The sequence below is a fragment of the Silurus meridionalis genome, chromosome 3 (genome assembly GCF_014805685.1).
Source record: "Silurus meridionalis isolate SWU-2019-XX chromosome 3, ASM1480568v1, whole genome shotgun sequence".
Lineage (NCBI taxonomy): Eukaryota > Metazoa > Chordata > Actinopteri > Siluriformes > Siluridae > Silurus > Silurus meridionalis.
The window spans coordinates 20,558,108-20,688,107 of record NC_060886.1 but is presented as its reverse complement, the minus strand read 5'-3'; the positions used below and the strand labels follow the sequence as shown (position 1 = coordinate 20,688,107).

The 130,000-nt window shown below is 37.2% G+C and overlaps 8 protein-coding genes and 1 non-coding gene across 14 annotated transcripts in view; 5 read left to right on the top strand and 4 right to left on the bottom strand.

Annotated features, from left to right (window-relative positions):
• Positions 1 to 43, bottom strand: part of marco (macrophage receptor with collagenous structure) — a 10,494-nt gene extending 10,451 nt beyond the window's left edge. The window contains exon 1 of the mRNA XM_046839553.1: positions 1 to 43. This exon is cut by the window's left edge and continues 106 nt beyond it. Within this exon, the coding sequence (XP_046695509.1) occupies positions 1 to 12 (12 nt within the window). The 5' untranslated portion in view covers positions 13 to 43.
• A 23,289-nt stretch (positions 44 to 23,332) lies between these two features.
• c1ql2 (complement component 1, q subcomponent-like 2) lies at positions 23,333 to 27,746 on the bottom strand. Of its 2 annotated transcripts, none has more exons than XM_046841185.1 (2): positions 26,320 to 27,727; positions 23,333 to 25,760 (listed from the first exon to the last, which is right to left on the bottom strand). In XM_046841185.1, exons 1-2 carry the CDS (start codon positions 26,908 to 26,910, stop codon positions 25,581 to 25,583), a joined length of 771 nt encoding a protein of 256 aa, XP_046697141.1. In that variant the 5' UTR covers positions 26,911 to 27,727; the 3' UTR covers positions 23,333 to 25,580. The 2 variants fall into 2 exon arrangements, with proteins under 2 accessions (XP_046697141.1, XP_046697151.1); XM_046841195.1 differs by having other exon boundaries at positions 25,573 to 25,760; positions 26,325 to 27,746.
• An 18,688-nt stretch (positions 27,747 to 46,434) lies between these two features.
• Positions 46,435 to 51,108, top strand: steap3 (STEAP family member 3, metalloreductase). The gene is given in 6 exon segments (XM_046845252.1): positions 46,435 to 46,510; positions 47,101 to 47,591; positions 47,835 to 48,362; positions 49,042 to 49,057; positions 49,060 to 49,205; positions 49,417 to 51,108. Coding segments are annotated over 5 exon segments (1,452 nt in total). The 5' UTR covers positions 46,435 to 46,510; positions 47,101 to 47,111; the 3' UTR covers positions 49,699 to 51,108.
• c3h2orf76 (chromosome 3 C2orf76 homolog) lies at positions 50,822 to 55,016 on the bottom strand. Of its 2 annotated transcripts, none has more exons than XM_046845255.1 (5): positions 54,724 to 55,016; positions 54,563 to 54,613; positions 54,421 to 54,458; positions 53,565 to 53,642; positions 50,822 to 51,314 (listed from the first exon to the last, which is right to left on the bottom strand). In XM_046845255.1, exons 1-5 carry the CDS (start codon positions 54,851 to 54,853, stop codon positions 51,282 to 51,284), a joined length of 330 nt encoding a protein of 109 aa, XP_046701211.1. In that variant the 5' UTR covers positions 54,854 to 55,016; the 3' UTR covers positions 50,822 to 51,281. The 2 variants fall into 2 exon arrangements, with proteins under 2 accessions (XP_046701211.1, XP_046701210.1); XM_046845254.1 differs by having other exon boundaries at positions 53,561 to 53,642; positions 54,724 to 55,008.
• Positions 55,017 to 57,001: 1,985 nt separating this feature from the next.
• Positions 57,002 to 60,549, top strand: dbi (diazepam binding inhibitor (GABA receptor modulator, acyl-CoA binding protein)). Its single transcript, XM_046845256.1, has 4 exons — positions 57,002 to 57,144; positions 59,175 to 59,292; positions 59,588 to 59,650; positions 60,216 to 60,549. The coding sequence occupies exons 1-4, from the start codon at positions 57,136 to 57,138 to the stop codon at positions 60,287 to 60,289; spliced, it is 264 nt and encodes an 87-aa protein (XP_046701212.1). The 5' UTR covers positions 57,002 to 57,135; the 3' UTR covers positions 60,290 to 60,549.
• An 829-nt stretch (positions 60,550 to 61,378) lies between these two features.
• On the top strand, positions 61,379 to 66,354 carry tmem37 (transmembrane protein 37). 2 transcript variants are annotated; one of them, XM_046845988.1, is made up of 2 exons: positions 61,379 to 62,947; positions 65,570 to 66,354. In XM_046845988.1, the coding sequence occupies exons 1-2, from the start codon at positions 62,885 to 62,887 to the stop codon at positions 66,158 to 66,160; spliced, it is 654 nt and encodes a 217-aa protein (XP_046701944.1). In that variant the 5' UTR covers positions 61,379 to 62,884; the 3' UTR covers positions 66,161 to 66,354. The 2 variants fall into 2 exon arrangements, with proteins under 2 accessions (XP_046701944.1, XP_046701945.1); XM_046845989.1 differs by having other exon boundaries at positions 61,384 to 62,219.
• A 47-nt stretch (positions 66,355 to 66,401) lies between these two features.
• Positions 66,402 to 77,424, bottom strand: LOC124383386 (secretin receptor). Its single transcript, XM_046845987.1, has 13 exons — positions 77,031 to 77,424; positions 76,061 to 76,169; positions 74,803 to 74,898; positions 74,608 to 74,714; positions 72,602 to 72,711; positions 72,374 to 72,506; positions 71,564 to 71,717; positions 70,565 to 70,625; positions 69,171 to 69,240; positions 68,829 to 68,920; positions 68,539 to 68,677; positions 67,641 to 67,682; positions 66,402 to 67,343 (listed from the first exon to the last, which is right to left on the bottom strand). The coding sequence occupies exons 1-13, from the start codon at positions 77,088 to 77,090 to the stop codon at positions 67,194 to 67,196; spliced, it is 1,323 nt and encodes a 440-aa protein (XP_046701943.1). The 5' UTR covers positions 77,091 to 77,424; the 3' UTR covers positions 66,402 to 67,193.
• Positions 77,425 to 91,310: 13,886 nt separating this feature from the next.
• Positions 91,311 to 130,000, top strand: part of cobll1b (cordon-bleu WH2 repeat protein-like 1b) — a 39,713-nt gene continuing 1,023 nt past the window's right edge. Inside the window, exons 1-14 of one of the 3 annotated variants that reach the window (XM_046844779.1) lie at positions 91,311 to 91,595; positions 91,888 to 91,982; positions 110,183 to 110,350; positions 114,186 to 114,393; positions 114,622 to 114,847; positions 115,039 to 115,080; positions 115,430 to 115,527; positions 115,901 to 116,119; positions 116,391 to 116,529; positions 124,713 to 124,974; positions 125,090 to 125,166; positions 125,311 to 126,749; positions 128,299 to 128,436; positions 129,350 to 130,000. The exon at positions 129,350 to 130,000 is cut by the window's right edge and continues 1,023 nt beyond it. In XM_046844779.1, the coding sequence (XP_046700735.1) occupies positions 91,912 to 91,982; positions 110,183 to 110,350; positions 114,186 to 114,393; positions 114,622 to 114,847; positions 115,039 to 115,080; positions 115,430 to 115,527; positions 115,901 to 116,119; positions 116,391 to 116,529; positions 124,713 to 124,974; positions 125,090 to 125,166; positions 125,311 to 126,749; positions 128,299 to 128,436 (3,087 nt within the window). In that variant the 5' untranslated portion in view covers positions 91,311 to 91,595; positions 91,888 to 91,911 and the 3' untranslated portion in view covers positions 129,350 to 130,000. Of the gene's footprint in view, positions 91,690 to 91,887; positions 91,983 to 102,207; positions 102,436 to 110,182; positions 110,351 to 114,185; positions 114,394 to 114,621; positions 114,848 to 115,038; positions 115,081 to 115,429; positions 115,528 to 115,900; positions 116,120 to 116,390; positions 116,530 to 124,712; positions 124,975 to 125,089; positions 125,167 to 125,310; positions 126,750 to 128,298; positions 128,437 to 129,349 lie in introns of those variants that run through there. The other 2 variants (XM_046844778.1, XM_046844780.1) reach the window with 2 other exon arrangements.
• Positions 122,257 to 122,329, top strand: trnag-ccc. The gene has a single exon. It is a non-coding gene; the product is annotated as a tRNA-Gly (tRNA).

Here is a 130,000-nt window from a genome sequence, read left to right as displayed (position 1 = left end):
AGGTGTCTCCATCTTTACTACAACATGCAATGCATGAAAATAGTAACTGCAAGACAAAACTGCAGATATAAACAGTTCTCATTTGCTGATTTTGCAGATTACATGTCATTTGACCATGGACACACATAACAGAATAAAAAGAATGATCTTAGAAAGAGGAACCACAACATCCCTTTTACAATAGCACAATACTGTTCTCTATCCTTATGCCCATAATTTTATTCTATACTGAAAAGAAAATCTGGTAATAATTTTTCTTTGTTTTATCAAAGGCTATAACCTTTACTTATTACATTTTCATACACAAATATCTGTACTTTCTCCTTTTCACATTTTCAAAACAGGCCTGTTACTTTAGTTGTAATCTATTTGGTAACATGATCAATAATAATTTCTTCTCACTGTGCACCGTTTTCAGCCAATCATCCTATTGCTTGCTCTCACACACACACCAATGAACAAGGCAGAAGGCAACAAGAAGTCTGGGGCAAACGTGGATGTGACAGAGGAAGTCATGTAACCATGAGTGATGTAAACATGAGAGCAGAGACATGCAAGATCACCTGATCATCATCATCTTTTCTCTGCTTGTGTTCTATATGGTGAATGTTCAGCCTGGATACATTCACTATTTAAGAACATTTTTTATTATTTCGTATTTATATTATGTTAGATCCAGTTACCAAAGTGACACTAAAACAGATAGTAATAATGGTCTTTTAAAACATTAGTATATTTACTTCTACTTGAGTGAAGGATGTGTGTACGTTTGCCATCTCTGCATATGACACAAAGCTCTCGTATACCCCCTTTAAGGGTAGTTTTATTGAGATTTTATAAGTGCACCTTTAACATTCATGATTACTCTTCAAGCTACTGTATATTATAGACCAGAGTGAAAAAGAGTAGAAAACAACCTTCTTTTATTTTCTGAAAAGTAACAGTATTGGAGTTTAGCATGACAATGGAATATCCGGATTCAATAGTTGCAGACACTTGGAAGTTTGTTGTCCGAAAATTAGAATTTAAAACACACTTGTTTTATAATGTTCTAGTTTTAGTCTGAAAATGACAAATCTCCCACTTTAAGTTTTATTAATTATTTACCACAATGAAAGCAATTGTATGTCTTTGGATGCCGTAGCATTTTACATGACCTAAGAACTAGGTGACCCAAACCTCTTCCATGAAAGTTATAATATATACCAACCAGCCAGAACGTTTTGGCCACTGATCAGACATAACATTATTGCCTAATATTCTGTTGGTTCCCCTTTTGCTGCCTGACCCATTGAGCATTACAGTTTTTCTCAGTTGCTTTCGAGCTTTTCTCGAATCATCTTTAAGATTTGCAAATCAGTAAGTGCATTCTCAAAACAATGAGTACAAACAGCACAATACATTGGATTTCTTGCAAAAGCCTGTTTTTTGCTCAAAATCCTTAGTACTTCTCTCAAAAGTACGTATTTGTGACAATGCTTTATTTTGGTATTTCCTGATGTAAACTATGTTTTGGATTACAAATAATGAAAATGCATGAGGCTGAATTGGCAACTATGAATTTCGACAGCACAAATTTACACATTACTGTATGTGGGATATTGATTGTAAGAGACCGGACTGGATTCACACTTTTTTATTGTTCTTTACTAGTGGACTGACAAAAAAATTACAATATAATGTCATTGTGATAGAATAAAAAAGACACACATTAAAATTCCAAAAGGTATACATAGGAAACACTTTCTACACAGAACTGCACATATACAGTGCAATCTGTCTATACTCTCTGACGTCCCAGTCTGTCGGGCCACAGTTTTCATCCACATTACAACAGATAATATTCCTTGCAATACAGCGTAGAAAAGATCTTCTGAAATGTCTTATCCAGCCTCTGCATGCTTTCGCTGTGATGTCCTCATATGCTGCATCCATTGCACCCAGCAGGGTCAAGTTGTAAGGTGGTTCACTTGACTCCAATTCCATTATACTTTACAACCCAGAAGTCAACCAATTAGTTATGTATTTTCATTTCACAAGATACAGTTATATGTTCACATATTGCATGTTTTTTTCCTACAGCTGTAGCCAATGTACATAGGTCACATATCAAATCAAATCAAATCAAATGAAATTTTATTTGTCACTTACACATACAGAGTACAACATGCCGTGAAATAATTTTTATGTCTGTCCGGCATTCAAGCATAAAAAGGAATGGAATTAAGGATAAAAATAAAAACAAAAGAAGGCAGATAAATACAGTTTTTCTCAGTCGCTTTAGAGCATTTCTCAGATCAGATATAAAAATTCTCGAAACTACTTGTCCAACCTCCACATCATTTAGTCATTTGTGCTCAAAATAAGGACATTTCTCGTTGCTTTGATCGAATTGCGAATGCTTTTGTATATCATTTAATCGATTGTGTACAAGTGTCTGCTTTTTCCTACATTATCAGTTGTTTATGTCATGTTGATCAAAATGTATTATACTAGTTTCACCTAAATGGTTCTAACCCCCAAAACATTTAGGCACCAGTTCATTGCATAAGTCATTAAATGCAAAATGGTTAAACCAGTTGTCAAAATTTGTCAAGCTCTTCTTCTTCACAGTTCTATTAAAATTTTTTTTGGTAAATGTGTCTTGAATTGAACCTTTAATGGCATTAATGAAGTGGCGTGTTCATTTTCAGATCAACCATTAATCAAATAGTTCTCTAAAATAGGTCAAGGCTGAATCTCGTGAACCTTTACTGTAATTGGCGAGTGTATATAAAAAGAGCAAAACACAGATTTACAATTGTTGAAAATGGATGAACAACTAATAAACGAACATGGTCGAGAGCCAAAAATAAGGATGCATGCTGGAAGGGTAAAGAGGCAAAATAGAGGAAGAGGAAGAAGAGGCCAGAGACATAGACACATTTCAGATGAAATTAGAGCCACTATTGTGGACCATGTTGTCAATCATGGCCTCACAATGGTATTGCAAGGAATGATATCTGTTGTGATGTGGATTAAAATCTGTGGCCCAACAGACTGGGATGTCAGGGGGTAGAGACAGATTACACTGTATAGTGAAGCATGCGCAGTTCTGCCTAAGAAGTGTACCTTTTGGAATTTTAATTTGTGTCTTTTTATTTTCTCACAATCACATTATATTGTATTTTTTTAGTCAGTCCACTAGTAAAGAACAATAAAAAGTGTGAATCCTGTCCAGTCACTTACAATCAATATCCCACACACAGTAATGTGTAAATTTGTTCATTCATAGTTGCCAATTCAGCCTCGTGCATTTTCAATACTTCCACTTCAAATCCCCAATCGAAAACATAGTTTACATCAGGAAATACTAAAATAAAGCATTGTCATATTGAAAAAATGACTAAACATTTTGGCTATCTTGTTCATAAACAATGATAAAAGGACTTGTTATTTTGATGCCAATGATATGTTCATTGACACAAATACCTACTTTTGAGAAAAGTACTAAGGATTTTGAGTACTAAGGATGATTCGAGAAATTCGAGAAATGCTCCAAAGCAACTGAAAAAAAACTGTAAAAAGTATAAACTATATAAAATATATGAAAATATATATGTAAAATATAGGTAGGTATATATATATATATATATATATATATATATATATATATATATATATATATATATATATATATATATATATATATATATATATATATATATATATATATATATATATATATATATATATATATATATATATATATATATATATATATATATATATATATATATATATATATATGTGTGTGTGTGTGTGTGTGTGTGTGTGTGTGTGTGTGTGTGTGTATGGTAGATATTGACAGTCCAAATTAAAGTCATTTGATGATTGTCATTAAAGTGTCCATGTGCAGTATGGTGTGGTATAAAGTGGCACTGTGCTGTACAAGTCCCAATTTAAAGTGACAGTTCAGAGTTAAAGTGTCATAGTGCAAAAAAAAATGCTGTAGAATATATGTCACTATAAGAAATTTATGTAAATTAGTTACTGTATGCTCAATGTTTTACCTGCACATACTGGTATCATAGCTCAAGTCAACATTCCTTTCAAATGATACACGGTACAGCTGTTTCATGCTCATGTGGTGTATCTTAGTTGAGATGCTAACAGACTGGATGTTTTTAAAGACATTATTATTTTCTACAACAGTCTTTTGTATTTCCCTTAACCTAAAGGCATTGTTTGCTCAGACCATGGTGCAAATACACTCCTCTTTTTGGGGTGTGAAAAGGGGTCCTCTACCACTCCTATGAGGTAATCCTGCAGTCCTGTGTGGGAAAAAATGCACTAATGCAATACATTTATACTTGTATACTTCTGTTCCTACTTGTGTTAGAGAATGTATATACACACTATAACAGCACAGTCCACACTGGTGGACACCTGTTCTCTCTACAAAATGTTTGAATTATTGATCTTCCAATATTCAGCTGTACCCTCCGACCCGCCTTAGCCATTGTGAGGCCATGATTGACAACATGGTCCACAATAGTGGCTCTAATTTCATCTGAAATGTGTCTATGTCTCTGGCCTCTTCTTCCTCTATTTTGCCTCCTTACCCTTCCAGCATGCATCCTTTTTTTCATCAATTCAAGACAGATTTACCAAAAAATCTTAATAGAACTGTGAAGAAGAAGAGCTTGACAAATTTTGACAAATGGCTTAACCATTTTGCGTTCATTGACTTGAATGAACTGATGCCTAAATGTTTTGGTGGTTAAAACCATTTAGGTGAAACTAGTATAATACATTTTTATCAACATGACACAAACAACTGATAATGTAGGAAAAAGCAGACACTTGTACACAATTGATTAGATGATGTACAAAAGCATTCACAATTTGATCAAAGCAACGAGAAATGTTCTTATGATGAGCACAAATGACTAAATGATGTGTAATTTGAACAAGTAGTTTTGAGAATTTCATTTCTGATCTGAGAAACTCTGCAAAGCGGCTGAGAAAAGCTGTAACAGCATTAACTTCTGAAGTAGTTTGAGCTACATCAGCTCGTCTGTTGGATCGGAGCCACCTTGGTCAACCATGACACTGTCAGTGGTTTACCACTGTTCCTTCTCTGGACCACTTTTGATAGAAACTGACCACTGCAGACTGAGAACAACCCACAAGAGCTGCAGTTTTGGTGATGCTCTGACCCAGTCGTCTAACCATCACAATTTGGCTCATGTAAAACCGGCCTAAATCCTTACATTTGCCCATTTTCCCTGCCCTTTTCCCACATGAACATAATTTTTACTTGCTGCTTAATACATCCCACCCACTAACAGGTGCCATAATGAAGAGATAATGAGTTTTATTTACTTCACTGGTAATACTGTTATAATGTCATAATGTTATGCCTGTTTGATATATATATATATATATATATATATATATATATATATATATATATATATATATATAGAGAGAGAGAGAGAGAGAGAGAGAGAGAGAGAGAGAGAGAGAGAGAGAGAGAGAGAGAGAGAGAGAGAGAGAGAGAGAGAGAGAGAGAGACTGAACAGGCATAACATTATGACATTATACCATAGACATATAGATTAATAATAAACTCAAAGTAAGAGAACATTTTGAGGATGTGAGAAAAATTGCACCACAACTTTCAGTTCGTCTTAGGATGGAAACCGATACTATATTAAACATAAAGTAATCTTTTAGTTGGAACTAATACGACCACAACTGCTTTCCTACCTTGTCCCTCACATGCTAAGAGACAGATGGATGCATAATTGGCGGACGGATGGACGAACAGACAGACAGACAGACAGACAGACAGACAGACAGACAGACAGACAGACAGACAGATAGATAGATAGATAGATAGATAGATAGATAGATAGATAGATAGATAGATAGATAGATAGATAGATAGATAGATAGATAGATAAAATCCACTAATAAAATTTTGATTTTTCCTGTTTCGCAATGTGAAATGTGTTTTAGAGTTAGATAAAAGGATACAGCTTGTGTTATTGAGGAATGCATGTGGCAATACTGCTTAGCTGGTAATTCTGTATTACTGTAAATATTTATGATGATTCAGAAAGTAGAGCCAAAGGCCAATTTTCCATGTTAAAACTCATCTGATTTTCTGACAAAAATACATAAATAAATATATACAGTACAGTATTTTATCTGGTATAGTATTATACTATAGATAGTATAATACTATTATATTGTCTATAAATGTTCACCCCTGACATTTCAGCAACCATTTAAATATATTTTTTCAAAGAAAAAAACACAATGCTATAGAAATAAAACTTTATATTTGAGATATATTTTAGAGTAGTCAATGTGCAACTTGTATAGCAGTACAGATTTACTGTCCTCTGAAAGTAAAAATTTGGTGCTTTGAGTACAATTCTCTCATTCTGACCAGTGGATGTTAAACATGGCACCTAATAGCAAAGAGCTCTAAGGATTTGAAAATTAGAATTGTTGCTCTACACAAAGATGGACTAGGCTATAAGATCAGTAACACCCTGAAACTGAGTTACAGTACAGTGCCCAGGGTGGGTCATACAGAGGTTTTCCAAGACAGGTTCTTGGAACAAGGCCTCGCAAAAATCAATCAAAGAAGTTAAGAACCTCATGCTGTGTGTCAGATTCAGAAGCTGGCTTCAAAAAACAGGCGCATGATTGTTGCAGCATTGCCTTAGAGGTTGCAGAAGCGGAAAGTCCACTAGTCAGTAGGGCTGCTGCTATTGATTATTTTAGTAATCAAGTATTCTAACAATTATTCTATCAATTAATCAAATAAATAGATAAGTAGCACTTTATTAAAGAGCAATACTAAATAAGAGTGAGAAAATAAGACAGGTCTCTTAAAATGAACAAGTAATTTGCTTCCTTTTTAGAAAATGTTTAATTTTTATTGCTGAAATTGCATAAAAAAATATTGGTGGAATATTGTGGAAACTAAACCTGTTTAGTGCATTTAATTTACATATTACATCAAAAATCCAAATACAGTGCATTCAAAAAGTCCTTTCGCAGTGGCCATGTAGAGTAGATTATGGGAAAATATTTGTTAAATGAAACCCATTCAATTAAATCTTGCACAGTATCACAATGTGGTATTCATGTCTAAGCCTCTTGAACAAACTAAATCTGTAAATTTATCGCCAGCTTTAAAAACATGCTCCACTACATACATTAACCATGTCCTGTGGTCTGATGAGACTAAGAAGAACACAAGTATGGTTTAGATGGTTTCCAGCATGTGTGGTGATGCCATGGTGAGGAGTACCAAGAAAATTGTGCCTTGCCTACAGTCAAGCATGATGGTGGTAGTATAATGGTCTGGGGCTGCATGAGTGCTGCTGGTACTGAGGAGGTGCGTTTCATTGGAACATGGATTCCAACATGTACCCTGACATTCTATAGCAAAACATGATGTGCTACCTTTAGAAACTGGGCCAAACGGCAGTTTTCCAACATTCAGTAGTTTTGTGATGTCATTTTAAAGGAGTGGAAGAGGATCTGAGCAACAACGTGTGCAGCTCTGGTGAATTTTCTGCCCAGGAGGATTAAGGCAGTGCTATATAACAATGGTGCTCACACAAAACATTGACACTTTGAACACAGTTGTCACATGTTCACTTAGGGTGTACTCACTTTGTAAGATACTCCTCTCTCTCTCTCTCTCTCTCTCTCTCTCTCTCTCTCTCTCTCGTATATTATCCCCTATCAACTTCACTTAAGATAGAGGAACTTAAACAGCTCTTACACAGGCGGAACTATTCTGTTCTTCTGTATATTGTAGATGGGATAATAAATGTGAAGTAAGTCAATTACACAGATTGAACTCACAGTACACTAATTACAACACTTACAGAGTGCATACTTTCATACTTTCCCAAAAAGGGTCATTTGTATCTGATGTCTTGTCCAGATGTTTATCAGCACCATAATATATTTTACATTAATATGCAATGTTACTGTTTCTATATGTTACTATACTGTTATAAAATATCAAAGATATTAACCCACAGTAAATAATCAAAAACTGGACAATTCAATACATCCATGTAAATTAGAGAACATGATTTTCCAACCACAGTCCTCTGAAGTCTGTTGCCTGCACGGAAAGTGTGACCTTGTTTACTCTAACTGCATACCATTGATTTGTTTATTCATTTGTCTTGTGTTGTATTTGATGACAGCAGCATTCTGTTGCTGATGTGTGTGTTTTGTGCTGATGATCTTGGGTGACCCTGTCAGAGTTCATTTAAGAGCGGAGAGCAAGAGAGGCTCGAGGTGTCTCATCCAGAACATCCAGAGCACACAGTCATTCATACCAACTAATCAAATTTATGTGCAGTTCCTGAACTTAAATGTTTAATATGAAAAGATCTGTATATTTGTGTGTATATAAATGTATGTCAAATGTGCTTATGTGCCAGACTTTTGTATTAATTAGTAGTTTATAGTATTATTATTATTAGTTATTAGTATTAATTTACTCCCCGCTTTTCAGCGACAAAGACAGCAAAACTTAAACGAGTCAACATAAATAGATTCACAACAATCCCTACATAAATTTCAAATGCATGCTCTGTCAGGGTCAGTGTGTGTGTATGTGTGCATGTGTGCCTGTGTGTGTGTGTGTGTGTGTGTGTGTGTGTGTGTGTGTGTGTGTGTGTGTGTGTGTGTGTGTGTGTATGTGTGTGTGTGAGTGTGTTGCATGATCTGTCACTCTCACAATCAAGATCATCTCTGCAAGAGGTGGAACAGCACCAATTTGATATTCATCTATCATTACAATGTTGCAGCAAAGACAAAGGCCTCCCACTGACACTGTAGCAGAATCTCATACCTTTCCACTAACATTGCTGACAGACACTGATATATGCAACATGTGCAACTAGAAAACAATGAACATATTTAAAAACTGATATTCTGCAAGTCTATTCATTTTAGCATTGTGATTAGTGCAATATAATTAATATTACAATTGACAGGTTTTATTTTCATTACAATATTTATATCATGCTTGTATATATTATTTGTATTCAGCAGATTTCCATACCATGCATCATTTAAATAGAAACATATGGCATTTTCTATTATTGTCTCTGCAGCTCCAAATCCCTGAGATTTACAGGCTTAAATCGAAGCAGAAAATGTTATGGCTGTTCACACAAGCCAGTCTAAACTGACATCTGCTTTTGTTTCAATAATACAAAAAATTAAGTAAAAGAGCTTCACAAATGTTCAAAGCCCTCCAGAGGTTTGGTAAAGCAAAATATTGTATCACATAATAGGATGTTTTAGTATGAATTTGGAAATGTATCATGCTCACACATATTTTACCACAAGCACAGTGTTTTAGGAAAACAACCGCCTTAATAATGCAGATCTGCCACAAAAAAAAGTATTTTTGTATTAAGTATAAAGTCAGGTATAGAGGTGTGGTGGAGAAGGGGGTGTGGGGTGGTTATGTTGTGCAGCAGGAAGGTTGGGGGTTGTCAATGGAAAATTTAGCCTAGGGAGCCAAATAGATTAGGGCCATGAATGCCTGTAGTGATCTGGATTGATGGTGTAAACCGTACCCTACGCCACACAAGAGAGTGCCTGCATGGATGAAGGTCAAGAAGGCATTATTTTCTTTCTATTTTTTTAAGGCAAACTCATTTTTGCCCAAACCCAACAAGAGAAAACATTTTGCTATGAAATGTATAGACACTGTTAAAAATTCCTATAAGGTTTCCAATTATTTTTTTAAATGTACTTACAAAGTGTTTCATGGTATTCAAGGGTAACAGACAAATACATTTTTTTATAATTTAATGCCTAGTTGATTTTTACATTTTTTGTTAACTCGGAAGAACAATTCATTCTAGTTCCCTGTTTTTGTTCTGTTTCATATCAGTTACATGAATTAATATATTTAATGAACTTTAATTGATTAAAAAATTATGAATATTTTCATTTATTGAAAATAAAAAAAATATATTTATACTAGTTTATCTTTATCTAGCATAAAATTGAAAGAAGATATGAATCATATTTTAACAAAAATTGCACTAAATTAAATGTATGTAACGGTACTTAAATACAACACTAACAAACATATTAAATAGAAATCAAGGCCCACTACGGACACACTACTGTTTTATTTTTTATTAGATGAGTGATATGATAGGAGCTCATTTAATGGTTCACACATATTAATCTACTTGTTTGCTTGGGCAGCACGCTGTGTAAATGTGTGAGAGGTATTATTATAATTCTGATTATGATGTAAAAATCTCTTTACACCATTAATGCTTTAACCAAAAATAAACAGCTTTTTTCTTCTGAGAAAAGAAGCACCTGCATGTGTTCTACAGGGTGGATTATACTAATGATTGTATTTAAGCTTAAAGGAATCTAGAGATGTTTGCCAAAGCGCTGCTTCAATTAATTTTTAATTACATATGCACCTGACAATAGACAATTGTGATTTCTGTTTACTGCAATCTAGACCTCAACGTATTTTTAGCTCAGATTTAAAAATGTGCATCATTTTGTGGAAAGCATAAGATTCTTATTAATTCTTCAACTTCAGCAGAAGGTTTATCTTGATTTATAGTTGCTCTATCTTGGGAATTTTATTGGATTAAATTTAAACTGTAATGGTCCCTGCTGGTGTCTGCTAATAATTTGTTGCATGTTATGTCTAGTGGATATCATTAAGAACATCTATGAAAATGTTTGAAACTAGATTAAAATAATAATATTTACTGGACATCAATGCGGACCATTAGGACACAATTAAGCATCCAGAATAAGTAAAGCTTCTACAAGGGTTTCTTTGGTTTAATAATAGTGAGGTAATAATGTACACCAACTCACCATCTAATGGAAATAATTTGGAAATTGTTCTAATAGTTAACAGGTGATAGTTCTTATGATATTTTAAGTGAAAATACAATTAATATCTATAATGGCTTGTTTTTTCTTGTATAAGACACCAGTGCAACACAGGGCACACGGCCACACACTCGTTATCACATAGTGGGAAATCCACCCACAGTCTCATTTTTGGGAAAATATGTGAACATATTGTTTCCTGACTCAACATTAAGCTTGAAACAAGAAGGTGGGAGAAAATTACAGAACCAGAAGCGAACATGGCAGTGGATATGATGAAAATATGCATGACTCTATGAAGAAAGTAATCCAAGCTCAATGATAAATTGTGAACCCCAGAACTCTCCACTACACAGCAGTGCTTTTTGATATTTCATTGACATCTCAAATAAAAATAATTTTTTAACACTTTCAGTTTCAGACTATTAAAAACTATCGCATTTTTAATCTAACAATTATATTTAAATTGTTCAGCTTTTTTTCACAAGCTGTTGTTTAAGAACCAGATTTGTCATACTCTTAATAATGTTGAGTCAGGAAACAATATGTTCACATAACTTCCTGAAATATACAGGAAATATAACTGGTCCTCAGGGTTACATTTGCTGTTTCATTAAATCTCTCCATAAACTAACAAACAGTAGGAACTGAGAGTGTTCAGTGTACTCTTTTTTAATGACTATCCATTTTTAATAGTAAGAGGTCATTAAAAAGGTAAAAAAGTGCAAGTTATTTCACAAGTCAGTGTTTAGCTAGAAACTTGGCTTTCAACTCTTCTTTTAGTCTTCTTTGAAGAAAGATCTATTTTTTTTAATGTAATAAGGACTTGAATAAGGAACTTTCAAATTAATTATTTCAGTAAATGAAAGAAAGGAATAAGAAAATAAAATTCTGATAATTTACTTCTATAACTGTTAAATAAACTTAAAACAGAAAGCTCATATCAATAATTATTTGGTCTGTTTAACTTTCATTTGTTTCTTTTTGTCATTTTACAGCACATTTTCAGTCTGTTTATTACTAGTTAATGACTTATCACTATATAAACAATAACTAATTAGAAAAATTACATTAATATTAAGCTGCCATTTGCCTTTCAGTTGACAATATGGACAGAGCTGCTGTTAAGGAACATTAATTAGCACTTATTGAGTATTCACAAGCACTATCCAACTGTTTCCTGGGTGTGCTGCTGTAAAAACGATTATGGGTATAACTTCCTCTGGAAATTACCGACTTGTGCTAACGCCATTATGTTTTGTTTATTTGGGGTTTGTTTTTCAGGTGGGAATATGTTAAAATGACATTAAAACGTTCAGGAACAACATGTGCTGGTAATGGTTGTACTTACAGTAGAACTGGACAAAGCTTAATTTGTGGCTTAAATAACAGTGCTGTATACACAAACTTAAAATTTGAGCGTACTGCTCTTGCTCGGTTATGAGAAGCCTCTAAAGAAGAGACACCAACTCCTCAGGAGGGATGAGTCCTCATATTTTTTTACTTAATTTACTGACCTTCAACAGTATTGCAGTTGTGTGACTACAGTACATGAGTGCCCTGGACCTGTCATACATGAGCACCCTGCCATCTGTATGACACCTGACTTTGACATAAAGAAAATTTTGGTGTGACACATTCAGGCTTTGACTTGGCTATAAATCAGCTTTTAAGTACACAAAATCATTTCTCACATCCTTGAATAGCCCACGACTGACTTTATTACTGTGAAGCTAATGGTAAGCCTCTGAGCTTTTCAAATTGTTTATTGCCTTACTGTCACAAGCAATTGAATCAACAAAGAAGCTAAAACTGCTTTACTTTTTAAATCATTCTTCCATTCCTCTATTAAAGAAGGGACGGGTATGCTGATGTTGTCAGTGCGTGTTTCCACATCTTGCTACAAATAAATTAAGAAATGACTGAATGAGTTGCGACACTGCAGCAAATGATTGTTTACGTTGTAATTAAAGTTCCACCCACAGTTTGCGAAAAGCTTCATGGGGCATGGACAGTTGGGTGGTAGACATACATTATTGCTGAATCCAGGCCAATGGATTTAAGAGGCCATGTAGAATCTTGATGTTGTATTATATAAAGTAAATTGTTTGGAAATTTTGGACACAATTATTTTTTCCTCATACAGGATACACAGGTTAAGATGGTTACATTTTCTAATGTATGTCAACTAGGTTATAATTAACCAATAATTTTATTTGATCACAATGTTTAAAAACATTGTACAAACAGTAATAAAAGTTGGTAATTCTTTCTACTCAGGTGCTGTTGTTCAACACAATATCTTCTTCATTACTAAGCAGTCAGTTTAACATCATTTTGGGGCAGGAATAAAGTAATGAAGGCTTTTGAGAAATGTTTGTTTTTGGTGTCCAGGAGCACTTTTACTGACCTATCTTTCACCATTTTGTAATCCAGAAAAAAACATCTGATCCAGTTCAGCATAATGTAAATGGAAAAATTCAAATATGACTCAACAAAACAAATTTTTATTCCCTGTGCTGCGACTCTGCCAAGTCTTTTTAGTCGTGTACGGAAGTATGTGCAGTTTATTAGTATTATGTAAAGTGTCATTACATACAAGGACTTTCAAAGGTACAGTATAAGCTAAAGCCGTGATTTGCATTTTGACTCCCTTCTGGCCATGTGTCCAGCTGGGAGGTTCACCCTCTCACTCCCTCTCTCTCTTATCTCTTCTGTATTTCATAATTTAATATGACATTTGTGTGCATGCCTCTGTGTGTCTGCACTGCAGGGCCTGTCTGGTGAGAGAGAAAGAGAGTCAGAGGGGGTGTGTGTGTGTGTGTGTGTGTGTGTGTGTGTGTGTGTGTGTAAGAGAGGCAGAGAGAGAGAGAGCCTTGTTTGTCAGGCCTAATTGGACTGACCTCTTTCTTGTGTGGAAAACAAATCAGGGATTATCAAGGAAACATATGGGCAAACCTTAGCACAATGGGAAAAAGTAGACAAAAAGAGAGAGAGAGAAAGAAAGACAGAGATACAGAAAGAGAAGGACAAATAAAGGGATAAATGTCTCTCTATATAGTTGAGAATCCTGTCACTAAATGACTAATAGAGCTTTTATTTCTTCTTCTCATTCTTTATTTCCAGAGGTGAGAGTGTGTGAGTTGGTAAAAGGAGAAGAGCACTTTGATCTGTCTCTTCAGATTAGAGGGTTCAGCCATCAGTGCAGGACACTGGATGGGGCAAAAGTAGTGATGTGGATTGAATGCTGTTGTTTTATCCATTGTGACAGCAGTTGAATGTGGTGTCTGTCACCGTCAGTGCCCAAATGTCAAAGAGATCTATAAAACACACCTGTGTCCTATCACACACACATCACTATCTGCCCCTTCAACCAAGAATTGAAAAATTAGCACAAACCATTCTTTTGCTTCCTTGTTTGGCATCACTTCTTAGCGACAGTTCCCATTTTATTCTACTCCACAAGTAGAAATAGTTGTCATTTAGTGAGTAGCGCACAAAAACAGAGATGGAAAAAAGCTGTTGCAAACATATGGGTGTGATGCTCAAATATCCACAAACCTTTGCCATATAGTGTATGAACATGAGTACAAAGCAAATCAGTTTCCAAAACGTTTGTCATTCTGGCTGGAATTTCTAAGCAAATTTAGCTTTATGGACACAATTACGTATTTCTTTTTGAATTGATAGATGTGGCCCAATAGCTTTAAAAGCCCACTAACTGTGGTGAAAATCCTGAGAGAAATTGTTCATGTTTATATTTGGCTCTATAATGTATCTCAAAGGTCTCTTTAACTGAGAGCATGTCTTTCTCCTCTTTAGCATGACCTGTATCTACTTTGAAAATAGCGTTTTGATGTAGGTTTCTCAACAGATCAGATTGGACACTCTATGTATAGTTTCACTTTATACTGTCTCTACATTTGATCTGTACTATACTGTACTATTAAGTCTAATTTATCTATATTTTGCACAGCTCTGGTCGTGGATGGGGTAGCCTATAATCCTGGAAGAGATCAGCCCTATTGGGTGAAAAGTTTTATCATAATATAAAGGTGATCAGTCAGAATAACTTTTGTACTGATTTGTAATGACCCTTTGTTTTAATTGGCTGAAAGGGACACACAGCATTTGAGCAAAACACCTTCCACAGCATTTCATTTATCGTCCTCTGTTTATTAAAACAAAAAAAATGTGTACAGGTTTCGGCATTTTCTTTTCTGGAAGTGTAATATTACACAATAACAATAACAAAAAGTCAGATTTTTCTCCCATGGGAAATAAATTTGACACTTGTTTACACTTTAGCCAGGGTTACATTTGGTCAAGGCGTTACACAAGTAATCTAGAGTGCTGGTGTGGAAATTGAATTCACTGAACAGTCAACACAGGTTGATCTAATCTACATGATGGAGTGAGTTCATATTCATATGTGTTCTCTACATAGCTACTGTACCAACAGTATCATTTTTGGTCAGGAGCTTGTGGGAATGTCATAAGTCAAACAAAAAAAATTACATGGGTTATTTAAGGGGTGTTAAACAAATACAATTGATGCATTTTATGTGTTTGTATATAATATATTTTATTAATGAAAATATTTTGTGCTTGTAATTTGCACAAACCCTCCCTGCCCAAGTACCATTACAATTTGCAGCATAGCTTGTCTAATTCATGAGTATATTAGACTGTACTCACAGTTGAAGCAGGCTAGATCTAAATTAAAGCATAGGAAAAACATGGGGCATTAGGATTTCAATACGGATGGGCTATGTAATGTCAGGGGTGGGTTTATAATGAAGCTCTGGGGAGTGCAGGAGCAGAAAATCACCTCATGAAAGCATAACAAACTTTAAATGATAAAATGAGATCAGCTATTAGGGACAAAAAAGATGGAGGACTGGGTCTTTTCCTTTGCATCATTTATGTGTGTGAGTGTAGAGTTTGAATGTTTTTTAATTGGTGTTTAGGCAGCTTTGCTACATATGCCAGTACAATTGATACATATTTGACCCAAGCTTTCTAATGATGCACAAGTGATTTCAATTAAACCTTTTAGACAGGCTTTTTTTCTAGTCACTCCTGGAAGATACATCACGACACACCAAGCTCTACTGTGACTAATTACCATAATGAAACTCTAAAAGAAGTTAACAGAGGTCAGCAGCACTGGCCTTTAGCTAATGAGAGCCGGAGTACCTGGGGATGAAGTGCAGGTGGAGATCAGTGACAGACACACAAACATACCACACGCACACCCAGGGTTCTGCCAAGTTCAGCCCTAAGCACATGTATAATTCATATTGCTCTGTCTTTAACTGTGATTGACAGGTCCCAATACCACTAACCAGGCCAATACTCCCACACCTCATACCCCTCATTATTTTTTTTGTTAAAAATTGTTGTTAATAATCTATAGAGTAGAAAAGGTCTGATAGTTCTCTTATGTCATAATTCTTATAGCTACACAATACTGTTTGCAAAAGCAATTTTAAATTAAAACAGTTTCAGTACATTTGTCTTTGCACAATCATTCAATTGCAAGCAGGGTGCTGTGACCTCTCTCCATTGTGGTTCCAGCTGCATGTCCCTCAGAGTGTGCGCACACACACACACACACACACACACACACACACACACACACACACACACACAGATAAATTTGGATGATACATTCAAAGTTCTAAACAACAAGACACGCCTGCTACAATGTGTGTGTGTGTGTGTGTGTGTGTGTGTGTGTGTGTGTGTGTGTGTGTGTGTGTGTGTGTGTGTGTGTGTGTGTGTGTGTGTGTGTGTGCGTACGCTGAAGGACATGCAGCTGGGACCACAGAGGCAAGAACAACAAACAACAAACAAACTATACTTGTTTAGTATTTTTCTAATTGTACTGGTATGAACTTTAACATTTAACATGTTAATTGAGGCCTAAGATGTCCGAGCTGTATCTCTTGGGTGTTTTGCCTTTAGGAGAATTGCATGGTCTGATCTTGAGGTAAATGTGCTAGGATATCGACTCCCAAGGAAGATTAGCAAATGACTTGAATGACTTGTTGAATGACTTTAATTGTCTTGTTTTCAATCAAATCAAATCAAATCAAATCAAATTTTATTTGACACATACACATACATACAGGGTACGACATGCAGTGAAATGCTTTTAACGACGGTCCGGCATGAGGGAATAAAAAAAAAAAGGGTAAAAAAGGGGGATAAAAATATAAATATAATAACAAAATTTAAAGAAAAATATAGTAAGAGTTTTCCACTTGTGAATAAAATTTCTGATAGAGGTGGTCATACTTGCTGATGATCAGTTAATTCAAGTGATTTCATTATCAGAACCTGTTACTACAGTGGAACCCCCTTATCTCGACCTCGGTTATCTCGACAACCCTATTAAGTCGACGTTTTTTAAGTGGAACCGCCAAATTCTCGCTTTGTCTTAGCATTTTTTATCGGTTATGTCGATTCTTTTATGTCGCCGAACCCTGATATCTCGAGCACAAGGGGGGAAAAATTTGCCATTTAACGTCAGTTATCTCGGTGCAGCCGCAGAAGAACTCATGAAGTGGCGGAAAAATCAAGGCTTACAGCTGCTACAGGTGTTGTATTGTATACTGGTGAATCTCTGCTGTTAGTTAGTGCACATATGCCTTTTGTTGTTAAATGTTATGCGATGAACGGGAGGCGAAAGCCGCGCTTGGCGGCGCGGAACATGGGATGAGCAGCAAAAGCATAGAATGAACACCGGCAGGATCTGGGGGAATCCGCGGTGCGCTTTGGGAAGAAAAGAGCAGCCGCTGAGAGAGTGCCAGTGGGAAGACACGTACCGGGATACGCATGCGCGATAACAACGACCGCCGTGAACCAACATATACCAACAATAACGGACAGTGAGAGTGTGGAAGTTTAAATAGGAGCTGGTGATGATGCTAAACGAGCACCACATGTGCGCGATTGAAGCCGGGAGCTTCAGAGAAAGCGGAAGAGAAAGCACCTGACACGCTAAAGGGGGCCGAAGGGGGCGTGGCAGGTGGATTCCTGACATGTATGTATTTTTATAGCATGCCTTCATCAAACAAATCGCGGCAACGCTGTTGTGTAAAAAAAACCTTCAAAAACACGTGCATGCACATTCTCATTTATTAACGCACATCATGTACATAAAGAAATTTCAAGCACGTTAATATATTGCCGCCATTTTGATTTTCGTTTATCTCGATCATCGGTTATCTCGATGCTTTTTGGCGACCCCCTAGGACATCGACATAACCGGGTTCCACTGTATTTAGCTTATGGAATTAGTAAAGGTGCACTTTTTTCATTTTGGCTTTCTTTTTGTAAAAATTATTAATGACATGTAATATGTAATGTTACATAATGTCATATGTTGTTAATCTGAGGTTGCATTTTTCTAATTTCAAAACATGCTAGCGATCAGATTATGTCTTGATACATAAAGCCATTGTGTGAATTCAAAGAGGTGGTGCATTCTTTTTCACATGACTGTGACTGAACAAACAAGTGTATATTATATATGAATTAGGTAGCAGGAAAGAGTACATATCATAACTAACCCTTATAAACTCTCTAAATTAATGAGGATTGTTAGTCCATGTTGGTTTAATAAAATAGTTGTAACAGTTTGATAAATTGAATTCAATTGAGTTGAATTCTTCTTTTTTTTTTTTTTTTTAGCAATTTATCTAATAGCAGGTGTTGCAACAAAGCAGCATCACACAAATCCTGATCTATACATAAGTATGTCAGAAGTGACAGTGGTGGAAAGAAAACCCTGTCCTAAAAGGGTATATAAATATAAAAATGTATATAAAAATATTTGCTAAAACCTGCAAGCTCAGCCTAATGCCATATAAGAAGAAAAAAAAAAACATAAAAAAGCACACATGATATTTTAGCCTGTTGTGTGCTTTTCCTTATTTTTCTATATACTAAAACATGAACATGAAGCTCTTTAGATTTTGGAGGATTGCTGCCCCTGTGGTGATAGTTACCGTTTTACAGAATCTCACTTCTCAGCCAAATCATTACACTTTTGAAGCACTTAAGGAAAGAAAAATGTACCTCACTGACTGCAGTATATGATTTACAACAGCGTGAAAGGTGGTGAATTGTGGACCTCACTAATGATGTGTCAGGGTGATAAGAAACTTAACACACATGGATCATAGTATGAAAACACCCACACACACATACACAAGCACAGATCCAAGTGTGAAATTCAGGCCTTGGGGCTTGGCAGCTCTTGGTGGATATTTCATAACTCCATAATGGCCTATTATGTAAAAGACTCATGAATAGAGATGTGACGGACAGTGAGGAAGCTTGATGGAGGGATGAAGAGAGAAAAAACTGAATGAGCCATGAAGAGTAGGTAAGGGGATGGCCCATGATCTCAGTACTGCTTCAGCCTCTCTGATTTACTCTCTCATTATCAGCCATAATTTAGTCACCATGACGACTAACCGCAGGCTTGGCTGCTTTATTGTCAGCAACGCAATTCAAAAGTCACACAAATCACATAGTATGTTAGAGATACAGTCCTACTGACCACAGAGCATTTCATATAGAGATGACATCATGGCCATGGCTGCTTCTCTGAATACCCATCTCTGAGTTAAAGAAAGATTTGACCTTTCATATTTTTTGTAAAAAATGCGTGTTTTATTTTCATAAAATTAATTCAGCAGTGAATTAACTGGTATTCAGTATGCATATGCATCTTACATTTTACTGCATTTATAGGATTGCAGTATAGGATTGGATGTTCTTCCGAACCGGATGATTCCCTGGTAGTCAGTTTGCATTCGAAAATTTGGGCATTCTGCATGAAAGGGTGAATCTGAATAAAAGTGAAATGCAAGTTGCAAGGTTACAAAATGACTAATAACTGGATTTTTTTGTCCTACAAAGAAAGCTGACTTTGTGATTACTCAGCGAGTGAACTATAACACAAAGTGTGCAAAGTGCCGGAAATGGAAAAGTTGTGAAATGTTTGGCTTTATGCTGGTTACTCTGGCAGACAGTAATACACGCTCAAAAAACTTGTACATTTCGAGATACAGATTTATTAGTGGGGTGGTACATTAAAATATTGTTGTATACTAAATTGTATAATTGTAATTGTATATATATATATATATATATATATATATATATATATATATATATATATATATATATATATATATATATATATATAATTTATTCATATATATATATATATATATATATATATATATATATATATATATATATATATATATATATATGAATAAATTATATATATAATTATGAACATAATTAAAATCTGAGTTCCCTCAATTTGTTTAGTCTCTGCCTCACACTTTGAATTTTATGATTATTAAACTTGAAAACATACACAATAGTTCGAGGGGTATAAAATAATAACTAGAGTTAGGTTATGTTTTGTATTTCTTCCCCCTAACATTGCCTCTAATTGTTTGTACCTTTACACACCTAATTCAATTAAATGTAACATATACTTATCTCTCTATTCGGTGCTCTCCTTAGTATACTCTATATACATTATTTTGTTCCATGTAAGGATGGTCAGATCTTTTCATGAGGCCAGACCCTGAGAACTGCCATGCAACAAAACAATAAACCTTCTAAACTGAGGAGAGGATCTCTTTAACGTAAGAAGAAAAAGCCATCTGTTCAGCTGCCCTCTCACCCATCCATGAGCCCCCTCTTTCCCTCCTGGGGATATGGCCGGGTCTTTATAAGGTGACTTAGAAGTTCCCGGAATCCAAGCTACTATACTTGCATACTGTAATATTACAATTTAGGAATGTATGAATTTTACCTTTGCATGTTTGGTATAATTTTTAAGGTCTCAGCATGATTAGAAATATGATATCAGTCCCATATCAGTAGAACAGACCAAAAATAAAGATCTCATGTTTGTGGAAATTCTGTCCTACTGATGTGAGGGTTGTCCCTTAGAAGATCTTTATCAGGTGTTGGTTTTTACTCTAGGTGGTATTTGGTTTTTAGATCACCTCATGTCCCAAGAGAGGGTTTGCAAAGCTTTTATTACTTTAAATCTATGAGTGTTTATGATGGTTTGGGTATTTAAGGAGATTTGGCAAAACACTCAGGGAAGCATTCTGTAGTCAGAACTTTCCACACAGTCTCTGTGTGTCTTTATTGCCAGGTGCAGTGACTCTTTAACAATTCTTTTGTAAACTGCATTGCTAAATTATTCGGTTTTATGCTGTTCATGTTGTGTATTTGTTTGGCAAATAAATGTAAAATTCTTGATTATCTCAGATATTTCCTGAAATCATTTATATCTAGCTGATTATGTAGCCTGGTGTTGCCGCACATCTATGACCCAGATAGTACATACAGAAGGCTCATGAACGGGTGGAGCATAAAGCACAATGTCTGGGACCTTCTGATTTCTGAATATTACAGTCTTAGCAAGTTATGATATATTCTTTATGCATAAGCAAGCACTGAGCCGCCTACTTAAGGACTATTAGTTTACCATTATATCCTCTGACTAAGATTCGGACTGGCCAATTTGCCTCCGTGAACAGGTATATTTAGCCAAGCACAAGGCTCTAAGCAACTCCGGGTCCATAATGAATGATTAATTAAAAAACAGAATGCTCAGAACAATCTATTAATATTAGAGATGAAATGCAACCAGTAAGGTGGTCAGCTTAAATTAGATATATTCAAGATAAATCTTTATTAAAAATTAGAGGCAGATTAGAGGTTAAAATTGGATTTGTGTAGCAAATTGGTATCCATTTTAGTAATCTTTTTACAGCAGCGCGAGAAAGACTAACACGCAGCATACCTTCACCCACGTTAGTGGATTCCGTCATTGGGCCATTGGGTGGGGCCCCTGCAGCCACAAAACAGGATCTATGTCTGGGCCGAAGGTTTTCCTTTCTCATGACAATGACTCTAAGCACACAGCCAAGACAACAGAGGAGGGGTTTAGATACAACTCTGTGAATGTCCTATAGTGGCCCAGCCAGAGCCCTGAGTTGAACCCTATTGAACATCCCTATTGACATGAAAATGTCTCTCCATCAACGATCCACAACCAACCTGCCCAGCTTGAGAAGATTTGTCATAAAGAATGGCAGAAAATCACCTTATCCAGGTTTGCAAAGCTTGTTGTCACCATACCCAAAAGGACTCAAGGTTTTGGCTTCAACTAAACACTAAGTATAGGGTCTAAAAACGTATGTAAATGTGATTGATATTTCTAGAATTCTGTTTATATTATGGGGTACTGAGTATAGATTAATGAGAAAAAAATATTTGAACAATTGTAGTATCAGGCTGCAACATAAAATAAAAAAGTGAAGTGATTTGAATAGGTCTTTAAATTTAGTTTGGTCTACGTAATATCTTGACTTTGTCAGTAATTTAGCTGCACCCCAATTTGAAAAACCTTTAAAAAAAAAAAAAAAAAAAAAAGGAAAAAAGCAATATTCATTAGAGGTCAATAATTCTACACGCAAATGGCTGTATTGCTTATAGTCTGAATAGTTGTATTAGATTAATTATAATTAAAAATGAATTATATGCCGGGAGATAGAGAAAAGGAGTGTTAGGATGCAAAAGACTATTTCACATATCTTCAGCAATAAATTAAAATCTTAACTGCCATAAACAAGTAACAACTAAATATGGCTGATGTTATGAACGGAGCTTGGTTTGGGTGGCGAGTTATGTTAATATCGAGCATGCTTTTCGGATAAGTGTATGTTGCCTTTGACATTTTGGTGTCCAGCGGTGAGCTAATGATGAAATAAAGTAACAGTGACACTTATGACTTATACAATGGAAGTTTTAACAGATGATGCTCATGGGGAGTGATAAATGTGTTATCCAAGGGGTAGAAATGCACAAGCATGGTTTTACACCATCTGTCCAATTTCACTCTAATCTATAGACCAGATCTCACTAATATACCCCAATTAGCTGTAATACTAAATCCACCAACCTAATATTGTCACTAAATCAATTCTGATCTGTCTAGACTTGGATTTCTCATGTCCTATAACAGATCTTTTAACTTATGTAAGTTTTGATTTCTTGTTGAGTTGAGTCTTCATGGATCATGGGTTTTCCAGGCAGCTTGAATAAATCTGGCCTACTAACTTGAGTCAGAATGACAGGGGGAAATTCTCTCTCTCTCTCTCTCTCTCTCTCTCTCTCTCTCTTACACACAAAATCACTCACAAGCACTCTCTCACACACATACAATTTTTACTCTGTTTTATATATATCAAATTCATGAAATAAGGCAATAGGTATTACAATAATAATAATAATAATAAATAATAAAAAATAATAATAATAATAATAATAAAACAAGGCTAACTAACTAAAATGATTTTTATTGTTTGAACATATAAACTTGTGTACTGTTTGATTTTCATAGTGTTATTTAAACATATGTTATCTTACACTTTTTTTTTGTATTGACCAATATTTGGATTATGTATTCAGAGTGAAATAATCACTATCTACACATACACAAAATTATACTCCTTACATTTATTTAATAATTAAAGTATGGGATAGAAGCCAGACTTAGAGGCTAACATTATGGTTATGTCTGTCAGTTTTTTAAGTCAGTTCAGAGGTCAGACTTTCTTCTACAGAAGGAGAATGATCGATGATTGGCAGCCAAGTTGGTGCTGAGCCAAGTTTTGCAGAGCTGGAAGCCTGACATCTGGACCAGCCAACACCTAGCAGCACAGACACACACTCTTTCTCTTTCACGTTCTTACAAAGACATCCATACAGGCTGAAATGTTATTTTTCCAATCATTCTTTACTCTTTTACTGAGATTTACATCAAATCAACATTATTTGGTTAGGTCAATGTCACACCACACAAACTCCTCTGGTTCAGATCTTGATGTGCACACCATGTTAAATGGCTCAGATGCATCTGTGCACAACATTTAATTCATACAAAGGAACCAGTACTATAAAACATTATTTATTGAAATACATAAATAAATGTGAACAATGCAGTGTATAAATTGTGCTACTGGACAAATACATCATATAATACTAGCAATCCATCAACATCCCAAACAAACCGATATTAACATTTTAGACAATGTCCTCATAAATTTGATTTGACGTAGTTTTAATACATTTTATACACACAACACATAATCAAACAGGCTACACAGCAAAAAAGCCCAGTGCTGAATTAAAACCTCCTTTACAAATAACTGCCTGATTGTAATGCACAGAAAGTGTGTCTTTGAGCTTAAAATAAATAGGGTAATGAGTCCACAACAGCTCAGAGTAGGTTTTGCGTTAATGGCAGTGAAACACTCGCTATGTATTTTAGTTCATATACTAGGTTATATTTCTAAAACTAAAACAAAAAGAATTAATCAGTTATTTATGCAGAAGAGAAAGTAATTGTACACGATGCAACCTTTAATGTTATTTTTGGTTTTTACAAGACATTTATGGATGTGTTAAAAAAAGTTCTTCTTCTAATGTCATGCTCACATTCTATAATTGTGGTGAATACACTAGCTATTTAGTTACATTTAAAATTGACCGGTTGGTATATTTTTTAAATCTAATCATAGAAGTGCATGTAATTGTTGGATGCCTTATAGAAAAACATCTGTTAGACATGCACATTTACACCTACAGTTTGTATATTTTCAAAAATATATATGATACATATAAATATATATGTATAAATATGTTTTACAGTTTAATACTGTAGCCCAAAATTATTTATAAGTACTGGAATGTTGCAATGAATCTAAGAATAAAGTATCACTAACACAACTAACCATTTTACAGAAGCAGCAAATAACCTTATCTGGCAAGTACTTTTCCTTCCGTTATATTTTTATCTTTATTTGTCATTTTTTCAAAAGAAAATATTAAGAGAGTTTAGGGAAGCAGGAGGAACTGGAGATAAAACTGTATGCAACCCTATATAGGTAATCTAAGCATAGATAGATACATATTGCTAACATGATTTGTTATAGTCAATGACAGTGTGTCACTTTTGATGTCTTAGATTTGTTCTCATGAAATCACATGATTACTTAAAAAACATTTAATCATAATACTTGACTAGAAGTTTAGCTTTTTTAAAATCATTTAAGATGCATATATGACAATAAAGGAGTTAAAAAAAAAACTAAATCTGTCAAATGCATAATTCTAGCAATGATTTTATAGTAGTAAACTGCTATCGATATGTAATTAAAATGCATGTCGATTTATTAAAAAATACAATACAATGTGCAATTACTGTAAACAATCTTTGTTATTAAAATGCTGTATATAATTACTGTTTACTCAAAGACACACTCACCAGCATCCTATCATGAGATAGACCCTTTTTACTCTTTTAGTGTTTAAGTGTTAATTCTACTCTGGGGATTTTGCTGTGTGTAAAATAAAACTCAACTTTAAACATTAACATCTAACTGGTTTTGTTTACTTTATGGTCCTGGCAGTAAGTAAAATAGCATATTCCTACAGATATACAGACATGAAGCACTAGATCTGATGCGGCTTCAGCCTGTATTAATGTCAATTTGGCAAATGATCATACACCTCAGCATCTGTTCTTGTGCTCCAGCTCAATCCGGATACAGTATGAAGCCTGAAAAGGTGCTGTATTTGTTGTTGTTTCCACCATGTGCTTTCCCGCCATCCAATTTTACATATATCTCATCCCCTGAGTCCAGATGCAGAACAACACTGTTGCTTGCGTAGTCATAGTTCTGGTCGGCATCCTGGGCAATAGCACTTGCTCGAACCTGTTTACCAACAAAATGCCAAATGAGAGATGGGACATGTGGGCATATAATATATGAGTGTAAATATGGTCTATGAGTTAATACATGAAAAACACATATTACAGTACTAAGATGAATAGTTATTGAAGTGTTAAAAAAAAAACACATTTAGAGTCGAAATATCTCAATTTTGCATAAGTTTTTTTGTTATTTTTGAGTTTGGATTAAAATGTTATTGTGATAATTACTCTAAAGGTGTCAACAGAATGGATGAAAAAAACAGGGATTTTTATTTCAAAAAGATTTTTTAAACTATATTTTAGAGATGTTTTAAATGTAAAAAAAAAAAAAAAAAAAGGTGATGTTCCGTATGTACCTATAACTGCAACTGCTGTACATTGTGTAAAGTTTCTTACATCTAAAGCATTTCCTGATAAATTCTGATACATTCAGATTAACACGTGTCAGTGGTATTTGTGTCTATATATAGAGTTTGAGAATAGTACTTCCCTCAAATTACATGACCTGAACAAAACTGTATATGCTGTTAAAAACGAGGTTTTAACAGAAAGATATTTACCTGACCGTTTTTGCAGAGGTCTGCCCACATGCTGGTCCCGTCTCCCCCGCGCATCAGTACATGGTAAGTGAAAAAGTAAATTCCAGATACCTGGCATGTGAACTTGCCGGTTGAAGGGTCGTAGTGGTTGCCCAGGTTAGTTACCACATCATCGAAACGGAGCACCTCGTAACCCTCGTGTGGGTTTTTAAGACCGACGTAGAAGGCGATCTTGACACTTCCAAACACCGAGGCAACATCTCCAGTTTCAGTTCGAGCTGTTCCCTGTGGAACTCCGGTAAATCCGATTTTTCCGGAATCCCCACGATCTCCTGGCGGCCCCCTCGGTCCGGGGGGACCTGGCTCACCTGGAGGACCTCTCGGCCCAGGCTTCCCCGGGCGCCCCGGTTCACCTTTGTTCCCACGGGAGAAAGATGGAGGAGGCGGCGGCGGGATGGCGCCGAGGTCCTGCATGACTTCCAGCGCTGTGGCGCTCGCTTTCGGGCTGTACGGGTCACAGATCATGCGACAGGTGCCCATCATCTCGTAGTGCCCAGAGACGGCGGAGCTCTGGACGAGCAGGGGAATCGCGACAAGCAGCACGACGACCATGATGACGAAACCCAGTGCCGCACCGACCAGCCGCTTCCTTTGCAGCGCCCGACAAGCTCGCGTTAAAACGTTTGGGTGGGTTTTAGGGGCAATGGTGGACAGGTGCAGCTGCGCAGACCAAGTGCGACAGGACAAAAATAATTTTTTTTTTTTTTTTTTTTAGAAAGTAAGAGGTAGAGGTGAATATCGGTCTTGCTGGAATTATAAAAAGTGCATGGATGTGTCGTAACCTTTAGCTAAATTGGCCGGAGGCGAATTCGCGTGGTGCCACTCTCGCTTATACTTCACGCAGCTGACAGAGAAACTCTTCGCACTGGAACGGGTGGGATGCGCGCTGCGAGCTCCAGACCGAGCAGAGAAGAGACCAAAGACTCGCTGACGTAACCAGCGCAGGGCAAATCGCCCGCTGCAGATAGGATTAGTGGCTCGGTGATCATATTTACCATCCAAACACATAAATAACAATCGTCACTTGTACCGGAGATTACAGAGATCAACGAGAATTAGGGACGCGCACGGGTGCTTGTTTGGACGCAGGCAGTAATCCTAAATCTGCCCCTTCATCTCGACTTTGTCTAATTCTTTGGCACCCCGAGGCTAAGTTTAACGCTTCTAAGCCTCGACAGCTCAGTGTTGCTTGATACCCCCAGGATCTGCGTTCAAATATGCAGATTCATGTTCAAGCTGAGCGCAAGCTGGAGCTGTTCTTTCAGAACCCCCACATCCGACTATTACACCAAGCATAAGTACCCACACAGGACACAGCGTGCCATAGAACAGCTTCAAGATTACACTGCTTAAATATTATTTGGGGATCTTTCCTTCATCAGGGTGGTGGGAGTCATAGTTTGTCTTGTGGTTTGTGAATAGGTGTGGCTGTTGGCTAGACAGACAGACAGACAACAGATGGATAGATAGATAGATAGATAGATAGATAGATAGATAGATAGATAGATAGATAGATAGATAGATAGATAGATAGATAGATAGATAGATAGATAGATAGATAGAGGCACAGTCAAAATAAGTCCATGAATAAGTCCTGGAAAATTTTAAGTATTGGTTTCTTTATAGTAATATCTCAAACTCTGGCCTTTTTTAAAATGTTTTTACTAATATTAGACACTATTTCTGTATGTTTATCTTAACTACATTATTTCTAGCTTTTATTCCTATTAATATTCCTTAGACTTTTCAGTCTTTTTTTAAATACTCAAAGATAATGGTTTTTATATATGAAATATAAATAAATGTAACTTGATTGAACTTTCACTTATGCCCTCCTTTTTTTGGTCACTGACATTTGGCAGGCAGACTCCTCTAGGTAGAGTCATGGGTGCACCATAATCTTTAATTTATAGTAATACATTTAATGGTTCTCTCTGGGAAAGTTGAAAAATTAGAATATTTTTTATAGATAATCTTTACTAACACTGACAGTGATGAAGTTATTGAGGACAATCTGACACTGAAGACACATCGTGGATGGAAAAAAAGATGAGCTCTTATCGTAATCTGTAGATGTGTATGTGCATGTGCATGGATTGGGGTGCCCTTTATTATCAACTACTACTAAAATGGAAACAGAACTCTGCTTGACAGCAATATTTAGATTTTGTCATAAACAATGTTCTGCATGTTTGGCATGGAAAGATAGAGTTTTAGTCCTTGATACAAAATTACTAAGAATCTTGCAAAATCTATTAGTCATGCCAGTTTTCTATTCTCTGTTGTTTGTCTCTCAAATACATTCATATTTGCAGCTTTTGTAGCTGCCTTTTTCACTGTTAGGGAAGGACATCAGACAGACAAGGGCATGCATGGGCTTTCTTTTCCTCTGTCACCCTTTTTCACATGCATGCATACACACATACACATACACATACACATACACACACACACACACACACACACACACACACACACACACACACACACACACACACACACACACACACATGTAGATAAGCTGTGTCTCTCCTACTTTGAATAATATTGTCACAGTATGATGCAGTGTGTGTGTGTGTGTGTGTGTGTGTCTGTACAGTTGTGTATGCACAAGTGTGTGTGTGTGTGTGTGTGTGTGTGTGTGTGTGTGTGTGTGTGTGTGTGTGAAAGAGAGAGAGAGAGAGAGAGAGAGAGAGAGAGAGAGAGAGAGTAAATGTCATATTGCTGTTGGCAGAACACGGTCCACCTCCACTTCTGAATACGTTAACGATCCTTGAGGTCAAGCAAGTTAGTGAGTTATCATACAAAGAATGAATGAAAGATGTTTATTGCAAATAAGAATACAACAACCTAATTGTTAAAATACAGAATATTTAAAAACAATAAGAAATACAGTAAATACTTATATGATTATGGCCTGCTTTATGTCCCAAAAGGGTGTAGTTCCCTATTTGCTATGGTGAAAAATTATTTAAGAAATAAAGCCATTAAGTGTTTAAGGCTGAGTCAATTTAGCATTGCTGCCTATTGCTCTACCCCTCTACAGTTTATTTGTAGTATATGTCCTAATGAATCTCTCTCTCTCTCTCTCTCTCTCTCTCTCTCTCTCTCTTTCTCACTCTCTCTCTCTATTTCTCTCTCTCTTTCTCTCTCTCTCTCTTCAGACCCTCTTCACTTTCAATATTGGTCTGTAGCCTGATACTACAATTCAAATTGATTTTTTTTCTTATAAATCTACACGCAGAACGCCATAATGACAAAGTGAAAACAAAATTCTATAAATATTTGTAATTTTTTTTAAATAAACCAATAAACTGAAATATCACGTGTATATAATTATTCAGACCCTTTGAAACAACACTTGAAAAGTACCTCAGGTGTTTCCCAATTCTCTTGATCATTTTTTCCAGATTGAATAGAGCCCACCTAGTAAAGTTTCTTGATTGGTTATGAAATGGAAAGGCATGTCATGAGAAACTGCCTGCAGAGCTCAGAAACAGTTGTTGCAAGGCACAAAAAAAATATTTCTGCCGCACTAAAGATTCTCAAGTGCACAGTGGCTTCCATTTTTCTCAAATGAAAAAAGAATTGCACAAAAAGGAAACTTCCACGAGATGATCAAACTATGCATTTGTGAGTGAAGGGTCTTAGTAAGAGAGGTGACCTGGCCAGGAGTTGTTTAGGACTCTTTGAATGTCCTAGAGTGGGTTGACTTGAACCATATTGAATAGATTTGCAAATTAAAAATGCCATTCTCCAATCCAGGTGTGCAAATCTTGTTGCGTCAACACCTTGATTGTGTTCTTTTTTTGGCTGTTGTAGATTTGCTTGTGTCTTTGAGATCATTGTCCTGTTGCAGTCCAATTTTAGGCAAGCTTTTGCTTTTTAACAGCCGGCCTCACATGTTACTCTAAAATACTTTGTATTCAAAGGAGTTGATTGTCAAATGTGGCACTGTGTTTTATAGCTAAATGTCCATTTTTGGTCCTGTCTGATCAAAAGGTATTGTTCCAGACGTCTTGTGGATTGCTTAGACTCAACTTTGCAAACCTAAGCCATGCTGCATGTTCATATTTTTAGATAGAATAGGCTTTTTAATTTGGAAGGTTGAAAGTACATAGTAGTTACCTGTATTTTCTGTATTTAGAAAATATTTGTTGGCAGCTGAAGTAGATGTGCCATAAATCTTTTTAGTATATGAAGGTATATTTTCTTTCAAATCTGTTGTTCTTCGCCAAAGCCAATCATCCATCTCCATAATCCCCTGTCCTCTACATCTGCCTCTTTCAAACCAACTACCTACATGTCTTTCCTCACAACATCCATAAACCTGCTCCTTGGCCTTACTCTTTCTCATCTTCCTGGTGGCTCTATCATCAGCATTCTCCTACCGATATACCCAATGTCTCTCTACTGCATATGTCCAAACCATTTCAATCTAGCATCCCTCCAAAAATCTAGCATTGTCTCCAAAATGTCCTACATGCGCTGTCCCTCTAATAAACTCATTTCTAATCTTGTCCATCCTCGTCACTCCCAATGAAAACCTCAACATCTTCAACTTTGCTACCTTCAGCTCCACCTCCTGTCTTTCAGTCAATGCCACTGTCTCTAAACCATAGCAGGTCTCCACACAATCCTATAAACTTTCCCTTTCACTCTTGCAGATACCCTTCTATCACAAATCACTTCTGCCACTATTCACCACCCACTCCACCCTGCCTGCACTCTTTTCTTCACTTCTCCTACACACGCTCCATGACTTTTCACTGTTGACCCCAGGTACCTAAACTCCTCCACCTTCTCCAGGCTCTTCAACCTGTTCCCTACTCTTAGCTCCCTCCTTATCAGCTTCTCAAAATACTCCCTCCACCTTTTTAACACACTCTCCTCACTAGTCAACACATTTCCATCTCCATCCTTTATTGCTCTAACTTTCAGCACATCCTTCCCAGCTCAGTCCATCCCTGTCTGACCTCTTTCCTGAACCTTACATTACAGTCTTCCTCCTTCAGTTTCCACCATCTTATTTTTCTTTCAGTCTTTAATCAATTCAATTCAATTTAATACATTTTCATTTGTATAGCACTTTAAACAATTAACATTGTCTTAAAGCAGCTTTACACAGATAATGTGGTGATAAAAATGAATATGTTCTTTATAAGTAAGTTTGTCCCTGATGAAGCCGGTGGCGATTGTGGCAAGGAAAAACTCCCAAGATGGCATAAGGAAGAAACCTTGAGAGGAACCAGACTCAAGAGGGAACCCATCCTCATCTGGGTTGCACCGAATGTCCATTTATTGCAGATATACCATGTTGCAGGGTACAGTGATGGTGATCAGAAGCGAAACTCTCCTCCTTGTCTTCTTGTTCACCTCAAAAACCATCCTACAGACCACCATCCAATGCTGTCTAGCTACACTGTCCCCTGCCACCTTACAGTCTCCAATTTCCTTCAGGTTGCATATCCTACATATAATTTAGTCCACTGGTGTGCACCTGTCTACCACCATCTGTCCTTCTACATTCCTCTCTTTAAGGCCATACCTACCCATCACCTCCTCATCACCTCTGTTCCCTTCACCAACATAGCCACTGGGAGTCTGCCCAAATCAGAATCTTTTATTCCTAGGTACATTTTCTACCACTTCATCTATCTCACTCCAGAATTTTTCCTTCTCTTTCGATCTCACAACCCACTTGTGGAGCAAAGGCACTGATAACATTATCATGACCCCTTTAACTTAAATCTTCACATTCATCCCTCTATCAGAAACTCTCTTCACCTCCACTACACTCTCAAGTCAAGTTTATTTCGATAGCGCTTTTCACAACAGACATTGTCTCAAAGCAGCTTTACAGAAATCAACAGTTAAGGTGAATGGTGTGCATTTATTCCTGATAAGCAAGCCGTGGCGACTGCGACACTCTTACTGTACTCTTCCTTCAGAATCACCCCTACACCGTTTCTCTTTCCATCCACAGTACGATAGAACATTTTAACCCCCCTTTAATGTTCCTGGCCTTCATCCCATTTCACTTGGTCTTCTGAACACACAACATATCTACCTTACTCCGCTCCATCATATCAGCTACCACTTGCCCTTCACCAGTCACAGTACCAGCATTTAAAGTACCAACTCGAACCTTCACTTCCCTACACTTCTTCTTTCCCTGCCGTCTCTGTAGACTTTTCCTTCTCTCTTTCTCCTCCTTCGGCCAACAGTAGCCCAATTTCCACCAGTACCCTGTTAGCAAACGATACCTGTGGCAGTCGTTGGTAACCTGGGCCTTGACTAATCCGGTATGAAATCGATTTATGATCAGTCCGTTCAAGCACAGCTAACTGTCAGTTATTTTGGTAATAGTGTTGGCCTGTCCAGTAATGACACCACAACTTGAGTGTGTTTATGTATGTCTGTGCTAACAGGAGTAAGCTTGAGGCAGCATGATGCTTTTCTGCTTCAGAATGACTTTGCCTTTAGAATTGTGTGCAGGAATGTGGTAATGTAAAAATGCTAAGCATATAAGCAATAATCAGACTTAACACATGCATATAACACTTAAACAAATACAGGATTGTTTTTGATGTACATTCTTTTTTACCTTGTTCATGGCATTCACTTCCTAATTTGGATGCTGATTTTACTGCTTTTTTTACATAATGCATTTGGTTATAAGGCTATTTGTTTTTATTTGCCTTAACTGCAGTCTACTCATTATTGATGAGTTAACTTCAGTTGCCTATAGTTGACTCCACCTAATCTTTGATCTTTAAAAAAAAATTACATTTACACTGACCAATCATTGGTCTAGTAAATTCTATTTGTGATTGGTCATTGTTTTGAAATCCTTCGTGATTGGCTCAGTTTGGCTCTATCCTTTGTCATTGGCTAAATCACTGGTTAACAGCGTACTTAAATAAGTAGTCTTTTTAAAAAATAATCACAATTCAGCTTAAGAACTTTTTCAAAGTGAAAATGATGATGAAGACTCTGCTTGCTACGTTCCTTATCATCGGTCTCTATGGACTAACTTACAGTCTTGTTAGGGAGCACTACTTTGTGAATTATTTACTGTCTTGGCCAGAAGCTCAGCTGTTCTGCAGATTAATATATGATGATCTGTCCACTATACCGACTCGGGAGGAGCTAATGTCTCTATCATTTCTGGTGCCTAATTCTTGTCCTAACAACACAAACTACTATAAAATGTGTCTGATTGGGACATGGATTGGATTATATGCAGACAGTGAAAACTTGACAAAGTGGTCAGGAATGGATCCTTTACAAATTCCATATTCAGGACAATATACTACTGGAACATGTGGACTAGTATTGAATGCATTCCATATTGTCATTCCTGCCCCATGCTCATGGAATCTCACCTTTTACTGCATGGTGAGGTATGAGGTAATTCTAGTGGAGCAGAACATGACATGGGAAAATGCTCTTGACTACTGCAGAAATTATTACCTCGACCTGGTCAGTCTGACATCAATTTTTTGGATGAATGAAGCTATAAAAATCAGCTTGCCAGCACAAACGGAACATGTGTGGACTGGTCTCCGCTTTCTCGATGGAAACTGGTTTTGGACTGTACCCACTCTACGGACATACATGGCTTGGTCTACTGAAGGTGAACCCCAGTGCCCAGCCAGAAACCTGCGCTGTGGTGCTTTAGCACAAAAAGAAGGGAATTGGCAAATGAGAGACTGTGATGAGAAACTGAACTTTCTCTGTATGCGTAGAACAGGCTAGCCTAATCACTATATAATCATCAATGAGATTGATATCAAATTGAACTCCCTAATTATCATGCCTTTGCTTTTCTTTCCCTTCTTAATATTTCTCCTCATATTATCTTCATCACTATCATTCCAAACGCATAATGTCAGACAGATGATATATATCACTTGACATTATTCATTTTGTAGTGAATACAAATTTTGCAAACTTTGGAACTATAAATACTAAGCTAATGTCACCTAAACAAACGAAGTTGATAATGTAGTTTTTAAATTGTTAAGTATATTTTTAGATTTTCTTGTTTACCCCTTATATGTATGTATGTATGTATGTATGTATGTATGTATGTATGTATCTATCTATCTATCTATCTATCTATCTATCTATCTATCTATCTATCTATCTATCTATCTATCTATCTATCTATCACTTTCACTAAAATATTGGAGAAGTTTATGTATAATATTTTAATATTTAACATTTATCTAAACATGAATAAAATTTGTAACTGAGCTTCACTCTTAATAAAATAATATAGTGTTTAGTTATTTTTGTTTTCATCAAGCAATTATACATCCTTGCCATCTGCTGCACTGGCACACATTAGCATTTTCAGCACTTCCTTATCTGGGTTACACTGAATGCCCATTTATTATAGTTTTATCAAAACTCTTTATTCACTCAATTATAGCTACTGTAGGAAACTTTATACTAATTACAGTCCAAATCTATACTCATTGTTATTGAGTTTAATCCACCACTGTAACCTCATGTATCTTTAGTTTATAAATGTGGAGCCAACCTCAGTTGCTGCAAGTGGTTAAGTGAGTACAATTGAAGAGAACTCAGTAGAGCATCAGGATGAATCAGGCATATCCGGAAAAAAAAGGGGACAGTATCACTGGTACCTTTAGTTTTAGTTTAATTTATGTTCAATTAAATTAAAATAATAGTGATCTGTGAGCATTTGTCTATGGACAAGCTGCTTGAGTCCAGTGTTAATGTTTAGAGTTTTCAGAATTTTATTTTCCCATCTCCATTTAAAAAGTTATGTTGAGGGACCTTTACCTAATCTGCTATCAATAACTAGCTACCTTTAACCTATTTCCTTTGCTAATGCATGGTCAGTCTAGCACCAGTTGCAGTAGCTAACATTAACCTGAACACTTGCACTTTTGAGTTTTATTGAGTAAGAGTTTTATTTAAGCATTTTAACTTCTCAGCACCTGTGCACTTAGGTATAGGTGAATATACAGTGCCTGCTCAATACTTGTTTTCTGTCCAGACTTTGGATTTTAAGCAAATTGTGTACATCTCTTCATGCCCCATTTACTGGGCACTGCCTATTTACCTAACAACATGTGCATGACACAGGGAAAAACCTGTCATTCCAAGCAAGAGTTTTACAATCTTGTCCATATAGTATTTAAAAATGCTGACATGCTGATAATACATATCTATATTAGATATACCAATCTATTTTATTTTAAATTTCAAAGTGATGTGATATGACCAGCAGTGCATAACACACTGAAGTGACCCAGTGCATTGTTTCCAATTCTTCATACTGTTTACATACTATTTATTTGAAAAGCAGTCTATATTTCCTAAAAAAAACTATTTATGGCATCTGAATGATGTTCACAATATGAAAACTAGCCGATTTGGTTTTCTCCACTCAAGCATTTTTAACTTACAAAATACATTCAAAATCAGTCCAAATGGACTTTCAGTCTATCACTGTATATGGTATTGCTAACCCAGCCATTAGGGAGGCACAAGCCAGTGCACTCTTAGTGCCGGTCCCAAGCCCGGATAAATGGGGAGGGTTGCGTTAGAAAGGGCATCCAGCGTAAAACATGTGCCAAATCGAATATGCCGATAACAAATAAGAATTTCATACCGGATCGGTCGAGGCCCGGGTAAACAACGACTGCCACAGGTATCGTTAGCCGACAGGGTTCCGTGGGAATTGGGCTACTGTTGGCCGAAGGAGGAGAAGGAGAGGAGGAAGACGTCTACAGAGAAGGCAGGAAAGGGAGAAGTGTAGAAGAGTGGAGGTTCTGGTTGGTACTTTAAATGTTGGTACTATGACTTGTAAAGGGAGAGAGATAGCTGATATGATGGAGAGGAGAAAGGTAGATATGTTGTGTGTTCAGGAGACCAAGTGGAAAGGGAGTAAGGCCAGGAACATTGAAGGTGGATTTAAACTGTTCTATCATGGTGTGGATGGAAAGAGAAATGGTGTAGGGGTGATTCTGAAGGAAGAGTACAGTAAAAGTGTAGTGAAGGTGAAGAGAGTTTCTGATAGGGTGATGAACGTGAAGCTGGAGGTTGAAGCGATGATGATAAATGTCATCAGTGCATATGCTCCACAAGTCGGCTGTGAGATGGAGGAGAAGGAAAGATTCTGGAGTGAATTAGATGAAGTGGTAGATGGTGTACCTAGGAATGAACGATTGGTGATTGGGGCAGACTTTAATGGGCATGTAGGTAAAGGGAAACAGAGGTGCTGAGGTGGTTATGGGTAGGTATGGCCTTAAGGAGAGGAATGTGGAAAGGCAGATGTTGGTGGATTTTGCTAAAAGCATGGAAATGGCAGTGGTGAATACGTATTTTAAGAATAAGGAGGATCATAGGGTGACCTATAAGAGTGGAGGAAGGTGCACACAGGTGGACTATGTTCTATGCAGGAGATGCAACCTGAAGGAGATTGGAGACTGTAAGGTGTTGGCGGGGACAGTGTAGCTAGACAGCATCGGATGGTGGTCTGTAGGATGGTTTTGGAGGCGAAGAAGAAGAGGAGGCGAGTGAGGACTGAAAGAATAATAAGATGGGGGAAGCTGAAGGAGGAAGAGTGTAGTGTGAGGTTCAGGGAAGAGGTCAGACAGGGGCTCAGTGGTGCTGAAGAGGTGTTGGATGAATGGTAACTACTGCAGGAGTGATGAGGGTGGCAGCTAGAAAAGTACTTGGTGTGACATCTGGAAATAGAAAGGTAGACAAGGAGACGTGGTGGTGGAATGAGGAAGTGCAGGAGAGCATAAGGAAAAGAGGTTGGCAAAACAGAAGTGGGATCGACAGAGTGATGAGAAAAGTAGGCAGGAGTACAAGGAGATGCGGCAGCAGGTAAAGAGGATGTGGAGAAAGCCAAGGAAAAGGCATATGAGGAGCTGTATAAGAGGTTGGACACTAAGGAAGGAGAAAAGGATTTGTACCGATTGGCCAGACAGAGGGACCAAGCTGGGAAGGATGTACTGCAAGTTAGAGCAATAAAGGATGGAGAGGAAATGTGTTGACTAGTGAGGAGAGTGTGTTGAGAAGGTGGAGGGAGTATTTTGAGCAGCTGATGAATGAGGAAAATCAGAGAGAGAAGGTTGGATGATGTGGAGTTGGTGAAGCAGGATGTAGATAGGATTAGTAAGGAGGAAGTGAGAGCAGCGATTAAGAGGATGAAGAGTGGAAAGTCGGTTGGACCAGATGACATACCGGTAGAAGCGTGGAGATGTTTAGGAGAGATGGCAGTGGAGTTTTTAACCAGATTGTTTAACAAGATTCTGGAAGGTGAGAGGATGCCTGAGGAATGGAGAAGGAGTGTGCTGGTACCGATCTTTAAGCATAAGGGAGATGTGCAGACCTGCAGTAACTACAGGGGAATTAAGTTGATCAGTCACACCATGAAGTTATGGGAAAGAGTAGTGGAAGCCAGGCTGAGAGAAGAGGTGACCATCTGTGAGCAACAGTATGGTTTCATGCCGAGGAAGAGCACCACAGATGCCTTATTTGCTTTGAGAATGTTGATGGAGAAGTATAGAGAAGGACAGAAGGAATTGCATTGTGTATTTGTGGATTTAGAGAAAGCGTACGACAGAGTGCCGAGAGAGGATTTGTGGTATTGTATGAGGAAGTCAGGTGTGTCAGCGAAGTATGTGAGGGTGGTGCTGGACATGAATGAGGACAGAGTAAATTGTGCAGTAGGAAAGACAGACTGGTTTAGGGTGAAGGTTGGACTGCATCAAGGATCGGCCCTGAGTCTTTTCCTGTTTGCAGTGGTGATGGACAGGTTGACGGACGAGGTCAGACAGGAGTCTCTGTGATTGTGATTTACGGTGAGAATAGTGAGCAGGTTGAGAAAAGCCTGGAGAGGTGGAGATATGCACTGGAGATAAGGGGAATGAAAGTCAGTAGGAGTAAGACAGAGTACATGTGCGTAAATGAGAGGGAGGGCAGTGGAGTGGTGCGGTTACAGGGAGAAGAGGTGGAGAAGGTGGTGGAGTTCAGGTACCTGGGGTCAACAGTGCAAAGTAATGGAGAGTGTGTTAAAGAGATGAAAAAATGAGTGTAGGCAGGGTGGAGTGGGTGGAGAAGAGTGACAGGAGTGATTTGTGATAGTAGGGTATCTGCAAGAATGAAAGGGAAAGTTTGTAGGACTGTGGTGAGACCTGCGATGTTGTATGGATTAGAGACAGTGGCATTGAGTAAAAGACAGGAGGCGGAGCTGGAGGTAGCAGAACTGAAGTTGTTAAGCCTTTCGTTGGGAGTGACGAGGATGGACAGGATTAGAAATGAGTTTATTAGAGGGACAGCCCATGTAGGATGTTTTGGTGACAAGGTGAGGGAGGCAAGATTGAGATGGTTTGGACATGTGCAGAGGAGGGACATGAGTTATATTGGTAGAAGAATGCTGAGGATAGCGCCACCAGGTAGGAGGAAAAGAGGAAGGCCAAGGAGAAGGTTTATGGGTGTGGTGAAGACATGCAGGTAGTTGGTGTGAAAGAGGCAGATGTAGAGGACAGGGTGGTATGGAGACGGATTATCTGCTGTGGCGACCCCTAATGGGAGCAGCCGAAAGAAGAAGAAGAAGAAGAAGACTGTATATGGTATGCTCTTTAATCAATAAACCAAAGACTACAGATGATCTGCAACGCCCTCTTGTGGTTCGCAGGTCTACAGAGCAAATAAGTTGTCCAAACTGGACCTCATGTTACACAAATTTCAATGAAAACCATACTTTTATAGAGAAAATATATATGTTGAATATTGGAACATAAATTGTGCAAATACTAACAAAGAAGTGCAAATAAACAAATATCAGTAAAAAAATTTAAATCACTGTTTAAAGAACAAGTCGCAAATCGTGCACTAGAATGGAAGATAATTCAATAAATCAATGAATAGCAGACTTCGTAGACGATGATAAATAAAACATTTGCAAACAGCGCAATAAAACCATTCCCTGCTTCACATGCCACTAGCATTATTTTATAATAAAGCTTTCAGTGCAGTGGCAATCAAACAAGAGTAATGTGGTGAAACATTCTGATTCCTATCAGAAGTTGATAATGTAGATTTTAAATTGTTAAATATATTTTAGATTGTCTTGTTTACCCCTTATATATGTATGTATGTGTCTGTCTGTCTGTCTGTCTGTCTGTCTGTCTATCTATCTATCTATCTATCTATCTATCTATCTATCTATCTATCTATCTATCTATCTATCTATCTATCTATAATATTGGAGAAGTTTTATGTATAATATTTTAATATTTAACATTTATCTATACGTAAATTGAATTTGTAACTGAGCTTTACTCTTAATAGAATATTATAGTGTGAAGTTATTTTTGTTTTCATCAAGCAATTATACATCCTTGCCATCTGCTGCACTGGCACACATTAGCATTTTCAGCACTTCCTTATCTGGGTTACACTGAATGCCCATTTATTATAGTTTTATCAAAACTCTTTATTCACTCAATTATAGCTACTGTAGGAAACTTTATACTAATTACAGTCCAAATCTATACTCATTGTTATTGAGTTTAATCCACCACTGTAACCTCATGTATCTTTAATTTATAAATGTGGAGCCAACCTCAGTTGCCGCAAGTGGTTAAGTGAGTACAATTGAAGAGAACTCAGTAGAGCATCAGGATGAATCAGGCATATCCGGAAACAAGAAGGGGACCGTATCACTGGTACCTTTAGTTTTAGTTTAATTTATGTTCAATTAAATTAAAATAATAGTGATCTGTGAGCATTTGTCTATGGACAAGCTGCTTGAGTCCAGTGTTAATGTTTAGAGTTTTCAGAATTTTATTTTCCCATCTCCATTTAAAAAGTTATGTTGAGGGACCTTTACCTAATCTGCTATCAATAACTAGCTACCTTTAACCTATTTCCTTTGCTAATGCATGGTCAGTCTAGCACCAGTTGCAGTAGCTAACATTAACCTGAACACTTGCACTTTTGAGTTTTATTGAGTAAGAGTTTTATTTAAGCATTTTTAACTTCTCAGCACCTGTGCACTTAGGTATAGGTGAATATACAGTGCCTGCTCAATACTTGTTTTCTATCCAGACTTTGGATTTTAAGCAAATTGTGTACATCTCTTCATGCTTCATTTACTGGGCACTGCCTATTTACCTAACAACATGTGCATGACACAGGGAAAAACCTGTCATTCCAAGCAAGAGTTTTACAATCTTGTCCATATAGGATTTAACACTATATTTAAAAATGCTGACATGCTGATAATACATATCTATATGAGATATACCAATCTATATTATTTTACATTTCAAAGTGATGTGATGTGACCAGCAGTGCATAACACACTGTAATGAACCAGTGCAGTGTTGCCAATTCTTCATACTGTTTAAACTTAGCTTTTTGGTGAACTCAAGACTATTAGTAGTATTAGTCCTAGTAATAATAAGTAGTAGTCCTACTTATTTTTTAATTTATTTTAAAAGCAGTCTATATTTTCTAAAAAAAAAAAAAATGGCCTCTGAATGATGTTCACAATATGAAAACTAGCCGATTTGGTTTTCTCCACTCAAGCATTTTTAACTTACAAAATACATTCAAAATCAGTCCAATTGGACTCTCAGTCTATCACTGTATATGGTATTGCTCTTCAATCAATAAACCAAAGACTACAGATAAGCTGCTAACGCCCTCTAGTGGTTCGCAGGTCTACATAGCAAATAAGTTGTCCAAACTGGACCTCATGTTACACAAATTTCAATGAAAACCATAATTTTATAGAGAAAATATATATGTTGAATATTGGAATATAACTACATTGGGACATAAATTGTGCAAATATTAACAAAGAAGTGCAAATAATCAAATATCAGTAAAAATGTTAAATTCAGTGTTTAAAGAACAAGTCGCAAATCGTGCACTAGAACGGAAAATAAATCGATAAATCAATGGATAGCAGACTTCGTAGATGATGATAAATAAAACATTCGCAAACAGCGCAATAAAACCATTCCCTGCTTCACATGCCACTAGCATTATTTTATAATAAAGCTTTCAGTGCAGTGGCAATCAAACAAGAGTAATGTGGTGAAACATTCTGATTCCTAGCACAGCAATATGGGATTATATCTCTTACTACTTTAAAGGTATCATATCATTATAAAGATCATATTGACACTGGTTAAAAAAAAAACACAAAGTTTCCAAAATCATATCCAAACTTGTTAAACTTGTGATTGTATAAGTTTTTGTCATTCTGTCTTTTAAATCTTTAAAATAAATAAGAGTCTGAGCTGATTTAAAACACATGTTCTAAATTAAACTGGTCGGCCAAATGAATAGTTTTATTGAGCAGGTCCTGTCCAGTTTGTTGTAGGTTTGATCAATGACTGCAGACAAATCTCACTTGATATCAGGTGATAAAATCCAGGACCTCAGACAGTGTAACTTGGAAGGTTGCACTTCTTAAAGCCATCACAGTGCTGGTTGAAGTTTCCTTTAGACTGATAACTACTGCTATTTCTACCACAACACAAGCTGCGGCAATTTCAAGCAATGCTTTATTTAAAATGCTAAATACATACAGTACATTATATGTAATAATACTATTTCTTAAAAATGATACTAATATAACGAATAACAATCATGTCAGCTTTAGTTGAAAGTGTGCTGGTGATGGCGCATCACTAGTGGTCTCAAAAGCTCTGTACTCTGTACATTTGCACTGCTGAGTGGGCTGAGAACAGATGCTTTGACAACTCCCATGAGAACAATTTAAATATTCAGACCATGCACACTGGATTAAGGATGAGCCTATGGTGCATTCCTTTCTGAACCTGGCATGAGCCTTATGAAGTTTTGGAGACCTGCTGGCAGCTACCTGAGTCTCAGATAAATTGTTTATTTGGTATAGAGGTAAGACCTCAGGGGGATCCCTTGTCTAAGCCGTAGCTAGCCATCTGCGTGATGACTGGCATCACCATATCAGTAGGCTACTTCCGTTAAGAGGACATACCACTTCTCCGTATGAGATTTTTTAGAGGTTCCACAACTCCAGGAATTCTGAGTTAATCATGGTGTTCTTCTCTGAGAACTTTTCAGTGCTGCCCTAAAAATAGATTTTTTTTCTTGATATAGTTGGTAACTTTGGTTATATGAACCAGCAGGTCATTTTAAACCAGCAAGAGAATGAGTGTAAATACTGCTTTGTATCTTGTTGGTGGATGCACCAATCCCGCCATTTGTCCAGCATCCAATGGCAACACTTACATTATTAACTAACACTAATCGGAGAACACGACTGGTCTAACATGAGAGTGGAGTGAAAATTAGTCCAGTTCCAGTCTAGTGGACAAATACTTTGTGCATATGCGGTCATTGGTGGACTCAGTGAAGCTCGGTGAAGAGGACAGACCACTGCCTTTAAAGAAAAGAGAAAAAAAAGAAGATAAAAAACAAGATTTTTTTTTTTTTTTTACTTGCTGCAGTACTTTTGTGTGTATGCATTTGTGTGCCATTATTACATCTCAATAATATACCTTTTTTTTACCAGACAGTGCAGTACAGTACAGTGCAGTAATTAAACCAAAGACACAATGATTTATATCCTGGTCAAGTACCTGTAGCCACTTTCTATTTGATTTCAAGTCTGTTTCTCTGGGGTTTTCCTCCATCCTCTCAAAATATGCTGGTTGGTAGACTGGCTACAATAAACAATTTCCATCTGGTATAAATTAATGTTTGTGTGTCTGGTGGACTGCAATCAACTGCCGTTACCTCCAGTGCCTGCATGTATTGTTTCCAGGCTAGACTATGGATTTTCTGCACACCTGACCAGTATAAATCATTTGCTGAAAATCAATGAATGTTGGCTGAACCAAATACAGACAGAGGAATCCAGGCTTTTGTGTGGAATATTGTGTCCTGTTGAATGTTCCACAACAATGCAGCATGTGACTGCAAACATAACCTACTCATCCTTAATGGAAGATTTTTTTATGTATCCAGGGGTGTAAATATTGATTTAAAAAAAAAAAGACTAATGTTGCAATATTTGTTTGTTAATGTTTTGTAATAAGGGTATAGTAAAAATACAGAGTATAGTAACGAGTATAGTAGTAATATGAGTATAGTAACAATTTGTGTGAGGGCACTGAATGTATCAATTATCTCCATATGATATTTCTAAAATATAAACACAACAAAATTTTGCAGGAGTACAATAAGATTAATTGTAATCCTGGCAACAAAAACAACAATTTTCATGGGATATGATGTAGAATTTGATATCTCACCACACTGTAACACACTCTCTGGTGAAAAAAAAATTTGGTGCTTTCTAGCCTTTTGTGCATCTATGTACTGTATCTATGTACTGTATCTATTTACTGTATGTATTCTTAAATACAAACCAACATTGCTGATTTTTCAATTTGGAGAAGTGGATAATTATGAATATTACAATTAATATCAGAAAATATTAAACATTTGAAGGACAATAGTATGACTCACCACGGGCATACACTTTTAAGAAACAGTCATTTTAGTTTACTACTTTGTCTCAACTGTGATTTGGAGAGCTTGATTTAACACTGAGATTATGTTTACAGGATGAAATGACAAATAGAGTAGTCAAAGACATTGAGCTGTATCTTACCTTTCATAAGACTGTACATGTTTAAGTAGTTGCTTCCTGAATCTAAAATGGTGTACCAGCTACGAGATGTAGAGTGACCCTGCAAGGCATTACAAAAAAAAAAAAAGGCAAGGAAAGATGCAAATTGTAATCTGTGATTTAAGTCTTATTATAATTGTAGAGTTGTAAAATAGGTCTTTGATGTTGCTAAGAGAGAGATATTACTTTGTTAACTTTAAAATACTACAGACATACGTCCATTGCATGTACACACCTGAATCTCACAGCTGTCTGTGTTTGTGCTGCTGAAATTAAACGTGATGTCATCAAAGAACCTCAAGATGGGAGAAGTGCGAGTAGCAGTGATATCATCACCAATTACAGACACCAGCTACAAAAGAATTTTGGAAGAGTTTTATAAGCCAAGTGCTTGCTTTAAATACAAACTAACATATTTGACTGGTTACAGTTTAACAAAGCTCCACTCACACATACCCCCCTTCTTTCTCTTTGTGTGTGTGTGTGTGTGTGTGTGTGTGTGTGTGTACATACAGAATACAGGCATTTGTGGCCCTGTGGGGCACAGTTTTCTGTTGTCCACTCCTTTATCTGGTTGACCAGAAGGGAGGAGGCATCAAAGCATGGAATGTCTACACTCCTGCGACATTAAAGAAAATATAAAATTGATAACTGAAGGGTTTAAATGGATTCATTTAACGCACTTCACGTGTTTCACGTGCAAACATGCTCGAATTTATTTTACATTATCACTATACCTATAATCTGTGTATAGTCGATGATGATAATGATGATGATGATGATGATGATGATGAAGATGATAAGGAGGAGGAGGAGAAAGAGGATGATCATTATTATTATCATCATTGTTATTATTATTGTTATTATTATTATTATTATTATTATTATCTAGATCATACTACACAATATAGTGATTTGATGGATTATGGTTTCAGTAGCTTGTGTTTAATAGCTGTGACTATGTGCAGCAGGTTATGAGATTATACTTACCAGGTGACTGAGCATTGAGCGTGCAGTGGTCCTGCCGCCAGAACGGAGAGCAGCCCACCGACACCAAACACTAACACTCCTATAACGGACACACACCCCGCCCTGTGCTCAGACCCTAACGCTTGACCAGAGGTGTCCCCATACGCCTCATCGCTTAACAAGTCTTCAGATTCACTCCTCATGCCCGCCAGCCTTACACGTCGTGCAGACGTTGTCCAGTCTTCTCCTTTTTTCCCTCTTGCTCAGCCACCACCTTTTTTATGTGGAACGCCATGCGGGTCATATTTCCACAAAAAAAAAAGCCAGTTCATGTGTAAATATGTTGTAAATAAAAATTCTTTACAACTCAAGAATGTAAATGTAATTCCCTGAAACACAAGATTTTTATCAGTCTGTCCAATTTACATTTACATCATTTGGCACTTCATACCGAGCATTTCAGGATTAAGGGCCACTCAAGGGCCCAGCAGTGGCAGCTTGGTACTGCTGGGATCTGAACTTGTGACCCTCCGATCCAGAGTCCAATGCATTTGCCAATGTAAACATTCATCCATTCCATTCATCCAGCCATCCAGCCATTTTAGTAACTGCATTATGCTGGTCAGAATTACTGTATATTAAGAACTTACACAGAAAACCAGTCCACCGCTGAACACTATTCACACACTTTCTAACCCATTTATTTACACCCATAGGCCCCGTCCGTACTCAGGCCCCATACTTAGTTCATCTAAACTATTATTATATACTTTAAAATAAATAAATAGAAAACATGCCTCGAGTCATGTTTAAGAATTAAGCACCGTGTATCTCATTAAAGGTCAATAGAGGCATTGAACTCTATTGTGTAATAAATTGGACTGTACTGTATGTTTCAAGAACTTTGAAAAGAAACCTCTTTAGTTAAGCAGATTACATAGTTGTTTGTTTATTTATTTATTTTTGCATTTCACTGCCTTTTTTTCCTCTTTCAGATATTTGTTTTGCAAACCAAATCAAAGATCACCATCACCATTGGCCAATTTTGGGCATCTCTGTATTAGACACAAAGACATTTAAAGCCTATTATGTTTAAACCATGTCTTATTTATTTACCAGTCTACTATCTTTCATTACAAAGCCAATGTGGGATTGCAAATGCTCCATAAAAAATCATTATATTATTAATAAAATTTTAAAAATAAAGCTGTCTCAAATGTTACAACTGACTCAACTCTCCCCCAAACCACGGTCAGAGATACACCAGAACTGAGAATAGTATATAGGTGTTTTTGCGACCATAATCTACAATATTTCTCTTTGCTGACTCTGCAGTAATCTGATAACGGCTGTTTGGCGTGACTAATATCATGAACTCACAGGCGGGACATGGGGCGGGACTTGAGTTATAAGCGCACACCCATAACACGCATATTCACACACACACACGCACACACACACGGTACAGAGGACAGAGAGCTGCTTGAGTGTGGAGTGAGTGTATGAATACATAACTTTGTTTAAATAACTGTATCTTTGTAGTCAGGTGAATTTTTTCCTAGGATATAGTCCTGCTTTCTGTGTTAAATCTATGGCACGTGATTCAGTGGACTGCATTCTATTCTCCAGTTAGAGGAGAAATGAAACTGAACTGTGATTCTGGCTTTCATCGAATGGTTCTTATTATAATCATTACAAATTGAATGAGGTTTAGGAATTCTGATCCTTCGCATTGGCATAGGCTCCTGAGGACACAGGATAAAACATTTATATATAATTGGCTTTAAGGTCTAACAATGTACATTTAAGACGTTATTCTAAAGGTACATTTAGTATTTCTTTCAGTATCTAGTTTACATTTATTAATTGCATAGTTGTATTTCAGAAAACAATATCCACATGCAGTCTTCATCATTTTAGAGACTGCTGCATAGTCAGCTATATGCCTTGGTGTGGAGTCTTAAGTTAGTTCTTTAGTTTAAAACTTAAAACATAAAACAAATCCAAAAGAACAATCCAGGCCTGACCTGATTGTTGTGGCAGAATATACTGGATTCATTTTTAAAGCACTTTCCCGTACACAGGAACAGCAGCTATGTCGAATGAGATGAGCACTCCACTTCTTCTGGATGAAGAGGACACAGTTGAGGCTGTAACTCCCAGCTCTTCCACTGTAGCCATACTGGGTTCTGGAGACTTCTCACGCTCACTGGCTATGCGTCTGGTGGCATGTGGATTTGGTGTGGCAGTGGGAAGTCGCTGTGTGAGGCGCATCTCCCCTGGTCTATTTCTGGATGCCGTGGAGCTGAATAGTCAGGAGGCTGCAGTAGCAAAAGCGAAGAGTCTGGTATTCATGGCCCTGTTTCCTGAACACTATCCATCCTTGCTGGGCCTCAGGTCAGCACTGGCTGGAAAGATTCTCGTGGACGTGAGTAATGCCTTGGAGATGAGCAGCAAGACACCATCTAATGCAGAACAGCTTGCTGATATGTTCCCTGACAGTGCGGTTGTTAAAGGTTTTAACACAATTTCTGCCTGGAGTCTGCAGACTGGTGCACAGGATGGCAGCCGTCAGGTAAATGATGCTCTACACATGTGATTCTTAAAATAGTTACATCTATAGCTAACATTTAATTCATTATTGTAAAAAACAGTTTGTAGTCATAAAACAATGGATTATTGGTTAATCACATCATACTTTAGCATATTGGAATACATGGTATCATTGCTAAAAATGGTTTGCTAGCTTGGCTTGCAGCTATAGTAAAACTATTTTTATGCCTTGACTTCTCTGACCTTTAACCTGACTGTCCTTTAGGTGCTGCTGTGCAGTGACAGTGCAGAAGCAAAGCATGAGGTGGCCCAGCTTGCCCGGCGCATGGGCTTTTACCCAGTAGATGTTGGCAGCCTGCGCAGCGCGAAGGATCTCGAAAGAAAGCCCTTACGTTTCTTCCCGTCGTGGCGTGGGCCTGTCCTCATCACCTTCCTGCTTTTCCTTTTCTTCTACTGCTATGGATTTATACGTGGGATTCTTCTGCCATACTTGTCCTGTGGACAAAACTCCTTTTACCGTATGGTCCTGGATCTAGTGAACGAAAGCCTTCCGTGCGTGGCGCTGGTCAGCCTTGCACTGGTGTATCTACCAGGGCTGTTTGCAGCATGGCTGCAGCTTTGGAGAGGCACTAAGTACCAGCGTTTTCCCAACTGGCTGGATGCCTGGCTTCTGCAGAGGAAGCAGCTTGGCCTAATGAGCTTCCTGTGTGCTGCTCTGCATGGAGTGTACAGCCTCTGCAATCCACTGCGTACCATCACACAACACAGGCTCATCAATGATGCTTACTCACAGGCACTGATTTTTATATTTGAATACTTAACCATAATGTTCACGTGTTTACCTCTTACAAAGGGTTAACAAAAGAAGACCTTTAAAGACCTAAAGAGGAGTATACTTTTTACATTACTTACCTTTCATTAAGAGAAGATAGATTAACAATGCCTGGATGCAAATATGGGATGAGTTTAAGTAACACATGGGTTTAGGTGCTAGATGCTGACATGGAGAATATGAAAAAATATGTATAAAATAAATATACATTTTAAGGAACTTTTGGAAAATAGTAAAAAGCATATATATCAAAACAGGTTTTCATTCAAAAGGTTTTGTTTTACTTTTTTTTTTAATCAACATATATGGAAGGAATATTGGGTGCCAGTGGTTTTAAACCTTTTTTTTTTTCAGTTCAAGAGTCTTCAGGACAGCAGACTTTGTACTTTTCATTTTTTCTGAAACATAATAAGCAGCATAATTTATTTTTTATTTTTTAATTAGAGAGGAAAAAAGAGAGGTTTATGATCGTTTATAACTGTAATAATGTGATAACAGGAACTAACCTCTCATAAATTCAGCTAGAAAGGCATGACGTATCCCTCATTGAAAACTTTTGTAATTTAACTGTAATTTCTGCAAATTACTGTTGTATGAAATGAATAAACCATATGTTTTATTATTTTTTTGCATATCCCAGGTGAAGTCAGGTGTGGAGATGCGTGGGATGAACAGGGTGTATGGCGTACTGACCTCTATGTGTCCAGTGGAGTGTTAGGCCTGGGGATTCTCTCCCTGCTGGCTATCACGTCTTTCCCTTCAGTGGGCAACATTCTCACATGGAGGGAGTTCACCTTTGTTCAGGTAGGCAATACAAACCCATGAACAAATTAACGACAGAGCAGCAAATACTTCAAAGCCCTCAAGATATAATTGCAATTATGCTGTTAGAGGACAAAGCTATTTGAATACAGCACAGCTTACAGTTAAACTAATTAAGAAAGTTAAGGAAGGAAATGTAAATATAAGTGGATAAATACTAGAAAACTTACATATTCTCATTTTCTTCCACAAGTCTGGACTGGGCTACACTGCTTTGACTCTCTGTGTCATGCACACGTTGGTGTTTGGCTGGAATTTTGCCTTCTCTTCCAAGGCCTACGCTTTCTATATGCCACCCAGCTACATGCTAGCTGTGTTTTTGCCATGCGCTGTCCTGGTGTGCCGATGTTTCCTGCTGTTGCCGTGTATTTCCACCAGGTTGGCACGCATACGTCGGGGCTGGGAAAGCACACGCAAATGCCCCGTGTCACAGCACCACCCAGTGCGGGTGAACAGGACAGTTTTACAGGTCTAGTTGGGGTACAGGTCATGTGTCACTTATGATGCATTTATTGGTTTACAAAATGTAATAGTTTTAATATATATATTCTTCTATAAGGATTACACATTTTAGATACTGTTGCCTTATGGCAATATTTTTTTAAGAAAAGGGTTTTGGACAAAAGTTAAGGGTTGGGAAGAATAATGGTCTTTCACTAACCTTCAGAGACAGGGCACACTAGCATAGCAATTTATTTATTAACTTCGAAATGGCAGTTCTGCAATATGCCAGTATAATTACAAACATTTTATATCACATATAATATTATCAATTTGCTGTGACAGTATAAATTTAAAACTCTAGCCTCTATTAAGAGTGTGCTAGTGGAAATTTTTTAAAGACTTTTTTCCTTGTCAATTGCAAGCCAGAGAAAACAGTATTTCTGTATTGGTTAGATTGTGCATTTATCTTACCAAGCATAAAAAATGAGTTGTTTCCTCAACAAATCTGCAATTGCACCACTGAAGTAGTGTTTTATGAAATAACATCCACTTGGAAATTGGCACATTGTAAATAAATTCAGGTTACTGTTCTTTTTACATCTTTATACCTATAATAGCAGCCACTGTCAGTCATTCCACTGGGCCATTATCCTGTTGGCCTGCAGTAAACATTTTATCAGTGAGCATAATGACTTCCAAAAATCTGCATGATAAGCTAGTTGTTATACTTTGTCAAACCTTTATACAGCAATGAAAAGTCTCATTATCTAGTGAAGGTTCACCATAACAGTTTTATGAAAGGAAATGTATTCTATAGCCCCTGAAATAAAACGAACACAGGCACAGCTAATTAAGAAAACGTGAAATGCCAAAAGGACTTTGCTTTCGCATTAAACACGTGTGAGCGTGTTATCTGGCATTTTCAGTAAGAATGGGGGCACTATAGAAAGCCTTCAACCAACTACCATTATACCAAAGTCTGGCATATTTCACATTATCATTGTTTTGATAAGCAAAAACTGGACCCAGACATTACATGAGATTGATTTTATATGCGCTAAACAATATGATTTGATAAAGGACCTTTTAACACTTTTAAATGATTGTAATATAATTTTTTTTTTATGTACCAAAAAACAAAAAACAGGCAAAAATATTTTAAATGGGGTTTATTTAATAAGCAATTTGTCACATGCACAACTGATTGATAAGTAATTAAAAGAAAACAAATGGTATTAAAAATGTTATGCATGTAATCACATCCGTTTTTTTATGCTGATTAAATTTTTTAAACATTAAAGTTCATGTATTTCTCAGTGCATACATTCCTGTGAAAATTGTGCAAGCGACATGAAGAAAAAAAAAAACTCTATAAAATGAAACTTATGTAACTTTAAATCATGTCTGTCTAAAATAAAGTCTGCTGACAAAGTGACTGAAATTAAACTAAAGTTAAATTAAAATACCATTTTTTGTTGTCTTGAGTCTGGGCAATGAAAACTCAGGTATGTTGCACTGCTTTCAAATAAAAACACATCAGGATTCCCTCACACAAGTCACTTTCTTTGTGTTACCATACAGTCTGGGGGTTGGCCTTGAATTTTTCATAGTCACTCATCTTAAAGAAGGCCAACTCTGTTTCATTGGCTGAAAGAAAGACAGACAGCTTTGTAAGACTAAATGCGATAAACACAACAAATTCTACATGATAGTAAAAGCTTGCCAAATTAAGAAATAATAATATACAGTGAGGTCACATGATAACTACACATGATAACAGAAAATCCAATGAGAGGATGATACATTTGTTTTTTTTTTTATTTATAAAGTTTCAGTCCAGCAATAAACCAGATTTTTCAAGTTGTCAGCTGAAGGATGAGAGACAATTAGCAACAGTGTCAGATTTCACACTACATTATTCATCTTTGTTAATAGAGTATGGGGCAGAGCTACACAGTATCTGAGATTATACTACTAGACATCACGGTTTGTCTTCTAATATATTAAATCAAACTTGATTTTTTTCTCAGTTAAAACATGAACTACAGTGAGGAAAATAAGTATTTAAACACCCTGCTATTTTGCAAGTTCTCCCACTTAGAAATCATGGAGGGGTCTGAAATTGTCACCGTAGGTGCATGTCCACTGTGAGAGACATAATCTAAAAAAAAATACAGAAATCACAATATATGATTTTTAAACTATTTATTTGTATGATACAGCTGCAAATAAGTATTTGAACACCTGTCTATCAGCTAGAATTCTGACCCTCAAAGACCTGTTAGTCTGCCTTTAAAATGTCCACCTCCACTACATTTATTATCCTAAATTAGATGCACCTGTTTGAGGTCGTTAGCTGCATAAAGACACCTGTCCACCCCATACAATCAGTAAGAATCCAACTACTAACATGGCCAAGACCAAAGAGCTGTCCAAAGACACTAGAGACAAAATTGTACACCTCCTCAAGGCTGGAAAGGGCTACAGGGAAATTGCCAAGCAGCTTGGTGAAAAAAGGTCCACTGTTGGAGCAATCATTAGAAAATGGAAGAAGCTAAACATGACTGTCAATCTCCCTCGGACTGGGGCTTCATGCAAGATCTCACCTCGTGGGGTCTCAATGATCCTAAAGAAGGTGAGAAATCAGCCCAGAACTATACGGGAGGAGCTGGTCAATGACCTGAAAAGAGCTGGGACCACCGTTTCCAAGGTTACTGTTGGTAATACACTAAGACGTCATGGTTTGAAATCATGCATGGCACGGAAGGTTCCCCTGTTTAAACCATCACATGTCCAGGCACGTCTTAAGTTTGCCAATGACCATTTGGATGATCCAGAAGAGTCATGGGAGAAAGTCATGTGGTCAGATGAGACCAAAATAGAACTTTTGGGTCATAATCTCACTAAACATGTTTGGAGGAAGAAGAATGATGAGTACCATCCCAAGAACACCATCCCTACTGTGAAGCATGGGGGTGGTAGCATCATGCTTTGGCGGTGTTTTTCTGCACATGGGACAGGGCGACTGCACTGTATTAAGGAGAGGATGACCGGGGCCATTTATTGCGAGATTTTGGGGAACAACCTCCTTCCCTCAGTTAAAGCATTGAAGATGGGTCGAGGCTGGGTCTTCCAACATGACAATGACCTGAAGCACACAGCCAGGATAACCAAGGAGTGGCTCTGTAAGAAGCATATCAAGGTTCTGGCATGGCCTAGCCAGTCTCCAGACCTAAACCCAATAGAGAATCTTTGAAGGGAGCTCAAACTCGGTGTTTCTCAGCGACAGGCCAGAAACCTGACTGATCTAGAGAAGATCTGTGTGGAGGAGTGGGCCAAAATCCCTCCTGCAGTGTGTGCAAACCTGGTGAAAAACTACAGGAAACGTTTGACCTCTGTAATTGCAAACAAAGGCTACTGTACCAAATATTAACATTGACTTTCTCAGGTGTTCAAATACTTATTTGCAGCTGTATCATACAAATAAATAGTTAAAAAATCATACATTGTGATTTCTGGATTTTTTTTTTAGATTATGTCTCTCACAGTGGACATGCACCTACAATGACAATTTCAGACCCCTCCATGATTTCTAAGTGGGAGAACTTGCAAAATAGCAGGGTGTTCAAATACTTATTTTCCTCACTGTATATTACATTTTAAATCATTGTTCTGCACCATGATTTATTCTACTTACCTGGAACCTCTGAAAGTATTCAATACAACTAAATATACATTTGTTAGAGTAAATTATTTGCATAATGCAAGCTTTTACAATCAGTATTGCAGAGACCAAACTGTAATAAAGGCGAACAACCGATATAGTGCTATATTTTATATTTAATTAAAATAAGAGGTAAAGGAGTGTGCCAACAGGATAAGAGGACATTTACCTACACCACATGCTCGTAAATCGAGGCCATTGTGTAGAATTAACTTCTCATCATCCTCTAAACTCATCACCAGCTCGTTAGTCTGCAACCAAAAGTGTCATGTTACATTATACTTCAGCACATTTAAACACAAAGGAGGTAATGATTTAAAGTTTATGTAATTACTAATTCTTCAGGAGTCTGAGCAGCCAGGAGGCGGTATTTAATTGGAAAATCCCATATTAAATGGCTTGCATTGCTTGATCATCAATGGACATTTTTAGTTTCAGCATCTTTCATTGACCAAGATGACCTATTTATGTCGGTGTAAGGTTTCCTACATTGCCCACAATGCAGTTCAATTAATTGCTGATAAGAGGCTTTTGTAATTTTTCACTCTTGTTTCCCCCTCTAACTTATGAAAGTGATGCAGCAGCACTTTAATACTTTGGTCTGTCCAGCTCTCTTACCTCCTCATCTGTAAACCCTGATCAAAGAGATTTGTCATCCAAAGCTTTGACTTCCATGCTAATATAACACTGTGCTCATTATTACATAGGATGTCAACTAGACATCAGAGTCTCTACTGTAACGTACCATAACTGATATATTAAGTCCTGTGATTGCACTCTTCAGTACTTTTGTACTGAATTTAAATGATGATTAGAAAAGAAAACCCCTTCAACTGCCACCTCCAAACACCCCTGCTAAACAATGACTCCTTGTGACACCCCAATTTCTCCAAGGAATAACAAAAAAAAAGAAAGAAGAACCCACCTACCAAGAAAATAGCACCAGAATCTCATCACACATATTTCAGTATAAACATGTAATCCTATTTCATCGTGGAGCCTTAATTGTGATCAGAGTTCTGCCCTTACCTTTGCTCCATGTGCTTGATGGATGATCTTCATGGTGTCTGTAAACATGGGTTGGGGGATGATTGGTTGTTGGGGTCAGTATTGTGAACATGCTGTATAGCAGGTTTCATTTCTTACATAGATCTTTGCAGAGTTAACTTACCATAGTCAAATCTCTTAAAAGGTGGGGGCAAACCTTCTCTGGTGGAAGCGTCTACATACGAAAGACGGAACTGGATTATACATTCAGGATCAGAAAAGACTTGATGCCACAATGACAATAGCAATTTGTTGTATTTTTGAAACATACACAAAACAGCTTACCTTTCTTTACAAAACCAATAAACTGCTCGACCTTCTGGTCCAAATTGACACCTCGGAACACAACCGATTTGAAATTGCGATGCTCAAATGAGCGAACCAGGCGCACAGTGAGAACAGTTTCTGATGACATGACTGTCAAAATTAGTTCTCAATCAAAAAAAAAAAAACCCTGTTGAGCTAACTAAACTATTAAGCTTAGTTATTGCTATACTGTATCCATTGCCGATTTCAGACTAAACTAGCTGCAACACGCCCTGATGCAAGTCCAGAGCAATCGCATGTTCGCACAATCGATCCACCCAAGTCGCTTTCAAGTCAAGTCAATTCAATTTTATTTCTATAGCGCTTTTCACAACAGACATTGTCTCAAAGCAGCTTTACAGAATTTAACAGTTAAAGTGAATGGTGTGTATTTATCCCTGATGAGCAGCTATGGCGACTGTGGCAAGGAAAAACTCCCTTAGATGTTATGATGAAGAAACCTTGAGAGGAACCAGACTCAAAAGGGGAACCCATCCTCTTTTGGGTGAAATAAAGAGTGGGATTATAGTCTTTAAACAATGCAGAACACTGGAGAGTGAGAACTAACATGAGCACCAGAATGTAAGATTATGAGTAATGTCCTTTCTACAGTCTCTTACAGTCATTTGAGGTTTTAAACTAGAAGCTACTTGGCAACTCATGGTTCAACTTTAGAGATTATCACAGATCCAACACCATCTTCTCCATGCCAGAGCCTTTAAACATTTAAAGAGGTCCAATGTACAAACTCTACATGAAGTGGAATCCAAATGGCGCTGGTACGTCTCTAGATGGTTTGGAATGTTTGCAGGGTCGGCATCTACTTCTTTAAAGGTCCATAATCTTCATGAGGAGGAACGTGACTGGAGCTGGCGCAACCTCAGGATGCCACGGGATGGGTAAAGAGAGAGGAGCAATGAAGAGGAATTAGCTTAGCTGCTGTTCAAAATATTAACAAGCACAAGTTGATAATGTGCATGGGATCAGATGTCCTGGAGCACAAGGTTAAAAAATATGTGATATGTGTTATGTGTAGGCCTCGCTAAAAATATACGTCTTTAATCTGCACTTAAACTGGGAGAGTGTGTTTGAGCTCTGAACACTGTCAGGAAGACTATTCCAAAGTTTGGGAGCTAAATGTGAGAATGCTCTACCACCTTCAGTGGACTTTGCTATTCTAGGAACTACTAGAAGTCCAGAGTTTTTAGATCTCAAGGAGCGTGATGATTGTAGCATGTTAAGCATGATTGTAGCATGTTAAAAGCCTGGATAGATACATGGGAGCTAAACCATTTAGTGTTTTGTAAGTATGTAGTAATAGTTTATATTATTTAGTAGTTTAGGCAAATGCGATTGCCACTGAGCTACCACTCCTTACCACTCAAAGGCTAAGAAAAAAAAAGTAAAGAAACCTTCACAATGAAAGTCTTACAATCACTGGTGAAGATTACTGCAAAGAGACACTTAATAAACATGTTAAGAATATTTAACATTGGATGCCAGCACTTTGTAGCAATTAATAAGTTCTCCACCACAGGATAGTCTTCGGGATAATTCTTGGCAACATTACACGCTTTGTTTTTATTATATTCAAGGAGAAAAAAGAGGTTGGTGAGAAAAGGTTTATAGCTGCTACAGTGTATGGTATAAGATGTTTCACACCCTTAACATTAATAAAAGTATAATGTTATTCAACTGGAATAATTCGCCAAACTTTGCCCCCAAATCAGACCACACCACTCCACCCAGTCAGTGATTGATTTTTCTCCTGTAACTCTAACAGTAAACAGTAATATTGTGCCATGTTGATGTGTTCATCACTACAGTCACTTGGTGGTCACATAAAATATAACTAGTGGTACCGCCCGCGATAAACGAAAAACGGCGATAAGACAAAAAATGCTTTTGTTTATTGTTTAAGCCGTAAATCGTACTCCCACACACAGAAAACATTTGCAAGAAAACGTAATTATATATTTCCATTAATAAATTGCATTATTTCGAAATAAAACTCAATAAAAACTATTTTAAACAAGTTTATTTTGTATATCGTGCTATTAATTAGTATTAATTATCGTGCAAATTAGTTAGTTAGCGGTAAATCGGTGGATTACTGTATCAGGTTATTAGTGACCACGTTTCATTTAGTGTTACACCAACCCAGGCTAACTGAGACCTATACCCTAGTTGGCAGACTTCCGATGTGTGCCTTCACCTCGTTGTCCACGATTGGTTCATTTCAGTCATACATGATGGAACAGCCAATCGCGTGAAAGGGGCGGAACATATTGTACTCTGAAGCCTGTGAGTTCTATTGTTCAAGGAAGGACTGAGGAGTTCATTGAGGCCGGTGCTGTTCTTGTGCCTGGGGACAGATAATCTACAGAAACCATGACTGAGGTTAGTGCTGTGAATGGGTTGGTATGATTGCTTATTTTTCATTCTTTTCTTCCGTCCTTCGTTTTGAAACGAAGTCTTTTTTTGCACTATAGGAGATCTACAGTCAGCTGACACGATAGGAGCGCTATAGGGCAGAAACCGCTACATTTTACCTCTTACTACAAATAATCTGTTACAAGAAACACACCTATTATTCGCCATACAGATGTCTATAGTTCGATCGAACAACAGATCATAAATAGGAAACGTACTAATCACATTATATTGGTAGTAAAAAATAATGTATGCGCCAGCGGGGGTCAGGGCATTGTTCCTACTTTCAGCAATATTGATGTTAGATGATAGATAAGGTGAAAATAATGATGAGATCATATACATAAAAATCATATAGCGACCTGGGGCGTGTTGTTTTGCTTTCATGAAGTAGATCATGTTCTTCAAGTTGGAAAATTAATTAAACATGATATTTGAAATGATAGAGATGATGTAGTCTGGTATTGTGGACAGTGCGTGGATCGCGGTGTCACGTGATGTGGACAGGTAGGCCCGAGAGCATGGTTCAGTTTATTGTCACTATGAGTCACAACGATCGGGTGATTTGACTGCGGAGTCCAATGTTCAGATGTTGTGCAGATTGAGAAAGAGGCAGCTTGGTCAACCTTTGAATGGATAACGGCCAGCCCTTGACTACTCAGGGTTATAGACTGACAACAAAAGATCTTACATTAACGCCTGCTGTACAGCCATCTCAAGTGCACACCGTTATTTTTACTTTGCATACTATTAATATGATCAGTTATTCTATTTAAAGCACAACTAGTGCTATCCAACAAGTTAAGACATCAGAAGACTGCATTATGAAACAACTTCCAGCTTTGTTCATTACTGACATAAGCATAAAACTGTGCAAATTATGCTTTTGTAAGAAAGCTTGCATATTGTATTGCGCAATTAAAACACGGTCTTTTGCACAGATCCTCATTCCTGTTAATACATTGGATTTCAGCACTGTTTGGAATTTTTTTTTTGAAGGCATGACTTACAAGACTAGTCATGCTTGTACTCACTTCTACAGTCTAACTTGGGCAGCGTGTTCTTTTTTTTCCCCAGACAGCTGCAGATGGCACACTTATATCCGTTACATGCTCTACAAAGTGCTGGGGGGAAAAAATTTGTTTATATGCATAATGAAATATTTCACCTGGTAAATCTGAAATGATAAGTAACGGTTTGAATAGTTACATTAAATAGTTTGAGCATTGAAATATTTTTAGATGTAATACTGTTTCCATTCATAGAGATCTGTTGCTACTCATTCGATCAGGGGTCTTAACACTCAAGCAGTGTGCAGTGTTAAACCACATTTTTTAGTTTGATCACAACAGGCGTAGTGGAGATGCAAAGGCACGAGCAGGAAGATAAATAATTCATTGTAGTATTTATAATTCAATTGACTTTATTTAATGTTTAATTATTTTTCCATTAAAAAAATGATTGCATTTTTTTTTTTTATTTCTATAGTAAACCACTGTATATAAGTTGTTTAGAGTGCTGTTTTAATCACAGCTGGGCAGCTTGTGCATTTGCTCTTATTATTTAAAAAGCTGAATAAAGTGTCTTTGTTCAGCAAAATTATTCTAACAAATGACACGAATATTGAAATTAAAAGCGTTCAGCAATTTACAAAGGAACTTACAATGTACAGTAAAACCTACTTAATTATGACTGGATATGTTAGTTGGTGGCACATTGATTTTTTTTTTCATCCATTGATATCTGCTTGTTTTATCGTAGTCAGGGTCACAGTGGATAAAAAAGCATATTCTGTGAGAACACCCTGGTTATCATGATCCTGTATTTGGGGAAAATATATTTCAGCCATATCACCCCTGGTTTTATTTTAAATTGTTGTCAGCTATGAGATTATGAAAATATTACCTTTGATAAATCTAAAATGTATGAATAGTATGAAAAATATTAGCCAATATGCACTTTATCTTAAAAGGTTTTTTCAAATTTATTGTACACAGGAGGCATTTCAGAAGGCAGCAGAGGAGGTGAAGCATCTAAAGGCAAAACCAGTTGATGCCGAGATGCTGGAGATCTACAGTCTGTTCAAACAGGCCACAGTAGGAGACGTCAACACCGGTATGCCTTTACACTAATTATTCCATGGTTTTCTAATACAGTGTAAAATCTACAGACAGTAAACTGGTTAAACAATATTTGCAGCTATTTCCATGAAACATTGCAGAAGCATGTAATGTATCTGTATTAAGATTTTAGAAGTCAGATCTTTTTACCAAACTTTTTTTTTTTTTTTTTTTTGGAACCTATTGTTTGTTATATTAAATAATATGAACAGTAATCTACATGTACATTTTTAAAGTTCATTATGGCTCTATAGAATCTCAGTAATGTCAATTAAATGTTATTTTTTCAGCCCGGCCCGGCATGTTGGACTTTGCAGGGAAAGCCAAGTGGGATGCCTGGGATTCAAAAAAAGGTTAGTACCCTTTACCAGACAATTAGATATAAAGCTTTTGGTACAGAAGAGAGATAATGTATTTTTTTAATTTTGACTTAAATACTTTGCGCTTATTTTAATTTGTCTGAACATATATCATTCATTTCAGATTGTCAATTTCACCCCAGTGACTCTCTGCTCTACTACAATATTTATTTATCGTTGTTAGTTATGCATGTGTGAAGCCTTGGGTTTTTTTTCTTTTCCGTTTGTTAACAATGCACATGTATGTTCTGTCACATTATTATAAACACTGGTTAGCTCCTAAACACTCAGGTAGTTTGATTATTCATACTTTTCTGAAGTTTGACAGGTGCTAGAATACTGATAAGGAGCTACAGGATGAACTATTGAGCAGACATTCAATACAACTGGCATTCATTAAAGATATTGTTTCAGATCATTATTTCTCTGTATTAGATTTCTCAAACACAATCATGTGTGCCATCGTTAGAAATGAGGCTTGATTGCATTACTGAGTACTAAATGGGTATTGTTCTGCATTGCATTGAATTTGACCCCTTTCACTATGATTTTTTTCTAGGTATGAGTAAGGAGGACGCAATGAAGGCTTATATCAGCAAAGTGGAAGAGCTGAAAGGAAAATATGGAATTTAAAGTGTAACTGTTATTTCGCCACCGTTACCTACTGGCAAGTCTGTCAAAACTGATGGCCCTGTGTAACAGCCTTAATCATTTTGGTGCGTCTTTTGTTTGTGCACCGTGCATTTCCTACACATGAAGACCTTTTGTTAGAACAAAAGAATATAGCACAAAGCCCTGTCTGGATTACACATGCATTTTAATGGCAGCTGTGTGAAAAAGTTCACTCCAGACTTTTTAACCTGTTTCTATGCCATAAAGTATGTTAATTTTCAGAACATTTGTCTGTAGTTTTTATTTATGTGTATGTTGAGCACTTTTTTCACTTTACCTGCCAGCATCAGTCAGTCAACACAGATCTACGTAAGGAAACAAAACATGCTGTTCTTTTGACCACTTAAAGAAAAAAAAGAAGGGAAAAGAGAGATATAGCAAAAATAATAGAGGTAAACAGAGAGAAAGTTATTAGATATGTAATATTTTACAAGGGTGTACTGATCCAATTGCTGTCTGTATTACATCTAGGCAGAGGGACCAAACTGGGAAGGATGTGCTGCAAGTTAGAGCAATAATAGATGCAGATGGAAATGAGTTGAATAGTGAGGAGAGTGTGTTGAGAAGATGGAGGGAGTATTTTGAGCAGCTGATGAATGAGGAAAATGAAAGAGAGAAGGTTGGATGGTGTGGAGATAATGAAAAGAAAGTGGATAGGATGAGTAAGCAGGAAGTGAGAGCAGCGATTAGAAGATAAAGAGTTGAAAGCCAGTTGAACCAGATGACATACCAGTAGAAGCATGATGTTTAGGAGAGATGGAGTTTTTTTTACAAGATTCTTCAACAAAAGTTTAGAAGGTGAGCGGATGCCTGGAAAATGGAGTAGGAGTGTGCCAGTTTTTAAGAATAAGGGAGATGTGCAGTAACTACAGGGAAATAAAGTTGTTCGGTCACAGCATGAAGTTATGGGAAACAGTAGTGGAAGACAGGCTGAGGGAAGACCATCTGTTAGCAACATGGAAGAGCACTACGGACACAATATTTGTGCAGTGGAGTGGTGCGGATGCAGAGAGAAGAGATTTAAGACATTTAATACTTCACTTCAGCTAAACTCATACTGGCCAGCCTGTGAATGGTATGTAATATATACATGTCCTGTCCTATCCTGTCCTGTCCTATCCTGTCCCTGGGCACAAGTTGTAGCTTGATGACCAGGCTCTGCTGGAAAAATTTGAAACCATTACAGACATTTTAATGGATTCTGCAGGAATATCACACATTAAAACTTCAATCCAGCTAATTTCACCTGAACACAGGATCTGGTAGAATACTGACCATTATGTGAATGGTTTGTAAATCATTTCCTGTCCTCTCCACATGCAAGTTGTAGCTGGCAAATGCTAAAATAGATTTTACTGCAAATATTATGAGAAACCATCAGCTTTTAACAAATAACACCATTACCAACTAATTACATTGTTAAAACCAAAGAAACTACTGTTGAATCCTTTTGGAATCTGGATGCTTTATGATGTCCTGCTGTTACCCTATCCCTATTCCATTAGATACCTAGATGTGAGCTAGTATTTCAAATGTTTTTAATAGTCTTTAATGGTATCCACTAAATCAAACATGCCATGAGTAGAAGGCAACAAATGACCAGGGGAGGCCCACACAGAGATCATTACAGGTACTAGTTTGAAGTCAGTTGGATTCAGCCTGCATCATTTGGCAAGGTTTATTGTTTTTTTTCTTTCCCTGCTGCTGAGAAGAGACGTGAGCAGAAGTGTAAAGTCAGTGCCACACAGCTGACTGTGTTGTTCTTCACATCGGTTAATGTTAGACAGAATTTACAGGGAGATTGTTGTACTTTCGACTGGGAGCCCAGGTGGTGTGTGACACCTTCAGTACTGTGCAAAGTTTGATCACAATGACGGCTATAAAAATTACGGTAAGATTTCATTTCACCTTTTCTCGGTTTTGTTAGTTTGGGCTAAAAAGCGGATTTATGAAGACTGAATATCATGAGCCTGCTGTAAGTCTTGACAGGATGAGTGACCCCGATTGATAATGCCTTGTTTACTGTTCATAATCAACTAATATGAAAGTTTCGGATGAATGAATCAGATGGACAGAAGAAGTCATACAGTAAAATGAGTCAAATGATGAGGTGTAATTTGAATGATTCGACTCAGGACTCTACACTTTCACCACCAGTGAGCTACAAGATCTTCTGCTTCTCAATAATCCGAGACTGAATACAAATCGGTACCGCGGTCCTCTTTTGTTTCCAGTGAGGTTTTTGGAACTAGGACTTTTTGGAATGAGTTGCTTCCGTGAATTTAACCTGCAAACGTGGCTAATTTTCAAGATGTGTGTGGGGGAAAACAAGTAAATCAAACTATATAGTAAAAAGTGCATCATGAATAATGAACGAATGAAGAGAAGCTTAAATGCAATGTAAGTAACCAGGCAACAAAGTTCTCTTCCGCTACATGACATAAGCGACCCAGTATCTGTTCAGTTCGCAAAATACACTCGGGTCAGTTCGGGTTATATTCGGACCCGCTGGAGACTTTCCCATCGACACGCTTCCGTTTGCTGGATTCGGGTCGGATGTCTGAGTACTTTCTGGCCGAATACAGCAGCCGAGAATCCCCACACTTCCGGAATCGACCCGTGAGTACCTGCACAGATGTTCATATCAAATGTCCACCTCTGTTAATATTTCTTTAATAATCTTTACAACCATATAATATAATATAATATAATATAATATAATATAATATAATATAATATAATTAAATTATATAATATAATATAATATAATATACAGTATATTTGACAGCCAATATTCTGTAGGCTACTAAGTCATCAGTCAGATTATTCATGCCTTATCTCCTTTTATATATATATATATATATATATACATTTTCACATTATTCAAAATATAATAGATATTTAATAAAATGCAAAAATTGCATAACCAACATTTAAAAAAATATTAATTCACATAATTGATGCTTCACGATATTTATTTATAGCTATTAAAAAACATCGTAAACACCTATTTTTTTTAATAAACCTGAATATTTAAAAAAGTAAGAATATTTATAATATTGCACAACTAAGCTATAAACATTTATTTAAGCTATAAACAAGCAACAAAGTTTTTACATAAATTTGAATATGAAAAGATATTTATAAAACTGTATCAAGAAACATTAAAACGTATTTTTATGTAAAATATTTAAAATATGTAAAATATTATATTATGTATTTATTTTTCCACCTCTTTATTAGAGGTGCTCTTGGTATTGGCATTTGTACTATTGCTACACACAAATTGTGTACATTTTCTTCACAAAATAGTGCATAGGATAAGTAGGTGAAATGGGACATAGCTCATCTTTTCTTAAAAAATACAATAAAAAGTTATTGTATATAACTAATAAATAAATAAATAAATATATATATATATATATATATATATATATATATATATATATATATATATATATATATATATATATATATATATATATATATATATATATAAATAAAAGACAGGTAAACAATTTTTTTTTTTGGTTGGAAACCCCAAAAGAATCTCCATTATTATCAGCACACCTCATTCTGCACTTCATCTTTTAACCACCAGATGCCACCAGCTCCCCCTGCGTTGACATTACAATATTTCTTTTCCTCTTTTTCTTCTTTTTCTTCTTTTTCTTTTTTCGGCTTCTCCCACTAGCGGTCGCCACAGCGGATCATCCTACTCCATACCTCCCTGTCCTCTACATATGCCTCCTTTAAACCAACTACCTGCATGTCTGCCCTCACCACATCCATAAACCTCCTCCTTGGCCTTCCTCTTTTTCTACTTCCTGGTTGCTCCATCCTCAGCATTCTCCTACAGATAAACCCCATGTCCCTCCTCTTCACTTGTCCAAACCATCTCAATCGCGCCCCCCTAACCTGTCTTCAAAACGTCCTACATGTGCTCTCCCTTTAATAAACTAATTTCTTATCCTGTCCAACCTCAACATCTTCAGCTCTGCTACCTCCAGCATCACCTCCTTGCAGATACACTTCTATCACAAATCACTCCTGTCACTCTTCTCCACCCACTCCACCCTGCCTGCACTCTTTTCTTCACTTCTCTAACACACTCTCCATCTTTACAATATCACACAATATCTTGAACTCCTCCACCTTCACAATATCATCCACAAACATCATAGTCCACGGAGACTCCTGTCTGACCTCGTCCGTCACTTATGACTTATGACTTCGTGACTCATGTTTAAATATATTTATTTCATGAACATGTACTAAAATTATTCCCAATAGTCTATTTTCTTTCTTTCATAGCCTTTCTTTTGGTTGTGTTTCTATATTTCAGCCATCACGTGTTTCAAGGGTCAAATAAATCTGCCTTGAGGCCTTCAGATTTAGCAGTGTGGGCACCTGGAGCTTAAAATACATCACAATGAAACTGTTGCTTTAACTAATTAGATTTTGAGTTTGCGATACCAGGGCTATCTAGCAGGCAGTCAGTCTTTGATTGGATGTTCAGAGAGTGCACTAGTCAAAGCTGGCAAAAAGCACAAGCTAAAATATTTATCTGTGTAGTTGTAGCTGTTTTTTTCATTCCACAATGACTGACAGAGGAGAAGACATTGATTTGATCGCAAAAAAGCTGGACATTTTGAGGAAAAGGTTAGCCAAAACAGTTCAAAACAGTCTCTAACCAAAACCATTTCTATTTTTGCAATTCTTTCCTGCAAATTTTACACAAAAACACACAAATGGACTTAATATCAAATCCCACAGGGAAACCGCATTTCTTGCTTTAGTAATGGCATACATTCTCGCTGCATAAGACACCTGTCTGTGATGCAGGGCTCTGTTATACTTAGTTTCTGTATAATATTGGTGGTTTACATATCTGTGGTGTCATACTGATGGCACTAAGCTGTGGGTTGATTCATATAGGATGCCACTGAAGGCCTAGGTGTGTTAGGAACACAAGTGACTGCATTTTTTAAACACATGTAAATGTCCTTTTACCAATTTATTAGTTACACGTAACAATTACCCGCAGTTTTTGCCTGCAGCCACCAGTGGACGTATATTTTTTGAGTAGTACAATGAAATTGACATGGTATTGGCATCTAGTCACCCCTGAGGATGGCATCTTAGAAATTTTTAAGCAATTTCATACTATTTTGTAAAACCATTAAACCTCTATCTGTCTATCTCTATCTCTATGTTTTTCCCTAATTATATCACCCACAGGCTATGGCTCCTGCTGCCCAGAAGAAGTCTCATCCTTTTTTCCTGGAAGTGTTATGCCGCACTCTCATCATCCTGTGTACGACGCTCTCCATTGTTCTGTCCTCCATCGCAGTGTGTGATGGACACTGGCTGCTGAGTGAGCGGCACACATTTGGCCTCTGGTTCTTTTGTGATGTTGACACAGAGAACTCTGGTGCACCCCCAAACTGCAGCAGGCATGTTGGAGAGGAAGCAGGACAGCTCTTAGAGCATGGGCTTGGGTTGTGTCGCTGTGTTGTCTGTCTAGCTGTGGTGAGTGCTATCTTTGGCCTGGAGCTGCTGGTATTGTCACAGGTGAGCGAGGGACGGGCATCTACGCAGCGTTGGCGTCTAGGCGCATGGCTTGTGCTGCTGGCTGCAGGATTAGCTGCTGCAGGGGCCGTGACCTTCGTGTTTCTTGTTTGGGACTTTGCTACACCTTTGGGGCTCACGCTCACTTTCTGGTGCCAGTTCACTGCAACATTCCTCTTCTTCCTCAATGGCATGGCAGCACGGCACATCCAGAGCATGGAGTATTTTCCACACTCCACTAATGATGTATGGAAACCATAGACATTTGCTAATTTTTGCTTACCACTGCTGAGTTATGTACAACATTCACATAAAAAGTTTTAATCTGTTTATTATAAAAGCTGCATTTGTTGATCGTAATAGTTTATCTGTGTAATTAGGCAGAATCTAAAAGTTAACTAAATACATCTGATTCTTTTTTGAAAACGTCTTAATAAAAAAGTTCCACAATTTCACTCTATCGTGTATATTTGACGTACCATATCATATATGTTTCACACAATTCACAATGTTTAGACTTTAATAATGTTCAAAATCAATTGTACTAAGCAGCAGCAACAAAAATACAGAACTACAATAGCAACAGAAGCAGCATCATTAATATCTCCTTCAGTGCTTTATAATCAGTTTTACTTCTTTTTCAAATGTCAGTACATCATACCATTTATATAGACACAACGAGCTCTGTAAATGGTATTGAAACTAGAGAATGAGGGCTTTTTAGTGCTTTAAAAGGGATCTTTTTTGTAAACAAGCCTTTGGCTAGGAATATATAACTAAAAACTATGATAAACAATGACAGTGGAACATGATGCAAGATTGTCCAATATAATTTAAACAATATACAGTTTGGAGAGTTCAGGTTAGTTAAGACAGTTTTTAAAAACTTTTAGCAAAATCAGTTTGCAAAAACACAGATAATTTAAAACCACATAATATAAGCTTTATATATGAAAAATGAATAATCTACCATTTATTTAGAGTATGCTGTTTTAGCTTTAAAGCCACTTCATGGTGTCATATAAATACAGCATAAAACATTTTCCTTATATTGCAGTGTTTTCAGCAGAAATGCTTGGATTCCTCACTCAACTATTATTCTATTAACAGATTATATTAACTGATTAATGGGACAGAAACCTGGCAAGTAAAACTGCACTCAAACTACACTGAGACTGTTCATTCTTATAGTTTGATTTATTTGGTCATGTTTGTAATTAGCAAGAGTTAATGTTTTTTTGGCTTTACAGTAAATCGTGTGTATAATATTTTAACAGCTGTGTTATGGTCTGCTTTAGGATATGTTATTAACTCTGGCTAACAGTGAGATCTGAGTGAGGGGTAGGCCACTTTGGCTAAGGGAACCGTGGTGTGGTCTGATGTCACCATGGACGCGCTGCTTTAGACGCCACCGTCTCCGGCGCCGCGTAATCTCGTGCTGAACCTACCAAAGGTCAAAAGTTAGGAAGTATTGAATAAGTGTATTATAATAAAAATGAAATAAGAAATCAAAGATGAAAAGGAGCTAAATGTGTAACATTTATAAGTACTATAGTTAGTGCTGTTTGTTGAATAATGAATTGTGCTGACTACAGAAAAAAATATATATTTGAAGATGAATATCTTCAGGTTCTCTGATTTATCCACTTAATTCTTATTAATCACCTGCTCTATTGGTCTTATTTCAACCTCCAGATAGAAATATTTAATGACTGAGTAAACATAGGTCAGAGACACTTACCTCTCCATTAAGAAAGCAGTATAGAAGTGCTACTATAAAGCCCTGCACAATAGAAGAGATACACAAACAGTCAATTCTCTCAGTGCATGAGCCAAAGTTTTTTAAACTAGTTTATGGTTAATGCCTGGTGTAAAAACATCTGCACATTGGTACAAAAAAAAAAAAAAATCTGTAGAGCTGTTATGAATAAAATACAATAGGACATGCTTATATAGTTAAATAAACAATGATAGGGTATGATAGGTGTTACCTAATCATATTGGAGTATTCAAAAGCAAATTGCATGAATGTATACTAGGTGGATGTGTTAGCAAGACAATGTTGATTTCTCATATTTAATTTTCCAGCACAAGAAGGCCCTTGCAAACAGTGTCAACTTCAAGGCAAATCACAGGTTGATATGAATATGGTCATTCTAATACGCTATTGTTTCTATTGCTATACATGGTAGATGACCCACATGATCTAAGAGTATTAAATAGATTAAAATGAAAGAAAATATTTGTAATTTTTTAAAGAAAAATGAGTCTTGTAGTCTTTGATATGGTGACGTTAACACTTGCAGTTTAAAGGAAGAAACTGCTTTAAAAAAACTATTTCAGACACTTGACCTTGCCATGACCTTGTGCCTTTTTGGAATGATTTCCATCTGCTGTTTATAGTGACATTTCCAAAGACAGTAAATCTAATAAACATTCAAACACTCATTGTTATAGTCCTAAAAATGAATCTTCCAGAGACACAACCTAAAACCAAATATGCTGTGGTATTGGACACTTTGGTACCATGATGTAATTGAAAAATAACGTGTAGGCTGTGGTATAACTTAATGCCATGCCTTATTACAGCCTACCCAGTCATGTTTTATATTTTAGTTAGCAACTGTATAAGCCGTCACCTGTGTGGAGGCCAGGGCAAGCTCGATGGCGTTCCAGATCTGGAAGGTAAGGATGTCAACTCCATCAGGGAAAAAAGTGAAGAGGGCGTACTGCACACCAAACAGTGACACTAGCAGCAGTGTGGACTTGGCCAGCTTCCTTCATGCAATACAGCAGATGAACAGCATCACAAAAGTATGTAAAACTAAAATACAGAATTGTTCCATCTGTTCTGTGTCTTTTTCCTCTTTCCTGTTTGCCTGGAACATTGCATTTTTATATTGCTCTCTGTGCTGGCTGTTTAACTTACTTGTGCTGTTTAAACTCATTTCCAATCATGTCCGGAGCTCTCATCTTGCTTACAATTGTCTGTATGATTCTCAGGAAAAACAGGAGGTTCACCTGAGTGATGTCGAATGAAAACAAACACAGCGAACAAACTTTAGCCAATTCAGGAAATAAATAAACATGCTATTTATATGGTAATGTAACAATTACAACAACAATAAGCTATCAATATTTATGTCATTTAGATCTTGTATATATTTTTGATGAGAGTAGATGAAATGTGACAGGTGAAAGATTTCCAATTATAAAGATGACAGATACAAGTTCTTCCGACTGTGTGAAAGCATGTCTATATTTTGCTTACAGTAATGGACAGGATTACAGGAACTCTCAGAATCCACCAGATCCAGCCTCTGCTTCTTGTCTCCCAACACCTGAAAATGCACACACACACACACACACACACACACACACACACACACACACACACACACACACACACACACACACACACACACACAGAAAAATATCACCAAGATTACTCCATTTAATGAGGTGCAAGTGAAGGGGGTTTCATTTTCCAGCACATGCATCAGTTGCCAGTAATATCAATCAGTTCTGCAATACAAAACATTTTACTGTCACATCTTGCAACATGCAGGTTATGTATTAAGGGGTGTAATTTTCCTATATTTTCACAATTGTCTTATGACTTCATATGTAGGCAGTCAGTCAAAAAATGGAGCCCAGTCTCACAGCATTTCATGATATAGTCACAAAATTTAATCTATTGATTCATGTTCATGGACACAAATTTCCTTTTTTTCATGTCACTTAGCATGACTTTCCACGCAATGTATTTCAATAAGAAGTATTTTTGGTGTTCGGCCATTTTTTTTTCACATGTTCTTTTCTCATTTGTTATTGATTTTTTAATCTTCAAGCACTATAACTCAACATCTAATCAGGAGATTGTATCCTTATTTTTATTGCATTATATTCTGTAAGATACTCGCTGTTATAAACCATCGTCTGTGGTTTGTTCCAGTCAAAATAAGTCAATATATTCTCCATGTTAATTAAGGAGACTGCGTTAATTAGAGAAATACACATTTATTACAGTATAACTCTAATCCTAACCCTAATCCTATATTTTCTGCCTTATTCTCTGATAAAAAAAGATTACATTTGGCATTTTTGTCAGCTTTACATATGATCCTTAGCCTCCACTGCTATGGTGCCGGAGCCAAATGGAGCCAGTCATGCTAAATGACATGAAAAAAAGGGAAATTCGTATCCATTAACACAAATCAATAGATTATAACTTGTAACTATATAACAAAATGGTGTGTGACTGTGTTGAAATATGTCTGGTGTCTTGGGTTTACTTAAAGGCTGTGATATGAATAAAACACTGTAACATGCTGTTATTGGTAATAACTGACTTCAATCCAAACAGTGACCTTGATTCGCTTAATGGTAGGCAGATAAATATATTTTTTTGCAGAAATCTAATAATAATAAATCTGGCAATATGCGAAATTTCAGAACGATACAAATCAGTATATGTCGTAATAAATGACGTGTAATGTAGTGAACATGAAACTATATGTGTATATGTACATGTATTGTGTTTGCCAGTTCAAATTATCAGACAAATGAGGACATTGCAACTATTTGGAAACTTAAGCTTGAACTTCTGTCAATGCTTTACATGATTGTGGCACTATGTTGTATTGATGGTTTGTCTGAACACACCCTTCATCCTCCTCCAGATATTTGGCGACACTCCACATAATGACGATGAACATAGGCGTGCCTGAGTGAAAATGAACACAGCCAAAGTTTATCTCAGCAGTACAAGATTGCACATTTATCATTCACATTTACATTATATTTATGGCATTACAACACTATCCAGAGCGTCTTGCAATTATGATAAGTTATAAATATATTATATATATATATATATATATATATATATATATATATATATATATATATATAGTCAGAAGTTTAAGATTAATGTCCTTGCTGCCCAACAGTAGCAGCTTGGTGATGCTGGGATTAAAAAATAAATAAAAACATAATTCCGATCAGAAATCCAACACCTTAACCACTGATCTATCACATGCCAGTCTAATTAATTATTATAACATTAAATAATAGTGAATTGTTGCTAAAAGAACAAAACACCATGTACATATTTGTATGTGTGCTTAAGAGATTTTAATGTTTGCTAGCGTATTTGAGAGAAATGTGCAAAAAGAGATTCTGGAATCCACAGGGCAAATATTGGCAGCCTTCTTGAAAAGGAGCAACATTTTTTTTTTTTTTAAATAAAAAATCGTTTTTCTTTAAATTGAACCTAAAATATTTTTATACGGTGATGTTTTTTTAAATTACGTGATTCAATGTTATCGCCTTCCTAAAATTAATATTTTTAAATACATTTAATTAATTACAGAAGAAAGTATTGTATACCAATCATCTGTCTCTTGTTTAGTTTACTGCATGTTTATCAATGCCAGTAAGATTTTACTTGCTTAATAACTTCATTTCTGGTCAACAAGATTTTCTGTAGTCAGAAAGCAATTGGTGGTGCAGTGAGTAGCATTAATCTGACTGCTCCAGGGCCTCTGGTTTGTTTCTTAGGTTATTGTCTGGGTGGAGTTTTGCATGTTCATATCCATGTTGAATCAAAAACCTCTGGGTCATTAGTTGGATGAGCTACAGAAGTAATTTATTGTGACATACCCCAGCCAAAGCTGATGTACCACTGCCGGCGTTTTCTTGGGGAATGTAAAGACAGGTGAATGAGGCTATGCAGGTAATGGCCCTCTACCAGCAACCAGCTATAGTTGGCCAGTATGCCAAAATTTGAAAAAATCAGTGCAACCTTACAGCCAACCTGAAAGAAATTACAAATTCATAATTTACAGTCAGTAAATAACACATTTATCTATGTTAACTGATAATGTAAATTATATATTGCTATAACTATAATGTGTATTCCAGTGGCGGGCCGTGCATTTGGTACCTGGGCCTTCAGTGTGGAGAGAGAGAGAGAGAGAGAGAGAGAGAGAGAGAGAGAGAGAGCGTGAAAACCATTTTACTAAAGCAAGAAACCCAGTTAAGACTCCAAACCTCTACACTACAACTGTGAGGCAAATTTGAAATCTGATTGGTTAAAGAAACAGACCCATTGATAATATTCTCTATGGTAAAAGAGCCAGCAGTACTGACTTTAAAGGTACTGGGCAGATTAGATTGACATGGCAGCATATAGAGGCTAAAATCTGATTGGACAAAAACATCTAACATCCACATACACGTACTGGAAGCATTGCAGCCAAAAGAAACACTACAAAATGAAGAGAATTACCTGTTGGAAATAAATTAATACAATTTTATGGAACAAATATTAGAATTTAAGTTGTAAATGTAGGTCAGTGCTTCTGATAGTGTTTAGGCCAGCAGAGAAGGCTTTGCTGGCGCTGACCGCCCACCACTGGTGTATTCCTAATTTATGTGGGCATATTTTATGCAAAAGAGTGCTGTGTGTACCGGGTGAGATTCACAGTGGTAATAATCCTGTGATTTGTGTAGCGCCGCATCTCTGATGAAAATGAAAACAGCTCGCAAAATGAAGGACAGAAAGAGCTGCATGTGGATGAAATTCCGTGTGCAGTGGAGTTTTCTGAGAAAAGGAAACATTCCGTAATGTATTTTTGTTAATGACAGATTTATTAGGCTTATATTAAAGGTACTATACACACACTTACAAGGCTGTACCTGAACACACACAGCAGCATGATAGCAATGGTGAGGGAGATCACAGAGATGCTGTACCCCAATGAGTACATGATCTTTACCCATATGAAGTACTCATGTGACACCAGCATCTACACACACACACACACACACACACACGCACACACACACACATATACACATACACTAGACTAAACAAGTCATAAATATCACAGGTTTTTATGCTGATTTTATGGATTAGGGCAGAATAGTATTTTATATATATATATATATATATATATATATATATATATATATATATATATATATATATATATTTCATTATTTTTTTCAAGCTGATATCAGTCTACTACATCTGCAGCAAAGAATGAAAACTATGCATGATTTTTTTTCTCTATTTATTTAGGAATTCTAGCTCCTTATGTTATTAAGCAAACAGCAATTCAGAAATACAGTAATCCCCCACTTTACCTCGGTTCGAATCTCATGCCCTGGTTTATCGCGGAATTGCATTTCTCTTGCGGATAGCACGATAGACCAAAAAACTTATAGGGAATTGTTTTTATGGAGTTTTATGTTGAAATAATTAAATGTTTTAATAAAAATATAATTATTGATTATAAAATGTTTATACAGTACAGTACAAATAGCATTTTTGGGTCAGTTTATTGCGGTTTTTCGTTTATCGCGGGAAGGTTTTGGAACATAACCACCACGATAAACAGGGGATTACTGTATATTTAACACCTTCACCATGCAATGTCTAGTACATTATCACTAGCATGTTACAATTTATCAAGGAAATTCATTGTTAGCCAATGAAGGCGGGCCAGAACTATTGTAGAATTTTAACAACATTAAAACATTTATGACGTATGAATATTCCTGGCTGAAATTCTTAAAAGAAGGTGTTTTCCAGAATTTCAACCTCAGCACAGACAGTTAGTTGATTAAAATTGGGAAACATCTGCTACAAGATTTTATGTATCTTTTTTTGAAAGCCTTTTGGAACCATGACACCAGCTAGTGTTTTGGAATAATAAATCACTCAAACTACCCAGACGTGTCTGCAAAAAAAACCACAGACACCACAATTGAAGTAAAGTGCTCCTTACGTTTACTCATTCCTGACAGGCTCCAGACAAGCCAGGCCTCCATGACTAATGCAAGCAAACAAGGAATGCCATAGTCTAAACATGATGACAAATTCATGGATAATTCCCTATACATGAAGCAAGGTCAAGTATTTTTAGCAATATATTTACAGCAATGAACTGAAAATTCATTCATTTGGACTGATTTAGATTTTCCAAAGCCCTCTCTCTCTCTCTCTCTCTCTCTCTCTCTTTCTCACACTCTCTCTTTCTCCCATTGTTGAGCATAACCTGCTACTAAAGTACTATACTGTCCCATTCTGCTCTTCAGAACTGCTGGATCCACCCTGATGCCCTATTTCATTGCTGCTGAGGATGGCTCTACACAGATTTCCCACGATGGTACAACTTACCATGAGGATGGCTTTGGACTTTTGACAGTTTTGCTACTGTGACCATCAGTGAACAGCTGATAACTTCAGAAATGATTAAACTATAATGAATGAATGTCCACACAGATGAGGATGAATTTCTTATTGTGTAAGTTTCCCTCAGGTTTCCTCACACATCTAATTGAGTTCCTTGCCGTTATTGCTTCTAGCTTGTTGATTAGGGATACATTTATGAAATTTAAATGTGTATTCATAAATCTGTTTATTCCTGTTAAGCTGCTTTGTGCATTGTTAAAAGTATTAAAAAGGACAGAATATTGTGTCTGCTGAAGATAACTGGAAAAATATTGATGAAAATGAACAGATTTTAACCCTATACGCGAGTTTCAACTAACAAGAATGAGTGTTTTCAGAACAAATCAATTTGTTGAAATTCTTGTCTCTAGTAATCAAAGCTAGTACACCACACATCAAGATTAGGTTGAAAATGCTGCCAAATTACTTTAAACCAGTATTATGTCTGAGGTTGTGGTAATCATACCATTTCTGAGGGAGGGTGCACTATGCCATTCTCAGATCCGCAGGCCAGCATATACGGTGGGAACGGATCAGACCAGCCATTCTCTGTACAATTTCTCCTTATACTTCCTGTTCATTTGGATAAATGCATACATCATCTATAATAACATATCTGTGCTGAATTATTTTAATTACGAAAAAGCACCAAGAAACTAACCTTTGACCCTTAGAAAGGTTGGGCATTTTTGAGAAATCACATCTCCAATCTTTGCATGAGGCCAGCAGTTCACATCATCCCATAATGCACTGCAGCCTGCAGGGGTTATATAAGGAGAGATGATTGCATTAGCATTAATTGTCTTTGAACATTATGAGCACAGAATGTTTACCATTTGGCAGACATGCTTTGCTTTTTAAAGTTCATAGGTTAATAATGAAAAAAAAAACATTATGTTTTTGTTCAGAATGATGAGAAATAAACAAAATGTTTTTTGCCGATAATGCTTACAGGAAATAAATATCTCTACATCAGCCAAAAATATCTTACAAGTGAATCTCCAAAACTCCTCTGAAACTTTTTTATTCACTTTAATATTTAGCCCTAAACATGTGCATCATATACAATAATGTGATAACCGATAATGCAATCTAAATAGTCTCCTCATGTGTAGTAGCTGTAATTGGGTAAGCCAGCCAGAAGATACAATCAGTCAGAAGGAATCAGGAACTACACACATACACAACAACACACAGTATCAATCAACCCAGAGGAGTCATTCACATGCTGATGAATGTTTTCCTTTTAAGACAGCAGACATTAAGGATTCAACCATTCTCTCTACTGCTGTAACATCTTGGTTCTCTGATGTATAGCAGGAATACACAGGCAGCTTGTTATTGTAAGTGTGTTTCACACAGGTTGAAATAAATGTGGATCTCTCTGTCTTGGATGATATATGTGATGATTGAGAGAGAGAGAGAGAGAGAGAGAGAGAGAGAGAGAGAGAGAGAGAGAGAGAGACCTGTTTTGCATTTTAGTGTTATTTTAATGTCAATGCACTGACAGATCAGTATTTATAGTGTGTGTACAAGCCTGGTTGCTGACAGCCCTAGTAACAATTATGCAGGTCTAAATATGAAATTTATGCAGAATTTACAGGATATTTAATTTTTTATTATTGCATTTCAACAACAATAAATGCAGCAACAGAAATTAAATATCCTGTAAATGTCTAAGGAAATACTGACTCAGTGACAATGTTCAGGTTGGGCATGGGAACCGGTTGGGGTGAATGAGGGTACATGTTTAATATCATAACAATGCATTATGGTGTTTATTTAGCATATTTGCTAACCATATATGTGTACTGTACATATTTAAAATATAACTCAAAATGTATTGTTTATCCACCTTACTAATGCATTCAAGTATTTAGTATTTAATACACACATATGTAAAAGTGTGTATGAAATACCTGTGGAGTTAGTGTGTGTAATGTTTTCTTGGTGGATGATGTTGTTGCACTTCTCCTCCTCCTGAAGCCACATGTACTCTGGATCACACTCTAAAGGGATGGATTTTACCTGCATACACAAAAACAATCATTTATATTAGACTGCTAGGTAGTCATTCAATATGAATTTTTAAAATAATCTAATTTCTGACCCTAAGGATCCAGTCTTAAATGTTTGTGTGCGTTTTTTTAGCTTAATACATGTTAGATATTTTAGATGCTACCACATTACATATAAAGCTGGGCAAATATTGGTTTTGCAAAATCAAGCGCAAACTTTGTATATCAATAACCATGAGGGGAAAATATCATATTCAAACTATTAGACAAAAAAAAAAACATAAAAAGTAAAAAAAATAAAGAAATATTAAATATTCATTAGATTATTATAGTAGAAATTGTTCAACAAAAGTGCATATTTCATAATAGCAAAATTAATACAAGATGTTTGAGGCGAGCTAGATTTATATAAATGTTTCTTCATGTGTAAGTTACGATGTGGTGACGCAATTATAATTTGATTTTATTTTCCTGGTTATATTATATGCAATAAATGTGGGCTTGCACATACAATGTAACTGTTCGTTTCAGAGGTTTTGGGTAGTGTTTTTGGATTATGTATTCGTTGTTGAAGGTAATTTTTAATTGAATTATATTAAACATATACAATAACCTCTGGCCAAGCTGCAAATAAGAAGCCACAAAGAAAACGTGTTGTTTTAAGGTATTCGACACTAAAAGCAATGTCCTAATAAATGCTGCTCAAAACAGTTGCTTAAAAAGGTGTCAAAAAATTACTAAGTTGTATAATACAGACAATTTATAAACCATCTGATTACTTGTGGACTTCATTGCAATATTTGCCATTAAATACGCATTATTACTCAATAAACTGCAGAAAAATAATTTCATAATATGATAAATAACTCACAGGTGTACAGAAGGTGAGGAGAGCCGCTATTGCAGCTCTGTGAAACTTTGAAAGCTTCATTATGCTGGAGTTAAAGCGCCGCTCTCAGCTGTTCCTGCTGCACAGATGTTAACCTTCCCTTCTCGAAATAGCACGCATGTCTTCTCAAAAACCCATGTGGACATTTCTAGGCTTGTCTCTCGCATGGATGTGTGATGAACATCTGTCCAGGTCGAACAAATCACAGCTTTACACTTAAAGAAGTTAAAATGGCAATCCCTTCAAACCGTCCACCATGAAACGTGATCGCATCCTGTACTCGAAGATTCGATTACATCCCGTACTCGATCACTGACCACAAGATCCTGGATTATTTGACCGACTGGAAGCTCGTGTTACATACAGGCAGCGTCATGTGAATATCATACAGTCCGAGTCGCTTCCCATTTCTTGGTACCTTGAACCCTTGATCCCTCCCTCGGCCCCATCCCCTAAATAGGGAAGAAGAAAAAACTGGTAGGTCACAGTGATTTCCGACTTCCTCAAACATCCTTCATTATTTATGTCACCTTGTAAGACCAGACAAGCAATCATCCTAAATAAATCTATTACTGCTAACCTTGTGTGCGCTTCTGCAAGGGAGCACTAATGTAATGAGTTTCACTATGATCTAAATCATACTCTCTGGGTCTCAGGTGGTTACTCACTGCTGTTCTCTTATTTTGGAGAAAATTGGGAATTCTCATGGAATAGTGTTTGCGTTTAACCTTTAGACATACTAAGAACAACCGAAGAAGAGCATTGAGTGTGTTACATTTATCAAATCACTATTCATTAATTCATTTTGCACCTATAGGAAATGTATTTACCGGGCAGTTTGTTTACCTACTTGTTTTGGACAATGGGAGAAAACATAGAACACAGAGGAACGGCAACACATTAGAAGCCTGACTTTGTTGTCTCTGATTTAACACTATACATGCTGTGCCACTGTGCATACACAGCTATTACAGAAGTCAGGAAAAGTATACGTGGAAAGTGGTAGCTCATTGAAAGTTTGGGGGTTGGTGTGTAAATATTATTATTATTATTATTATTATTATTATTATTATTATATACACTCACTGGCCACGCTATTAGGTACACCTGTCCAACTGCTCGTTAACGCAAATTTCGAATCGGCCAATCACATGGCAGCAACTCAATGCATTTAGGCATGTAGACCTGGTCAAGACGATCTGCTGCAGTTCAAACCGAGCGTCAGAATGGGGAAGAAAGGTGATTTAAGTGACTTTGAACATGGTCTGCTTATTTCAGAAACTGCTGATCCACTGGGATTTTCACGTACAACCATCTCTAGCGTTTACAGAGAATAGTCCGAAAAAGAAAAAATATCCAGGGAGCGGCAGTTCTGTGGGCGCAAATGCCTTGTTGATGCCAGAGGTCAGAGGAGAATGGCCAGACTGGTTCGAGCTGATAGAAAGGCAACAGTAACTTAAAAAAACACTCGTTACAACTGAGGTATGCAGAAAAGCATCTCTGAACGCACAACACAACGAACCTTGAGGCGGATGGGCTACAGCAGCAGAAGACCACACCGGGTGCCACTCCTGACAGCTAAGAACAGGAAACTGAGGCTACAGTTCGCACAGGCTCACCAAAATTGGACAATAGAAGATTGGAAAAACGTTGCCTGGTCTGATGAGTCTAGATTTCTGCTGCAACATTCGGATGGTAGGGTCAGAATTTGGCGTCAACAACATGAAAGCATGGATCCATCCTGCCTTGTGTCAACGTTTCAGGCTGGTGGTGGTGGTGTAATGGTGTGGGGGATATTTTCTTGGCCCATTAGTACCAATTAAGCATCGTGTCAATGCCACAGCCTACCTGAGTATTGTTGCTGACCATGTCCATCCCTTTGTGACCACAGTTTACCCTACTTCCAACAGGATAACGCGCCATGTCATAAAGCGTGAATCATCTCAGACTGGTTTCTTGAACATGACAATGAGTTCACTGTACTCAAATGGCCTCCACAGTCACCAGATCTCAATCCAATAGAGCACCTTTGGGATGTGGTGGAACAGGAGATTCGCATCATGGATGATTAAGTCAGTTCTGAAGGCAAAATGGGATCCAACCCGGTACTAGAAAGGAGTACCTAATAAAGTGCCCGGTGAGTGTATATATTTATAATAAAGGTGATATAAATATCATATTCCACCTGTTGCCTCACAGTAAACTCTGAGAAACTATTATTTGTAATATTCTCCTACATTCTTTCTGACACCTGTGTTCTAACCTTACTGGTGTGTTTGGTTTTGTGATGTCTTCATAGGTTTTCACTGGGTTATCTGGTTTCTTTCATACCTTCCCCCCAAAAAAAGTACTGGTATGAACTGTTTTTCTCTAACCCCTATATGTGAATGTACTCTATGTGCATAATTCCTTGTGACTGATTGTCGTTCCATCCAGGTTGTATCCCAACCTAGCGCCTAGTGATCCAGGATAGACTCTGAATACACTGCAAACCCAAAACAGCGACATTTACTTAACAATCAATAAAACGTTTGTAATAGTGACTGAATTCTGTTTACTGTGCTGATATATTTTCTAGGCACATGTATCTAGGTATAGTTGACAACGTGCAGGACATTGAATTGGAGCCACTGAAAGACATGAGAGAGTAAAGGTCATTTCAATTTACACTTACTTATAAAATAACTGAAGGTGAAAATCTGTAAAGTGCAGCTATAAATCTAATGTTGGGTGCCATAAACTTGGCACTAACTGTTGTTCTGTATCTGGATACTGTCCTCACCAGTCCTGACCCACTAGCTAGTTTTTCCTTATAACACAACAACTACCATATTGCTGGTTCAGATGTTCTGTAGTAGTGTATTGGTGTAATCAACTTTACTCATGGTATCTACTCTAATGCAAAGGAAGTTCTCCTTCTGTCATTGTTCTCTGTCCCTCTGTAAACAGTAGAGAGATTAGCAGATAGAGATTATTGCTGTTCTGGCCCCTCCCCAGTAACCAACACAAACACAAGAAGCTGATTGCACACACTTATGTATTACGTATTAGGGGTATGTGAAAGAGGGAAAGATGTGGCTGCTCTATCAGACAAATGTGTTTATACATAATCCATTTGACGTAATTCCGGTTCTCTCGTGAAGCTCTTTATAGCTACTGCCACTTTTGCTTGGAATAAGGACAGGACAGTGATCTAGGATGTTTGTGTATCTCAATCTTATAGTAATCTTTACTAGTGTAGTGGAGCAACCGTGTAGGTTTTTTCTCCAACATGCATCTCTGTGATTGATAAATGACTGTTTTATGGAGTTGATAACAGTCATTTTTCAACAGAGAAACATGGGTGTGTGAGAGAGAGAGAGAGAGAGTGTGAGATAAAGCTTTGGAAAGGATCTGTTCAGGATTTGATCTCAGTAATCATCAGGGGGAAAAGAAATGCTCTTCCAACAAGCAATTTTAAACAAGTATCTCTCTTACACACACACAAACACACACGCTCTGTGATGGAGCTCAGACTGTGTACACTAAAAACTGCACTATTTACCATAACACACCTTGTATGTGCCCAAACCGGCTTTGCCAACATCTCATAGTGCCATCAGAGTTTTAGAAAAGTAATCAGAATAGAATTCATCCAGTAATACCCAGTATTAGCCACACTGTGCATGATGGTACAGCTTACTTACTAACAACACCTTGTTTGCAGGGTACAAAAAGTCAAACGATATGACGTAAGTAGCTGGGTAAATGCTTGTATCATTAGGCAGCTCTCACTAAGTGGCTTTTGTCATATCAGTAAAACAGCTCTCATATCAGCAAAAAGGCAGCAACACTGAATCTGGTCTGTGTTACAGTGTTCTTTGACAAAGCCCTGCATTAATGAATGCAGATTCTGTAGTGGTACCTAAAGCATAGCCCCAGGAGAGAGTTAGCAAGGAGGCAACCGCCATTAAGCTAATGAGGAAATAAATAAACTATAATAGTTTTCCCATGTTTATAACAACACAAAATTGTGTGATGATATTTAAGCCAAGTACAACTAAACAGCTGTTAAGTTCAGATAAAGCCATAGATGTATACAATTTGATTGTGTAAAGTCTAAAGACAGTATAAAAATATGACAAGAGTCAGCTAAAGATTCATTTTTGAAGTTTGTGTATGTAAGCCAAGTTCAACAGAAACAACTGAATGAATGAGGAAAATTCTCAAAGAAATATACAGTGGAACCCGGTTATCTCGACCTCGGTTATCTCGACAACCCTATTAAGTCGACGTTTTTGAAGTGGAACCGGCAAATTCTCGCTTTGTCTTAGCATTTTTTATCGGTTATGTCGATTCTTTTATGTCGCCGAACCCTGATATCTCGAGCACAAGGGGGGAAAAATTTGCCATTTAACATCGGTTATCTCGGTGCAGCCGCAGAAGAACTCGCGGGTGTTGTATTGTATACTGGTGAATCTCTGCTGTTAGTTAGTGCACATATGCCTTTTGTTGTTAAATTTTATGCGATGAACGGAGGCGAAGCCGCTTGGCGGCGCGGAACGTGGGATGAGCAGCAAAAGCATAGAATGAACAACGGCAGGATCGGGGGGGAATCCGCGGTGCGCTTTGGGAAGAAAAGAGCAGCCGTTAAGAGAGTGCCGGTGGAAATGGCACGTACCGGGATACACATGAGCGATAACAACGACCGCCGTGAACCAACATATACCAACAATAACGGACAGTGAGAGTGTGGAAGTTTAAATAGGAGCTGGTGATGATGCTAAACGAGCACCATATGTGCGCGATTGAAGCTGGGAGCTTCAGAGAAAGCGGCCGAGAAAGCACCTGACACGCTGAAGGGGGCCGAAGGGGGCGTGGCAGGTGGATTCCTGACAGATAAACATGTACTGTATGTATTTTTATAGCATGCCTTCATCAAACAAATCGCGGCAACGCTGATGTGTAAAAAAAAAACTTCAAAAACACGTGCATGCACATTCTCATTTATTAACGCACATCATGTACATAAAGAAATTTCAAGCACGTTATATATTGCCGCCATTTTGATTTTCGTTTATCTCGATCATTGGTTATCTCGATGCTTTTTTGGCGACCCCCTAGGACATCGACATAACCAGGTTCCACTGTATATTTATAGAGGTAGACTTTACAAATTTAAATGCTTGTTTTATCTCTCTGTATCACACAGATTGAACACGCAAGTCAAGTCAAGTCAAGTCAAGTCAAGAAGCTTTTATTGTCATTGTAACCATTTATAGCTGACGCAGTACAGAACAAAATGAGACAACGTTCCTCCAGAACCCTGGTGCTACATAAAACAACATAAAGCTACATAACAGAAAAACAGCGCTAAGGACTAGTAAGCGTCCTTGCCACATAAAGTGCATCGTGTGCAAGCTGGTGCAAACATTGCAAGATAGACAGTGCAAAGATAACACAAGACAGTGTAGGACAAATACACAAAACACAAAATAGCACTGCCAGTAAACCTACTGTATATTATACAGACCTACTGTATATTATACAGTTGTATATATGTATATGTATGTATTATACTCCAGCTAGAACACAGAGAAAACAATCAGTATGTTTACTTCAGAATGTGTTTTATTTCTTAGCTTTATTTCTGTATATTATTGAACAGTTTTCAAATATTAGGCAATTCACACCAAAAAACGTGTATGTGGGTGTCATTATAGAAAATGCATCAAAAACACGGTGGTGTGATGCCTTTACTACTCCTAATCAAAATGTAAACAATAATTACATTTTGTATTTACTAATAATTTAATAAACTAATACAAAATTTATTGATACTTATTTTTTTTAAAAAGGAGGATTATAGGGTGACGTATAAGAGTGGAGGAAGGTGCACACAGGTGGACTATGTTCTATGTAGGAGATGCAACCTGAAGGAGATTGGAGACTGTAAGGTTTTGCCAGGGGACAGTGTAGCTAGACAACATCGGATGGTGGTCTGTAGAATGGCTTTGGAGGTGACGAATAAGAGGAGGAGAGTAAGGACTGAAAAAAGAATAAGATAGTGTAAACTAAAGGAGAAAGACTGTAGAGAGAGATTCAGGGAAGAGGTCAGACAGGGGCTCGGTGGTGGTGAAGAGGTGCTGGAGACTACTGTTACTTCTGCTACTGCAGAAGTGATAAAGGAGACAGCTAGAAAGGTACTTGGTGTGACTTCTGGAAATAGAAAGAAAGACAAAGAGACATGGTGGTGTTATAAGGAAGTGTAGGAAAGCATAAGGAAAAAGAGATTGGCAAAACAGAATTGGGTTCGGCAGAGAGATGAGAAAAGTAGGCAGGAGTACAAGGAGATGCGGCAGCAGGTGAAGAGGGATGTGGAAAAAGCCAAGGAAAAGGCATATGAGGAGCTGTATGTGAAGTTGGACACTAAGGAAGGAGAAAAGGATTTATACCGATTGGCCAGGCAGAGGGACCGAGCTGGGAGGGATGTGCTGCAAGTTAGAGCAATAAAAGATGGAGGTGAAAATGTGTTGACTAATGATGAAAGTGCGTTGAGAGGATGAAGGGAGTATTTTGAGCGGCTGATGAACAAGGAAATTGAGAGAGAGAGAAGGTTGGATGATGTGGAGATGGTGAAGAAGGAATTTGATAGGATTATTAAGGAGGGAGTGAGAGCAGTGCTTAAGAGGATGAAAAGTCGATGCCTGAGGAATGGAGAAGGAGTTTGCTGGTACTGGTTTTTAGGAATAAGGGAGATGTGCAGACCTGCAGTAACTACAGGGAAATTAAGTTGATTAGTCACACTATGAAGTTATGGGAAAAAGTAGTGGAAGCCAGGCTGAGAGAAGAAGGGACCATCTGTGAGCAGCAGTATGGTTTCATGCTTAGGAAGAGCACCACAGACCCATTATTTGCTTTGAAAATGTTGATTGAGAAGTATAGAGAAGGTCAGAAGGAGTTGTATCATGTGTTTCTGGATTCAGAGAAAGTGTATGACAGGGTGCAGAGAGAGGAGTTGTGGTAACGTATGATGAAGTCAGGTGTGTCAGAGAAGTATGTGAGGGTGGTGCAGGACATGTATGAGGACAGTGTGACAGCAGTGAAGTGTGCAGAAGAAACGACAGACTGGTTCAAGGTGAAGGTTGGACTGCATCAAGGATCAGCTCTGAGCCCTTTCCTGTTTGCAATGGTGATGGGCAGGTTGATGGACGAGGTCAGACAGGAGTCTCCGTGGACTATGTTGTTTGCGGATGATATTGTGATTTGTTGTGAGAGTAGGTAGCAGGTGGAGAGCTGGAGAAACATGCTGGAGAGAAGGGGAATGAAAGTCAGTAGGAGTAAGATAGAGTACATGTGTGGAGGAGTTGAGGTACCTGGGGTCAACAGTGCAAAGTAATGGAGAGTGTGTTGGAGAAGTGAAGAAAAGAGTGCAGGCAGGGTAGAGTGGGTTGGAGAAGTTTGGCAGAAGTGCTTTGTGATAGAATGGTATCTGTAAGAGTGAAAGGGAAAGTTTATAGGACAGTGGTGAGACCTGCGATGTTGTATGGTTTAGAGACAGTGACATTGAGTAAAAGACAGGAGGTGGAGCTGGAGGTAGCAGAGCTGAAGATGGTGAGGTTTTCGTTAAGAGTGACGATGATTAACAGGATTAGAAATTAGTTTATCAGAGGGACAGCGCATGTAGGATGTTTTGGAGACAAGGTGAGGGAGGCACGATTGAGATGCTTTAGACGTGCAGAGGAGGAACATGGGGTATATTGGTAGGAGAATGCTGAGGGTGGAGCCACCAGGAAGGAGGAAAAATGAAAGGCCAAGGAGAAGCTTTATAGATATAGTGAGGGAAGACATGCAGGTAGTTGGGTTGAAAGAGGCAGATGTAGAGGACAGGGGGATATGGAGACGGATGATCCGCTGAGCGACCCCTAATGGGAGAAGCCGAAAGAAGAAGAAGAAGAATTTAATGAACACTTTTGTACAATTTTCTTTTACATTCAATTCTGTGGAATATACTAGATATAAAATATTAAGTATAAAGTATATCAGCCGCTGGGTAATCTGCACATTCACACAAAAGTAAAAAAAAAACTTCAGTGGTCTTTAATCAAAGTGCCTACCAGATCTGTAGCATATGTTGATAAACACACAGAATAGAAGTTTCTGAATGGTTTTTGAATTACTTTAATAAATATTCTACAAACTTGTGGATAGTTTTCCAATTCAACATTTTTTTTTTTGCATAACTTATTAAAATCTGGATAATATTATATTAGAATATGAACACTCAAAGGAATGTGCATTACATTTACATCTACATGCGCATTTACATTACATTTGCATCTGCATTACATTTAATCTCCCATTAAGGAGATTAAATGTAATGCAGATGCAAATGTAATGTAAATTGCACTTCTTGCAATTCCCATGTTGTACATCCATGGGTACTTGCAATACCCAAGTTTCATTACTGACTCTTAAAGTACAACCCTAATTTCAAAAGAGATGGGACACTGTGTAAACATAAATAAAAACAGAATGCAATGATTTGCAAAGCTCATAAATCACTATTCTATTCACAATGAAACAAAATAAACCATATTAAATGTTTAAACTAAACATTTTAAGGAAAAGGTTCTTTTGAATATGATGGCTGCAACAGGTCAAAAAAATGTTGGGACAGGGCCATATTTATTACTTTGTAGTATCATGTCTTCTGTATACATCTAAGAACTGAGGAGACCAGTTGCTAAAGTTTTGGCTTATGTTGTTTTATATGTGTCTGACACAGGATTGTAGCTGATTGTAGCAAAAGTTCTGGGTGTTCTGATAACAAGTCAGATGTTCCATCTCCTCTTTAGTCCAGATGACATGGTGTCCATGACTCGCAAAAAGAAATACAAATTTCAAATCGTCTGACCACAGAACTGTTTTCCCAGGTTTCTTAAGATTTCTCCTGATTCTTTGCAGCTTTTGATGATATTATGTATTGTATGAATGATGAGGTATTCAACTGTTTGGCAAATTCATGTTTAGGAACATTATTCTGAAATTGCTCCACAATTTTAGACACAGTCTTTAACAGATTGGTGAAGCTCTGCCCATCTTTACTTTTGATAGACTCTGTCTCTATAAGATACATTATTTATAACCAATCATCTTACTGACCTGTTGTCAATTAACATAATTAGTTGAAAAGTTCTCCTACAAATATTTCATTTAAATAACACATACTTTTTACAGACTTTGCTGCACCATCCTAGATTTTTTGGGACATGTTGCAGCCATCAAATTCAAAATAATTTTTTTCTTAAAAAGGTAATTTTTTTGAATTTTTGATTCATGTCTCTTAGTTATAAACACATAAATTATTGTTTTTTCTTTGTTCCATATTAATTTGGTACTGTTTTGAAATGAAACCAAGTAAGCCTATCACTTAAACATTATGACTGATAAAAAAAAATCCTAATTATTCATTTGGCAAGCTTTGGATAGTAGTTCATTACTTTCTCAAATTGACCTTCTAAATAAACAACTAACTAATTAAGTCTGATTGATTAAATAAAAACGAGAGCCGTGTACCTTGATGCAAACCAAAGTACTGTGATTGACATAGAACAGTGTGGGAAGATATGTGTTTAGATTTGATTAGGTATTGTATAACACATTGGGATCTGCACCTCACCTGTGTATTAATCTACCACAAAAGCATTAATCAAGTACTTATCAGGTACATGACAGGCGAAACCCAGAACCTGCTTATACACACACTGATGGGAAAGAGTAGATTTAACATGTTTCTTATTTCCTCGTTCCACAGAACTGAATGGTTTATACTCTTTTTTCAGCTCCAACACAAATTAGTTATTTATCTAAAGTTTGCATTTAAGTATTATTTATTCTGCACATATTCTCACAGATATGCCTCATATATGAACACAGAATGTTCATATATGAGGCAAAGGCTGTTATTAACATGTCTACTAGCATGCAATCTTTGTTTAATGGTTTTATATTAGTTTGTTTCTACAGCTAAGTGAAATGTAATTCATACATCTTCAGTAACTGCCTTATTTTGGTAATGGTTGCTGAGGCCTTGTGGACAGAATCACTAAGCACAAGGAGGTAATACACCCTACGTAGATGGGATACCAGTCCATCACATTGATGCCATGAGGAAATGCAGGTGAGAGAGAGCAAGAGTGAGAAACTTGTTGGTAAGGCAATGACTTTTCTCTGCTGATAAGTGATCACTTGCACACTTACACAGCATGAATATGTGAAAAGTTGGATGCAAATCAAGAAAACCAGAAACTGACAAGAGAAAATAATTCCAAAAAGACACCACATGTGTAACTGGAGCTCAGGATTAAACCAGGGATAATAAATTTGGTGAGGGAGCCGATTCTTTATGTGTATATACATATATTTTCCTCTACTTTATACTTTATACTTTTTTTATTTTTTTTTTATCTCTATATTCTATTTCTTTTTTTATGTTTAAATGTTGGACAGCCGTAAAAAACATTTCACTGCATGTCGTACTTTGTATGAATGTGCATGTGACAAATTAATTTTGAATTTGAATTTAATTTGAATTTGAACACTACATAATGCCATTCACCATGTCATCCTACAAAACAAAGTGCTTGAATTACATGTAGCTCATGAAGGTGTGATAATTACATTTGTAAAATCTAATCATTGCTTTTATTTGTGCCATGTAATGAATAGGAAGAGGGTGCAAGTGCAAAAATATTGAATAAAGTGCCCACATACAAAATAAACACAATAAATGAACACAATAAATGAACATAGAACATGAAAGGAACAATAATTCCACTTATTTCTGTCTATTTCTAATTATCGCAGCATCCCAAACAACACTGACATATCACCTGCACTTATTTCTTAACAGCTATGCTTAATTTTAATTTGATTATACCTCATTTGTCTGATTCACTGATAGTATCCTATGAGAATCTCAGTTATTTATTACTCATCAATAATCTTCATTATGCTAGTCAGAGTCTATTGCAGTAGCCCATGCACACACACATTAAACACCAAGTATCACCAAACAGTAATATTTGTAGCATAGATGACCCACAAACTAAAGGTTTATAACTATACTATTCATAATAGGCAGAGTGTTTGACTAAATAAGGTTCTTCTTGATTTCTAGGTTTACACTATTGTGTTTTTCTTGGGTTTATATCAGACGCTAGTCTTAATCAAAGAAATCCATTCTTCTTTATGAATTTCCATGTCCTCTCGCAGGTTATAGAATTTAGATTTATTCCTTGGAACTGTTAACATTACATTTTTATTCAATTCATTATATTTGTTTATTGCTTATAACAATGGACATTGTCTCAAAGCAACTTTACACAGATAATGTAGTAATAAAGAATGAATAAGTTTGTCCCTAATGAGCAAGTCGGTGGCGACTGTGGCAAGGAAAAACTCCCTGAGATGGCACAAGAAAGAAACCTTGACAGAAACCAGAACCAAGAGGGAACCCATTCTCATCTGGGTGGCACCAAATGTCCATTTATTACAGCTAAATGATGTTGAGGTGTGCACTGATAGTGATCAAATGCAAACTGTAGTCCTGAGACAGTGTAGCAGACTGCTAACTTTAAGTACAGTTCAAATCTATTCTCAAAGCTCCTGTGTTACTCTGTAATTGCATTTATCCTCAGACCGTATATATGAAACATCCTCTAATCCTCTAATCAAAGAGAACACCATCCAAAAAAGCGGGCAGATCCGAGGAGAGGCAGGAACCTCTGGTGCATGTTTAACTAGCCCAAAAAGAGAGAGAGAGAGAGAGAGAGAGAGAGAGAGAGAGAGAGAGAGATGACAGGTGGAGAGAAATATGGATTATTAAGTATCCTTGTATAAAAGTTAAGGACATTGTGCAGTTGGGGACTCACTTGTTGGCAAGACTTGCTGTGGCAGCATAACTAAAAAGGAGAGCCAGAAGGTAACACAGACGTTAGGGATCTCTGGGATAAGAGAAACCTGTGTGAGAGTGAGGGGATGACAGCGTACAATAATCCCAGTTCAATAAATATCTCTCACTCTATATTCATGATCCCTCTAGATCTGCTCCTTTACTTAAGAAAAGCCTACCGATAAAAGGCTTTACTAAATAAATATGTTTTTAGCCTCGACTTGAACACTGATACTGTGTCTGAGTCCTGAACACTAAATGAAAGCCTGTTCCATAACTGTGGGGCTTTATAAGAGAAAGATCTGCCTCCTGCAGGAGTCTTTTTTTGAGGTATCAACAAATGTGCATTTTGATCATTAAAAACTAAGTAGGTCTGGGGGGTCATAATGGTACAGAAGTAAACTAAGATACTGTAGCCCAAGACTGTTAAGTGCTTTATACGTCAGTAGTAGTATATTATAATAAATGCGAGATTTAATTGGGAGCCAGTGTAGACTGATTAAAACAGCAGTGATGTGCTCATATTTTCTAGATCTAGTGAGGACTCTTGCTGCTGCATTTTGAACTAACTGAAGCTTATTTATGCACTTACTCGAACACCCAGACACTAAAGCGTTACAGTATTCTAATCTAGATGTAACAAAAGCATGAACTAGTTTTTCTGCACCCTTTAACAACATAAATGTCCTAATTGTAGCAATATTTCTTCTAAGCTGAAGGAACGCTATCCTGGTAACGTTTTTCACATCCTCCAAGACTAGGATCAATAATCACACCAAACTCTTTGACTGCTGTACACACTGAGATAAGACCATCCAGAGATGCTACGTGATCCAAAAGTGTATTGCTAGTTGCATGTAATTCTAGTATACAGTAAGTATTTCCGTCTTATCCAAGTTGAGCAGAAGTTAGTTATCAAGCATTAATTGTCTAATGTCTTTTACACAATCCTCAACATTTTTAAAGTGATCTCTGGCAACCGGTTTTAACTGAAACATACAACTGTGTATCATCAGCATAACAACGGAAGCTAATAGCATGTTAATGTATAATTTCACCCGGAGGCAGCATATATAAAGAGAAAAGCAGTGGGCCTAAAACAGATCCTTGTGGAACACCAAACTTTACCTCAGAGAGTGAAGAGAACTCACATTTACATCAACAAACTGATAACAATCAGTCAAATAAGACCTAAGCTAGGGAAAAGCTGTTCCCTTTATTTCAATTTTTTTGTCAAACAAGGAGGATCTTAATTAATAATTAATTAATATGAATTATTGTGCTCTGTGCTATGATGAGTCCTAAATCCTGACTGATACATTTCAAAAATGTTATTCTTTTCACTCAGTCCTCATAACTGCTGTGCTACAATCTTTTCACTGGACACTTATGTTTGAATAACATTGATGCAGAGAAGAGAAGTTTCACATCTAATCAGTGATAGAGGGACAACATGGCCTACAGGTCACCTCGTAATATATTATTTCATATATCATCATATCATATCATGTCAAGTCACAATTTAATAAAGCAGTAAAACACGATATACAATATTGACTACAAAGTAAATAAAGATGGGAGATTGCAAGGTTTATTTTTCCTTTTTATTTACTTCCATGTTTTGTTCTGTAGGCTATTACAGCTGGCACTCTGCTCATCTTATTGATTATACTTATAAACTCGTAACAAAGAGAAATGTGTGGTTGTTTGAGTGCATTTTCGAGAACAAATCACACTATTATACAACAGTTTCTCAGGTTTTTAAGGTCTTGTTACTCAACTGTTCAGCAAAGTTTTCAGTCCTGCGAAACTAATAAAAAAAATCTCACATAAATACCATGAAAAAACATGAAAATGTAGAGTGCAGTGAGGCTCCATGCCAATAACTTTACTCTAGACCAAAGTCGTGCTACAACCTTTTGATCACAAGATGTCGCTGTTGTGCCAGAAATTCACCTAAATCTTTATATGGGACAAACGTGACGAGCAACCCTTTCCGTTTTCACGAAACTTTTCCTGTATTTGCATATGGGCTTTATTCGAGTCAGGTTTGCGAGAACTTTTATTGAAACGTATTTTCCTATATTACACCGTGTTAGATGCACAAACATCGGAAAGTTGTTTTTTTGAAGAGTGCATGAAAAGTGTGACATTTCGAGATGTCCATAAGCAGTGAATTTATATGGAGATGAAGGCGCGCATAAGCAGTGACACTGCTGGCATGCATTGGCTGCTCCTCTGTGTGTCCTGCATATTGTTCGTGCTTGTGTGTGGGCTTTAAACTCTGGGGCATTATGCACTGGTCATCTCTGCTGGGGCGGAGAATACGACCCCCTTTCCCAGTACATGTGCCGCGTGGACGCGTTGAGAAAAGCGCCTGTGTCAGAGAAGAGCGCAGGGGGGCGCGTACACACACACACACACACACACACGGTCCATCGTGTCATTACTGGAATATGTACTCTGCTGTCTTCCTTCCAGTGCAGAGCTAAAGACCAAGTGTGTGCAGGCGGGGATCCGAAACAGAGGAGCGACTGTTGAGTGGGCCGGGACTGCAAGAGGGTTTCAAAGGGAATGAGTGAATGATGTGGAAAGAAGTTGGTCAGAGAAGTGTAAGTGTTTTATGGTTCATGTAAGTGGCATTTTAATGAACGGGGAGAGACTGATGCGCGTTGAGAAGCGTACTGAGGATCTAGGAGGAGCCGGGTAAGTTTTCTAACGTGTCCCATATTTTCTTTGCTAATTCAAGTTATGCTCATTAGAATATTTCCCCCATCACTAACACTGTAGCTCAGCTCACTATTCCTGCCGGGTTGCATTTTCTTTTTAAAAACAAGTTGCGCAGTCAAGAAAGTGTGTGTGTGTGCGTGCTGTTCTTCTTTCAGACTTATTTTTGTTTTGCAGTCTGGCTGAGTTTCTGTAAAAGGCATGCAGCCGAGCAGAAGAATGGATGGAGATGCTTGTCAGGACGCCCAACACAGCCGGTCAATGCACAGACGGTAGACAACTTTTTTTTGTACTCATTTAATGTCCTGTCATCTGGACACATTGTGGTGTAATGCACAGCCTCTCATTTCGGTTCTTAGAAACGCCCATGCTTGATATTTTGTTGCAGCTCCTAACACACCTGAGCAAAGTAATCAGCTGTCTACAGCAGGGTGGAGGCACACTGGCATGACCAGGATTTACCCAGGGATTTTATTAGAGTGGTAGTAAAAAAAGGTGGGGCAAATAAAATACTAATCCAGCTTTAGTCTCTACTCTATGGCAGAGTAGGCAGACCAGTAAACAACAGGATGTTTCAAAATAACAACAAAGTAATATCTAACACAACAGTAGACTAATGAAACAATGGGTTATGAATTCACTATTATTCACGAATTGTACCTAATTTTGCAACAACAAAAAAATGCTTCCGAATAAAGTGTTTGTTGTTAAATAGTGTTTGCTTACCTTGTTTCTACCTTTCCTGGACTTTGCTGGACACCCATTGTTTGTGAATTTCATCCTGGCCAGGTGGAACAGAAATAAAATGACCCCCGAGCCCCTGGACTAGTTGCTTACTGCCACCTGTGGTTCTGCACTATATATTGTTATTAATGATCACATCTCTTGGTCCAGATATTTCAGCATGTTTAGCATGTATGACTGGTGTTTTGATGATTAGGTTATAATCTTTTACCCCTAAAACTTCCATGACCCTTCTATGGATTTATCATAATTGAAAGTAGTTACTAAATGATATATGAAATAACTATATTACAAACCGGGATTTAGGGGGTTAATATACTGTTGGTCTTGCAAAGCAACATATCCATTGCAAAGCATAGTATAATTTCAGTCACAATATGTATCCATAATAATTGCAATATGGTGTTTTATCCAGCATACTTTTGCAGTGCAATTCTAGCTTTCTACATTGGAAATTGCAATTGATGTTTCAGTGTTCTGTATGTATTAACAAAACCTATTACATATCTGTCTTTGCTTCAACACTTAATTTGACAAAACGATCTATTTCCAACAAGGTAGCAGACCTTTCAATGTGAGGTCTACTGTAAGGAAAAGACACTGCAATGACATAATTCACATATTCAAATAACATGCTCAATATTTTGTTTATGGATTAAGACCTAAAGGTGTAAAGCCTCAAAATGGAAAGAAATGGCTTCAGCATATAATCAAATACACTGTTATCATCAGTCAATTTGTTTTCTTTGTCTTTAAGTCTGTTACACATTTCTGACTCTCACACATGCATAAACAAAACTTGTCAGTGAGGTCAAGAGTGTTCAAAGATAACTCTATAAAGTGGTGTGAATGTTTGTTGTGCAACATTATCTGGTCATGTTGCTGTTTCTAGCTTTAATTAACATCCCAGTTTCTGCAGGCTTTTACACAACCTTTGACTTTTCCCTGTTTCCTGCCCCAATGCAGAGCAAAGGGAGATCATGGGAAACAGACCATATGGAAGAGAGGCAGGAATAATGGCATTACATCCAGTGTAGTTCTTTTAGCTTGTCCATATTCAGGAAAATAACCTTTAATTAAGCTTCTAAGATATGTCTTATTTAATGGAAAATAATTTCTACAAAGATGGTCAGAAATCACACAACTTCTTGTTTATACAGGAAGTGCACACGGCAGATAATATTGTTAGCATTCCAATAGACCAAAGAAGCTGAATGAAGCATTATCTACATGAAGAAGATATGATTTCAAACGCTTGGAGGTGAAGTTGGCTGAATAATTCAACATTTATGGTCATAAATACAAGTCAGTATGTTTGTAATTAATGCTCAGGTTCAGCTTGCTGAGAATGAAGTAAGCTGTTAGCAGTTCAGTAGCTGGAAGCATGTTTTCTGGGAGTGGCTTTCAAACGGCTGTCACTCTATGAAGTTTATCCAGAAAGACTAGAAATGCTATTTTAGTTTTGCTATTTGTCATGTGAATTGTTGATTATATTTGTTGTCAGAAATGGGTCATACATTTTTAGAGAAACCACTCCTTTTATGCTTTGTCTATTCTTTCCTATATGTCCACCTCTATCATTGTCAGTCCACTGTAAAGAGGAGGTTTTAGATGTTTTCATAAGAATCTACTTTTGTTTGTAGAAATGTCTGATGTTCATTGTCAGGGGACTTCTAGTGGGAGAAAGAGATTTTGTAACACATGCCCTAATTGGCAAGGAGATGAATGTGTAATATGGGTACAGAGCTTTGGTGCCTTTGGAACTACTACCCAATGCTGACTATGGTGAAACTATGTGGAAATCCAAACAGGCCTTAGTCATCCAGCTTAGTCTGTGCTGCACTACCGCACACACACTCCTGTCGGTGCTGCTTCCAGGTCAGCGTCTTTTGATGACTGGGTTTTCTAAAATCAAGACAGATTAACTACTGTGCCATCACTTATGTAAGCCCCATGTGTGAAACTTCAGGTGTTGGAAAGGAGTCTGGGTAATGAAATGTATTTCGCACTGCTGGAGCTGGCAGGCTCTCCTGCTCGACAGCTGGTCGTGGAATTTGCCGATGAGAAAGCCAAAAGTGTGGGCTATTGTTCACGTATGATGTCATTTATTCTTTTTCTCAGTACCAAAAGATTACCATGGATACATTTATTTGTGAACTACAGCACAAGGCATTGGGTTACTTGATGATGTTTTCATTTTTAGAATTGTTTGCACATTTTCCGCGTAGTTGTTCACACACATGCTCTAATTCAATAATGTTGACTGCTGTGAACGTGAAGTGGTAAATGTGAGGTAAGAGTAAGAATGTGGAAAATAATCTATTTCTATTTGCACTAAAATTCTAAAAGTGGCAACATCTACAGTTCACGCCTGGCAATAAGGATTATTGACAGTGATGGGGAGACATAAAAACCTACTTTCCTGCCTTTACAGATAAAACAGCAGGCAGACTATCTAAATCATTATGCTCAGTCCAGAAATAAAGGATGATCATTAAAGACAATTACTGTCATCATGACTTGGTACACCGCCACTACTGTAGTGACGTGACAGTAGTTCATTATTGCATATTATTGGTCTATGTTTGAATGGTTGATGAAGCAATTTGTAGCAATGGCCACACAGTTTTAATGAAAAATTCTGACACTGTTGCCTATCTTTGGTTATAGTGGCTCTATTTATTATACATACTATTATGTATTGACCACAGATGAACTTATGGTAGCTCTATTTATTATACATACTAATAACTTATGACCAAATAGTTTTACAATGCACATAATTCCATTGTAACACAATTGTATTAAAGATTTATTGGTTACTTGGTTATTGGTTGCTTTGCGTTAGTGGATGGGATCAGTCTCCTTAGTTTGTACTTTTGCCTCTCCATGGTCTTTATTTTGCTTTGTACCAAGAAAAAAACACATATCGTTGTATTGTCTATTTACATGGACAAGTTTTTGTGGTAAAATAAATGTTTTCTCTCTGACTGCTAGGACTTTCTTGTTAGCATCGATGGCAATTCTGTAGTTAACTATTGATATATTTTGCACTGATTAACAACATTTCTGATAAAATAACAAATGCTAATATAGAAAAATATAATAAAAAAAGATTTTAAAATATGTGATGATTCATAGAAATAATAAAGTTTTATACTCTAGCATCATTCACATTGGTTTTCTGCATGTAAAATCCTACAACACAAGGTTAGGTTGTAGAACACTAAACTATAGTTTCTAAACTTTATATATATAACTATATAAAAAACTATATATTAAAAAACTAGTGAAACTATTGGTTTTTTTTTAGACATTTAGAAAATCTAAAAAAAGATTTTTGCCTGAAGTGTCTGCAGGTCTTTAGTGTCTCTTAAACTTATTTTAAGCACATGGAAAAATTATTTCCAGATCATGAAATATAGGTTTAATATACTAACATAAGTTACAGAGGTGCACGCAAATAAACCTCTTTGGGAATTCTGCAATAATGCTCACTCGGTCTGCACGTGCCATACATCTACAGTACATTCCATATGTCATGACTCCTCCACATACCATAAAGTCATGCACATAGACTTTTCTCCTCCCATCCTCTCTCTCAATAGCCCCATTTAACACCACCAGGTCTGGTACTGTTTTCCTGAGGTATGAAGGAAAACATTTTCATAGACCCCAATGGACCCTAAAATAGAGTGTAAATGTATGTGTGTTCTTCTGTTCTGCTCAAGGTGTTGATGCTCATTCTGTTTTACTCGGATGTCTGAGCAGAATTACAAGGTTCTATGCTGAATTCTCTTGCCTTTGGAAGCAAAGAAATCTAGTAGACGTTTATTATAATAAATATGATTTTTTTGGGGGGGGAATAACTTAGTGTTAATTAGAGGGGAAGAAGGTTTTATTTTGGGAGAAAATGAGGTGACATTAGTCCAGACTGGGCTGTTTGTGTTGCGCTGTTGGATGCAGAATAATGAATGTAAAGCTAGGTAGCATTACACATGGTCTGGATGGAAATTATAGGGTTTCAGAAAAAGACACAGCTAATAACTACATTCTTAAAGATGCCATGTGTGATTTTAACGTGTGCTTAAATTCCTTGTGTGTGACGTGTGTTTTTTGGCAGCACTACAAGAGCCTGTGATTTATCTCATGTATCTGTACAACCCGCTTAGCAGTAAATACACATACACACACATGCCTAGCCTAAACCTTACTTATAATTATTAGAGTTGCAAGTGAATCCTACATTGATACAAAGAGAACATAGGAAACAATATAGTAGCCCTGGAGATGTCAGGTGACAGTGTGTCCCCATAAATAATTTGTGTTGAATGTGTGGTTGGCAAGCATGATTTTCAGTTGTTCATGTATATTGTCATGCAGGCAAGCATTTTCTGTTCAAAATGTGAATTTATTTACTGTATATTACAAACGTTTGAAGTAAATCGTGTATATAGTGGAACAAGTGGTATCCTTGTGGAGCTGAGTATTAGGAAAAGTAATAATTATCTGTATGTCTATATTTTGTCCCATTCCTATGACCAAAAATACACATTACTGTTTGATCCAATTACACTAATTTGGTATTTTAGTATAAAAACCGTCCTAGTGAACTGTGGAATTTTGTCTGTTCTGTGTTTTCATTTGAAGCCACTAAGCATGTGATCTGCTACTAGCTGCAGTTTCTTGGGCACACACAATGCACCTTTGTCTTTAAAGAAAGGATGCTGTGTAATGGTTGTAATTATGACTCTAGACGCAATAGTGTTTTTTTTTCCCGCATCAATGTAAATGTTGGCTTTTTACTAACATACTTTTATTTGGACATGTTTCCTCCCCTATTGACTGACAAATAGTTATTTTAAGGCATGTGTTTGTTGGGAGTCTTTAGTGTAGCACAAAGAACATCTGATTGTAGTTGGCTTATCTTGTAAACACATGATATTTGAGTTAATTTCTGATTGGAACATGTTTCCTGCTGCTTCTTTATCTAAAGCCTTGGCAGATACTCTAACCAGTATCCAGAGAGATTTTGTGTGTGTGTGTGTGTGTGTGTGTGTGTGTGTGTGTGTGTGTGTGTGTGTGAGAGAGAGAGAGAGAGAGAGAGAGAGAGACCAAGATTTCAGCTGGCCTTGGCTTGTTGTGTCTGTGTATGTGCTGGGAACTTAGTGTGCAGGATGTATTAGGCCCAGGAGAAGACACGGGTGAATGACAGGGTGGCCGTCCATCAGGGAGAGACCCATTTTTGACCTTAACCGGATGCTACATTACAAGACAATTCATTGAAACCTCTCCTTAAAAATGAGCATGAACAGATCTCTCTGGAGAAACAATGTTAATGCTGGATATTGTATTCATACCCAGCAAATGGAAGATATGATTTAATACTTACAGTGCGAGAGATACAAAATACATGATATTATCCATTTCGGAATCAGAGTATAATGACCTCTGCCTGCACTTGTGTAATGTGAATCCTAGTGGTGATCGCCTACTACAAATTCTCTACTTAACCTAATTCATTCTTTCTGTGAACTCTATTTGCACCTTCAGATTTAGCATTTAAATCCAATGTATTGCTTTCAAAATAGAAAGAACCTTAGATCTCTGCCCTCAATGCCCCAATTTGTATCGCATTATTTACTGAGTGGAATGGACTGATTGATATCACAGAGCTGTTGTAGAGGCGGATATAAGTATGTGTGTATTTTGTAATCTCGCTGAGATTATCTCTCCTCCGTGAGAGTGAGAAAGTGCTAGTAGGGTTTTGGGGGGAGCAGAGGGGTGCAGTGTGGGAAAAAAAGGATTTTGTTTTGGTAAAATAAGGGGGGATGCACAGAGGACATGGTGGTTTCACATACAGAATGTCTATCTCTCATCCTCTTCCTTTCTCTCTCTCTCTCTCTCTCTCTCTCTCTCTCTCTCTCTCTCTCTCTCTCTTGCTTTTCTCTCTTTTACCCCCCCTCATGCACACAGTGTTATTGGAGTAATGGTCTTCCCAGACTTTCCCTAAGAAGCCTCTGTTTACTGTTAGTGACCTTTCTTACAATATTACCAGCTGTGGCCCTGGCTCTGGGCTTTGTCTTTCCATTGGGAATATCTCTATCTTTATTACACACACTCCTCTGCTGCCTTACCTCCTGTCAAATATCCGGCTTTATAACTATACATATAAAGGTTTCAAAACACAACAGTATTACACACATCACTGAAACCTGCCATAGCAGCCAAAGCTTTTCTGAAAGACTAGATTTTGCTTAAAAGCAATGGAAATGAAATAGTATTTGTTCAAAAAATGCTGCTCTGTTTAGCAATCCCAAAAACGTGTGGTCATTGCACCTTGCACGCAGCTTTGTCGACAGACCTCTTCAGCACAGCATGTTTTTAACATTGCCCCCTTTTTTTTCTAAAGGAGACAGGAAAACTAGCAAGATCAACATTGTCCTGCAGACTGGGGCGAGGGGAATGGAAACTACTGAAGAACAAAAAGACCCCACTAACCATGTAGTTGTGCTTTACTCGCACTCTGGATAAGAGAGCAACCGCTGTGATCTCAAGGTCACCCCTTCCTGCCTTTATGCTTTGCCGCTCTCTATTCAGCTTGCTGAACAAAACTTTCCACACTGCAAACAATGATTCAGAAGTCCAAACAGCCTGCTCCATGAAATACGTTAAATATTATTTTTTGTGTAAACTCCAGTGAGATTATGGGTCATGTTTGAACATGAGGGTGTAATCTCTTCTTAAAGGATTAGCGTGTTAAGAGGATACAAATACTTTTTTTTACCTCCCCCTCCTTTTTTTGGTTAATTGATTATTTCGGTGATATTCATTCTTTTCTTGTATTCTTCTTATTTCAGCACTGACAGTCTGAATTACATCTACATCTACAAAAGTTATGTATAACCAAGTATAACAATCTAAATAAAGTAAGCAAAATAAACATGGAAGATATGTCTCTATTACACTATGAAAATGTGTACAGTGTAAAATATGCTGTGACTATAGCTGTATATAAAGCAAATCCCAATGTTGACTGTGTATTTGATGATAGGTACAGTATACTGATATGGCGGTAAATTTCCATTGCTGATTTCCTTGTTTGCACTTTGTGGAATAAAGCAGAGTGGGTGTTGCTGACTAGCTCAGACATTAGCTCATTCAGCCAAACTCTGAAGGCTTTTGGTTATATATCAGTGCAACAAGTTCAATATAAAATATAATGAATAGTAACAGCAGCTGAGTGAGACTGAAGATGATGCGGCTGGCTGCATATACTCTCCCACAGTTTCTCTCTGCCTGGTTGCCTTCGTGATCAATGTGTCAGCAGCCCATCTGTCTACAGGTTTAAAGAGCTACAGCTGGCTTGGCCCAGCTTAGTTCATCCAACGCTTTTTCCTGAGCTGTCCAAGCATCATCTTGTTATTCTGCACACATCACAAATACCGGCCTTCACAGACCATGCTTAAAACATATATGCTGTACAGTGGATGTCAAACCAATCGAACCAAATAGTAATTCAGCACCTTATTATATAAATAACAATAAAGATGCGTACTGGATCCTGGATCAGGGTGGTACGCTGGCACATCAGTTTGTTAACCCGGTCCTGGGTTCCTCTAGCTACTCTGGTTTCCACCTCCCAGATCCATGCTGGCTACTCTAAATTCCTCTGGGTGTGTATATTTGTGTATGACCTGTAATGGTCTAGCATCCTTGTTCTTCTTCATCTATTGTTCCTGGGCTAGACCACTGACCAGCCTGACCACAAAGTGTCTACTGTAGATTTATAACGAATGTATTAGAGCTTGGTACATTCACAGCATTAGATTAAATACACCTTAGGTACTACAAAGCAATTCACAAATCAGTACAATATATTTTAAAGAGTTGACATTGTATGCACATTTTATTAGACCTATAGACTTGAATTACACAGTGTTATGGATGAAACTGTTATTGTGGTACTGTAATTAGTACTATTTCTTAAGTCAGAACTGTTGTTTTGTGAGACTGCAAATAAAATAAATCTTCTTTGAGAAGCTATGAGTCCTGGCCGGTTATAACTTTATTTAATTTATGTTTTGGTTAAGTACTGGTTATTTAGTTTTATGATACATTTTTCAAACTATGATTCATTTAATTCCACTTGATTTATAAAGAATTTTTGAACACTAGACATAAAAATAATTTTAAAGAAATCCAGGCATATATTTACATTCTTAGTGAGCAGAGGCAACAATGTCAAATAAATCCATGAGGAATACATTTTGAGAAGAACCAGATGCAAGTAGAAACCCATTGTTTCTGAGTGACAAAAAAACAACAACCATATTTATTGTGTTAAAATAACCTTTTGGTATCATATATGAACAATTGTCCTAGGAGAACTACAGGAAAGTCTTTTTATGATTATAGTATCAGCGCTTAGACAGCACAACTCTGCCATATGCCAATGTGATAATACAAGAAAGAAAGGGTGATGCATAAACTGTCTGACCAGCCACAGCAGCTGTATCTGTATTCAGAGAACAATGACTGATTACAATGACTATTTGGCTCATATGATTTTAAACTTGTCTTGTCTAATTGGTGATCATTAAATCAGCCATCGAAACAGAGGGTAATTAATCCACTCAGATGGTGTTGTTTGTTGATGGGCTATTCAGATATCAAGCCTGTCAACTTTGCACTTCAAAAGCACAGGCTGGGTAAATTCATCTTTTTGTCACATGATTTAATTACACCACTGGGGCCCAACATGCCTGCACAGGAATGTGAGTACATACATCATGCTGTTGCAGTGAAGTGAAGAGTACGGCTTTTCAGTTTCAGTTCTCAGAGACGAAATTTATCTTCACACTTCAGCTTTATCACGTTATATTGTGTGTGATAGTCAGATTGTATATATTTATGTAATGGTTCAATTGAAGGATGGGTATGGGTTTGATGGTAGCCTAAGTGACAATATATTTATCGAGTGTACACCAGTTGGATCTTGCATATCAGCATATAAGAACAGTCAAACAATACAAAATGCACATTCAATAATACTTGTAAAAATTATCAGTAATAAGGGGTTTTCTAATGTCTAGCCATTTGAGCTTTACTCAAAATAATAATTTTAATAATATTAAAGATTATTTGCTTCTTTGCTTGTACTTGCCAACAGAAAGGTTTTTCAGTTCATCTTTTTACTTAGGCTTTAGCCCACCCTAAAAAGGCATCCTAGTAATGCCTCTTGTAATGACCAGTTTTGCCTGAGTGCTCATGGAGTCCTAGATGGAATGCATATCTCCGCCTATATTATTTGAAATTGAGAAAAACGTGACATGGTTAGACTAAAATGAAGCAATACAGTTTGATTTTATTTTGTATTATTACTTGTTAACAACAGCAGCCTTGTAGGTTTAGTGCAAACTAAAAAAGCAGACTTCAGTCATCAAACATGTCTTGGCTGATCAACTACATTCGAGGTAAGGCAGGGGGTGGGGTGTGTGGGGGGGTGCTGGTATTGTGTAAAATTCAGCTGCAAGAATGCACATGCCCATGCTTAGGTGAAACCGCTATAGATAAAGCCTGATTGAATTAGTGCAAGTCCAGCCTCCCTGGTGTCAAACACAATATAATAGATAAGTGTGTTAATGCTGAGAGGGTCACAGCATTGTCATTTATCCACCTTTCACACAGTCAAAGCTGATTACTAGTCTGCTTAGAATTGCTTGAGCTCAGTTACTCTTACACACACTCTCAGACACATGCGCACACATCTTTTCAGCAGTGGAGGAGTTCTCCATGACAGCTGGCTGGAGTGAGAGAGGTATGCGGAGACAAGCTTTCTGATGTCACGAGCAGAGGCGTGGCATTAAGGTAGTACGGTGTGTACAGGCAGTTTGAAGCTGACTGTTTGTGACCTTCCATCTGGATTTGTGGACTATGACAGCTTTGTAAACAGGGGAACATAATCCAGTGGATCAGGAGGTAAGAGAAAATGAATGGGGGGAAAAAACGCTAAAAGATCCTTTGGTGTTTTTATAAGGTTTTGTTTGATTGGCTTCTAGATTGTTTAACTCAAGTATTTATTTTACTCACTGAAAACTGTTAAAGCTACATTGCACTGATTAAGTGGAATACTAGTATGTGTATTACTTTCTTTACATGTCTAAAGACATGCAGAATTGAATACAGAGTATGATAATGTTGAACAAGTTTAACAAAATACTTTATTCTATTTTATTTATATGAAAGAGAATATGATAATTCCCAATGGACTGTTTTGCAATTTTTAACTGTTCCAAAAATACTCTGGGTGTAGTCCGGGAGATTCAGGACAGTTTTGGTGCATTGTTCAAACTCAGAATATAAACCCACCTTTCCTTAGTGGAGCAGTGGTTTACACACTTTACAGAAGCAGTGCAACCGTCAGTTGTTTCACAGCCTTTAGTCCAGAGTATGCTCTAGTATTTGGTCACGACCTTGTCTACACACACACACACACACATATATATATATATATATATATATATATATATATATATATATATATATATATATATATATATATATATATACACTCGAAAAGTAAAATATTTTTTATTTAAATTTAGCTTTTTGCTTTTTCAAAGTTTTCTACAATGGCATGATGTAACGGTATTGATTTCTAACAGTATTTCTAACGTACCAGCTGTAATAATGTGAGCTGGAATGTATGGAATCCACACAAGATCTATTGTTGCCTGCTTTCAATATTTGACCTTAGATACCTTATGCTGGTCTGGATTTCATGAATTTTAATTAATGTATATTTACACAAGATGTGAAAAGTCAAGTCATCTTTGCTGAGTAAGTAATAAAAACATTAATCAGGATCACGGTAGTCACTCCTTAGCCTCCCTCAGTCCTCTCCTACTTTATTAATGTTGTTGAAAATGGGCGGGTTGCCCTGTTCCTCACGGCTAGTGGCTAAAATCAGATCCGTCTTACTGGATGCATGCTTCAGTTGATGAATAGAGGAAGTAATTTAACCTAATAAATGGAATGTAAGGGCTTTTTCCATTCCTGATGAATGAAACCATTATCAGTGATTTTAAGGGCTAGTGGAGACATGAAAATCATGCATTATTCCACCATTCATGGGTGATTAACAGTGGTGACTAGTTCCAAATGCAGAAACAGTAGCACAAGTGGAATAACTAAAGGTATATGCTATGGTGAGGCCTGGATCATATTAATCTCTGAGAGTACATTTCTGCCTCATCACATGATATTTGCTATGCAAATAGCACATAACCCTATGTAGCATAACTTAATGGTTTTTGACCTGAGAGTGAACCTGTCTCTCCTTTCTTAAAGGAATATAGAGCATTTTACAGCTCACTTGTAGAATTTATGTGAAATTTTTTTGATCCTGCAAAATGATTGTTTTGTTGGTAAACTCCTATTCAGTTCCAGAAGCAATAAAGCAATAAACGTCTGATTTGTGTGTTCACCAGTATTCTGGCTTATACTGTTGTGTCGCTTCTTTTCTTTTTAATTCATTAGGGCTGAGCTTATTTCAGGAATAGACTCAGGAATATACCGGTGTATATATATATATATATATATATATATATATATATATATATATATATATATATATATATATATATATATATATAGGGTAAATCATTAGTACTTGTTTGTTGCGTTTATAGGTGTTTGAACGCTGCATGCTCTTAGCAGCTTTCTGCATGCGGTCTTGGCTCCTGAGCCCTTCTTTTAAGGGCATGCAAACTATCTACAGCTGTGCTGCATACTTCTTCCAGCACCAGGTGTTTCTGAAACAAAGCAGGCCCAATGCCCACCAAACATCTGTTACCATATGTTACTGTGGCACTGTGTGCGACGAGCTTAGTTGGCATTGGTACATTCTGTGTAACGGCAAGAAGTACTCAAGCACTTGTGGGCAAAGGGAAACATCCTTTTTATACTGACTGTACAACTTATTGTACTCAGTGAGTATCAGTCATACAATAGTTCTTCACAAGTTCTTGAAATGTCAATAAATCTAATGAGGAAAAAGTGTGAGAAAACTATTTGTCTCATGGCATTGTTTTTTTTTCCCATCAGAGTGTTAATGCCAATTTTCGGTTAGGATTGCTCTGAAATTAGGTGTGTCGGTGATGAATGAGTGTGCAGTGATCAAATCTTGGTGTTAGCCAGTTGGAGCAGGAGCAGGCCTCCGGCACATCAGGCTGGAACATGTCAGGTGTTGAAAAAGCACAATGCCACTGTGTGCAAATAGGGCTTTGTGTGAGGTGCCCCATCACATGTGTATTGCACTTAAATGCCTGTCTGAATATTAGAGCCAGAGGGGTAAACAGAGCTCTTTCACTGAGCAAACTGAACTCATTTACCAAGCACTACCGGGAAGCTTCTATGTCTTTCAGAGGTATTTTTCAAAGTAAACATTTATCATCCAAAGTCTCGATCACTTTTCATCAGTCCACAGAGTCTCTTTGACTCACATGAGTGCAATCATCTCTGCTCTATGATTGTTATTTGACGTTTATTAATGGCAGCAGTTGCGTGCGGGCGTTTGAGGGGAGGGTATTATTTTAGCTAAATTAATAGTGTACGTCATTTCAGTTTAATGCCAGTTTTGCAGTAAAGAGGGTGAGGATTTGTCAAAACTGTGGCTCTTTGGAACTTTACAGAATGAACCTGTGTTTGAGCACGTGTTCAGCCAATAAGACCGCAGAAATTGCGCCATCGTAACCTCTTTTTAGAATCATTATTGCTGACAAATTTAGACAGTGTTTAATTAATATGTTTAATATTTTGTAGATGTACTTATTTATTTGCCGATTTTTTTTTGTTGTTGATCCTTTAGTATAATTAGAATCGTTTTATTATTAAAAAACTATACAACTATAAAATAATCATTTTATTTGTCACATGCCCAGTATGCCAGTAGCATTTAAGAGACGAGAAGAGATCATTTCAGTGAATACAAATAGAGTATAGAATACAATATTACAGTGTGAATGTATGCAGTATTTTCTTAGAGAGCAACTGATGATGAGTCCATACAGTCAAAAGAGCAGTAGAGTTTAACAGTAAGTATTTAGAATACAGTGATACAGTGAGAAATTAGATAACATTTAACATTCTTAAAGTAGCACACAGTTATTTAGTTGTTTGATGGCCTGAAAATAAAAATTGTTGCTCAACTTGTTTGTCTTTGATTGCACCGCCTAGTTTGAAGGCTCCTACTAGATGGAAACGTCCCTGACTGTATTTCATTTAGCTGTAATACCACATTTTGCAGGGCTTGGTCATTTGTGGCAGTTCAGCTGCCAAAACAGACAGTAATGCAGCCACTCTGGACGCTCTCAGTAGGGCAGTGTTGAACTGTGTGAGGGTGTAAAAAAGGGAGAAGATTTATGATCCTCCTTAGGTGTACCACAGTTACAATCAGAATTAAGCATCTGCTGAATTTGTAGCATTTTTAGTGTAGCAAAGTATATTAGGCAACATAAAAAGCTAATTTTAAATTATTTTACTAAAACAGATGTCCTATGCCCACTCTTATACTTACAGCTTTCTTAATTAGCATGGCAGTAAAGAGCATACAAGCCACAGGCTTACCTAATTTCGCTGTTTTATGAGTACCATTTCACTAGAAATCTGGACAAAATGCCATACACACCATGCAATGATTCACACTGTGGAAACTTTGCTTTGTCATTTTTACTTGTTAGCACTGTTCCCAACTTGTTTACATTGCCAGGGAGACGCCGCTGCTAATCAGTATGTGAACTGACACGCCCACGCGGTTATGATCTGAGGAGTTATATATGTATATATATATATATATATATATATATATATATATATATATATATATATATATATATATATGCATAGTACATTTTTAGAACTGAAGACAATTAAAATGGTTTATGTATTCTTTTTATTGTTAATGCTTCTAAGATCCAAATGCCTAGATTGGACTTTATTCCAAAAGTAATTTGTTTCTAGTTATTCGTCTCCTGAAAGCTAAAAAACACACACAAAAGAAAAAGTAATTAAATTTGAACATCCAGGTTTAGAGTTTCATCATCGAACAAATCTGATAGAGGATAGACATGACTGAATTTGTTCAAAAGAACAAGGAAGATTTATTACACAGAAAACCCAGCTCGTAATTTCAGTAGAATATTGGCACAGCCTAATATACAACCAAAGCAACTTTTAGTTGATGTCCTGGTTTAGAAGTCAAACCAGTTTGTCTTCCTGCAGTTAAAACATTGTTATTGTACTGTGACTAGCTGCTGAAGACATTCATCATGCCTAATTTATGTTTGTATTTAAGTTTCCTAAAATAGATGCGTGGAAATAAAGCAGATGTGCAGCACTGCGAGTCTTTGTATCTTGAACACAGCAAATCTACTTGTTCCATAAGTTTCCTGTCTAAAGGTTGAAATGAAATCTAATGTTCTGCTCTTATACTCCTACAAAAATCACGTGTTTGCTTTGGCTTACTTTTTTTCTCACTTTTAGTCAAATTAAAGATAACTTGAAGCCCAAACATATACATGTTCTGGAGCTTTCTGTCCCCAGCAGGAGGATATTTACTTCTCAGTGAAGGACTCTACAGGGATTCCACTAAATCAGATCACAGTCATGTCATTAAAATAATATATAGCACGCTGGAGTTAGCAGATCAGCAGATGTTTCTTTGGAATTTGAGTTATATCTATATGCTACATGTCCAGTTGCTCTTTTGTCATGTTTAGATTATTCAGGCATATCAACCAACTCCTCTGGTCCCCACTGACAGATAAAGTCTGCATTGTTCAACCTTTAAACTAAATATTTCAACAGTAACACAGAGTATTCTATAATCCAGTGTTGTGTTAAATAGCTGGGTTTATCATAAGTATGGTCTTAAAGAAGTTAGCATGGATCTTATTTGTTGTGCTTTCATCAACTGCCCCATTTTTTTTCTTCTTCATCCTCCTAAATAAATCACTTCATTCAAATGTCTTGTAACTTGTTTGTAAGGTGGAGCCAGGCTTTTTCATTTAATAGTGCTTTGGGCTTTGGGTCTTAAATAAAAGATCACTTACAGCCCATTTCACCCAGAGTTTATTCAGATCAGACTGTTTTCTGTAATAAGCCAAAAAGCTCTACAGAGAAAGGAGTCTAGATTTGCGATTAGTCATGTAGATGACATTTGAATTGATTGTGTATATCAAGTTGTAGCAATGTGTAAATAATATCTTTTGTTTCCTGGAATTACCGGCTTGCTCTCAGTCACATGGCCTGTTGACACATACAAAATACATTTCAGTGTTGCACCAAACAGAAAGACTGACCAATACAAAAGCTGAGCATAACTAATACAAGAACTTGCTACTTATTTTAGCAGCAGTTTAAGTTAACCCAGTTACTGAAGCGTGAATGTGCTGCAGATTGTTTACATTTTTTCAAAAAATACAAACTCTGCAACAGTGTTTTGCTAGTTTCAATTACTTAGTTGATTACTTACACCAAAAAGTAATGCGTTACTGTTAAAAGTAACTTTTTAGTTTTTAAAGAATGTTCTTTAACGTTCCCATTAATGCCCTTTTATGCGTTATGGTCTATACAAACACAAAACTGACTTAAACAAAAAGTAATTTTAATACACTATTTTATTAAAGTCAGACCAGCACAAACTGAATATATCACAAGGATTTTTGAAATGAATATCAAAACAAGCTGAATAATATATTCACAATCAAAAATGGCTTCTGCATCATAAATGCTGTTGTGTTAAGCTCTTAAAAATGTTCCTTTCACAGCTTAAGTATGAAAACTATCAACAATGTAGAACACAACACCGGGTTAGCTTCTAGCTTCTAGCTTCGTCGAGGCATGGAGTTTCTCAAGGTGCTGCTATCGCAGTAGATTCGACCTTCAAACCAGAAAGACACAGCTTACATTTGACTAAAAAGTTGTTGTTTTTATGCTCAACTAAACTGAAATAATGAACATATTTTCACTTTGAGAAACTCGTCTTGCTCTCGCCTTGACTCGCCGTTACTGCCGCACAGACCTGAATAAACAGAGACATGCCCACAGTGAGTCTTCTGTGTGTTAACAGTGGTTCATCCACCAATCGTACAATGCGTCGCTGCTGTAAACAGGTTAGACTGTAGGCTACACTTCAGCCAAAATTCATTTATAAAAGTAACGGTCAACGAACCATACGGTAACGGAGTTACTTTATTTTAAAAGTAATGCATTACAGTATTAGTAACTGTCAAAAGTAACTGCGTTACAGTAACGCGTTATTGCCCAACACTGCTCTGCAGTCTATAAATCAAATCTAAGCTATACCATATGCTGTTCATTGTTCATTGAAATGGTGTTCTATGTGACACTTTCCCATGAGTTTGATCTTGAAGCATGACTTAAACATACATACTATCAATATTGTATACATGTAATGTTGGTATGTGTATATTTTGAGGGGCCTCTCTGCATGAGTTTGAATTATATTTGTACTGTATTTGGACCTCACAAAGTATTTCAGTATTAAGGTTATATAAAATATGAGTACTACCCTTAATTGATGGAGATCCCAATTTAAAGCAAAATGATCTAAAGATGAAAACATTGTGTGTGATATATTCTCTTACTGTCCACAAATGCTTAGCTCAGTGGTGGAGTCCAGTCAAGTACTTGATCATTCATCATCAGAGGCCAGACCGCTGCATAAGTTCAGTTCCATACGATATAATAGATTAAACACACTTAATAATTGCTTTTAGCCAAGACACAAGAGATGTGTATTGAAATAATCAGAGCAGTGTCTATACTCTTGTGTATCTCAGGCCAAAATCACATTATTAGCAATCACATTATAATCGATTAATTGGATATAAAAAAAGTATGTTTTGCTTATTATAGATATATAAAATCTGCAGTTCAGCATATTTATTTATGAAAGTGCACTTAAAAATGCAAAGGCCACATTTTGAGTTTAAATATCTTTCATTTGTAAATTTTTTAAAGCTTATAGTGGCTGCTTGTTGAGGTGTGCATTGGGGATTTCTCCTTTGAACAAATTCGCTCATGCTGGGTTGTTTCTTTCTGTAAAAAAAACAAAACCAAAAAAAACATAACAGCATTTGAGTATGTAAAGTGAATCAATTTGTGTAAATCAACATTTGTATTATTTTTAATAATAATTGCAGATGGCAAGTTGACCACCATGCTTAAAAATATTTATATAAAATATAATATAACATTGTGTTGACATTTTTTGTTTAAAAAATAGATATAAGCATTTAGAATATATAATAATATGATTTTGTATAATAATTAAATAATCTATGCATAAATGAAATATACAAACATTGAAAACATTTATTAGGACATAGTAAAGCCGCAGTGAATCACGAACCATTTTTACACGATAAGGATATACAGTTTTTACACGATAAGGATATACAGTTTTTGCTGATGTTTCACCTTCATCTGTGACTTGGGACGTACACTTTTCCTGCTGCCGGTTGACCCTGTTCTCTTCGCTATTTCGCAAGCGGCTGTGTTATCTTGCCATCACACTAACCTGTAACTTGAGCAGCCCAACTAATCGATAACGCAATTCATTGACAAGGAATTTTGTTATTGATTATTTTAGGTTTTATCGATTAGTTGTTGCAGCCCTAAACATTAGCTCTGTCTTTTGTAGGAGGTCATCTAAAAACAAGGCCCCTCTTCCTCCAGCAGTGGTGTCTTCTCGTGCCCCTGCAGTAACACACACTACCATGGAACAGGAGGAAAACATGCTGGAGAAAGAACTGTTACTGACAGTTGTGCTGCCTGAGGGAGTGGAGAAGACCACAATGGTCCATGCCAGGTGAGTCAATCCAGCACTCCTGTATTTTAATTTCCCCTGAAGCCCAATGCAACCTCAAAGACAGTACAGCATTTGCATGGGACTTGTGTGAGAAATTTACAGAAGTGAGACAGTACAGGATTTGAGTTCAGACCTTTTGTTAGTAAAGTTCTCAAGGCTTGAATTTAACTCAGACCAGAGAATGGTCATAAGCGGGGTACTGGGACTGCCACTTGAAAATATGTCAGAAGATTCAGTAGTGCTGTGGAGCTGATCAGTTTCTCCTCAAGATCAGGTTCTCATTACTTCTGACCTTATATCTTTAAATGGTTTGTCACTGATAAAGTGTTTTCTCTGATAATAAGTGGATGATTTATGCGGATGATTAGTCAGGTGCTGCTTGATGTGCTTTATGAAGTGCTTCTATAAAAATTTGTAGTCTTAAGAATGTATTTATCAACTAGACTTAAGTGATGCTGATTTCCTCTTCACATTGTTCACATTTCTTTTATAAAAATATGCTAAAAAATGATTGTCACCAATATTAAACCAATCAATTTATATTTGTATTTTCAATTTATAAATTTTCAATTTATATTTGTATTCTAACCCTAACCCTCTCAATCCATGGCCTTCCAGACAACTTAATATATATATAGTATAAGGAATTCATAGCCCAATGGTATATTATACAGTAAAAATAAACACAAATAGTGATACCCTAGCTATAGAAGGTATTCTGTTCATTTTTTGATGAACAGAGAAGGATTTGGATGACATATGGAGTAAAATTGAATATTTATAGCCAAATAATCCTCTGACAGGAAAGACTGCCATTTTTGCATTTAAAGAGACCACATAAAAGGGTAAGAATATAACATGCTGCAATTAGTAGTCACTCTGATGCAATGCTACATATGCATGTATGTGCACACAAGTTTTGCAATAAGAAGTGTCCTTCCTAATGGACTTTACTCTCAGTCAATCACATGTTCTACAAGCAAGCATAAACTTCAATGACAGTCCTGTACAGATTGTCGATGGGCTGTCTTTTGTATTCCAAAAGTTAGGTTTAAAACACATAGGATACATTGGGGAACTAAAGCAATTACGGTAGTTATTAATAACAGATACTTAATCATTTTCTCGGTGGCAGCTTGTAATGAAGGAGTCATTCTTTTGTAACACAGATCTATGAGCTAATTGCAATAGTTATGAAACTCAACTGCTGCCAGAGAAGTGCTTTCATTAGCAGCTCGTTCTACATGAGTAGAATTCACAGCTAGAAGGTGCTCAATTTTACTACTTTTGAGTGATCAATAAGGTAAATTTTATTTAAGTCTTATATTTGGCTTTTTAAGACGTTGAGCGAACAGATCATCCTGTTCATTGCCCCACATACTGTAAAATTATTAGTAAACCTAGTGGTTGAAAATAAGAACTGCACAAGCACAAATAGAAGCTCATTTCAAAAGGAATCTCCAAGGTAATGCAAATGAGCAAATCTTAAGATAATGCATTCACATAAATTAAAAGTATAGGTAAATACAATTAAAAGTATAGGTACATAGGTACAGAACCACAGGTCTGGTGCTGCAGGAAATTGCAGACATGCGAGTATCTATATCACAGCATGGTTGTATGTGTAATATAACTTCAGTTCAGTATAAATAAGAAATTAATATTAAGTAACAGACATTTTCCACACAATACAGCTAAAACATTTTTTAAGAGGCCACAGTGATTTGTACATTCCAGGTAAAGGTGCATATTGTGAAACTGGCTTCACTTCTTTTCTTTTAGGTTTCATATTTTAAGCCAAATCTGATGTTATATTGATGAAAAATTTATAGTTTTTCCACAATACAGTATACAGTATAATGTAAGAACAACTCTATAGCTATATATCTTGATATCCATATTTTTGAATTTTTTATGAACTTGGCAACCATGAATAATGATATGAGCTTTGTGTTTGTCTTGCACATTGTAACAATACACACATACTTTATGACACACTGTCAATAAGGAGCTGCTTAAGAAGGAGCTGCGAGACTGTATCCTGTGTGACCGAATGTTGTTAACTCTTAGCTACCTTTTCCTTAAAATGTGCTATATAGTCTTCTATATCATACATATAACTTTGATTACTTTTTTGAACTGCAGTAAACTGAACCATGTTCTAAGTTCATTACCAAAGTCAACTAGAGAGAAGTTAATACTTTTTGCCAGTTTGTAATATTTAATGCAATATTTATTGGGTCTTTAATCTCAAATTCTGATCAATTTTGGAGTCAGTATGGAGAATAATTTCATTAATTGTCTTGCTTAAGCTAAACACTGACCCACCTATACTGTATATAATCCCTATATTTATATTCCCAAGCATTCTTCATTGAAGTTTAGTTGTAAAGACATAAGTGAGATCATTAAGGTCACCAGTGCATTACATCAGTGTTAAAACAGCTGAAATTGCTCCCTTTTCTGAGTCACATGGGTGGTGCTACACCAAGGAAAGGCTGGAAAATGAAAGCGGGTTTCAAACAGATTCAGGTCTAGAGGTCAATGGGTTCCTTTTACACTACAGCAATTTAGCCATCAAAATTCAGTATCTTCTTTTGTTTTGTTTTAATCTTCTTCTCCGAAGTGATCAACGTTCATTAGCTACGTGCTGCTTTCTCTTTTGCCAACTGATGGTGCTGTTGTCTTGGTTTAGTTCTCTGCATTGCAAAAAAATCGAATTAAGCAAAGAGCAAAACATGTTTTTAATTAAACCAAATGAACTAAAATGTTGTTGCTCTTGTTAGGCTCAAACTGAAAAAACGTTCAGTTTAGGTGGATTAAGCATCAAATTCTTTCCCATCTTTTCTGCCGGGATGCTAGCAGTGTCCCCAACCTTTTCTTCCTCAGGATTTAACTGTAGCTGCTGTATATTTCCAAAAGCTTCTCAGATTCTGGCATTCCAGCAGCAGTTGGAAAGCATCATGTTGCTCATTCTGTGTCACTAAAGGATTTTCCACACTCAGTATGCTCCTGTATGGCAGAAACATTCCTCCACTTCATAGGAGTGTATGCAGCATCCATACATACATACTACAGCTTATTTGCAGCATAAATTGCTGACTTTGCTTACATGCTAGCTGCTTAAACTCAGCTAATGATTCAAAGCATTTATTTCAAAGTATAATCTGCAACTAATATGTATATAAGATGGGCATCTGTAAGAGTGAGGAATGTATTGTAAGTGTAAGGGCTTCAACAATGTTTAAAGTTTAGAAGATTGAACCTGAGAGAAACAGGACTGTTTTTTGGTTAAAACCCAGAGGCTTCATAAAATTTGATTATTTCAACTAGTATGACATTTTGCATGCAAATGAATACACCGTGTGTGCTAAACATCTTTTTGCTGACGCGCACAGTGTTTGGAGTATCAAATGCACAATGCCTTTATTTACTTGTTGTTAATTCAAGCAGCCATGTTGACCACATGACCTTTAAAACGACATTATGTTTACATTTTACTTGAAGTTTTGTCTCAGACCTGTGTGAGAACACTGTCATTGTTAGGAAAAAAGATTTCAGAATTTTGGCTATATGCATAACTCCTTAGTTTTGAATGTCTCTTAGTTTTATTATGTTGGTCAATTATTGTGTTTTGCATGGAATAATAAAAAGAATCCACTATTGATGTTTAAATTAAAAAAAAAGATAATAATGTAAGAAAGTGAAGAGGTGCAGCTTCATTTTAACACTAGACCATTGCCTCCACAAGAGCTCCATCCAGTGGAGATAATGTAAAACTATAAAGATAAGAAGTGTATGTGTGTATAAAAGTCTAATCTGTGGTTTTTTACAGTAAGCCTATGATTGACTTGCTCGTTATGCTGTGTGCAAAGTACCACCTCAACCCATCAGGCCACACTATTGAGCTGGTCTCTGCCAACAAGAACCACATTAAATTCAAGCCCAATGCTCTTATTGGAACTCTGGAGGCTGAGAAAGTTCTGCTCAAGCCCAAAGGCATGGAAGACAAGAATAAGAAAACTGGACCACAAATGCCAGAGGTAAAGTTCAGATCTTTTTAAGGGATCCTCAAAATGTATTATTCTGCAAACATTATTATTTTTTTGCATTTGAAAATAAATTATAGAAACTTGTCATGGTTTAATTAAATTTATAATGCCTTTATAAGATATTGATTTCTGATCGTATTTAATGAAAACATCCACAAGTTTTGTTTCTCCTTTTCTTTTCATCTCTTTTATTCATTGAATCACACATGTCTCCCTCAGGCTACTGTACGTCTAGTAATAAACTATAAAAGGACCCAGAAGACAATTTTGCGAGTGAACCCTAAGCTCGCTCTGCAGGAGCTGCTCCCCGCGATCTGTGAGAAATGTGAATTTGATGTGCAGAGCACCGTGCTGCTGCAGAATGTCCACTCACAGGAGCCTTTGGACCTGAAGAACTCCCTCAATGACCTCTGCCTCAGGGAGCTCTACGCCAGAGACACACGGGGTAATGACAATAACAAAGGCTTATTAGAAATATAAAAGGCTTATATAAAAGGCTTATTAGAAATTTTAAAGGCGTATTAGAAATCCAGCTGAACACAGAAGTATATTGACTTCTTCAGAGTTATGTTCTCTAGGATTAGCTGGCTGTCACTGATATTTTATTAACTCACCTTTCTGTACATCTTTGAACAGTTATCAGTCCAACAGACTTCCCTCCATCGCCAACTCATTCAGGTAACAGTCATTATGAGCTGTAATGTAATATACTTATAACAATGTCTGCTTAATATATACATATTAGGCTGCACATACAGGATGATAAAACATATCACTGGGCTGGATGTGGCCTGGATGTACTGCTTCTGCTTAAAATTATTTGCATTTGACTGCATTAGGTGAATGGCACAATTGATCAAAACACACCAACACTCATCTAGAGGGTCTGAGATTAGATTACAACATACAATAGTGCAATAAAATAGTGCAATAACAATTAACAAATGATGCATTTTGCAGTTTCTGTCCCCCAATATAAACATAAATATTTCATAATAAATTATATAAACGTGAATTTTTCAACCAGATGTTATGCAACCTGGCAAGGACAAACTCCAGAAAGAAAAAGAAAATAAAGGACTGTTTGGCATGTTCAGAAGAGGAAGCAAGAAGAAACCTGATCAGGTGGGTGCTGATATAAAACAGTTTAATATCATAAGATGGTAGATTGTTTAGTAGTTAAATTGTTTAAAACAGTATTTATAGAGTCTACAGAGAGAGAAAGCTGCATTTCCAAAGCTTTTTTTTTGCTAATTTGTTTGCCACTGCATAAGCAGTTCAGGACGTGTTTATTTTGGGTGCTCTTTAAGCTTTGCATGGACAAACCCTGAGCTTTTTCATTGGTCTGTGTTCATCCTCGCCCTTTTACCCAAATTCAGCCTTTTGCAGTCTAAAAACTGGCCCCAAGACTTCATTTCATTCCGCGTTCGAGTGTTAGAGATTGGTTATTTGCACGACTGTAAATGTCAGGAAATTGCTATTTCTTTTCATTTAAAAGGCATCAACTGTGAGTGCACCAGCATCCCCAACCAACAGGAAATCAAGACCCATGAGCATGAGTTCATTCAGCATCCATTCTTCAACGTACGACTCGAACACTATGCCGTCCGACACACCGAAGAAGAGACGGGCCCCTCTGCCTCCACAGATGCAGCCCTCTGACCTCAGCCATAACAACGGCAACTCTCAAACTATCAGTCATGCTGATGGCAACCAGGTATGCAATGCTTATATTACACTTTTCTTTAGATTTACATTTCATATTAGTGCACACCCTGTACAATTAGATAATAATAATAACAACAGCATTAGTGTGTGCTACAATCTTTGGGGTGTGAATTTATTTCTATACTACACACAATATTTATACTACACTTGCATACTACACTCAAAACTGTTCATGTCATTTTTAAATAAATATAATCCAGATCATTCTGGCTAATTCTATGTTGAGTGAATGTAGTCAGTTATTTCTCTGGATTGTCAAGGTTGTGCCATCCCTGGGTCGAAGTTTATCTACCGAATCATCTCTGAAAAGGAGTAAGAGAAAGGCTCCACCACCCCCAACCTCTCCCAGCAGCCTCTCGGTGACCCAGGATGAAAAAACACAGGATACAACTGTAACAGGTGAGTCTGCAGTCCCCTGGCAGCTAGTAAACATTTAGGCATTTATTAAGGATGTAAAAGCTTAGAACAGTCTATCACCAGTCATGTTTTCCAAGCTGTTGCCGTACACTGTGTTGAAAACATCCTTTCAGCCACAGTGCAATAGTGGATAATCTGCAAAAGCCTGTATTTATTTTGTTGTTATGTATTTCATTTAAAAAATGCATTTGTCATCTGCTTTTTGGTGGTATCTAACTACTCTGCAAACAGTTTTGAGAGTCCCACATGAAAAGAGATAAACAGCTGTACTTTGTCCTGCGTGTAAACAGAGAGACATAGCAGTGAGTGAGCATGTTGAGAGTGCAGACTGGTTAAGACTTCAATTTGTATACATTCTGCCTCCTAGTGGTTCTTTTGAGAAAGCACAACTCCTAGAGAGTCCTATGTTTCTTTTTTTTCCCCCAGTTAGAGTGTTTTTCTGTTTTTCGATAACATGTTCTATTGATTTAATTTCATTACTGTTTTTATTAAAGCTGTGGGCTGATAAACGGTTGTAGAAGAATAGCTTTCGCTAGATTTGAATGTGTGCTTCTACATTGCTTGACAAGTTCACACACAAACACGCACACACAGAAATTCAAAACAGGTATAGCAAATGCATCATGCTGAAGATTTATGGCATGAACAGCTTGAGCAGCTACAGGGAGCTGGTTGTTCCAGTCAGGAATTTGTGTAGTGGATGTAGTAGGCTTTGGTGATGTTTAAAAACTAAACAACAGACAGACATTTTCTTTCTATTTTCCACTAGAACAAACATTTTCCACTGTTCTTTTCATACAGTATCCTAAGGGCTTTTCTTTTATTAGTTATAAAATTGGGACAAAAACAAAACATTATATTTGATAGTTTGCCATTCGGGTCAAGATAGTATCATTAGATATACAGTTTTGATAACTTTTAGATTGTGTGTAGTGTGTGAATCCCTTTACTTGAGGCAAATATTTGAGTTGATTGAAATTATTTAATCTAAGAAAGGAGTTAAAACACTCAAAATTTGTCTGTGATTTTTTTTTAAAAAGCAGCACCTTCAAAACGTGTTTATTCCCTTTGCTAATATATGAATTTGTCAACATTACTTTTTAAAGAATGACCTTTTCTTCTTCTTCTTCTTCATCTTCTTTCGGCTTCTCCCATTAGAGGTCTCCACAGCGAATCATCCGTCTCCATACCCCCCTGTCCTCTTTCTGCCTCTTTCAAACACATTACTGCATGTCTTCCTCACCACATCCATAAACCTCCTCCTTGGTCTTCCTCTTTTTCTCCTTCCTGGTGGCTCCATCCTCAGCATTCTTCTACCGATATTCCCCATGTCCCTCCTCTGCACATGTCCAAACCATCTCAATCTCGCCTCCCTCACCTTGTTTCTAAAACTAACTACATGCGCTGTCAATCTAATAAACTCATTTTAAATACTGACCATCGTCGTCATTCCCAACAAAAACCTCAACATCTTCAGCTCTGCAACCTCCAGCTCCACCTCCTGTATTTTACTCAATGCAGGTCTCACCACAGTCCTATAAACTTTCCCTTTCACTCTTCTATCACAAATCACTCCTGCTATCACTCTTCTCCAACCTGCCTGCAACCTTTCCTTCACTTCTCTAACACAATCTCCATTGCTTTGCACTGTTGACCCCAGGTACCTGAACTCCTCCACCTTCTCCACTTCTTCTCCCTGCAACCGCACCACTCCACTGCCCTCCCTCTCATTCACACACATGTACTCTGTCTTACTCCTACTGACTTTCATTTCCCTTCTCTCCAGCGCGTACCTCCACCTCTCCAGGCTCTTCTCCACCTGCTCCCTACTCTCACCACAAATAACAATATCATCTGCAAACATCATAGTCCATGAAGACTCCTGTCTGACCTCGTCCGTCAACCTGTCCATCACCACTGCAGTAAAGGGCTCAAAGCCGATCCATGATGCAGTCCAACCTCCAGTCTGTCGTTCCTACTGCACACTTCACTGCTGTCACACTGTCCTCATACATGTCCTGCACCATTCTCACATACTTCTCTGACACACCTGACTTCCTCATACAATACCACAACTCCTCTCTCGCCACTCTGTCGTTCGCGTTCTCTATATCCACAAACATACAATGCAACTCCTTCTGACCTTCTCTATACTTCTCCATCAACATTCTCAAAGCAAATATTGTATCTGTAGGGCTCTTTTTTGGGATGAAACCATACTTTGCTGACAGATGGTCACCTCTTCTCTCAGCCTGGCTTCCACTACTCTTTCTCATAACTTAATGGTGTGACTGATCAACTTTATTCCCCTGTAGTTACTGCAGGTCTGCACATCTTCCTTAATCTTAAAGACCGGTACCAGCACACTCCTCCTCCATTCCTCAGGCATCCTCCCACCTTCCAGAATTCTTGTTAAATCTTGTTAAAAACTCCACTGCAAATCTCTCCTGAACATCTCCATGCTTCTACTGGTATGTCATCTGGTCCTACCGACTTTTAACTCCTCATCCTCTTAATAGCTGCTCTCACTTCCTCCTTACTAATCCTATCCACTTTCTGCTTCACTTCATCCACGTTGTCCAACCTTTTTTCTCTTTCATTTTCTTTATTCATTAGCTTCTCCAAATACTCCCTCCACCTTCTCAACACACTCTCCTCACTAGTCAACACAATTCCATCTCCATCCTTTATTGCTCTAACTTGCAGCACATCCTTCCCAGCTCGGTCCCTCTGCCAGGCCAATAGGTACAAATCCTTTTCTACTTTCTTAGTGTCCAACCTCTCATACAGCGCCTCATATACTTTTTCCTTGGCCACATTCCTCTTCACCTGATGCTGCATTTCCTTGAACTCCTGCCTACTTTTCTCATCTCTCTGTCGATCCCAATTCTGTTTCGCCAACCTCTTTCTCCTAATGCTCTTCTGCACTTCCTTATTCCACCACCACGTCTCTTTGTCTTCCTTTCTCTTTCTAGAAGTTTCACCAGTGGAACATAGGCACTAAAGGCACCCCTTCAACTTCCAGCTTCACGTTTATCTCCCTTTTAGAAACTCTCTGTACCTCCTCATCACACAGGATCACCCCTACAGCATTTCTCTTTCCATCCACACCATGATAGAACAGTTTAAACCCAACTCCAATGTTCCTGGCCTTACTCCCTTTTCACTTGTTCTCCTGAACACACAACATATCTACCTTTCTCCTCTCCATCATATCAGCTATCACCTTTACCAGCCATAGTACCAACATTTAAAGTAAAAACCCAAACCTCCACTCTTCTACACTTCTCCTTTCCCTACTGTCTCTGTTGAAGTATTCCTCCTCTCCTTATCCTCCTTTGGCAAACAGTAGCCCAATTTTTATTAGTACCCTGTTGACTAGAAAAACCTGCGGCGGTCATTGGTAACCCGTGCCTCGATTGTTCCGGTATGGAATTAAGATAAGGTTTGTGATCCGCATATTTGACTTGCCATGTTTTATGCTGGATGCCCTTCCTAACACTCCCCAATTATCTGGGATTGAATAAGATTGCACTGAGTGCACTGGATTGTGCAACCCTAATGGCTGGGTTACATTTTGTGCTGTCTACTAAAACAAATTCACTGTTTCAACAATTTCACACTCATAATTCATATATCGATCACTTATATTACATATAATAGAAACACCCTCCAACCAATCAGAAATAGTAGAGTCTCTGTCAATAAATTCCATAGAATTTACATAAATATATTGCTGTCAAAAGTTTGGAAACACCCAGTCTTTGATTGTTTTTGCATGTTCCTTTTGTTTATATGCAATAAACTAGATGATTTAACTGTATGAAGATTTACCTTAACCAAACAAATAAATACATGTACAGATGGTAAACTTTATTTTTATTGAAACTTTTATTTAATTTTTTTCTTCAAACATTCAGCTAAAATACTCATGTTGCGATCCAGTTCATCCCAGAGCAGTTCAATAGGTGACTGGGCAGGCCATTCCATGAAGGATAACACTCCAGCCCACTGTTTGCTTTCTGAATAACGCTTACAGAGCATGGATGTATGCTTCAGTTCATTGTCTTGTTGTATGGTGAAGTTAGTTCCAATTAGCAGCAGTCCAGACAGAACTGCATTGCATTAAATTATGGAATGGAAGCCATGTTGGTTTAGTGTTTCTTTCACCCAGAATAAGTCTCCAACTTTCCCTGCTCCAAAACAACACCAGACCATTAAACTTCCACCTCATGTTTGACTGTGGGTGTGAGGTGGTCTGCTAACATCTTCTCTTTTGTCTTACATTTTTCTGTTAGAGAAAAACATTTCAAATTTTAGACTATTTCTTCCTGTCATTCAGTGACAAATTATTGTTGTATATAAACAAAATAAATATGCATGTGTCTCAAAAATGTTAAAAGACTAGGTGTTTCCAAACCTTCGACAGACACTTTACCTTGTGTCAAGTGCAGCATCCCAGCAAATATATAGGATTTGTTAAAATGTATTAAACACCTAGATAATCAAATTGCTTCACCAGCAAATTTGAATTATTGTCTTGGCCACAGGCTGTAATCTATGAACTATAAATTCTGTGTTTGTATGTTGTAATTAAATGCTTTTTGTGGATTAACAGAAATATTTTGTGGTATTAAGTGGTAGCTTGGGCTCCCCTGCGGTTTTAGGTAGTTGTTATTAATGTTATTTCGTCCTCTAAAAGACAGTCTGTGTCTGTTTTTACAACTAATCGTTTAATATTAAATTTATTTTCTACATAATGAGAGGAAGATGATGGAGAAAAAGATAAGAAGTTCTTCTTTTTTCATTTCTTTTCTCTAGGAAATTAAAGCACTTGACTTTACATATTGTCCAGAAGGGGGCATATAGCAAAAAGGGGTTTCTTTCATCTTGGCTTGTTGTTGCTTCTCAACCTCAATGTGGTAGCATTTTCTCTCTCTGTCATTTCTTTAGATTGTAATTATATGTTCATGCCAGTGTTTGTATGTTTTCCAAACAGTATCTTTTTCTCATGATTTTTTTTTTATGTGTAGATAATTTTCTTTTATTTCTTATATAGTTTATAAATTATACATTTGGGATGGGGGGGTGTCGTAGTTAAAAAAATTTTAGGAACAACAAATACTTTAGCTAGCATGTCATGTTGTCATGTTTATAATTCCTTCACCTTTATTTACATTGTTGACTTATATTTAAATGAACTGAATATTGATATTATTATTAGTGACTGGTGGTCTAGTGGTTAGGACGCGGCGCTCTCAACGCTGCGGCCCGGGTTCAATCCCCGGTCAGGGAACCAACCCCAGCCATTAGGGTTGCACAAGCCTTAGTGCCGGTCCCAAGCCCGGATAAATGGGGAGGGTTGCGTTAGGAAGGGCATCCAGCACAAAAACATGTGCCAAATCAAACATGCGGATGATCCGTTGTGGCGACCCCTAATGGGAGAAGCTGAAAGAAAAAAAAAATTGTGATACTTTTTCTATTTACAATTGTATCTACAATTCCTGGACATACAACTTATTCAGCTTGCTTCACTCAAAGATTAAATTAAGCATTCACATTTAGTTTGGAAATGTTTAGAAAGATTTTGAACTAATTTAAACAAACTGCAGAACAGAATCCACATTTCAATGGGTATGAAATGAAATCACACTGTTCTCCAAACCTGATATGGTCCATTTGGAATTGTTACTATAGCTGCATAGTCGGTCCCCTGGTGGTCTAGTGGTTAAGACGCAGCGCTCCCACCGCTGTGACCTGGGTTCGATTCCCGGTCAGGGAACCATCCCCAGCCACTCTCAGTGCCGGTCCCAAGCCCGGATAAATTGGGGAGGGTTGCGTTAAGAAGGGCATCCAGCGTAAAAACATGCCAAATCAAACGTGCGGAGGATCCGCTGTGGCGACCCCTAACGGGAGAAGCTGAAAGAAAGTTATACTATAGCTGCATAGTCATTTCAGTGTAGGTGTCAATACTAAAAGCTGGAAGACAGTTCAAATTGTGATAACAAATATATAAACTTAACAACCCAGGATGTTGTCTGTTTGTTTGTGATGGCTGGCCAGACTCATGTGTTTGTGGCTTCTACAGAAGACTGCACTATGAGCTTTGCAAGCTGAGTACTAATGCAGTAACAATTAATAATGCAGTTAAAATGTCTTTTTAAAGAGATGAACTATACTTGAGTGTGCATTGATATACCTCCAAACGCTGCACTAATATGACAAATGTGAGAGAATGTGAGGAGAAAGAGACCTAACAAGGGCTCTCATTGTAACCATGAATGTTTTACGTTTCAAAATGTATTAAATACTCAGGGATCCTATGCCAAAAAGCTCTTGTAAAAATGCATTGTTTTGCTTAGATGCGATAGCATGCACTTTCAATAAAAAGTAACTACAGGGGTGAAGGTGGCGTTGCTTTTAGGGAGTAATTGCACTCTAATCAGGGATGTGAATCTGCAGACAGACACAGCTCGTCGTTCATAACCACAAACAAGCAGCTTCTCGAGACTGGAGAGAACCTTTAAAGAGTATGCCTTCTTCTGCATATATCTTTAAAAAAAGGTTTTGCAACTTTCCTTCTGCACGACAATATTTTCCCTCTCAATTTGCACTTTTTTGTGTTTGTGGGCTGCATTTTAATATCCTTTTTTTCAGGATATTAGAGTTTGATACGTCTTACATTATTTCAACAGTAGATTCTGAAGGCTCAGAAATAAAGTGTTGGCAAAGTTTGGAATCGTCTCTGAGCACTTGTGTCTCCAGGGCTGTTTCGTTCCCCTGCTGACAGCAATAATCAACTTCACATAGGAGGAGAGGGGGGCATGGAGTACAATCATGAAAAAATGCAGGGGGGTAGGGTGACAGCAAGAAAAAAAGACAAAAAAAGGAGATTAAGATATAGAGCATGAAGAAAAAGTAAAAATGCAAAAAGAAAAAGTTAAAATAAAAGAAAAATAAATTGTGTAGGAGAGGAGCGCAAAGCCCAGACTTTTATCGCCACTATCTATTTCTATGGCACTTCACTATTCCAGGAAGAGAAAGAGAAGAGAGAGAACGATCACAGAGCACTCTGCAGAGAGAAGCGCTCTCTTTGAATACTGCTTCTGCACTCCAGTCCCCAGCGACAGCCCTTGAAGTGCTGAATGCAGCGGCTGGCTCAGGGAAGTGTGATGTCTTAATTAAGAGCGATCCACTCAGTCTGAAAAACCATGTGGCACAGCAGCACTTTGGCCTGTCTGCTCCACTCTCACACTAACACTGCTCCCATCAGCCCATTATGTAAGCCGCTCCTGGTCACCGCCGAGGAGTAGAATACGGATCTCTTTATTAACCCGTGCTGTAAATGGCCACTGAGCCAACTCTGAAAACTGAAGCAGACACAGAATAATCAAGGCATCGATTTGAGTCGAAGATTCAAAAGTTAATGAACACATTAAAACCAATATGTAACCTGGAGTCAAATCAGCCTTTTTAACAGTTTCAAGTGAAAGTAGCTTTTTACACAATTTTAATAAACGGATCAAGTGAATGGGAACTAAAGAAAGAATGCCTTTGCCCTCTTTTGCTAGACAGCCTATTAATTTTTGACACTAGAGGAGTACTAATTCACAAGAAGCAGTACTTTCGCAGTAGGAGACATTTGACTGACATTGCGGACACCCACCCATGTTTACTCGGCATGTTTAATCAAACAAAACGCTAATAACTTTTAAAGATGGGAGGCCGTATGTACACCTTGCTCAAAAGAGCTCATTGTGTCAGTGTTCAAATGTTTGTTTTCCCATCACAGCCTGGTGTACAGAAGTGCAAATACATAAGAGTAGGAAGAGCAAATCAGACTGATGCTATGCACATTGCAAGGTTCTAAAGCTTGAGGCCAGCTTCAGAAAAGATTATGAATACAAAAGATTAAGATGTTTTGCAAGCAGTGTGTTTGCAAATGTGTACATATCTTATTATGTTGGATAGTGCAGATTATAAAACAAACTTAAGCATGTGGCAAGTTATGGGTTCTTGGCAGAGCTGGTGATATAGTATACTAAATTAAAATGGTCTTAAGTGTTTTGTTTCAGAAAGGTTTTATGTATATATAGTTCAGCAATTATCGTAACTGTTTTCCTTCAGAACAGTATGTAATTATCATATTTAAAAAATTGTTGCAGGGTTGACAAAAAAAGAGGTCCAAGACAATCAGGAGTCTCCTATGGTTCCGGACGTTCCTGTACACTCCAGTCCTGATGAGAGCTTATGTCCTTTGCCAGAACTTCTGGAGGATGACAGCAGCGTCAACATTTCTGTTGACGTGTCTCTGGACTCTGGCAGAGCAGAAACTGCCTCCCCGACTCAGGATTCAGAGATGGAAAGTGTAGCTCCACCTAGGGGGAGCTCACAAGAAGTTTCATCTGATCTGACCACAGATGGCAAGTACGACAGTTTTGAGTTGAAGAAAATAAGGCTGTTTACTCTTTAGTTCGTTTTAAAAACATAGTAGAATTGGTGGTTGGTTTTCTAAACCTTCACATGATTTTTGTCCTAACAGGCTGGCGACAGACACTGAGGTCAACAGAAATCTTACTGAGACTGATTCCAATACCCTGTTAAAGTCAACAAACAATGGTGTGTTGTGTTTCCATATCATTTAATTTTTTTTAAACCCTAAAATAAAAATGTTTAAAATCAACTTTATTACAGTTAAGTACCTATAAATTGAAATGTTTATGGTCTGATTTCTCAACTTTCTTATTTTCCTCTCTTATACAGCCAATTTTGATGGGAAGACTGAAACGGCATGTTTAACTGCTGAATGTTCTACAGTGATGAAGGAAAAGAGCACTGCACCACTGGATGCAGCTCAGAATTCTATACAGCAAGTCACACACACTCAGCAAGCAGAGCCACAGGTTCCAACTAAGCCTAGTTATGCAGTAGCTGCAGTACAAACAACGCCTAACGCTTTTTTCACTGCAACTAGTGATAGCCAGACACACACTGAAATTCAAACAGAGATATGCAGCTCTACTGAATTTATACATGTCCCGGAGTCAGTTGTCTCTACATCTGCAACTTTATGGAGCCCAAAACGAGACATGGGCACATCTACAGAAGAGTTCCAAACACAAGAAATTCGGCCAACCTCTACGCAAAATTTTAATATACAGGCATGCACATCCACTCAACTCCCTGAAATCCCAAAAGCCATTCAGACTCCCAATCTTAAAAATCAAAAGTCCACACAGATTTACTCAGCAACTAAACCTGGAAGTCTACAGTACTATGTTGCCTCTGAGCCAAAGCCCTCAAACGAACTCACCCGTGATTACATCCCTAAAGTAGGCATGACCACCTACACGGTTGTGCCTCCGAAGTCCTTGGACAAGCTGCGCTTTTTTGAGGTGGAGCTGACGCTCGAAGCTCCCAGTGTGCCTGGAGTTCAGGAAGTGAATGTGGAGACTTTAAGTCAAAAAGCTACAGCAACAGTGCCAGCAGCAGAGGCATCTCCCACCAGATTTGAGCGCAGGCTTGATAGTGCCAGTGATCTCTCTCCGTCAATTTCCCCAACTGCTAAATCTCCTTCAGACTCCTCACATACTCCTCAGACCAAGGAGAAGAAAGTTCCACCTGCAACCAGGCCCAAACCAGCTTCCTTCCGCTTACCGCCAAACAAAAAAACACCTGGAAGTTACGTCAACTCGGCAGTGGTGCGCAGTAGGAGTTTAAGTGAGGAGAAAGAACCACTAGCTAGCCCGCAAAGAGAAAGTTTCCATGGGCCTCTGCAGGAGACCTTTCCCCCTCCTCCACCACCCATCCAGTGGGAGAAGGAGACGAAGACTACTGAGGAGCAGCACATTTCTCCACCAACATCTCCACTAAAGCAGAAGGACATGGAAAGCTCTAGTCCAGCTGCCTCTCCGAGGGAGACGAAAGTGTTTGGTGGCTCAGCGCATTCGCTTTTGGCCCGCCAAACGAGTTTACCGACTGCTGGTCTGACTCTGGAAAAGCTGCGGAGTTTTGCAGCACCAAAACCATTCACCTCGTCCACACCATCACGCTTTGCCCAGGCTGTCAATACTGCAGTCAAGAGATCTCAGACTATTAGCCACAATCCTGCTAGGCTGTGCAGCCACAAGGTGCCTTTGTCAATGACCAAACGTTGTGCGATCAGCGAGACAGATGAGTTTGTTGAATTACCCACTTTCAGGGTGAGTATGTGTTTTGTGTAGGGTTCAAAATTGTATATTTTTGGACTGTTAATATATATCTTTTATTATTATTTTTCCCTCGCCATGAGGTGGCAAGGGCCTAGTTTTGTTAGTGACTTGGGACCGGTGTACTTTATCCCCATTCCAACAACTGAGCACCCCTGGGGTTAAGGGTCTTGCTTAAGGGCCCAAGAGTGGCAGCCTGTTAATGCCTTAACAACTGGCCTACCACCTCCCCCACTGTTACTAATATATATAGTTAAACAATGGCACTCAAATTGCACAATTATCCATCAACGTCAATGTGATAGCGTTTGTTAGACTGATGTATAACCATTTTGTGTATCAATTGCTGGAAAGACCTTTTCTGAGCTTCTGTAACTGAGGAAAGCACTGTTCTTTTCTTTCAACCTTTTATGTGCCATTTTCCTTGGTGGCATCACAACACAACATCTCTAAAAAAAAGCTTTTGTTTGATGATGGGATAGAGTGTGCGTGCCATTGTGTTTACTGACAGATGATCCTGCGTGTTTGTTTCTCTCTGCTTTATGTCCATGCATGTGAGGTGTGTCACAGTATCAATGTCTCTATCACCAGCCTGCTGCCTGAGGGACAGCTTCGTGTGTGTGTGTGTGTGTGTGTGTGTGTGTGTGTGTGTGTGTGTGTGTGTGTGTGTGTGATAGAGAGAGAGAAAGGGTAAAATCAGTGTCAGGAATAACTCCACAGCTCACACATTCTGTGTTTAATTATCTATCATTTCCAAGAGGACATGGCTGCTGTTTCATCATAATATTTACCTACTCCTTTTGCATTTGCTGTATATGTGAGGGGTGTAACTCAGTGCTGCTGAATGTAGTAGTATTTTAATGGCTGCAAATGTCTTTATTTGGATTTAAATATAATTTGTGCATCTAAACCATTTGTATTTATTTATTGGTTTGTTTACTGTACATGATACCCATTAGCACGAGGTAGCAGCACTGTCTGCTTTTTTCATGATAGTCATGATCTAGTTTATAATTCGTCTCTTCTGAGATGCATATATAATCCCACCATGTATTTTATATGCGTATTTAGTAGAGTATTTAGTTTGTTTCTTATAACTCAAAATAAACAGTCTCATCGCTTCATTTAAATTACACTGATCCTCACAGGGCAGTGAACATCAGTGCATGACAGTTAACATGAACATGGTCTGTGCTTGAGCTGGAAGCTTCCTACTTGCTCCCTTAATGCTCATGCCCATATCACTAAGGTATTCCTAATATTTTATACAACAGCAAATCTACATCTGTATTCATGTAAAACATATTATCTGGTTATCTAGAACTAAACTGCTATCTGACCGCACCCCACGCATTCTATGTGTATAATAAACACGACAGGCCTTTTTGTGCACTCCTTTTTATTTTTTTGTGATGTGCACACACTTGTGGATATGAATTATATACTGGAGTATTTTTCTATGAGGGACAGAACAAAAGGGTATATAAGTACACATATTTGTAAGCGCTAACTGCATGTGTGTATGTGTGTATATACTCTGTAGGATGTGGACAGTGGGCATGGACAGAGAAAGAGCAGCAGTGACTCCTATGCTTCTCCAGTTGATGAAAACGAGGATGTGTGGAAAAGGAGAACACCTGAACTCTCTCCAAATAGCGGACCTACCGCTCACTGCATCTGAGTAAGTAAAATGTGCCCGTTGCTTTAGAAATAAATGCAGACAGAACGATACAATAAGATGTACACATTAATTTGCATTTGAAGAAACAGCTATAAACCAGTTATAAAAGAGTGCAATTGATACATTAGCCTCTGCTGTGTGGTAACAATCTTCCATCCATATGACCGTTTTTACATACTATATGCATATGACCACAGTTTACCCCCATATAAAACATATTAGTTTTAACCTGTTACCAGGTGCCCCCCTTTTGGGATTCTCAGCTAAAAATGACCTACCTAAATTTACATGGTAACAGTTCCTGACATCAATGTTCCCTAATTTATGCAGGTGTCATAACAGTGAGACAAACAATAATAAAGCATTTGACAAGCTATAGTTATGCCAGATCCAAGAAAAAAATATAAATAGAATGAAAGGAGAAGATCTAATCAACACTTAAAACACTTAACTAATTCTAATCTAGTCTTTTTGACATATAAATGTCAAGTACATAGACAGTTAGAGTGCTGAAATTGGCTAGAATAAAATAAAAACTGTCTGTGTCATTTACATACATCTTTTTATGAATACATTTGACCACATGAAATGAGCAATGTCCAAAAAAATTCACAGAATTTTTATGATTAATGAATGCTGTAAAAAAACAGCTAAAAGCAATCTAAAGTTTCATCAGTTTTACTTCGGTATATAACAAATACCTAAAGCTTTTTGAAGTATTATCAGTAATACTAATTTAAATAATGTTAAATGTATAGTCTTTACAGTTGTAATTGTGATGAGTGCTATATGTTTTAGTTCATTTTGTTTAGAAGTATTAAACTAAGCTCATTTTAATTTTGCAGGTCATTTAAAAATATAATAAAGGCCATTTTGTACAATTCTATGTTACAGTATGTGTCTTCATTTGCAGGAAAGTTTGGTGTTTTCTGTGATGTCTCCACTTCTGAAGACTTTGCCTGCACAGGAACAGAGTATTTAACCACTTCTTTAGCTTTAACCTTTATCTCACCTGAGTGCTTTAATGATCATGTTTTATCTTAGTGCCTTTACCCATTGTCCTCACCGCCAATTCGTCTTTTTCCATCCACTGTGAGGACATTCCAGCTCAGTGCACCTAAACAAGGAACAGCATAGAAAGATCACAACTCTGTATATTTCTGTTTTTTTTTTTCTTTGATTGATTGAATAATTGATTGAATAATTGATTGATTTAGTCCTCTATGTATGTCCATTTCCTATTGTTTGTTTGAATTCCTCTCAAGGAGGTAATGGCTGTTGATAGAGGCTAACACATACAAGCCATTTGGTGTCGTGTACATATACATTATATTCCATCAAATATCTGCTAAAAAAGAGAGATTCACAACATGTACTTTTAGTAGCTAGTCTTACTAGCTTATTGGTAAATTTACAGTTGGTAGAAAAAATCACACTCAGCTACACCTGACTTGAAATTTAGAAACCCATTTTCTTTAAATTTTAATATATTTTTTTTAATCATATATGTTCAGTTATGTAAAGTCTCATTGTGCTCAGCTGTAACTCAGTGTTATAACTGACA

Bases quoted from the DNA above. Each gene is read 5' to 3' on its own strand.
- dbi (XM_046845256.1), top strand. The intron at 59,293-59,587 runs GTATGCCTTTAC...TTATTTTTTCAG, and splicing joins AGTAGGAGACGTCAACACCG to CCCGGCCCGGCATGTTGGAC. The intron at 59,651-60,215 runs GTTAGTACCCTT...ATTTTTTTCTAG, and splicing joins TGCCTGGGATTCAAAAAAAG to GTATGAGTAAGGAGGACGCA.
- tmem37 (XM_046845988.1), top strand. From the start codon at position 62,885: ATGTCTGAGTACTTTCTGGCCGAATACAGCAGCCGAGAATCCCCACAC. The intron at 62,948-65,569 runs GTGAGTACCTGC...TATCACCCACAG, and splicing joins CACACTTCCGGAATCGACCC to GCTATGGCTCCTGCTGCCCA.
- LOC124383386 (XM_046845987.1), bottom strand. From the start codon at position 77,090: ATGAAGCTTTCAAAGTTTCACAGAGCTGCAATAGCGGCTCTCCTCACC. The intron at 74,899-76,060 runs GTATTTCATACA...TAACCCCTGCAG, and splicing joins TACACACACTAACTCCACAG to GCTGCAGTGCATTATGGGAT. The intron at 67,344-67,640 runs GTAAGTGTCTCT...GACCTTTGGTAG, and splicing joins ACTGCTTTCTTAATGGAGAG to GTTCAGCACGAGATTACGCG.
- c1ql2 (XM_046841185.1), bottom strand. From the start codon at position 26,910: ATGGTCGTCGTGCTGCTTGTCGCGATTCCCCTGCTCGTCCAGAGCTCC. The intron at 25,761-26,319 runs GTAAATATCTTT...GTTGGTAAACAG, and splicing joins ACCTCTGCAAAAACGGTCAG to GTTCGAGCAAGTGCTATTGC.
- c3h2orf76 (XM_046845254.1), bottom strand. From the start codon at position 54,853: ATGTCATCAGAAACTGTTCTCACTGTGCGCCTGGTTCGCTCATTTGAG. The intron at 54,459-54,562 runs GTAAGTTAACTC...CCATGTTTACAG, and splicing joins TTTTAAGAGATTTGACTATG to ACACCATGAAGATCATCCAT. The intron at 51,315-53,560 runs GTAAATGTCCTC...TCTTTCTTTCAG, and splicing joins TTTACGAGCATGTGGTGTAG to CCAATGAAACAGAGTTGGCC.